Below are 121,896 nucleotides of genomic sequence, written 5' to 3' on the forward strand. Positions count from 1 at the left end.
CCGTATATTACTTGGAAGGGACTAAAGCCGGTAGAGGAATGAGGCGCATTGTTGTACGCATATTCGGCGAATGGCAGCAGGTCGACCCAGTCATCCTGGTGGAAATTTACATAGCAACGCAAATAACATTCTACCACCGCGTTTACTCGTTCCGTTTGACCATCCGTTTGGGGGTGATAGGCGGAAGACAAACCCTGTTCCTCCACCCCCATGAGCTTTAGGAATGCTCGCCAGAATTTGGCAACAAACTGGACCCCCCGGTCGGAGAGGACCTTCCTCGGTACCGAGTGTAGCCTGAGGACATGTGTAACAAATAGTTTAGCCAAACCCTGGGCTGAAGGAAGACCTGCACACGGAACAAAATGGACCTGTTTGGAAAAAAGGTCCGTGATTACCCAGAGAACCGTTTTTCCCCGACTAGGAGGTAGGTCGGTGATAAAATCCATGGCTATGACTTCCCAGGGGCGGGAGGGGTTCTCCAGCGGTTTGAGAAGCCCGGGGGGTTTTCCCATCCGTTTCTTAGCTGTGGCGCAAGTGGGGCAGCTGCGCACATACAGCTCCACATCGGCTCTCATACCGGGCCACCAGAACTGCCTCCGTACCAGGTGAAGTGTTTTAATGAAACCAAAATGACCCGCCAATCTGGCACCATGTACAAGTCCCAATACCTCCTTGCGAAGGGAGGATGGGACATACAGTTTCCCCCCCTGCATCCACCAAGTGTTGGTTCGTTCCAGGCCAGTAGGGAGGAGAAGGTGCTCCTCCTCCTGTAAGGAAGCGTCCCGGAGCCGCTGTTGGAAGGCTTCCGGGATACCCTTGAGTGTAGGGGGGGTCTCTGGTCGATGGGCTTGGGACCGGGTGGTGACGGCTAAGCCGGGGACCTCCCCACGCTGCTCGGGTGTGAACAGGGAGTCGACAGGGCGATCGAAATCGTTGCGATACTGGGGAAGTCGAGACAGAGCGTCGGCTAGGGCATTGTCTTTACCCGGGACATGTTTGAGAGTGAACCGGAATTTGGCAAAGAATTGGGCCCACCGAATTTGTTTGGCGTTGAGCTTTCTAGCTCCCTTGAGAGCCTCGAGATTCTTGTGATCGGTACACACTTCAAACGGCAGTTCGGCACCTTCTAAAAAGTGCCTCCATATGGTGAGGGCATGTTTGACCGCTGCCGCCTCCTTCTCCCAAATAGCCCAGTTGATTTCGGACTGGGAAAACTTTTTGGAGAAGTAGGCGCATGGTCTCAACCGCCCCCCTTCATCCCTCTGCAATAGGGCCCCACCCATGGCCACATCCGAGGCATCCACCTGCACCACGAAAGGCTTGGTGCAATCCGGGTGAGCCAAAACGGGTTCGGATGAAAAAAGTAGTTTTAAACACTCAAAAGCCTGCTGGCACTGGGGGGACCATTGCAAACGGGCTGAGGGAAGCGCGGCGCTAGCCCCCTTGTCCTTGGTACGCAACAGATTGGTGAGAGGAAGCGCAACTTGGGCAAAGTTGGGAATGAAGTTTCGGTAAAAGTTAGCGAATCCCAAAAATTGCTGAAGCTGGCGGCGGGTAGTGGGGGGTTCCCAATCTCGCACCGCCTGGACCTTTGCGGGGTCCATTTCTAAACCTTGGTGGGAAATCACGTACCCAAGAAATGTAATGGAAGGTTGGTGGAACTCACATTTGGATACCTTAGCATACAGTTTGTGCTCCCGCAGCCGCTGGAGCACTTCTCGCACTAGGCGCACATGTTCTTCCATGGTTTCAGAGTAAATAAGTATGTCATCGAGAAATACCACCACCCCCCGAAACAGCAAATCATGTAAAACCTCATTAATCAATTGCATAAACACACTGGGGGCCCCCGAAAGTCCGAACGGCATGACTAGGTATTCAAACATTCCAAAACAGCTGGAAAAGGCCGTTTTGGGTTCGTCTCCTTCTTTAATGCGAATGCGGTGGTATGCTTCCACTAAGTCCAGTTTGGTGAAGATTCGGCCCTCCTTTAATTGTGCTAAAAGGTCGGGAATAAGAGGGAGAGGGTAAGCGTTAGACTGGGTGACCGCGTTTAGCCTACGAAAGTCAATACACAGTCTTAGATCTCCCGTCTTTTTCTTCACAAAGAAGGCCGGGGCCGAATAAGGAGCTTTGGAAGGGCGTATGAAACCCCTCGCCAAGTTGGCGTCCAAATAGTCCCGTAACACCGCCTTCTCACTAGGGCTCATGGGATAGACCTTCCCTTTAGACAGTTTGCCTTCCCCCACGATTTCGATGGCACAGTCCGTCTCTCTGTGGGGAGGCAGTTCGTCACATTCTTTAACATCAAAGACATCCGCAAACTGCGAGTATTCTGTGGGAAGTTGAGGAGGAATGGAGATCGGGTTGGGGGACCCTACCAATGCGGCGGCCGGAGTCCTGAGTACCCGTTCCTTGTCATGCAACCCACAGGGGCTTTCGGGAAACGAGAGCACCCGTTTAACCCAGTCGATGGAGGGGTTATGTCCCCGTAGCCAGTTCATCCCTAACACCACTGGGGTTACAATAGGGGCGATGGTAAAATACAAGCGTTCCCAATGTTCTCCCACAGACATAATCACGGCTGCAGTTCGGTGGGTCACTGGGCCCCGTTTAAAATCGCTCCCGTCCATTTGGGAAAAGCGGAGGGGTCCCGGAAGCCGCTTGCGCCGGACTCCCAGTTTCTTGGCAGCTTCCTCACTAATCATAGTGCGGGCACACCCCGAGTCAACCAAAGCGGGGAATTCTAAACTGGGACCCCCTTTGGGTAGGGACAGGTGAACACGCACATACACATTGTCCTCTTGGGCGCTTACCATCGGTGGAGCTCCTTGCACAACGACAGGGGCGGTCTGCTGCGGAGCCCCCTCTACAGCAGACCGACGGCGTTTTTTGCCGGCTGTTCCCACTCTTCCTCCTCGCTGGAAGAGGGGGACGGAGTGGTGGCATTCGGGGATCCGTCCGAATCAAAAGTAGTATTTGTAATCCGGGACCCCGTTGGGCCTGTAGAGGTGGAGATCACATCCTGGGGGCGCGCATGGAGAGCGGAGGGTGCGCCGGAACGCCGGCCCGGTGGGCCGCTCCTGCGGCGGGGCTGGTCCTCAGCGGCCGCCTTCTGCGGTTCGGTCGGGGCTTGGCGAGGGGGGTTTGGGCGACCCGCACGAGAGGGGCATTGCGACGCAAAGTGTCCCTTTCCTCCACAGGTCAGGCAGACGCCGGTCTCAAAACGCTTGCGGCGTTCAGCGGCCGAGGGACCCCCGCTCCCTCCTGGTCGGAAGTCTCGGCCCCGGTCACTCCGGGGTCTCGGGTCTCGTCCAACGCGTTGTTTGGACAAGGTCAGGAGTTGTTTGCGATTCTCGATGTCGGCAGCGTGGCGAACCCAACCTTCCACATCCGGGGGGTTCCCTTGCATAAAAGCCCAATGTTGGAGGTCCGGGTTGAGGCCCTCCCTGAAACACTGTACCAAAGTGGCCTCACTCCAGTCCAGGATTCGGCTGGCCAGTGATTGGAACTCACTTGCATACTGCGCCACCGACTTGGTCCCTTGGCGCAGTTGCATCAGGGAGGCTTTAGCCCGCTCACCCAGAGTCGGGTCCTCGAAGCGGTTTCGGAGTGCTACCATAAACTCATCCAGGGTTCGCAGCACCGGCGAGCGGAGTTCATACTGCAACACCATCCAGGCGGCCGCCTCCCCTTGCAGCAGGGAAGCCACGTACTGCACCCGGGACTCCTCGGAAGTGAAGGTTCGGCCTTGTTCTCGCATAAAAATGTCCACTTGGACCATGAAAAAGGTCAACTGGTCTCCTGAACCGTCATAGGTGACTTTCAGGTCCCGACGGGACGGGAGGCTAGGAGGCGCGGGAGGGGCTGCCGGTGTTCCGTCCGGGGGGTTGCCGGCAGGCGGTTGCACTTTCAACGCGTCCAGGGCCGCGGCCATCTCACCCATCACCCGCCGCATGGACTCCATCTGCTCCTGCATGGCTTGGCGATCCTCCAGCCACTGCCTGCGTTCCTCTTCCATCAGGGCCTCCTTGCGCGCCGGGTCCCCCTCAAGTCCCGTGCTGGGGAAGGCCAAACGGCGATCCTTCGCCGCGGTTCGGGAGAGAGACCAACCCTTGGGGGAGTCCAGCCAATTGTTAAAAAGTCCTCGGGGGCGTCCGTCCCGGCCTTGGTCGGGGATGGGATCCCTAGGCTTCTTTGGCTTGGCACCCTCCTCCTTGGGATCCGGTTTCTCCGGTACCACCGGTCCGTCCGGTGCGTCAGGGGTAGTAGGGGTGTTTTCCTCATCGCCTGACATTCTGTCCCAAAAGGTACAGCAGCAGTTCGAGAGGCAAAGACTTGCAACTTAATGTGAGAGATCCCCTCTCTCTGAGTTACTTCTCCAAATCAAATGTTCAGACGTTGATAAAGAAACAAAGGATTTATTGAAGACATCAGGAGATGAGACAGGCACAGGTAGCAAGTTGCAAGTGAGGGGCTAATCGGGTTTACAGAATATATTGACTCCAGGGCACTGGGGCACTGGGGTTCACACTTATTGTTATGGGAAGTTACAAGCTTGGCATAATACAAAACATCAGACGAGTCCCAGGAAGTCTGGTGAAGCTATCACACTTCCAAGGCCGCATCGGCCTGAGGGAGTGCTGACAGGAAGAACAGCGGGGGGGAAGATACTTGGGGCAATCAGGCCTGGCGCCAGAGACCAGAAGGTGTGAACTGCTTTTACGAGTTCACTGATAGCAGGTGATGGGAAGCAGAGACACATACACAGAGACCCTCACACTGTTGAAGCTAGAGGGTGACAGATTCAAAACAGATAAAAGGAAGTATTTTTTCACACAATGCATAGTTAAATTGTGGATGGCAATCACCCTGCCCCAGGATGTGGTGATGGCTGCCAACCTGGAAGGCTTTAAGAGGGGAGTGGACATATTCATGGAGGAAAGGGGTATTCATGGCTATTAGTTAAAATGGATACTAGTCATGCTGCATACCTATTCTCTCTAGTATCAGAGGAACATGCCTTTTTATATTAGGTGCTGTGGAACACAGGCAGGATGGTGCTGCTGCAGTCATCTTGTTGTGGCTTCCTAGAGGCACCTGGTTTGCCACTGTGTGAACAGACTGCTGGACTTGATGGGCCTTGGTCTGATCCAGTAGGGCCTTTCTTATGTTCTTAAGATTAATATTCAGGTAAAGGAACACTGAACACGGAAGTTGGTTTCAGGTAGCTGGCTCAAGGTTGACTCAGCCTTCCATCCTTCCGAGGTCGGTAAAATGAGTACCCAGCTTGCTGGGGGTAAAGGGAAGATGACTGGGGAAGGCACTGGCAAACCACCCCATAAACAAAGTCTTGCCTAGTAAATGTTGGGATGTGACGTCACCCCATGGGTCAGGAATGACCCGGTGCTTGCACAGGGGACCTTTACCTTTAAAGGAAAACTATATTTTAAGTACCTGGATATTTGCATTTGCTGCCTTTAAGTAAACAAAGAGGCTGGACCTGAATGTTAAATGCTAAAAGGAAACAAATGTTTGAGAATTATGACTTAACATAGCCTTTGCTTTCAATGGAGATGGGCCATGGCTTAGTGGTAGAGCATCTGCTTGGCATGCAGAAGGTCCCAGGTTCAATCCCCAGCATCTCCAGTTAAAGGGACTAGGCAAGTAGGTGATGTGAAAGACCTCTACCTGAGACCCTGGAGAGACACTGCTGATCTGAGTAGACAATACTGACTTTGATGGACCAAGGGTCGGATTCAGTATAAGACAGCTTCATGTGTTCAATGCAATATTAATTTAAAGCAAAGTCGAAAAAATGTTAGCTACCTAACATGTTAGGTAGTTACAATGGTTTCATTGTAATGCTAAACTTTTTGTTCATGAATTGCTACAAGTATATAAAAGTATATAACAGGTCAAGTACTAAAATGCCTCTGAATTACAGAGAGTTATAAGATCTCTATTCCTACTCATGTCTGACGAAGGATGCCTTGACTCTCAAAAGCTTATACCCTGAAAATCTTTTTGGTCTCTAAGGGGCCACTGGACTCTAACTGTATCTTGCTAAAGATGTTTTATACAATTCATACTATTCCAGATGATTCAGCTCAGGCCTGATTCAGATATAGGTGTGCATTTAAGAAACCCTAGGCATCTAGTTAGCTTCCCTATATCAGATCATTTAACTCATAGCCAGAGGTACACCTCAATAACACTATAGGTTTATTCTGGGTATAGTACACAAGAGAAACTCTCATTTGATTTTAAGCTTTTTATTAAAGCATAACTATTGGTACAAAATCATAGGACTCAAAAGGATCTGAAAACTTGAAATCTACTCTTCAGATTTAATATGTATAAAACAATCATGCTCCCGTTTTAAGATGTGACTTAGAAAGCTAGAAGCTATAAAAAGACTTCTTAGTTCCATATTCTTTGAATGTTCAGGTGTGTTGGTCATTGTCAAAGATGCAATGCGTGGCCAAGATCGATCAGTGAGGCAAACCTAGAAGACTATTTTTTAACCAAAGTGTAAAAGCATAGCCGGGAAGGAACTGCAACAATGAGGCAAATTACAAAAGCAACGGGGGGGGGGGGGGAGGGGATGGGATTGACCTACAAATCATTTTGAAGATGCATTTTAGAAGCAGAAAGTTAAAGAGATCTGTTGTACTTCAGCTTGCTTACTGCAACATGAGCATTCATAATCAGGAACTGGTTTCATCACATGTATATCTGCCACCTTCACAGCTCATATATGTGATAAAAGGGTCCTGAAATCCAGCAGAGTTTCTCTAGCATTGTCTAGCTGTTTTTTCTGTACTGCGTGGAAATTGCAGATGCAGAAAAAAGCTGCAAGTCCTTCAGCTTTGTGTCCATTACTGAGGGGCTACAACAGCAACACAAAATGGTCGTGCCACAGAGCTCGGCTCATATATTCTCTAGGTGTTAAATGGGGGCACTGATACAAGTATAAAAGACAATGGATTTCCTTTCTTATGTTTCTGTCGGAAAGTAGCACAACACTGCAAAACATTCACTTCTTGCACAGACTGATAACGTTGTATTTTAATATTAAGATGGAATTGTTGTACTCTTGCTAAAACTTTTCTAGGATTAAATTATCAAAATGTCAATCAGTAAATGTCAGGAATTTCTAGGGAGAATGAAAACTGTTTCAAGTTAAATATGAAATATAATAGCATGCCGTGGCACCTATAACACAGTGGCATTATCAACAACTTAATCAATAGTCCTCAAATACATATTTTTAATGTGGGTGCTGTATATATGAGGGATAACAGTAAAGCAGGCTAAAGAGACAACTATTTCAAACTGCAGCTAATAACTCAAGAGGGGAGAAGTCCATAGAATCTCTGAAGGTATTTTTAACAATATCAAAACCAAGAAGGGGGACAGATATATATTTAAAGCATGACATGTGCCTTTGCAATTGCCTTTTCCATAGGCAATGATATAGTGCCACAGTTAACCGCAGTCAAATAGGAAAGTCATAGTGGGACTTCCAATCCTATGGCCTTTCTGAATCCAGACTTTTGTGGTTCTACGATATCATAAAAAATTCTAGTTTTATCAAAACAGTTTCTGATGAAGTGTAGATCTTCTACAGAGTAGTCATCACATTTTCCTGTCCAAATGGTCAAGGTGTATCTGTAATTAGAGTGACCAAACCAACTCATTTCCTTTTAAGAAAATATACATGCACAATCAAAACAGCCTACCCAATTAAAATATAAATATTTCAGACTGATATAATTTGTATTTTGCCTTTCCCTAACTTTGTCATAACTTAATATTTATAGCTGTGCATTTGAAATCTTTGAGGCATATGAAATCTAAACAAAGTTTTTCTTTTAAGTAAATATACAGGTAACTATTCAATATGAAGTATCCAAGAAAATAAATCGAAATCAAGGCAGGATCACCTTCTCCCATATGACCCTACCCATTCCCTCCAGTCATCTTCAGAGGCTCTACTTCAGGTGCCCCCACTGTTTGAGGCTAAACAGGTGGCAACCTGAGAAAGGGTGGCAAAGCTTTGTGGCAAAACAGGTGGCAAAACTTTGGAACTCCCTCCCAGCGAGATTCATCTGTCTCCCTCTCTCCTTCTCTTCCACCAGCAGGTGGGAGACGTTCAGAGGTGGTTTGCCATTGCCTGCCTCCTCATGGGCTGAGAGTGTTGAGAGAACTGTGTCTAGCCCAAGGTCACCCAACAGGCTTCATGTGGAAGAGTGGGGAGTCTTAACTCAGTTCTCCAGATTAGAGGCATTCTAATTTGTTCATTGTCTGATACAATGAGCATACCTGTTTGATTGTTGTAATAACCACTGAAGTTCAGATACTGATTGGCGCACCAAAGCAGCTCTTACAGGGAATGTTATTGGCTGAATAAGGTTGTTACAAATAGCTGCCATCTCTTGCATCATTGCTGAAGTGTACCCTACAAAAAAAGAACAATACAGCATTCAAGAATTCAGTGGGCATCTCTTGTGTTTTGTTCATTCTTATATGTTATCATCACAGAATATTCATTAATCAGAAATAATTTTCAGGAGCCACAAGAAGGGACAAGAAGCTGCGCAAATGCAGCAGATGCCTTGTATCCTAACCAACAGATACCTGCAGATTCCTGAATCTGTATAACACTTTTCTCAGACACCCAAAATAATATTTTTCTTAGAAAGTTAGAAAGAGTTCACGTTCTGTGTGTGCAGACTACAGGAGGATTACACGGGGGCTTGGATTTTTAACCTAGTTGTACCCTTCAAAATATTAAAGATAGATTCACACATGAGGAGGCAGCTAGTGAAGAAAATACACAAGGAGATACACTGCTCACCTATTCTGTGAATCTCAAATATGTGTCATCATCACAGTTTAAAAGTATGGAATCCAGACTGAGCAGAGACCTGGTAAACCATAGCCCTGAAGCATGTCTGAAACATATCATTTATAGGATTAACCGCTATTACCTGACTCCAATTTAAGAAGTTAATGCTAAGATTCTTTCACTTCAGTGTTTCACACACAGTTTTACATAGAGAACAGCCTCCTTCATTGAAATTAATGGGGAAGCAATAGAAGTCCTGTGTCTATGGCTTAAGCTACACATTACAACTTTTTAATGAGTTGCCTCTGCCTCAACCATCCAGGAGTGTTTCAACTTGGGGAAATGGTGTGGGGAGGAGGCAGAGGCACTTCCTCCCCCTGTATCTTTGTCCTAAACAGATCCTTTTCACTAGACAAACCAGGAGTTTAAACTGAGACCACCTGTACACAAAGCATGTGATCTACCACAAAAGGGGGATATAGGACTAGAGTCCACACCCCCTAGTCCACAAAGCAACTACATATTGATCAACACAGCCACGGGCTGGTATTAGATAGGGGAATTTAAGTGAAGCATTATCTCTGGCAGGATTAAACATGATCTTACCTTTATTGCATTTTAGATTAATCCACCCAGTTGTCCATCCCAGTGATAAGGTTACATTTGGAAAAAATGATGTCACTGTGTCCAGAAAACCCTTTGCATCTACTGCACAATTGTTTCCATTTGGTCCAGGAAGAATGTCTGCATTAATCCAAACAGGTTGGCTAAGTTTTATATTCCCAAGAAGCTTCATCGAAGGATTCACAGATGCTAAACTGTAAACATAGGAAACCAAATTCATAATATAGCCAAATGGGAAGAAGTGTACAGTACATGTCACATTTCTCCATACAAGGCATCACTGCCTTGAGTAGCTTTTAAGGACCAGTACAGGACGTAAGCACTGATGATGTAAGGACTGAAAAGTGACACATACTGAAGTGCAAAATAATGTAGTGGGCTGCTTCATGGCTTATGCCCTATTTTAAATTCTGTTCTTTGCAGTTTTATATATTCTAGTAAAACACAACTGGACATCCAGATAACCCAAATTACTGTGGTTTTTAAACATGAAAAACTAGGAAGAACCTTACAGGAAAAACTGAGGAACTCTCTAAAAAAGATAGAGAATATCTTAATTGAAGTATTTAATTATTATAGGATAGATCCATGTTGAATTGGCAATTTCCATTGAGTCCCCTTTCCTGCTGCAGACCCCCCTTTGTGTTTTCTTTCAGGGTCTCCTACCCTCCAGAAGCAGAACATCATGAAGGTCAGTGGCCTATAGAAGGAGATGGGGAAGCAGATTATTTCCATTCTACAGTTGGAAAATATCATCTGGATCCAGCCAACTGTATCCTAAAATACATCACAACACTGGTATTTAGATTAATTACTGGTAATTTAAAATGTTGTCTTAGCTATTTCTCATGTTATAAGAACGTTAATATTTTACGATAATACTTAATGTTATAATAGGGCCAATTCACACATTTCAAATCTATGTAGTGAACCCATGGACCGTCAAGAGACATGTGCCTCAAGTTCTGCGCTGCGAGCTTAATTCACAGGTATGCGGGGTGGGGGGGAGCAATGTGGACTGGGACCTCAGCATGCGTAAAAACCAGCCTTCCCCTCGTGCTCGTTTCCTGACCAAAAATTCCCTGGGAGCTGCTATTTGCTCTGTTGAAGAAACTTAAGTGTAGCCATCAGTATTTTTATTTACTTCATTTGTACCCTGCCTTTCTCCCCAATAGGGACTTAAAGTGGCTTAAAGCATTCTCTTCTCCATTTTATCCTCACAACAACCCTATAAGGTAGATTAGGTTGAGAGTGCATGACAGCCCCAAGGTAATCAAGCAAGGCTGTATGGCAGAGGGGGGATTTGCACCTGGATCTCCCAGATCCTAGCCCACTACACCATACTGGCTCTCAATACATATTAGTTACCCCAATGAGGAAACAGTGCCCCACTAAACCATACCTGGTTAGCAAAATGATGTGGGGAGAAGGCTTTTTTCACATGTGCTGTGGTTCTGATCTAAACTGGGACCCCACGGACTTGGAAATGAAGTTCCCAACACAGAATTGGTAGATATGTATTTATACTGGGAAATCTCTGTACAATTTCTCCTTTACCTTTTAAAATCAAGCTTGATACCCTTGCTAGTATTTTTAACCTCATTTAGCCACTCCTCTAGTGTATTATCACTGTTGGTTTCAGGTGGATGAGCCATGATTGGCTCACCACTTCCATCTCCTCCACGAAGAAGGACATCTGCCTCTATCATGTGAGCTGTACCTGTTCATACACAGAAAAGAGAAAGAAAAAAAAGCTTAGTCAGATAACTTTACCTCCCTATGTAGAAAAGAATACCTATTTCATTTGTTTAGTGGTTAGAGTGTCATACTATGATCTGGGAGACCCAGGTTTGAACCCGTCTGCCATGGAAGCTTGCTGGGTGACCTTGACCCAATCACATACTCTCAGCCTAGCTTACCTTGCAGGGCTGTTGTGCAGATAAAATGAAGGACAGGGGAATACTATAAGTTGCTTTGGGGCCCCACTGGGGACAAAGGCAAGATATAAACAAAGTAAACAAATAAAATAAATAAATACCCTGGACAATGGACAATGTATCCAGGTATGTTTGCAAGTGAATTGAGCACATTCATCCTTCTGCTATTCTGTTTTCCAAGGAAGAACAATATTTTTGTCTCATTTTAAAACCGAAAGGTAGATTGAATTAATGAAGAAAGTCATTTTAGATCTAGAGACATGGAAGTTGCTGGCTGCTGTTCGTTACAAGTGAATTCATAACCCAAGAGAAGTGTGTTGCCTGTTAGTAAGTGGCTCATTTGGTCTGATGTCACAGTCAGGTTTAGGAGCTATGCATGTTATTGGCTGCCTGCCATGGGTTTAGCTGCTCCAATACCACAGCAGGGCAGGCTAGCCTAATTTCCCTTATATTTCAGCACTACATGTGCAGGCATTTCCCAATTCATCAAACATTTCCATCTTCCAGAAGATGAGGTAGGTCAGGCTTAGAGAGTGTGTGACTGCCAAGGTCACCCAGCAAGCTTCCATAGCATGTGTGGGGATTTCAACCTGGGTCTCCCAGACACCAATTCAACACTCTTAACCACTAACTTCTCCAAGGCCCCTTCTCCAGGTGACAATGCCTCAAATCTGGATGCATATCAGCAGCATGGTGCATGTAGCTACAAAGGGTGACTGCTTTTGGAAAATGTTGCTTAGCACACAAAGTACTGCAATAGTTTCATCAGGGTTCTGTCTCTAACAGACTAGAAAATGCATTTTTTCTCGTGACAAAACAGGATGCCATGTAACTATATTTATGATTAGATTACTACAAAAACAAAACAGCCTCTGTTCTTCCAACAAACCCACTGTAATGCTATTGTACTTCAGCATCAGAATTTCTGCAATAATTGCTTTTGTACTAAGCTATTCAATTAAAATCAATCCTGTAAAATTCATATATTTTCAAATACACTTGCCAATAGATACTCACTTTGTATTGCCTCTGTCATTTGCAATTTACTGTTTGCTGCATGATACCACAGGATTTCAGCTCCATCTCTTGTTTTAATTTGCTTAGTATTCAGAAAATAATCCAATATATTTTCATTCCAACAGCCTGCCTTAAGAACATTAGTGTGGATAAATATTCATGAAAGAAACCTTGGAACTGCTTATTAAACAACATTTAAACATGTTGTGAGAGTGGAGTATACTAGTGCCATAAATAAAAACGCAACAACCCCTTCTAGCAGTATTGTATGAATGAAAGAGCTATTATTTACAAGATGGGGAATTATGGAACAAAAAATGAAAAGTGGAACCTAAATGTCCCAATCATATAAATGTAAGTAAATTAAAAATTCTGACTCAGGGAATTACTTCATTCCTTTATTTCAGTGAGTTTAGACAGGAGTAACAACATAGAATGTTACTGTAAACTAGTGGTAGTTCTTATAAATAGCAGCTGAACTACGGGCAGCCCAATCCTGAAGGGGGGGCAGATCTGTGGCAGCCGTGCCTTCTCCTCAGAGGCTTCCTGGCCACTGCAGAAGCACAAAGAGACAATCAAAAATTAAAAAAAAATTAAAGGTGGGGGGGAAATCCCCATTGTCTAAAACAGGGCAGCACCATCGAAAAAGGTAGCGCAACCATGCCGCCATTCAAGGGGCATTCCCGGGCTGAAAGGGCTGTGGGATCGCCCCTCCCCATGCTGGAGTGGCTGTGCTGGCAGCAGGGGCTGGTGGCATCTGGATGCCAGCGTGTTTGCCCCCATGCCGGCATAGGTGCAACTTCATTCCATGATAAAGTGGCACCTACACCGGCACGGGGTCACACCTACTCCAAAGAAGCTTCAGACCCCCTCTTCAGGAATGGGCTCTAAATGTGTGTTGGCCCATACTACTTTAGACTGCAGGTGAATATTTACATGACTGAATGTTCTACATAAAAATACCTGCACATAGAAAGTGAAATGTCAGGAAGAAGGATTTTATGTCTATTCTTTCTCCAAATGGACCATACATTTGACAAGGATGACAGGAAGAAGTATATTTCTTGAGACCTTTCCACACACATTTTAGTGCACTAATTGGAGATAAACAGGTGGTACTCTATTGCTGACATGAGTTCTCTTAGCTGGATATTGGACTTCTACTGAAAGGTTTGTGCATTGTCCCAGCAAAAATTGCAATATCTGTTTATCGGGAAATATGATTTTCCTCTTAACTAGGACATCTAGCATAATTGTGCCTGCTGTGTTGAACAGCCTCTGCTTATTTACATCGTACTTGTGCAACATGGCACAATTTCCCCACTTCTATCACCATGACATTTTTGTGAAGGCATGTCATTTTTAAATTATTGAGAGGCATGGAGTTAATCCAATGGACCACTCAAGCAGGAAAAAGTTCTTCAAAAACAACAACACATAGTCTTAATCACAACATAGGTATGCCCCCTATGGCAAAGCTATCTCTGCCCTTTTCCATGATAAGGTGATTGCTGCTAGCGCTGAATCACTGTTTGTACAAGTACACCAAACAGATATGTGCAATTTAATTTCAGTGTAGAACAGCCTTCAAGCCTTAAGGGAAAAAAATTGAATAATAAGCTCTGTTATACTGACATTCAAGTGTACAACATTCATCTTGTGTGGCTTGTTCTTACAAACCCCATCTCTCATTATACTTTGCTATTTCCCTTTCATCTATTTCAAAAGATTATTCTAGTTTTTAGCATTACCAAAGTAAAATCAGCTACCATATTCCAATTAGTGTCTCACAGTTAGAAAATGTTTTCTATATGTATTCCCTAGTGTAAGTACTGGAAAGCAAAACCCCATTAACAAAGAAAATACTTTTGAGATCAAAAACTCTGGAAGGGCAAGTCAGTGGTTTGCATGCACATTATGCGTTAACTTTTTGACACAACTCAAAACTAAAGTTATAAAGGCATCTTTATCAAATGTTCCCATAGATTTCTTCTTTATAGTTCTAAGCTAGCAAATGTAATGGTTTTCCTAAATAACAATGTCTATCTCGGCAGTCTCATGCCAATGTTTCTTGGAAAAGTTTGAAATACTGCATAGAAGATATAGAGATAACGATTTTAAATCCAAGGCCCGATTCAACAAATTAACAGAGTATGTAGCACTGGACATTAGTAAACTCCAGCCTGATACTGTGTTTGCAACTTTGCCTCAGCCCAGAGCTGGAACCAGATCCAGCACAACAATGTCATTTGCACAGTGGCTGTGGCAGGAAGATGAGGGAAAATGGGGGCAGACAAGGCTCTAGATAACTCCAGTATGTGTCACCCTCTGGTTGTATCTGCGCTTTTTTGGAAACTGAGCTATCGCTGCATAATAGTAATAATTTCCAACTTGACTTTCCTGTGTAGACAAAACAATCCAGTTGTGAATATTTGCTACAGCAGAATGTAGCACCATATTTAGTAATGCATGGATGCAACCTCTGATAACAATAATGGCAAGATGGCTCAAACTCTGTTTGCTAAGGACAGGAAGCAGGAAGTGAAGGAGACTCTCTTTTGCTTCTGGCTACCCTACACAACACTATATACCAGACCATGCCTCCTGTTTCAAATACCAACCTACAACGTTGTTTCCAAATCACAAGTTGGGTTACCCGAAGTGCATCATCAAATTTTCCTCTATATGCATAAGAATTTCCCTTCCAGGAATGAAACAACCCTTCAGATTTATGGTAAGGTTACTAGAACAGTTTTATATATCAAAAAGATATGAAAAAAGTACCAATAATCATTAATCAGCAACCAGTCAGCTATGAAACTTATCAGCAATTAAGTCTACAGTACATTTTAATGTTTTAATGTTCACTGGCCTGGGGACCCTGAGTTGGTTGCAAAGGCAGCACAGAAATGTTTTAAATAAATAAATCTTGTATTCCATTTTAAGTCTACATGCTACACATTTGAGGCTCTTTCATCATGTCCACCTCCTCCGGTACTGTCCAGTCCATCATTTAAGAGCTTCCCCCTAACCCCTGCTCTCTGTGCCCCTGTCTGTGGAGGTGAGGCAGCTGGCAACCAGAGATGGGCTTTTTCAGGGATGGTGCCTCACCTTTAGAATGCCCTCCCCCTTGAGCCTGACTCCTACTTTGCTGTGTTTTAGATGCCTGGTCAAACATTTCTCGTCATCCAGGCCTTTATTTTAAAGGTTATCCATCTTTTTAGCTTTTTCTTTCTTTCTGTGAACCAATGTGGCTAGCTTCAATTTTTGTCTGTTTTGAGGAATACTAAGTATAGCCATCAAAGAAAGTTAATACTTCAAGATCTTCAAACAAGATTCAGTTTATTATCGGCCTACAACCATTAAGCTGTATTACCCAATTTGATTTTCACTGACTCTTTGCCTAGTGGAACACTATAAATTAATCTGTGATTTTATTAACGTAAGCGCCACTATTTTCTTCTGTGTGCTACAATGTAGACCGAGTCTCTTGGGGAAGAAAATGTCTGAATAAAAATGTGCTAAGTTGCCCTGACCTGGATGGCCCCGGCTAGCCTGATCTCGTCAGATCTCAGAAGCTAAGCGGGGTCGGCCCTGGTTAGTATTTGGATGGGAGGCCACCAGAAATACCAAAGTTGCTGTGCAGGGGAAGGCACTGGCAAACCACCTCTGTTAGTCTCTTGCCATGAAAACCCCCAAAAAAGGGGTCGCCATAAGTCAGCTGTGACTTGAAGGCACTTTACACACACACAAAGAAGTTAAATCTCCTGTTCAACCATAAAGTTTGTCGGTAGCCCTGGCAAGCCAGTTTCCCTAAATGGCTGGATTATTTTGAGGATTAAAAAAAAAAAAAAGCTCCCCTGCAAACATAGGACAAAAATATCACGGTTGTACCACAGACGAAGTCTGATAATTACCAACTGCCTCAGCTGACACGTTTCATATAGGCTGATAAGCTGCGGTCATGTAGCGGGGGGGAACCCCTGCAAAAAGGGAAAACCCAATGAAAGGTGTCTTTTTTTTTCCATTTCAGGAAGTTTGCCCCACTATTAACCATGTTTATGTTTGAGTACGTGTGCGCAGCTTTATGAGCACGCGCAGACACCAGCGGCCTCTTTTTTTTAAATACAGAACAAGGAAGCAGACCGGTCAAACCAGACTACCGTTGGCTTTAACCGTCGCCTTCTTTTTGAAGGAAATCCCCGCCCCTCTTTCAAGAGGACTAACAAAGAAAACGACCAATCGCAGCTGACCCCTCTGAAGGCTCCGCTTCCAACGAGAGGAAGCGGCGGAGGAACACTCTCTCGGGGTCCCCCCCCCCTCCCGGCGCGGCACATTCTCCGCGAGGGGCGGGGCATAACTCTTACCCTGCTCAACCCCAGCCATGGCTGAGCCGCGAAAGCTTCGACTCGATGGAGTCGGCGAAATCTGTTGGGTCACTGCAACGTATCCTTCCGCCTAAGGTTTGGAGCCGGGACTGCTTGGGAAGGGGAAACGTCCTGGAGAAAGGAACCACGCCCCACCCTGGCCACGCCCCCTCCCTGGCAGAGCCACCAGAGGAGGAAGAGCCGGCCGGGCGAGGCTGTACGAGTTGCTCTTACTAAGCCTGAAGAAAAGAGTAGGAGTACAGTAGCACCTTCAAGACTACCAAAATTTCTGGCAGGGTATATGAGCCACAGTTCACTTCTTCAGATACAGCTAGAATGTGAGTCCATCTATCCTTGAGTAGAGAAGAGTGAATTAGACACACAATGGCAATGTAAATGTCAAAAGCAAGTAAATGGCATTAGCAGGCGAGATTGGATTAGGTGTGATATGCAGAGGGTTATGAAGCTCAAGACTATGTGATATGCAGAGGGGTGTGAAGCTCAAGACTGTGCATTCTCCAGGACTTAATAGAAATCTAGGATTCCTGTCACATTACCAATGCTGATTTCTCCACGCCTACTACCCCTTTTTTAAGCTTTAAGACACTAGGGAGCTGACTGTTGCAATTCTAAGGACCAGCCTGAAAGAAAGAAAAGCAATTTGGCAGAAGACAGAATGACAGGAGAGTGAGCCTTAAGTATAAGGCTAAAGAACATAAAGCCAATGTCAGACATGACTAAGACCTGGATAGGATTCACAACCACACTTGTAAAACTCCCCACCTGGTCAACGATATCATTCTTCTGCTAAGGGATCCAGTTTAAATGTGTAACGGGTGAGGCATAAGAACTTATTATTCGGGACTAATAAAACAAAATGTGACACACTGAGAACTGACGGGGGAAAGATTTCAAGAAGGAACACCAAACCTTAAGGTTAATCAAAAAGGTGCCCAGAAAAACGTGTAAAGGAAGTGGCAGCAGCAATTTGGCGTTTGTTTAAATAGAAGAGACAATAAGGCCTAGTCAGACTTGAAAGAAACAAGGTGCTGAAATTAAATGCCCTGACATGGAAGGTCCCAGGCTAGCCTGCTCTCATCAGATCTCATAAGCTAAGCAGGGTTGGCCCTGGTTAGTACTTGGATGGGAGACCACCAAGAAAATTCAAGGATGCTATGCAGAGGCAGACAACAGCAAACCAGCTCTGTTCATCTCTTGCCTTGAAAACCCTACTAGGTCACCATTAAGTTACTTGCAGCTTTCAATGAAAGGCAGCACTTCAGACTGCAGCTAAACTGGTGAGGCATAACCACTTATTATTCAGGACTTTGCTCTCACACAGCATCTCACTTAAAGCAGGCTGCTACAATTGTAAGGCAGCAACACATGCTTAGTAAACTCACCAGCGCAACACCCACTTAGGCTACAGATTACTGTTGTGCCAGGCATGCTCTGCCTGGGTGAGATGCTGTGTTGATGCAAAAACTTGTTTTTGAATTCCCAGTGTTGTTTAAATCAGGTCAGTGCCCAGAAGTAATATGCTTGGTTGTGCTGATGGTAGTGAGATTTCCAGTAAGCAGGCTTAGAAAGAATTAGAGATCAAAATCTGAACGTCAAAAGTACACATTTGGTACAAGGGATAAGCCTCTATGCTAACCATCTTCGAATAATATTGTGAAAATTGATCTTATTAAAAACCTAGGTTGTACTAATCGAATTCTGCGGAAAGCTAAACACATGCAAATTTCACCAGCATAAAACACAAGACAAAGTTAATCGTTTATTGAACAATTGGTGGTGTTGTTTTTTGTTCAAACCCAATTGATTATTGAAGCCTTTTCCTCGGAAGGTGCATGTGGACTCTGAGCAGCAGTACAATTTAATCGTGTTGAAGTGTTAATGTTCAGGAAAACTGGAGAATAGATGAGTCTTAAAGACCGATGAAGCTAGAGGTGTTATATAGAATGTATCTTTCCTGCTAATAATTTATTTAGAACAAAAAGCCTGATCACCTATTTAAATTTTTACTTAAAAAACATTTGTAGCTGCTTTTCTACCCATTTAGGGGCCCCTTAAAGCAGCAAACAGTTAAAAAGACATTAAAGCCAACTTTTAAAAAGGGACACATGTAAAAACAATGATTAAAACAAACAAGGAGGGCCAAGCAAGGAACACCAGGCAAAATAAAATAATAAAAAAGCCTTCACCCAGAGGCAGGAGACAGTGACAGAGGGGGTCAGATCTCCCAGGTGAGAGAATTCTATAGTTACGGTGCCACAACCAAGGTGGCCCTTTCTCAGGTTTCCAGCTGTATAACCCCTGATGGCAGAAGCACCCAAAGGTCCCTGAATACTGGTCAGATAAGGACTACCTACTTCCACAGAAAAGTTAAGTTATGTAGGTCCCAAGCTGTATAGGTTTTTAAAGGTCAACACAAGCAGCTTAAATTGGGCATGGAAATGAATTAGAAGCCAGTGCTAATGGCACAAGACCAGAGTGAGTTGGTCTCTATGCAGCATTACCAATTGGAGTTTGTGGACAATCTTCAAGGGCAGCCTCACACAAGAAAATAGATTAATTACTGCGATGTTATAAATTGTACTGTGCTTTCACGAATCAAATTTCATATTGTATATTCTTTATCAAGTTGTTATTCTTTGGATGTCATGAAGAATTGCATTTAGTTCTAAACCAGAAAGTCTTCAGTCTTAACATTGGGGTAGGAGGAAGGAAGCAGAAGAGCAAGAAAACATGAGAACCCAAGGACTTCATGGCCAATTTAATGTCATCTGAATGCAGCCACTGCCATAAAGTTTGCCTATCATGTTCACCTTTAAAACACATGTACAAATCTTTATGCTTACTTTTTGGAAAGCTGAAACAATTGATAGGCTGATGATACAAATGATATCAGACACTAAATTGAAAGGTATTTTTAATTCAGGTGATCTGTCAAGACTTTTTAAAGGTTGTCTCATTGTTAAATACTTGTCAGCTTAATTTATAAAAAATATTTATACATTTGTCAGGATTTTAATTATCTTAATAACACTGTACTACAACTGTATAGTGCTGATAACTATAAATTTAATAAAATGATCAGTTTCCAAGATCACATAAACGTATTATGTCAAAATGGGTTAAAAAGCTTTTACACGATATTATCTTTTACAAGCCATAGTTACTTATGAGTCAACTCTTAATGGTCTTTGCTGCAGCTGCCTTCCTCTATTCACCAATATCCAGCACTTACATATGGTGTTTTTGCAGAGTGTTACAAATCTTTAGCTGGTCCACAGAATTATAGTTCTTTGCATAACAGAATGACTTGACAGTGATAATTCTTGGACAAAATCTTCAATCTGCTAAATACCTACACCATCCTAACGAAGTGCAGTAAAGTGTTTTAGATATTATTATTAATTTTATGTATTTTGGATAAATATGCCCTGTGAACATCAGAAAGGCATCTAGATATTAAAACATAATTCACAGTCCAATATTATAACATTTTAATGAAATCACACATAATTTGCTTCTGTCTATAACAAATTAAGCAATTTATCAAAGCTTAGATTAATTAGATACTAATTTCAATCATTCTCCTCATACATAAATGCTTATTTACTGCAAATAACCCCCAGTATAAAAATAAGTACAGTATAAAGAACCTCAAGTATGTTACAGCAAACTGTTCATGAAAATTCATGTTTAATACATTGCTCTCCCTAAAAATAAACAGGGCTACCAAGAGAAAATTCTAAAAAATTAGAGAAGAGAGTACAGACAGGCTTTATGCCTGATTCATTGCTACAGGATGACTACTTTAAGGGTCATCTAGCTTGTTTCTTGGATTTTTCAAGAATACGTAACAACTGCACATCAGAGCACAGAAGAAAAAAAGTATTTAATACAAAGAATATCCTTATGTTCAACAAATCCATTATAAATATATAACAAAGTTAGCTACTCAAAGAATGATTAGATGGGCACTATTTAAGACTCTGAAGCACCATTATACACTTCAAATGTCCTGATGTATTTAAAACCAGGACAGTTTCAAATAGGAAGTCTTACAAAATTATCACACCTGGCAGAAAGATGCTGTTTCTCTCATACAGACAAAATAGTTGTGCAAACTATCAGACATTTAAAATATGCCTGTTCTTTAGTAATTAACCGATTCAATATATAAATCTTAACTGCAAGACCTAGAAACTGTTCTGTCCTGCTTAAATATGCTCATCCTGGAAAAAGGATACACTAGTTAAGAATGGTTCAATCCGATGAATCAACATGAGATTTGCACCAATCACAAAAAACACTCATTTCAGAAAGACAGATATGGGCATATTTTAGTACCAGAACACATACTTGTTTTACTCTGCGGTGTCTATATTAAGTGTAGTTTCAGAACACTACAAAACCATGTGTTTTTGAATTCAACTTTGAATTTAATGTTAAAGAACATATTAACTTTTTAAAAAGCAAAATACTCTAAAAGATGGATTACTAAATCATTGGCTTTTAAAAAGAAAAACCTGAATGTTTCATCCATAGTGTAATGTAACTGCTTTGGTATTGATCAGTGCTAGCAATGCAGTGCACTACAGCATGATACACATATCAATTATATTATGAGAGATTCACTAATAAAAAATATTAATTCAATTTCCAGTGGTAGTTTTGTAGCATCTGATGTCCCTCCATGGATCACAGGAATCAAAGCACTGTCCAGATCATTGAGATAATGCTGAGGCAGAAGCTGGCCTCCAGAGCCTGCCTGGTATTCCACCTAAAATGAAAAATACTTTATTTACTGTACCAAGACATACATGCATCAGACAATTGCTTATTCAGATTTGTATTCTGATCTTAACAGTTTAGACAGCTTACAGTTTAAAAAATCATACTACTGAGTGCCCCCAAAAACCCTTTTCAGGCAGCTGGCAAATAATAACACAGATATTTAGGGCCAGTGGCTGGAGCCAGCCTGTGTCCCTCCTCAACGATCAAGATCTTGTTTAGAGACATCACTGCCCTCCAGCGGCTGTTGTGTCTCTGGCTAGTGGATGGTGCTAGGTGGTCCCACTAATTGTTCCTGCAGTGACTGACAACAGGGAAAGCCAGGGAAGTAAAAGCCCAGTAGTTGCTGCCATCCTCTGCAAATGTTAGGTTGTTTTTACCCCCACTTGTGGATGAAGTAAGGTCATGTCATGTGTCTTTTGTATGCTGAGGTGATAATAAGTGCTACGCAATACGGCAAAGACAATGCATGAGGTACATAATGTATAACTAGCCAAAAATGGAAGACTAATGTTTTTAATTTTTTCCTGATTATGTTGTCAGTTCATTTTATACAGAACTGAATCTGACTTCGCTAAAGACATGTGTATGTCGCTTTTCCTAAGTGGAAAACAATTTACATTAAAAAAAAAAACCACAAGACTTAAGCACAATAGTTAGGAGAGGATGGTATACAGTCTGGCTTTTTCTCTTGCCTTTCCTCAAATCAAGCACACATAACTAGCCCCTGGGAGGTGACAAGAGGGGCTGGCCCACCTGGAACCGCTCTCAAGCTGTTGGTGGGATCTGCTGAACCCCTTTCCTTTTGCCTCTAAACGACAACTTACAATCCAAATGGGCTTTATATTATTAACAGCCATGTTGATGTACAACTGTATCATTTTAGCAGTTACCATGTCAGTATCCATGGAGACTCGAAGACCTATCTTGTTCATTCCATTATTTTTCAGTGTTCTGAGATGATGGCGAAGAGCAGCACAGCAAGCCAATGCAATTTCTTTAGCAAATTGGTAAGGAGGATGGTTGGATAGTTCACTAGCCTTTAGGAGATAGAACACCTGAAAAGTAATTAAAGGAAAGTCAGCAGTGGTAGCCTTGCAAGTTAACAAGACAATTACTAAAACAGCATAACATCTCTTAAGCAGTGCTCAGTGAGAGATATACTGGATCAGTGGTTCTTAATCTTTAACTCACTACTGCTCTCCAAGTGGGCAAAATCATAATTGAATGCCCCCATGTAAAAAAAAAAAAAAAAAGGACTTAACAACAGAATTCTGGATGAAATAACTTTCTTTAGCTATATTTATGATCTAAACATATTTATGATCTAAACATATTTATGATCTAAACATATGATACACAAATCTCAGACATACATTCAAAGAGATGCCTCTACCTAATGTCCACCAGCCAACTCCTTAATGTCAAATTTGATTCCTATTTTGCTTTGTAATTTCAAGTACCTGGGAGAGAAATCTGGGATTTTATCCCCAGGGTGGAATATGCAATATAAATAACTTTCCTCCACTAGCTGTCAGAAGATATTGCAACTAGGAGGAAAGGGGCTGCCTAAAATTCTGACCACAACCCCATTTGCCCCCTAAAGTTATTTGCCCCCTAACATTTTTCTATATAATTATTTTTACATGTAGCTAATTCTAAAGATACACATCTTAGCATGCTATTCTTCACTGTCGCAGTCTTTTTTTACTAAGGTACTCTACCGATGGCTCCTTGCTCCCAGACCATGACCTCCCTAATATACTTACACATGTACATGCTATTATTAGCACGTTAACCAACTACAGTGCAGCATACAAATCCAGTTTAAACTAGGTTAGGGGGGGAGAGAGAGGAAAGGAAGGTGAACACCGTGCTACAATAATTTGGTATCTAACAGATACCTGGACTTGTTAACTGATCCTCCATCCTATGAAAGCTCTTGGATTTGTTCAATTTCTGACCCCACCCTATGAACTACCCAATTACCCGCTCTTTAAGATAGGCAAGAAAAAGATATTTAATTGAGATTAAAAACATATAAAGGAACCTATTATATGGTGAAATCTGTGGGAAGACCCTGCAGAAGACTACTGACATTCAGTCAGTAACAATAATGGTAGACGATGTATTTACTGCTGAGATTTCAAGGTCAAGTAGTGTTTATGCTTTGCAAAGCAAAGGCAGAAGACAAAATGTAGTTCTGATGCTAGCAATCCCGTAACTCATTAGAAGAAAACTGGAATTTAGGTGAACTAAAGACAAAGAACCTGCTGTTTCATACATACATTTACAGCTATACAAAAGAAATGTCATTACACAAAGGGATGGGTGTTGGAATGGTAGATGAGGGCACAAAGCATATACACCACATATAAAACAGATAACGTAACATTTTTAATGGTGGTACTGTACAAAGTGCCATCAAGTTGCAGCTGCCTTATGGCAACCCTGTAGGGTTTTCAAGGCAAAAGACATTCAGAGGTGGTTTGCTATTGCTTTCCCCTGCATGGCAACCTTGGACTTCCTTGAGCGCCTCCCATCCAAATACTATTCAGGACTGACCCGGCTTAGCTTCTGAGATCTGATGAGATTGGGCCAGCCTCCAACATCCAGGTTAGGGCAACATTTTTAATAGCATTCCTTAATCTTAAGTGAATATTTGTCATTTTCTAAAAAGCAATATTTACTTACTTCAGTACACTTTATAAGTTTTCCATCCATTTCAAAACCTTTTTCTTGAACTATTTTTTCACTTTGCACTCCTTCCATTGACTTTCCATCTATTGGACTTGTAATTCTATGAAGTAAGATTAACACTACATTAATTGCACCATCTGGGCACCAACAGATTAATTCTTCCACACACTGTGAAAAATGCTTTGGGTATGACTTTATGTGACAGATTAAGCAGATGTTTTATAGTGCTCCCTCATTTGTCATTTTTTATTTTTATTTTAATCAAGTAGGCTGAATGTCTGACATCCAGAATCCAAAAAAACTGCTTTAACATGCCTTGTGTTAGCCGAGTGGAATTTCAGGGAAGCATCCAAAGGTGATGAAGTAGTAATAATGGGAGACTTTACTACCCTCATATTGACTGGATAAATGCATGCTCTAGTCAAGCCAAAGAGATAAAATTTCTAGGCATCCTCAATGACTGTGCCCTCAAACAGTTGGTCATGGGCCCAACCAGAGGGGAGGCGATCCTGGATTTCATACTTAGTGGTGCTGCCAGCGACTTAGTGCATGATGTGGATGTGGTTGAGCCAATTGGCAACAGTGACCACAATGGTATCAAATTTAATTTATATGTTTGTGGGAAAGTGCCTAGGAGATCTCACACAATTACATTTGACTTTAAAAGGGGGACCTTTTGCTGAGAAGCTAAAGGAATTCTTCTCATCTGTCTTCACTGTTGAAGATATAGGGCAGATGCCTTTTCCTGAACAGATGTTTTGGCGAGGGGAGAATGAGGAGCTGGAGCAAATAGTGGTAACAAGGCAGGAAGTTCTAGAACATATAAACAAACTGCAACCTAACAAGTTGCAGGGACCTGATGGCATTCATCCTAGAGTTCTTCAAAAACTCAAATGGGTAATTGCTGAGTTTCTAACGAAGGTATGTAACATGTCCCTTAGATCAGCCTCTGTACCAGAGGACTGGAGAATTGCCAATGTAACACCCAAGGGTTCAGGGGAACCAGGAAAGTACAGGCCAGTAAGCTTAACGTCTGTTCCAGATAAATTGATGGAAAGAATTATTAAAGATAGAATTGTCAAGCATATAGAAGGGCAAGCCCTGCTGAGCAAAACCCAACATGGCTTATGCAAATGTAGGTCCTGTCTCACTAACCTTTTAGAGTTTTTTGAAAGTGTTAATAAGCATGTGGACAGGAATGAGCCTCTGGACATTGCTTTTTTGGACTTCCAAAAGGCTTCTGACAAAGTCCCCCACCAAAGACAGCTAAGCAAACTTCATAGTAATGGGATAAGAGGACAAGCCTCTTATGGATTGAGAGCTGGCTAAAAAATAGGAAGCAGAGAGTAGGAATAAATGGTCAGTTCTCACAATGGAGGGATGTGGCCAACTTTGCAGATGACACCAAATTATTTAGGGTGGTTAAAACAAAACATATTGTGAAGAGCTCCAAAAGGATCTTTCCAAACTGGAGGAATGGGCATTAAAATGGCGAATGAGATTCAGTGTGAGCAAGTGTATGGTGATGCATATTGGGACAAAAAATCCCAACTTCACATATATACTGATGGGATCTGTGCTGGTTGCAACAGACAAAGAAAGGGATCTTGCAGTGGTAGTGAATAACTTGATGAAGATGTCAACCCAGTGTGCAGCTGCTGTGAAAAAGGCAAATTCCATGCTGGCCATAATTAGACAAGGAATAGATCATTTTGGTTGCACTTTTCTGCACCTTCTCAAACTCTGCAATATCCTTTTTTAGGTGGGGTGACCAGAACTGTGCACATGTCCACTCTCCTCTTAAAGCCTTCCAAGTTGGCAGCCATCACCCAATGGTAAGCCACCATGACAACCAAGGTCTCACTGGATGAGATAAGGACCGTAACAGGGGACATTTCCATTTCTAACACCGAGGCACAAATAAAATGCACACACACACAACCTTTTAGTGTACTAGGTTGCTAAATCTGAGCTGTTTTTCCTATTCAACATATTCTAGTTTTGTATGCATTATATAGGATTGTTACAATACTACTGTTTTAGAGTCAAGCTCCCTGTGTGTCTGTTTTGCTAATCAATATGGACAGGATCTCATGACACCCTTCTACTAAGCAAGGAGTCTTGTACAGGAGGACTTAATTTTTTCCTCTTGAGCAAGACTTCTTCCTCCAGAGCAAGACTCCTCTATTTAGCAGAGGTATCATTCAATCTTAGTCTTCAACCATGTTATTCAATAGATTTTATAGGTTAACTTGGCATTTACAGTATTCATAAAAGGGCAGCAGCACAAATATTTGAGATGTTTGTGAGTAATCTACCCTAAGAAATTCTTTTAAGATGTCTAGATTTGTGCACAATGGAAAGTTAAATTTTGATCCCCTATATCAAACTCAACAACATGCCAGAAAACAGAAGTTGGCAAACATGATTATGTCAATATTAAGCAGCATGTCAATTAGTTTTACTCAGTTGCTAAATATTAGACATTTTAGTAAAAAAATTCTCAAAACATATTTAAACACTAGTAGCCATCGTACCTCATATTTGTTTTCTCTTCATTCTGCACCCAACAAACGTCCACATATTCCCTCAGATCACCTGAATCTACTTTGCCACATGTAATTTTAAAGTCATTTTTTTCCTTCAAAGCTTGACGTAACCCTTCCATTGTCTCTGGAGTGATCTGTACCATTAATCCATCTGTAAAGAAAAAGTTATTTTAATGAACATAAAACACTATGTATTGCAACTGACTGACAAAAAAAAGCTAACCAAAAAAAAGCTAATTCAGGTACATAAGGCTATGTATTATATTGGGTCATTTTACAAAGCAAAAAAACTCTTGTGTAATTCCAATTCGATTCAATGATGCTTATTGTAGAAAAAGTTGATAAGCTTAGAGCACTAAGCTCACATCCACTGAAGCATTTTTCCGAAATGATGTGAAGAAAAAGGATTCAGTATTCTCACTTGTAACTATCATGATTCAGATTTCACAAATAAAGTAGGGATGAAACGTTACATAAAAAGAACTAAAGCTGTAAGAAGCTGAATAAGATTTGTATTATTTCAATAGAAGTGATGAGTATACAGAAGAAAAATTCTTAGAATTAACTTCTATTGTGATGCCCCTTTCTCACTCCCACACAGTGCCTACTACCCTCCACAACCTCTCATCCTCAGGTTCAGGGTTACTAGTAGGTCAGGCTGTCACATGTCACTACCCTTCCTGCCTCTTAATATCTGTAGACAGCCATGACCAGGTCCTCTCTCACTCACAGAGACATCAATAAACAAGAGTAGCCCAGTCCCCTTTAATAATGGCCCCACTCAGACCCTGCATAGAGTTATTGGGGCTAGGGGCTCAAACACTGTTCCATTCACATGCATTTATTCATATCCTAAAATATATATTTCCATGAGACAACCAGCCCACAGGGCGAAACAAAGAGTTAACTTTTATTTATGGTTTGAACATAACAGTGAAGAAAGCCGGTAGCGGTTACAAAGTTTCTTTTCCATTGAACTGTTTCCTTATTCCAGAATTTGGGATTCTTTGTTACAAATTGCCTTTCTTTCTTTGCCACAGCTTCACTCAGCCAGACACATTCTCAACACCCTTTCTGCTCTCTAACTGGTGTTTTGAACTGTCTCTCTGACATTATATCAGTTCCCATTGGCTGCTCTTAGGAAGAGCCGGAACCTAACCTGCCCATCACATCTATGTATTACTTTTATCGTTCGACAGACTGTGTCAAATGAAACTGTCCAGGCGGGTGCTCTCATAAAAGGAATTAGGGTTGTAGTTCATTGCACTGTTTATTGTATAGATTATCTGGTTTGTACTGCATGTTTTTGGATTTTTGTAATGCAGTTTCTGCTTTGTTTACAATATACCTAACATTTTCTTTATTGCACTGTTTTCCTAGCTTTGTAACCTGCTTTGAGTCTCAGCAAACAGGTGGAGTACAAATATAAATAAATTAATTTAGTAATTAATTAATTGATGTTTATTCCACCCCACCCCCCAAACAAGGAGGTTATTATATCAATATCAGAATTTGAACAACTTTAGCACTAGAATCATGATGATCCATACCTTCAACAATACTGGATTTAGCAAGGAATCCAGAAGATGTTTTTAGGGCTCCATTGAACACGACAAAGCTTGCCCCTGTAACTATACAGACAACGCATACTTCAGTCACCCACACTATATTTCAAGTATTTAAAGTGCTACATGTAGTGCCTGCGAATCCTGTGGTTCTAGAAAAACAAGTCTAGGTTGGGAACATTTCTCATCAGTGTATGAAGTGTCTGCTCACACATCGCAGGAATTAGAAAGCAAAACCAAGTCCTATATTAAAGCTTAAACAAGAATTTGACAGTCAGCGTGGTGTAGTGGTTAAGAGCAGTGGTTTGGAGTAGTGGACTCTGATCTGGAGAACCTGGTTTGATTCCCCACTCCTCCACATGAGCGGCAGTGGCTAATCTGATGAACTGTATTTGTTTCCCCACTCCTACACATGAAGCCTGTGGTGACCTTGGGCTAGTCACAGTCCCATCTACCTCACAGAGTGTCTGTTGTGGGGAGGGGAAGGGGAGGTGATTGTAAGCCAGTTAGATTCTTCCTTAAGTGGTAGATAAAGTTGGCATATAAAAACCAACTCTTCTTCTTCTAAGAAACATACAGGACAGGACGCAAATTTAAAACACCATGTAGGAAAATGCTGCTTACTGATTACTTTTCCATTTTCTATTATGAAACAAGGAATATGATTACTTCCTGGTGGTGGAAAGAATCGTCAAGTCACATCTAACTGATAGTGACCTCGTAGGGTTTTCAAGGCAACAGACAGATGGTTTGCCACTATCTGCCTCTGCATTGTCTCCCATCTGGTTAGTAAACTGGGATCAACCTGCTTGGCTTCTGAGATCAAGGCAGGCAACAAATAAAGGCTCCACACCCCAGACACAAAAATATGCAGCACATGTGCTTGGGAGGAGAACTATTATTAGGGTTTTGTTTTGCTGATTTAAAATTGTGATGCTTCAATTATGATTTAAAACTGTCTTAAGCCACAAGGAAAGGCAGGATATAAATATTTTGATGAATAGGTTTTTTAAAATATAAGACACTTACCTTTCCTAGAATGTCCAGTCGCACTGTTTGCTTGAGTCTGATAGACTCCATCATTGTTTTGTACACAAACTAAGTGAGAATCTGCTTCAGAACTAAAACTCGCTCCAATGCTAATGACATGTTCATTAGAAGTGTTCATAACTTTCATCACCTGCAATTATATAAATGCCACTAAAAAGTCTTGTATAAAATCCTTGTTTATTTCACTAGCCAAATCTTAAATTAAGCTGCTACAGATTAATTATGCATCTACACTTAAACCTCCCTGACATTTATGTCAATTTCTTAATACCTAACATCCCTTTCAAAGAAAATTCATACTGCCATTTTTGTCTGGTGTAATGTTAGTCACAGTCACACGATACAATATATTTGACGCAACAAAATACTACAAGAGCGCATGTTTGACCATATGCTATGGTATACAATTTGAGAAAGTATTTAAGACACACAGTGCAGTTTCTTTTAAGATCTCCTCCAATGTGATGTTACCATGAGGCCTACTTGAGAGCCAGCGAGGTATGGTGGTTTAGAGTGGTGGGATCTTATCTGGAGAACTGGATTTGATTTCCCATTCCTCCACATGCAGCCCGCTGGGTGACCTTGGGCCAGTCACAGTTCTCTCAGAACTCTCTCAGCCCCACCTACCTCACAAGGTGCCTGAGGGGGGGGAGGAAGGGAAGATCATTGTAAGCTGCTTCGAACCTCCTTTCGGTTTGGGTTAAGTTTGTTAGTTAGCCCTTATACATTCCAAAACTGCCTCCAGGAAATCATGATTTCTTATACATTAACTGCCTCCAGGAACTAATTATTTCCACAGCCTCCCTGGAAGTGCAAGATAGAACTGACTGTCATCCGCATATTGGTGGGAACTCAGCACAAATTGCCAACACAGAACAGCGCCTCCAACCCTCATAGGTGGACTAGAAGGATACCATGATCAGTGGTATCAAAAGCCACTGAGCGATCCAGGAGAATTAACAAAGTCATGACAGAGATGGGTCCATCTCCCAGCACAGGTCATTCACCAGGGCAACCAAGGTCATTTAAGTCCTGTAATCAGGCCTGAAACCAGACTGAAGTGGATCCAAACAATCAGTTTCATTCAGAAATTTCTGAAGTAGCCACGCCACCACTCATTCAATCATTTTGCTCAAAAGACTGGACAGTAGTTATTCAACTATCCTGGGTCCAGAGTAGATGCACCATTGCCGGCTGCAAGTCAGCAGTGACCACTCCCTCTCTCTGGGAAGCATTTACTGTCTCCTAGCCCTTGTCCACCAGTGAGTGCAAAAGCAGTGAGGCAGCTTAACAGGAAGTTTAATGCAAACACCAAAGTATTAGTTACTAATATTCTGAGCAACTGAAAGCAAAAAGAAAAAAAGAAAGCCTTTATAGCGTAACAATTAACCATGCTTAAAAGGGATGTGAGAGAAGGTACTCCTCTCCCCACTAACACTTGTTCTTGCACAATTGGTTGATGTTTGTACTAATCTTAATCAGTATTCTAATCCAAGATATGAATGTTCAAACCCCAGGTTATATCTGCAATTAGTCTGTATTAAACATGGCTTACTTTGATGCAGGTATAATGCTGAAACAGTTGGGGGGCTAGGCAGAGGAAGTGCAAAAATAGCACCTATATAGGCCCTCATTAGAAATTACACTTACCTCATTATATCTGTTCAGAGGTATTTTAATGCAGCTTCTACCCATTTCCATATGAATAAATAAGTTATCTATTGTATGCAAGGTATATTGATAATTCCTAAGATCCTGCAATGAAATATGAAGTTGGTTAATCCAGATGTTTAATTTTGAATTGCAAGGATATTGTTCATGTTATACAAAGGAATACTAAAATTCTGCGAGCAAGCTATTTGCAACAACCTTGAGACAAGAACTAACTATAACCCACTGACCTGAAAAGTTGTGCTATTGTTTTCTGTCGACAAAATACTTGTGGCTTGATCCTAGGATTCTGTTGAACTAGCAGCAGCACCTTCAGCTTACGCAAGCAGCCTTTCAAAGCAATCCTGAAGGGGGGGTAGTTGCAGGACTCCTGGGGAGTGCCGCCTCTTCAGTGGCTTGCAGAGGTACGGCTGAAGTAAAAAACTAGATATTCCCCAAGCCCCGTGAAATTGCTCCATAAAGTTTCACGGAGCTACACCATCCCTTTTGCTGGTGCAAGTTCCCTGCTCCCGGGAATGCCCCCTTTGATTCCGGTGCGAGCCCCTACATTGGAGAAATGCTGCCGGCGAGGCTCCACCGGTGCCCCTGCCTCTCGCTGCCACATGACCCCTACGCCAGCATTAGTGCCCGTTTTCATGCTGCTAGTGGCACTAATGCCAGAGCAGGGGTCACGTCGGTTCCTAAGCCGATTCAGCCCCCCCTTGAGGATTGCACTGTTTGGATGTGGGAAGATACTTCATGGTATCACTAGGGCAAGATCTGTCCTAGTGCATACAAGATCTGTCCAGTGCATACTACCCTATTGCTAAGGGAAACAACAGTACAAAGGCTGGGGAAGGCATCTCGCATTGGAAGAAGGCCCTGCTGTCGGCCAAACAGACCCAAAGGATCCATGGTATCCCCAGCACTGAAGTGAATTGACCATTAGACTAAAAAGTACTGCCTGTCTTCTAATCAATCAGAGCAGTATATATATCTTTGGATTTCTTTTATGGAGTGAACTTTTTAAAATGAGAATTTTTTTAAAAAATCAATGTCTTGGACACCTTGATTCCTTAGTACTATAACAGCATTAGTTTTAAAACGTTTATTCTCACCGCTGCATTAGAACACTATACAATAAAAATGTTAATAAAATATTTTAGATAAGAACAGTAAATACATTTTCACCAGATGTACATGAATCCTGCCTTCTTACATACCTATTTCTCATATTCAATTTATAATCTAAGCATTTTTCACAGAGTATAACCATGTTGGCCTGAGGCCCAGATGCCAATACTCTACTTAAAATTGTGTTGGGATGCTTTAAGTGCAAGGCTGGAATCCCAGATGGGTGAAAAGCATTGGGAGAGTATGGGCTGGAGGGGAAAAACAGCAGCCAGAAAGAGAATTTGGCAAGAGATAAAGAGAAAGGTATTGGCACAAAATATTCTCACTGGAAAAGTAATGTCACAAGTTTACAGGCTGAGCTCTCATGCTGGAAACTTCATAATATCACTGGGACAAAATCTGTCCAGTGCATATTGCCTAATTGCTAAGGGAAACAACAGTACAAAGTCTGGGGAAGAAGCTGTGAATATGGAGGAAAAGAGCAGAATTCAAGAATAGCCCAAAGCATCTGGAAGCTTCAGGGAGAAAGTTAAGGAGAGAAAAAATGTCAGACTGATGATGCAAATCCTCTCTTCAGAGCACCTAGGATGCCGTAGCTGAGATCAGTTTAGGAACAGGTGACAATTCTTCCTAAGAATACTGTGCCAAGTATAAGGAAAAGATGTATGATGTCTATCCTTTTTAAAACAATAAGAAATACTATCAGTTCAGCAGTATATATAAGGTGAAAGGACAACCATCTCTGAAAAGTTATACATTTTGCTTCTGATGCCCCATTAGATACCAACGTTAACTGAATTTTTATTTAACACTATTTATGACAACACACCATTTTAGAGAACAGCACCTATCCAGTCAAGACGGCTTTAATTTGTAACCATCTCTTTAGACCCCACCTGATTAAATTTGATGCAGAATTGTATTAAAATACATTAAAGTTATCACACCCAATAATAACTAGATATTTCACTAAAGTATTTTTGATGGAACTGCTAGTTCTTGAAGATAGCGGGACCCACTTCTGAATTTACTGTACTTTTCAGGACCCATTTGCCAAGTGGTCAAGTGAAAGCAGAGTACCTTCCTCCTCCATAACATAAAATGCAAAATCTCATATCAGTTGACACTGAACATATTTATATTTCATTTTTATTATTTAGCATTACTGAGAAACATTTTATGGGCTTTTCACAATTACACACAGGCAATCTCAAATGCCATCAAGTCTCCCAGAACCTTCCCCTCCCACTCCCCCTCGTTCCATCTATTAGCTTTGCAATCCATCTGAGAAGAGTCACAACCCACTTTTGAGAATCCCCGACTTCATTTCTAACTTCTGGATTAATTCCTAAACCTAATTTATTTGCTTTGGTCTCATTCATCCTATGATACCTTGCTATAATTATTTTTCACAGTTACTGCTTCACACAACTTTGAAATGCTTTAAAATTGAATTGATACATTTTCTAATGTAGCAACTTTAATCATAGGAATAGTGCAACAGTGAAAGACAAGTAAAATCATTTACTCACAACAAGCAAGTTCATGACTGTGTGTCCTATCTCTCCAAACAGAGGCTTTCTGTGCCGGATACTTGTTAAAGGAGTTGGGTATGCTAACAAAAAGAAAAAGAAAGACAGAACACACTAATTTCTAAGGAGCATAAACTTTTAAGTCTGTAGAAGCTGACAAATTAAAGGGGGGTAAGGAAGCAGAGAACACTAAAAAATGTGTGCATGTACGTAGATGTATTTATGCAGATTTCTACCAGCAGATTTGTGGTAATGTATGTCTTCGAAATTAATTATTTAGCTTAGAAAGAGATGGCTTTCATTTTGTCTTGCATACCCCATTAAAATTTAGCTCATAAAAAGGGAAATCATCATTCACCCCACCCCACCCAAATAATTTGCACTCCTCTCTTAGCCAATTCCATAGGGATCCAGTAGGCTCTATAAAAGATCTTTTGCTCAACTGGCTAGAACATATTTTTAAAAAATCTATCAGGTTTTAATACACCATAACTAATATTTTAATAATTTTAAATGCTCTACAGAGTTAGCTTCAGCTGCCTAGACCAAGGAAGAAACAACAAAAGAAACAACAGAAACGAATGCTAAGGAAACCTGAACCTAGGTTGACGTGTAGGCTGCTGCCTCCAAAAATGGCAAGTCAGATACAAATGAACATGACTGCTATTTCCTTTCCTGGTTTTCCCGCACCACCTCCTAGTCAGAGTTGAAGATCCCTCTGATAATAGATATGTCTATTTCCTTCCTGACATTGTCTAATCCAGTCACGTCCTACTCAAATGGATAAAGGGCCAAACTCCCCACCCACAGAGGCTCATGGGCCCCACTCATAGTTCCATACCTTGCCCCAATCATAGCTCCTCCCATCCTCCAACCAAGCACATCTGGTCACACCATCAGTCCCAAGTGTTCCTGAACTGGTGCCCTCCTCTCCCACCCACTAAGCAGGAAGGAAGAAAAGCAGGTCTGGTTGTGGAGGGGGGGGGAGTAAGAGAGGAAAAAGAAGAAATTGAGTATGAGAGGGCGAGAAGAAATGGGATGAGAAAAAGAAGTGAAAAAGAAGAAATGGGGTAGGCGGAAAGGCGAAGGAAACAGGGTATGGGGGAATGAAAGAGAGCAGGTGGCAGTGACGGCAGCTCAGTGGCCTGCCCCCTACCACCCCCAGAGTGAAAGCACACATGAGCATTCATGACGCATGCCTATTCTCTCCAGGATCAGAGGAGCATGCTATTATATTAGATGCTTTTGAACACAGCCAGGATAACGCTGCTGCAGTTGTCTTGTTGTGGGCTGCCTAGAGGCACCTGGTTGGCCACTGTGTGAACAGACTGCTGGACTTGATGGGCCTTGGGTCTGATCCAGGCAGTTTAAAAAATACTGCAGTCTACCCTCTGAAAACTGAGGGACAGAACTTTCCTGCTTCCCCACTGCTACTACAGCCTCCCTATGCTTGCTAAATACAGCTCTCATCATCTCTTTGCGTGGCAACACTCTTGCAAAGAAACAGTGTGCCTCTCTATCCACACCGTAAAAACTGAAAAAGCTGCTGCCAGAGACCTGAAAAAAGCAACTTAGTTTTTATGACCCTCCCTTTCCATTCCACTGATGAACTCTGAATTTAGTTGTAATTGTTGCAAGACAAATCAATAAAATGAAGTCTCATTGCAGAAGGTCACAAACATCACGTAAATATACAGCAGATCACACCTCAGACAAATACAATTAATTGTCAGAAGATTAGAGCATTTGAAGTAGTAGGGATTAAGCATGGTCCCACTTAAAACTCACCCCCATATTCTGCTCCCAATCTCAGCATCAAGCGAATTGGAAAAACTTTTGCCCAAGGTACCTCCTGCTTCTGAATAAGAATGCCACATAAGAAAGGATTTTTTGGTAACTCAAGATCATCCAGCTTCTGAAAAGTTGGCGTAACAAACAGAAATCCACCGTGCTCCTTGTTGTCAAGAAAACCTTCAGTGAAGGTAATATTTTCCAGGTTTCCTATGAATTTTCCTAGTCAAAAACACACATCTAGTCAGAAGCCATCACAATACATACATAGAGATAAATCCAGCTTCTAGTCCAAAATAGGAAGCGATTCTTCCATTCCACTCCGCTGATGAACTTTGATGTTGGTTTAATTGTTGATGGATCAGTAAATTTTTTGATGTGAGGACATGCATGAGTTTAAGTTATAGTTTTTGTTTTTATTGTTAGCTATCCTGAGCCTATCAGAAGAGCAGAAGAAAAGCAGTAAATAATATTTTCTTTCATCCCTGCTTGCTGCTACAAGGAACATCATTTTTCAATACTACACTGTAATATCTATACCTAAATACTTGCCATTTTAAGCAAACAAATCAACTGCAGTTTTTATTACCAATATTTTAAGGCGTTCCCAAACCTATTTTATGCAATACAGATAAATACTTGGATTACATCCAGAGCACAGGACTGGATCCAAAGACATTCTTTTCTAACTTGATCCATACCCTGTGTTTGATCCATACCCTGTGTTTGTATACTCTTTATAAAATGCTTTCCTACTCCAGTGCACTGGCTTTTCAATAAATATTTTAAGGTAGAGAAGAGGTTAGAATAAAACATGCCATGTATGGGAGAGGAGCTCTCCTTCTTTGTCCTCCTTCTCCCAGAAGAACTCTTATTGCCATGTAAAAGCCACTGGAATCCAAGATCTAATCATGGATGACCTGGCTTGCGCTTTAGGGCAAGTTGCATATCAATCTCAGCTATGCACAGTCAGTTTCTTAGTGCAGTACAAATATAGGCTCAACAGCCATGAATGCAGTCTCCATGCTCTTTTAACTTAAAAGATAATGTAATACCATTTTATAAAATTTTAGACATACTGTTTTAAAAACTATGGTGAAGTTTCATACCTTTCATAGCATCCTTATATATGTTGATAAATAATCTGAAGATTTCTTTAGGAACATCCTCTTCCTTTGGCAAGCAACGTAATAATATAATAATTTCTGATTGCCCCAAGCTATGCAACCCATTGGTTGAGAAGTACCAGCACCTTTCTGAATCATCTTAATGATTAAAAAAATAAAACACACAGTAGCAGGAGTTTAAGAATGCCAATATCTTCTGTACAGGCAACAAAGCAATCAGATTTTGTTCTACATCTTTTTTAGAAATTGTGACACTATTTATATTAGCATGCTTTAATAAGCTTACAGTGCAAACTTAAGCATTAATACAGATAATTTAATGCCACTGTTCTATGTGACCTACTCCCTAGAAAGTATGATTGCAGCCTTCGAAAGTATAGTAAGAATATTTATTTATTGAAAACATTTTTATGCTGCCTTTCCACCTGATCAGGGTCTACAAGGCGGTTGCTATATTGGCCACAAAGATACAAAATCAGAAGGTGGTATCCTTACTGATGTATAAATATACATTTCTTCAAATTACAGATCTCTTTAATAATGAAGCCACTAAACCGAAGCAAACACAGCTGTTCGATTATTGTAACTTAAACTATTTGCATCTGACACTTCCTCTCTGTAAACAAGAATTTTACTTTTTTCATTCTGTCTAGTGAAGAGTTTGAAAGGTAGCATAACTGACAAATTAGTTTAGAACTGATTATACTGTCAGATTAGTTTAATTCAAAATATCACTTCACCTATTTATATATGTCTACTGATATTATCCAGGAAAATCCCTGCCTGGGCAATAAAATATGCCCAAACTTCATGCCATCATAGAAAAGAGAGTAAAGTTAACGTAGAGTAGCTGCATCAAGCAAGCAAAGGTAAAGTGGAAAAAACTCACGTGGAATTCAAAAAAATTAAATCTACACCTTATATTATTCTGATTTCATAGTAGCATCCAGACACAACAAAACATTTAGAATTTTTTTTGTATTCTAATACTTACAAGATACTATCTTGACATTCACAAGAAGATTTGCATTTAGGATAAATGTCAATGGATTAGATTCTTCAAGTAGTAAGGCAATTTGCTTATGAGAAGGATGTTCTTCCACTAAGGATTCTAAGAAATATAAACACAGAGAATGTTAAACACAGTAGAATTTACTTGGTTTTTTCTCTACTTCAACCAAAATATTAAATGTGGCACTGCTGATCAAGTCTATGAATGCCATGGAAGTTACCTGCTGATGGATATAAGAAAGGAAAGAGTCCCATGTACTCGCTGACACTTCCCAACAGACAGCAAGAATAGATAATTTATTTATACAGCAGATAATTTATTTATACAGTGTACATGGGACATTAGGTGAGATAGACAAGCTGGGGGGGCAAAGAGAGAGAGAAAATGAGTGAGAAATTTTCATGTCTATATTTACGGAATACTGGGAGGAAAGTGCCCAATACTACCTTTCTTACCAAAATGTGCAGTGCTTTATACATACCCCAACAGTTAAAAGTGAGGGAAACAATGCTTAAGATCACCTGTATTGGTGATCCAAAGATTTTGTAGTAAACAGTGTCTAAAACACAAAAGTGGTTTTTTCGTACAAGCTTCCCTTGATTTTGCTTTTACAACAGATATGGGTCCTCTGTGTACAGTTTTCAATAATGGTAACTGTCCTTTCCGCTGAAGTTTATGGAAATATTCCCCCCTTAGCTTTTCTATCAGCAATAATAACTGGAAAGGCCAGAAAGGCCAACATTCAAAGCTCCAGGATACACAAAAGAAAAAGATGTAACAAAGATATCCATTGACCTCAGCATTCCCTTCATTAGAAAAAAGAGGAACGGGTCATAGAACTCTTTATCTAGAACAGCAGGGTTACCTATATTTAACATTTATTTAGCATTAACAGCATGCTAGGAGCTTGTGGACATAAAATTCTGACACTCTGAAGTTTAAACCAGATTTCCAAAAATAGGGCCCCCAGCATAATACTCTAGAAGCTGACTATCCAGAAGTAGATGTGATAATATTTAGATTATATCACATACTTATTTTTTAATTCTCAGTATCACCCAGTGTTTCTAAATTGATTTTGCAATGTAATTTAACACATCTTTTGTGACAGAGAGAAGCATTCCTATTTTTAGAAACATATGCCATTGCTAAAATAAATAAAAACCCTTCACCTTGGTAGTGCAAACTTACGTTCTCCTTTTCTCCCTTTTGTAAGTAGAAGAGGTGGCAATCCATCATCTTCAGGAATAAGGCTGATCTCTTTGCTAACACAATTTTCAATATCACAAAGCATCCCATAATCTAAAGGACTAACTGGCACCTCATTAGTTTCATTAGCTGCAAGAGGAACAGGAGGCTCAGAAGCTTCAACAACAGTCGGGAATTCGGCAGCAGGAGGAATCTCAGAGTCAGAATTATTCAACTGCTCAGCTTGTCCTTCAGTGGAACATGTGATATCTTCTGAAGCTGGATGACCCAAGGTGTCTGTACTCCCAGTAACATGCATTCCATCCTTTGGTCCAATCTCACTTGCACAGGCAATGTCATTGGCTGGGATTTCAACCTATGGTAAGAATTCAAAAATTAGATTTGACATTCATTTTAGCTTTAAAAAATTAAAAAACATAAGAATTTCAATGAAAATAAATAGACAGCTTTTAGAATTGTTACAAAACTCATCCTTTGGATGGTTCCCCCCCACCCCGTTGCAACACATCTCAGCTTGTCATCCATCTTGACTGGCTGCAGTCATCGAAACACCTTGTTTTTAACCACCCTACAGTGTGGTATATGGGTATACTGTTGTAAAGATCCAGGCTGAAAACCCTTGATCAGCTACAATGTTCACTGGTTGACCTTGAGCTAATCACTAAGCTTCCTCACACATTGGTTGTGAAGACAAAATGGGAACAGAGAGAAATCATGTATGCAGCTCTGAGCTCCCCGGAGGACGGCAAATCAAGCATTACGATTAGTTTTCAATCCTGATAATAAATTTAATATTTTAATACAAAACAAGGGCACAAATTGGAACATGGCAAAGAAGGAACATCTGAAGCCCTCTTGACTGTACCAAAAAGAACCCAAAATGATTTTGAAGCCATGGAAGAGCGACAGGATAGCAGGTACCACCTATTTTGCTAACAATTCTTGTCATTTATTGCACACACAGTCCAAAGCTACTTAGACACAGATGCTGGGTTCTCCTCTGAGGCTGCAGCGTCTTGAGCTGTGGGTTATTTTCCTCCATCTTCGGGGTAGGAAGGACCAATATTTATTAATTTTGCTAACTTCCTGTCTACCCTTGGCGGGAAAATAGCCTGCAGACCTCAGTTCCGTCCTGCCTCTAGGGGTAGCAGGTCGCAAAGGAGAAAGCTCCGTGCTTCTGTACTACAATTAGGATCTATTCTGTTTGTGTGTCCAGTAAGTTCTTTGTCTCGTGTCCTTGCTCCGTCTTCGTTCCGTCCTCCATTTTACCTCCCCAGTAGCCAGCCCTGTGTGTTCTGTCCTCTGTGGTGAGTTATTTGTTTCCTTTTCCCGGAATCTTCTCCGGAGAATTTTCAAAATGGCGGACGCCATTTTAGATAGGGAGGACGACCTCCTGTCCTAACAGGACTATCATAGGGAGCTGGTCGCATCCGCCCCGAAGGAACTTGCTTCCCCCAATGACAGCGATTGCGGCTCATTAGGGGGAGAGAAACAACAGGGTTCCCCTCAGAGCGAGAGAAAGGAGGCGGCCGTGCCGAAGACAAAAAAGGCGTGAAAAGCCACGGCGCCGCTCCTTTCCATTAAAAGGCGAAAGCGCACCTCTAAAGCCGGAGCGGGGACGAGAGCCGGAAAGAAACCATCCGCCTCCTCGCCAAAAGACCGCAGAACACCTCAGGCGGCCCCCACGGTACCATCCATGGAGACCGCTTCGTCTTTCCCTACGTGAGTTGGTAACTACCCCCCCCTTTCTGGCGCAAGGCGGGAGGCTGTTAACGCAGAAAGAGGCTGACGGCTGGGTGAACCTGGCCCTCCAGCGTCAGTGGCAGGCTTTTCAAGCCTTTCAAATGAGAATCCCTCCTTTCCCCTGGGCAGGTCCTGTTGAGCCCCCCCTCCTCCTCAGCCCATTCTAATGCTCTTGAGGTAGAAGAGGGTTCTCCAGTAGTCCAGGGACCTTCTACTTCTGGCCACTGTCCCACTAAGGCCGCCTTAAAGGGGAAGGCGGGGGAGACCCTGCAGAATGAATCGCAGGAGTCGTTTGAATCCACCATGGATTCTGATGATGAGAAAGAGGAAGGCGAGTTCGAATTAGACGATGAGGCGCCCCCCCTGAAGAATCTCAGAACCGCCTGTTTAGCGGGGAGGATTACCAAGGACTCCTAGCTAAAGCTATTCTGGCCCTTGATCTGAATGAGGAGGAGAGTGAACCCATTGATGTTCCTCCTCCTAAGCTCAAACAAGGAGTGGCTGAGTGCTTTCCCAGTAGGCATTCTCATAACCACCTGGTTCCCTTTCCAGAATTTTTCCTCAGAGCAGTTCATGAGGAATGGGACAACCCGGCCTCTAATAGACAGATGCCCCCTAATGTCAAAAAATTGTACAATTTAGCCCCTCATGCTATGTGTTTGCTCAAAATACCACTGGTGGACGCTCCAGTGGTGGATATACAGGCCCCTGGCCTCGTCCCTGAGGATGGGAAGGGATCACTGAGGGATCAATTAGATCGAAAATGTGAAGCCTTAACCAGAAAAGCCCATGAGGTTTCAGCACTAGCCATTCAGGCTAGCGCAACCACGTCAATATTCGCTAGGGCGTCTTACTTACGGTTAAAAAAGCTTGTCCAGTTGGTACCACCAGAGAACCGTAGAGTAGCAGGTGGCCTGGATAGAGTCCTGAGCGCTGTCACCCTAATGGCAGACGCTTCTCTGGACACAATGTCACTAGTCGCAAGATCCATGGCCTCTGTTACATCAGTAAGAAGAGCTTTATGGCTTAGGGCATGGCCTGCAGATTTTAGGGCAAAAACCACCTTGATGTCCTATTCTATACAGGAGGGCAGGCTTTTCGGTGACAAATTGGACAAAATCCTTATCGAAACCAAGGATAAGAAGCAGGCCCTGCCAAAGCAGATGAAAAAAGAGTCCAGACCTTCTTTGTACCAGTCCTTTCGGACATTGAGGGCCCATTCAGATACCGATCAGAGTACAGACGAGGTTCCTGAAATCCCTCCTCTAGGCCTTTTCGGAGGGGAGGGGGACAGATTCGTTCAATCCCCCACATCCTTCAAACCGGAAAAACGGAACAGAACACACACTGCTATTCAGCACCTCCTACAGAGCAGGGCCATAGAGACAGTTCCCAAATTGGAAAGACGTCAGGGAACATACTCGATATTCTTCACAGTCCCCCCCAAAAATGGGGAGAGGGCCATCCTCAACTTGAAATTCCTAAACAGAAGGATGGCCCACAAACATTTCCGCATGGAAACCATCAAGTCCATCGTGGAATCCCTGCGCCCGAACACATTCATGACGGCGGTGGATTTGACAGAGGCATATCTACATGTGCCTATCCATCCATCGCACAGGCGTTTTCTTCGCTTTGCATATGGCCGTTCACACTTCCAGTTCAGGGCCCTCCCCTTTGGATTAAAAACGGCTCCGAGGGTGTTCACAAAAATTCTAGTGTCAGTTATCGCGTCACTCAGACAAGAATGCATCCAGGTACACCCGTACCTACACGACATTCTGATCTGTGCGAAATCCCAACATCAGTCCAATTTGCATACTGTGAGGGTAATCCAGGTCCTTCAGGAACATGGTTTCCTGATCAACTACAGCAAAAGCAGTCTCACACCTTCTCAATCCTTGATCCACTTGGGGGTCAAGATAGATTCAAAACACAACTGTATATTCCTACCCTCAGAACGCTTGCAAAAGATTATAGGTTTAGCAATGAATGTAGCCAAATCACGAACATTCAGACTCATGAAGTTAGCCAGACTGTTAGGGTTCATGATATCATGCATAGCGGTAGTGCCCTGGGCCCGCTTCCGTTCCAGACCACTTCAGTGGCAGCTCCGACCCTTTCAAAGGGACATAGCAAAGAAGAGGGACAGGATCGTTACACTTTCCCTTGAAACCAGGAAGAGTCTGCGCTGGTGGTCTCTACAGACAAACCTCTCCAAACTCACTCAATACATTCACCAGGAACCTGTACAAATATTCACAGATGCCAGCCTGGAGGGGTGGGGGGCCTCGCTCAGCTCACACACCACACAGGGTCGCTGGTCAGAGCAGGAGTCCTCCCTGCATATCAATCTATTTGAATTGAGGGCGGTCAAGCTCGCCCTATGGGCCTTTGCTCCACTGATCCAAGGTTTACACATCATTGTGAGAATGGACAATATTTCCACGAAGGCTCACATAAACAAGCAGGGAGGATCCAGATCATCAACCCTCCATCGCGAGTGAGGGCAGATCTTCCTTTGGGCTCAAACGAACCTGAGATCCATTCGGGCAGAGCACATCAAAGGGGTCCTCAAAATCCAAGCAGACCAACTAAGCCGCCACTTCGTCGCCGAAGGGGAATGGTCCTTGGATCAGGAAGTCTTTCGGCAAATTTCCATCAAATTTGGCGATCCCTTAGTAGATTTGTTCGCATCCGCCGAAAACTTCAAGGTGCCAAGATTCTTCTCCAGGTATCATCATCATGCGGCGGAAGGCATAGATGCCCTTCTGAGCCCTTGGCCAACAGGTCTACTGTATGCGTTTCCTCCCCTGCCCATTATTCCAAAAGTCCTCCGAAAGATCCAGACCAAAGGGGCCAATGTCCTCTTAGTAGCCCCTTTCTGGCAGCAACGACCATGGTTCGAGACCCTGCAACAGATGTCTTGACGGGAATCTTGGAGAATTCCTTCTCAATGGGGGACTCTCCGTCAGGGTAACATGGTTCATGCAGACCCCCAATGGTTCTGTTTGACCATTTGGCACGTGAGAGGGGATCTTTACTAGACAGGGGTTACTCCGACAAGGTAGCGGACACCATTTTAGAGGCCCGTAGGCCTGCTACCAAGCGGATTTATAATACCTCTTGGAAAGCCTTCGTGCGCTGGGCAAGAAGGAAAAAGGTTGACCTATTGAAATTGGGAGTGCATCAACTTCTGGAGTTTCTCCAGGAGGGGGTACATATGAAGCTTTCTGCATCCACCTTGCGTAGGAAGGTTACAGCTATCACCACTGTCGTTCCCTTAATTGAAGGGGTTCCTCCTACTAGACACCATCACATCATTGCCTTTTTAAAAGGGGTTAAGCAAGGCCAACCTCCGGTCAGACATCGCTTTCCATCCTGGAGTCTTACTTTGGTGCTCAAGGCCCTTACAAAGCTGCCATTCGAGCTGCTTCGATCGGTCTCCCTAAAATACCTTCGCATGAAGGTCCTTTTTCTGGTTGCCATCACATCGGCCAGAAGGTTTTCCGAGTTAAGGGCTCTTTCCATACGTAGAGGGCTTTGCGTGTTCCATAAAGACAAGGTGGTCCTTACTCCTGACCCTACCTTTACTCCAAAAGTAAATTCTCCTTTTCACAGATTGCAAGAAATCAATCTGCCATCCTTCTGTCCAAGGCCATCATGTCCCAAGGAGCGAGACTGGCACTCTTTAGATTTACGCAGAGCTCTGTGCATCTTTATTAAGAGGAGAGAGGGTATAAGAAGAACAGATTGCATGTTCATTGGAATTGCTAACCCCAACAAAGGGGAAAGAATGTCTGCCACAACAATTAGTAATACCATCAAAGCCTGTATTACTGAAGCTTATAAGGCCTCGGGAGCCCCAATCCCAGAGGGTATCACCACTCATTCGCTGCGTAGTGCCTCCACCACAGCGGCTTTAGATAAGCAGGCTCCGTTAGAGGAAATCTGCCGTGCTGCATTCTGGGCATCGACATCGACCTTCATAAAACACTACCGAATAAATACTTGGTCGTCGGCCCAAGCGGCCTTTGGTCGCAGAGTGTTGCAGCAAGTGGCGGAGGAAGGTTCATAACCCACCCATCAGGGGAGCTCTTGTAGGTCCCACAGCTCAAGACGCCGCAGCCTCAGAGGAGAATGGAGCCTTGATTACTTACCGTGACGCCGCCTTCTCTTCTGAGGCGTAGGCGTCTTGCCCACCCGGATGTGAACCTTTCCTGTCTCTCTTTTAGGGGAATGCAGTTTACAAATTTCAGTGATTGATCACCTTCCAGGTTGTTCCAACAAGTTTGTCCTGGGGTAGTTTCTCTACCAAGGCCAATGATACAAATCCTTTGGGTTCAAAAAGGTGTTGTTCCGCTGTTGATGTTGTCAATGTTTTATCTTTCGTGTTTTTTATAAAGCAACTGTTCACTCCTGTTGTAATAGCTAAGCAAGACTGTAACTGAGGTCTGCAGGCTATTTTCCTGCCAAGGGTAGACAGGAAGTTAGCAAAATTAATAAATATTGGTCCTGCCTAACCCGAAGATGGAGGAAAATAACCCACAGCTCAAGACGCCGACGCCTCAGAAGAGAAGGAGCTGTCACGGTAAGTAATCAAGGCTCCATTCTGTCTGTCTTGTGTGTTTTCCACAAGCAGCACAAGTCTGAGATATGTGGAAGCTCTACAACTACACCTACATTGTTCAGATGCATAAGAACTTACCCTTGCATGGGGTGCAAGCAGAGGGCTAAAGCAGTATGACAATAGGAAAAAAAAGCAAAAAGGAAGAAACACTGCAATAGCTTCTCGAGTGTTGTCTACCCAAATTGGTGCAAATGATTGTGTCTGTCTTTAGGTCAGTATCTTGAGTTGGCCATATCATAAAACAGCAGCCAAAGAACCTGATGCAGTTAACCAGCCCCCTCAATAGGGGACTGTGACAGGCAGAGCTAAGAAAGCTATCAATGTGCTCTGAATCCCCTCTAGTGGGGTTATACTAGGGCTTTAGGGGTTGTATTGGTGGAGTTAGGAGATGACAGGAAGAAATGAGAGGGGGGAGAGGGAGCGGACTTCAAGACTGAGAAAAGGTTAAAGTTTTAAGGGTTAATTTAGAACTGTTAATATTTACCTCAAGATGTATGTTTTTATCCTAAATAAACTTTGTTCTTGTTTACCTTTTAAAAGAAACTGTGTGCCAGTTTTACCTCAGCGATCGTTCCAGGCTTGGGTGGGCTTTTTAACCAGATCCTATCCCCTTCAGCCAAGTTTATAGGCTTCTTTTCAGTTTCCTGCTGGGAACCCTGGTGCAGTGAAGTAGGTGGGTAATCAAAATTGTGACAGGAGGGAAAAATCCTCTGTGGAGCAGTGGCTAGCCCCCTCCCCCAGGATATCCATCTCAGGGTTGTACTAGATATAGACAAAAGCTGAGAATGCAATTAGCATACTAAAGAGAACTAAATTGTGCACAGAAGTACCAAACAGTTTATATTTTCAAAAACATTCTGGAAAGTGTCTGTGCTTACTGGGTATGTACTTACTGGATGGAGGTCCTGTGGGGACCTTCTGATTCCAGATGACAGTTTTGTTGTGTCAGCAACTTCTCCATTGGGCAAAATGCCATCTGCAAACCAAACTCTTCTCTGTTCTTTAGGGCAGACACCTAAGGTAGGATAAGGCAGAAACAAAATCCACAATCAAATTAAAAAAACACCAAATAAATAAAACTACCAATGAGTATTCATTAATTCTTCTAGCATAAATAATTGCTTCAAATGTCTCAAAGACCTCAAATAGGTTTGTTTTCAAACTATATATATTTTACAACTGTTTGACAGTTCAGAGATAAGGCAACAATTTGATATTCTGATATATTTCTGTACAAATACATCACCAAGACCTGGGGATTTAGGCAAATAATTAATAAATTAAGTATACCAGACGCTTGGGCTTCTTGCAAAGGTTGAACAGTCGAACGATTGTCAGATACACCAGAACTAGGATTAGAAGCAGTTGGACTCATCATCCTTTTAAATGCCTGTGCTAAAAAGAAAAAGTTTAAGCGTCTCAGTTATATTTATACAGAAGTATTCATATCCCCAACAGTTCTTAAAGGGAACTCAAGACTGTACTCAGTTTCATTTTAACTCATGTTGGTCACCCAGTGCCAGACGTGAGTAAAGGCAAATTCATATGAGAAAAGATAATGGTGACAAGACAACAGCTAGACTGATATTCATTCTGATCCAGTATAAGAACTGTTCTATTTGAAGCAATAAATAATTATCCCTTCCCCAAAAAACTCACACTTAACATAATGATGCAGCTTAGCGTAAACAGTCTGAGAGTTTTGGAACGATTACAAATTACATTAATGTTTTGGACCATGATTTATAAGTATAACAGCATAAAAAACCTATACATCCTGGGGTTTTTTATACAATTACCTTTTCAGTTCTTTCTCACTTGAAAATGTTTTTTTACCTTTGTTAATAGAATCATAGCAGCTTATGCAGACTCTTGCTTCTTTATCCATATACTGGAGTTTGCACTTTCGACTGCAGCAGGAACCACAAAAAACCTAGATTAGAACAACTGAATTAAGATATCATTCCAGCAAAATGGCAACATTGCATGTTGATAGTCAGACAATTCACAACTGGAAAAATTAAAGCGACATAGAAAGTCTTGTTTAGTACCTATGTAAGATACATTTTTGATTACAACATAGCTCATGACACCTTTAATTCCATGGAGTAATACTGACACCTAGAGGATAGTGCATGAGAAAAATCACCAAACTTTGTATTGGTTTTCAACATGTTTGTGCTTAACTCGGTTTATTTTAATCAGGATAATGAAAACTTATGAGAAAGATACAGTAATCTGAGCACCTGCTACATTCTCCTCTGGTCTGTTCTGAACCACTGTAGTACAACTGATATTGGTAACACTGACGAGTGGTCAAACTCCTATTCAGTTATGAAACTCACTATTTGGCTTGAGGTCACAGTTTCTCACCTTAACATCAGAGATGTTCTGAGGATAAAGCAAGATAATGCCATACGTGCAACCCAGAGCCCCTTGGGGCAGGGCTATTGAGAGAAGGGACGGAGCAGGACAAAATTCCAGGAGCTCATTTGTGGTGTTTTGCTATGTAAATACTGTGTGGGTGTTTTAATGTGGAATTTTAAGTGTATGTTGCTGTATTTTAAAAGGTAGGCCTGTAGAGTAAGAAAGAGGGGGACCGGATGAGTGCATGAAGTGTGTAATTATTGGATGGTAGCTGTACCTTAGCAGGCAAGGTTTACTGTTTTGTTCAGAGACAGGCTTTGAGTGAAAGTTAGTGTTGAGTAGTGCGTGCGTAGAAGAAGGAGCCTGAGTGAGGTGCTGCAGAGTGTGAAAGAAATCTGTGTTTTGTGTGGAAGTTATTAGCCTGGATGGCAAGCTGAGAAGTTAAACTGTATATAACTTATTGGCCTAAGTGGCAAGTGAGAAAATAAGCCTGTGTGGTTAGGTCTATTTAAGGAACCATTACGCTTATGCACCAATCTGAAACCATTAAGATTAGCCATACAGAAACCATTATGCTGTTATACTTATAAATAAACTCTATGTTTAAAGAAAATAGCTGTTTATTTTAGATCCCCTTTTACCTGAGAACCACCTCACATGCTGACCTTTCTGTTATTATATCATATACAACTAAGCCTTAAGAGCGGCAGACTCTAACCTGGAGAACCGGGTTCAACTCCCCACACTTCCACATGAAGCCTGCTGGGTGACCTTAGACCAGTCACAGTTGTCTCAGAACTCTCTCAGCCCAAGCAGAGGAAGGCAATGGTAATCCCCCTCTGAACGTCTCTTGACTTGAAAACCCTATGGGGTCACCATAAATCAGCTATGATTTGATGACACTTTCCACCATGCAAGAACTCTAAGGCAAGAGCCTTTGGTGGCAGCAAAAATAAGGATGGCAAAGAGGCATCATAACACACATCACCTCAGAACACTATAGAGAGGTGCCTTTACAGAGGATGCACATAAAATCTCTGAGATAGGATTTCCAGGTTCAAAGGGGGAAAAGGCAGAGATCTGTGGGAAGTTGCCTTTCACAGTTAGAAATGCCGGTCAACCTGATTGTTCTTCTTCAACATAAAGGTTGTTTATACATGGGTACTTTCACTCACATTCACCCCTCGTCTGTCTTGGTTGTTCCTTGGAGTTATGCTTGAGTTTTTCCTCCATTAGAGATGACCTCGCTGCCGGCCCTCACAAATCCCAGGACTTCCCGTCCCTCCATTAACCCAATTCTTCCCTCTCCCCTGAGCTCAGCCCACTTGAAATCCCCATGCATAAGGCAAAGTGTGGGACACAGAAGCTTGGTTTCTCTCAGCAAGCAAAAAGCCAATTACAAAGCAGCATGTCAAGGGGTAGGGATTCAAATGCTTCCTGCTTCCTTGGAGTGCTTTCTGAGCAGAAGGCTTTTAAAAACGAGCCTTGGGTTTCTCCCCCACCCCCACTATTCCTTTCAAATAGCTCAGTTTTTTTTCCCCTTAAAATGCTTTTTTATGCGGCAATTGGGTTTCGGGGGGGGGCCTTTCCCCTCACTACAGACAATTACAAAGCAGCATTTCAAGGGGTGGGAATTTGAGTTTGGAGACTGCTGGTGCATAGGCACCCAACAGGAAAGTGTGGGTCCAGCGAGCAATGAACCTCAGGAAAAACTCCTATGCATAAACGGCCAAAGATGACTACCTTTCACTTCCTGCCTGGCTTTCCCAGAAGCCAGCTGAGTAAGAAGGGAAAATATCAGTCTATGTCAAGGGCAAAAATCACCAGACTTAGCATCCCTGGAGGTTAGGCAGTCAGGAAAGTGTCACAGCACTTGCACTTTTTTGCCCAGCACCATCCAGTCTACAACGATAAGTTTAGCTACCAGTGGTTTGCAGGTACCTAGAGGAGGAGCCATTCCTCTCTTCCTTGCAACTTCCAGATTTAAGTTTGGTGGTGAAAGTGCCATCAAGTCACAGCTGGCTTATGGCGACCCCATAGGGTTTTCAAGGCAAGAGAAGTTCAGAGGTGGTTTGCCATTGCCTGCCTCCCTGTGGGCTGAGAGAGTTCTGAGAGTACCGTGACTGGCCCAAGGTCACCCAGCAGGCTTCATGTGGAGGAGTGGGGAATCAAACCCTAGTCTCCAGATTACAGTCCACCGCTCTTAACTACTATACCATGCTGGCTCTCTAGATTTAAGTTTGCGTCCATCAAATATGTATTTTGTCCTTTTCTTTATATTTTCAACAATAAAGTCTAATGGCTGAAGACAAGTCATATATTGGTTTGTTTACATACAGACTAAAGCCAAACTAATCTGGAAGGTATTGGAGAGAGAAGAGGTATTACTAAAAGGAAATATTAACCAAATAGAAGTTCAAGAACAACCCTTTTCTCCATAAATTCTATATTGACAAACCAGCATAGATAAGCCATATTTGATTACTTACTTTCCCACATGCACGACAATGATGTCTTCTCTTTGTAAATGTGAATTTGATTTGGCAATTCATGCAGTTTGGCGCTTCTGAATCAGGAAGCCAGGAGGGCTGCTTCTGTCCCAGAACTACAGCTTGTTCCACTACTTTAGCAGGTTCTGAGGCAACTGTAACAACACTGTCCCCTTGGCCTTCCAAGCAGTTCTGTGTATCAACATAATTACAACTGGAACTTGAATCCGGACAAATTCTCCCACCTGAGAGAGAGGTATTTGGGACTGTGCAGTTCATTACCTGGGGTTCAGTCTTAAGTGTATTTGGACTACTAAAATCAGAGCAGTTTTTGGCTTTGGGTGGAAGGTTTAGCAACTGTTTTGGCCTTGCACCTCTACTGGGCACAATCTGTTGGTTATTTAAACGATCTGAAACTCCAATCCTAGTTTCATTTACGTGATCCAATGTCTCTTTCTGAACCATCAATGTGCTTTTTTCAGCTAGAGTTCCCATTTTAGGCTCAGGACTAGATATTGTACAATTATCAGCAGAAGAATCTTCCACCTGCTTAAATTCTGTTTCTGTTTGTAAACAATCACTTTCGTTATTAGGTTTGTTAGCTTCTACTAAGATGTCTTGAACCACAACCAGAAGTTCATCATCAGTATTGTCTTTCAGTGTCTTTAAACTACTAGACTGAAGAGAATGCTCAGACAAGAAGGCATCAAGTTCAGCATCACTAACTAGCATGTCACTTCCAATAATGTCTTCCTCTATACCTAAATCAACTGAAGCTCTTTCATCAATGTCAGTAGGCAGGATGCTGCTGTGTGCTTGCAGGGTTGCATCTAAAGAACTAACAACAAAATCTGGTTGATTGAGATCAGATTTACTGGCACAGTTGTCCAGCTCCTCCCTCTCTGTAAAAGGTTTTTCTAGACCTGACTGGCTGTCTGTGCTTAGATTTTCTTCCTGTTCAAAAGCATCTCTTCTTTCATGCAATTCCCACTTGGGAAGACCAGTCTTATGTTTTTCTATGTGCATAGTTATGTCACTAATGACGTCTGCTGTGTCATCCTGAGCCTTCTGTCCATTTTTGTCTTCACTTGTAACAAGTGACCCACATATAGACACAGCAAGGGGAAGACAAGACAAAGAAGTCTGTAAATCTTCAGAGACTTCTGGTGTTGAAGCGATACCTTGATGGGTATTTTGTTCTGGACCACACAGTTTTTCCTCAGTGCTAAGTGTTTTATCTAAAACTAGTATATGCTCGGTTGGAACGGAGGCATCAGATAAAACTAAGCTGTTCTTATGCAAATCACAGATCTTTGGCAGATTAGAGGCGACTGATTCAATTTTATCATCCAAAATGTCTTGTTTGCCACTTTCCCTAGGTATCATTTGACTTTTTGCACAATATGCATTTTCATCTGCTAATGGTTCACAAGGCAACGTTTCACACATTGCAACATCTTTGGAACTGTGCGCATTCGAAACAGGTTGTGTTATTAAAGCCGAGGTCCTATCCAGAGCTATAATTTGTTGTAACTGATTGAATACTTCATTATTCAAAGTTTCTGTCCTTTCTTGAGTAATGGAGTCCATAACATTTGACTCAGTGCAGCCACTGGTTTTCTGTACCTGTTGATTCAGGTTTTCTGTTGCATTATTATCTATACTGCACAGCACTTCCTCTCCATCAGTCTGTGGCTCTGTATGGGAATTGGCACTACAATCTACTGACAAATTACAAGCAGTGGCTGGCACCAATGCTAAATCAAAGCCTATAAGAGAATTCCTACTACTCTGGAAGTCACCTGGCTGCAACTTCTGAATGCACTCAGAATTATTTTTTACATGGCTCAAGCTACCTGTATCACTGATAAGGTCACAGACTGGTACACTGCATCGCCCCAGGCAAGGAGACGGGCTTTTTTCTGAAGAACCACCATCCACCATAGACAGAAGATCTAGCCCAGTGACATTTTTCTCATTTTGTTCCAAGTTCAGTTGCTCAAAACTTGCAACTTTCGTAGTCTGAACTGATAATGAGAGTCCATCTGATGTAGTAGCAGCAGCACAACTATTCTCTTGAACATTTGGTTCCACAAATCTTTGCTGCTGATAATCTAATTCTGAAGAAAATAAACGGCGCTTAGAATCACGTGGATTTACAACTCTGTTGTCTTCAAGTTCATCTAAAACAAGACCAAAACCAAAGTTAAAAGGGTTCGAACTTCACTAGGCTGGAACATGACTTCGGCAAACGTAAAGTTCACAAAAACAAATCATCTCTGCCTTCCCCTCCCACCATACGCACCTAAAAACTGCTGATGTTCAGGGACCCTCCTGGACAAAATGCCACAAGGCACGGGGGAAGTGGGGAGAAAAGGCTACAGAAATAAGTGGACATTAGGTGAACTCTCTGCCTCCCAACGAGTTGAGCAAGACTTAGAGTGGGGATTTCTCTGCTCAGGGAAGAGCTCAGGCATCATTTTTTCCTGATTCTCCTTTTCTTCTGAGACCTGCCCCTCCCTCTTCACAGCATTTTGTTCAAGAAGGTCCCCCAATCATAGGAAGATCCATTTACATAAACTCCATTCATGAAACTTAAGATCTCACACACACTGTACCCCCAACCCCTGCATACAGACTTCTCTTTGAACTCACCAAAACACAAAATTAATATTACTAATTTGAGCTTTCCCCTTTGAAGATGCTACCCACACACCATGAAGGCATAAAGAATAAACTAACCTGCATTCTGCTCAAATTCATCAAGTAGTTTGTCTAAGTCAGAAACTGCTGCTTTAAAGTAACTGTCCATCTTAAGGTTTGGTCTGGTGAGAATGTTCTCCTCTTGTGCCTATAAAGCGCAAAATAATGATTTAAGAGAGTTTAAAGAGAAAGTTTTGAAATACATGACTTAAATTAACATTTTCATTGAAAATGAGTCATACTAGATTTTTTTTAAAGTGAACTATTTTGAAATAACTGAAAGGCTTTTATAATCACAGCCTAATTGAAATGCATTAACTGACGAAAATTGTACGAACACCTATACAATGTTTTTTATAATAAGGAAATGAACAATTTTAAGCATACTGCATGCATGCAGGATCCTGAGGCAACTTACATATGTAGTAACTAAAAACACTAATACAAATATACTTTGTACAAATATACAATAGCGTCATCTACCATTTAAATATTAATCTCGGCAACACAGAAATTTATCAAACTCAGCAATTGAGTTAAAACTATCAAGCAACTGCTACTAACAAAGTTAGAAAAAGGCTTATAAAAATTCATGTGGATCACATACATTAATAAAGTCTGCATGTGATCAGAGTATAGACATCTGAGGCTAGACCTTGCATTACAAGGAAAGGCCACAACTGGTAGCCCAGCCAAAGGTGGCTAAAGGTGCTAAGATGTTACACAGGGCCCTGAGAGTGTAAGTACAGATCTAATAAAACCTTCTAGTTGTGAACCAGTGCCTTTAAGAGGAATTCAATCCCATTCATAACAGATTGGCTCCTTGAACCTTGATATGCCATACTGTCAACCCTCTTGCATGGATTGAACTTTTTGGCCATCTAGCCTATCAACACCTCTAGATACTTACCCAGAATAGCGTTACTTCACTGTATCTCCAAATGCTTTCTCCCTTCAGTTTAATGTAGACATTAGACAATATGATAAACAAAATAACAAGATACTGTAGCACGTGCCAAGAGTCAACACCACCTTCTGGAACCCATCAGTCAGACAGGGCTACTGGAGCACAGTGCTACAACAAACATCTACATCAGCCAAGCCAGAAGGATACCATGGACATCAAAATGCCAAAAAGTCCAGAAAAAACATTAAAGACATCATCCTGTCCCTCTTCTTGCAAAATTTTCAGCCAAGCGAACAAGATGGCTTTGGTACCATAGTCAGGTCTGAAAACCTAGAGTCACATGGCCAACACTTTCCTGAACACCTTGACTATTCAGGAAATATTTGTTTAAAATATTCAGATTTAGAAATGGCTTAAGAAGGGGCTTCATGACTATCTCCTTAAATGCAGATGGGACTATCCCGCACCTCACAAATCCATGAATACATGTAGGCAATCCCATTCACTAGATGTAGTGTGTTAAAAGAAGCAAAAGGATGGGAGATGGTATTCCTCCAAGCAACTTGTCTACATATTAAGACAGTAATAACTGATATTCATCCATGCAAGTATAACTAGTTGGGGCTCTGATTACATCTACGACTGTTCTGAAGAAATAGAAATGTCCAAATCATAGTAAAGGCAGACGATTTATCCATCAGAGTCTAGCAATCAAATCATAGCAAGCTTCAAATTAACATCAGTAGTAGCTTAACTGAAGAATAACTATTACATCTCAGAACAGCTGAGTTGAATGGATTTATAGAAACATAGTGATGGCAAAACAGCATGAATGTGTCACCTTAACTGCTACAGACTAGGCATGCAAATGTGTTGTAGCCTGTGTTCAGCAGTACTTTTCTCCATATATGCTTAAAGGCACTAGCCAGCTCACTTCATTCCCCCAAACTCTTCAATAAACGAAATAACAAAATGGCATGTACAGAAACCAACCTATAGCTGTTATTTTTTTCTGCTCACAGGTTCAAATTCTGACTAAACTGTATTGATACAGCAGCCCTATACAGCACTTAAGGAAATGTGTTGGAACTAAGCGCAGACTACTATCTTCCAAAGCTATTCTCTGCCAGTCCACTATCCTCACCTGTCTAGTGTTTCGGTGAGTCACAGTTAATAGCCATGGTGCATGGGTACATTAGAGTAGTGATAAAGGAGGCTGAGAGATACTCCTGAAATTATCATCTGTTACCCTGGACAAAATGATTGAAACCCTAGCATTCAGGATGTTATACCACTATCTATTTTTAAAGACCACAACCCCAAAAGTACAGCCACCATTTCACTGGTAACATCAATTTATTCTGACCCCCGAGTCACCTGGAGTTTGGTTAGAAGTGTTCTTCAATAGATTTTTCCAAGAGTGTGATACTATTGGCAGGCTGCTTCTTTGCAACCATTACCAAATAAAACTATCCTGAAGTCCTATACGAACTTCTTGAGCCACTGAAAGCACAACTAAATGATTAAACTGCATTTGTTCATAAGGTCTATGTAATCTGAAGAACATGTACATGCGGCTAAAAAACACATGTAATGAACAGCAGAAGAGTTCAGAAGGAAGTTGATAAACCACTCAAAAACGTTATTAGAGAAAATGCAAAATCTGGATTATTATTTTTGGTTTATGCTATGTCAGACTTCACTATTACTCCATTAAGTCAAGCAAGAAAATCAATATGAATCAGCTCACACAGGTAATGTGAACTGTTGAAAAACAACAAGTCAGTAGCAGGTAGCCAGTGTTGCCAAAATAGTAATTGGAATTCCATACCTAATAGTCTAAATCAAATGGTATCATCACTCTCTCTAGACTAGATTATTACAAAGCACCCTAGTCAGACTGCTGATTTGAAATTGCATTGGCTCATTCTTTGTATCCTAGATGCTACCTCCTCTAACTGCAATGCATAAGGGTCTGCCAAGAATGCCTTGTTAATTATTCCATCTGTGAGCCACATTTGGACAGCAAATACACACAGAGGTATTTTGGAAACTGTCCAAAGCTATAGAAGAATAATCGGTTTGTCATTAAGGTGCCTCCTTTTACAGAGACTTGTCAAGCCTTCAACAAAATACTGTGCACATAAATATGTATGAATTTGGACCAGAGTGTAGTCTAAAGTCACACAATATCAGTTTTGGTATATTTGGTTCTTCTCTCTGTGATACAGGGAAAACATTCCTCACTTAATGAGAAAGGGCGTGGAGAAAAAAGGATCTTGAGATTTAATCTCATTAACCATTAGTTCATATGAAGGCCCTGTCTTTGTCAGTATGAGACAAACTCATTCTTGTTTTCCAAGAAAATCACATTATGCTTAAGAACCAAGGAAGGTGGCAGGTCAGAAAGTTAACTTGAATTAAATAAGTGATCAGCCAATTCCTGATTAACAGTGAAGCCTCAGAAAGCCCTATCTACATAACTGTACAGGAGACAAAGACAGCTCCTACAATTGACCCCAGAGTGATTTTTTTAAATTAATAGTAAGCAGTTTTTGAGTGGCATGGATTAACTGTCACTAAACTACGTGACTGCCATTTTTCTAGGTAGAACTGACTCTCGGGTGAAAACGGGTATCTTATAAAAAGAAGGGCTGCAGCCAGTCCCTCAGCTGTGGTTTGAACCAGGGTTCTTTCCAGCTTCACAATCTGAATAAAAGATGTACATACTAGTGAATCAAATGCTGGTTCGGGTCATTGGTCTTGCCATTCCCCCACAATGCTTCAAGCAAATTGCCTTTTAAAAAAATAAACACAATACATGCACAATGATCTAGTTATATCCAAATCTTTGTCTTATTAATGTCACGAAAGTGAAAAATGGAAATAATGGAAGGCAAGATTTCTTAATTACATCGCCAGCTCCAGTCCATCAAATGCCATCTGCAGCACAACAGAGAATATATATATATATATGTTTTACAGATTATATTATCAAAGTTAGTATTTGATTTTCTGATTGTTATAATAGCAAGTACAAGAGATAAATGCAGTAACATATTATTTAGCATCTAATGACTTGAACATCAAATATCATCTAATGATCTTTTTGATAAGTTTAACATTAGTGATGGGGGCAAAACTATTATTGTAATGAAGTTTGGATACAGTCATGTTGATATATTTGTTGAATTTTCTTTTTTCCTTCCCCCTTTTTCTTCTTTCTGTATCCCAATATATTAAAAAAAATTAAAATGCCATCTGCAGCAGATTTCTGCTAAAAACTTGCAGAGCCAGTTTTTCCGAGTTTGACCCTGGAGAAGAAGATATGTTTAGGTAAACATGACAAGGGGACTTACAAATTGGCCCCACTGCTCAAAGTCTTATGCCTGTCTTAACCCTGAACATAAAACGACCCTGAAGGCATACATGGTTAATGTTAAGATTACTCACAATTTTAGCCAGAGATGTATTTAGCTCCCTTGTTTAATGATGAGTTACTAATCCTGTGCAAGTCCCACTGAGCTTAATGAGACTTACAGGACACTTTTCAGTAGTCAAAAAGGGCAAGAGTCCAGTAGCACCTTAAAGACTAACAAAAATATTTTCTGGTAGGGTATGAGCTTTCGTGAGCCACAGCTCACTTCTTCAGAGCTGTGGCTCACGAAAGGTCATACCCTACCAGAAAATATTTTTGTTAGTCTTTAAGGTGCTACTGGACTCTTGCCCTTTTTGACTACTGCAAACAGACTAACACGGCTACCCACTGTGAATTATCTTCGAGGACACTTTTCAGACAGTCAGCCAACAGACTGACTTTTATGAGAAAATGCTTTCTTATACTATACTTTGTAAAAACATTCATAAAGGCAATTCAACTTTCAAAAACCTCAGCAATGTGTACCAAATAAAATAGCTCAATAGCCAGCACTTAGCTTCCAAGAAGACAAAAGACTTTAAAAGCTATCCTCAAAGAAACAATGACAAACAGTTAAAACAGCATAGAATGCCAAATCGTGTTATAGTTAAGCTTTTTCAGAATCTCAAAGCTACAGTTACCACAGATTCAGTATCTAAAACATCACATTAAGGACAAAACTGGTTATTTTTTTCTGCATATAGTTCATTTGCATCCCAATCCTACATAGTCACTTGAATATTACCCACCAGTAAGGACATACTTATGAGCCCCGAGGCGCAGAGTGGGAAGCTGCAGTACTGCAGTCTAAGCTCTGCTCACGACCTGAGTTCGATCCCAATAGAAGCTGGTTTCAGGTAGCCCGCTCAAGGTTGACTCAGCCTTCCATCCTTCTGAGGTCGGTAAAATGAGTACCCAGCTTGCTGGGGGTAAAGGAGAGAGGACTGGGGAAGGCGCTGGCAAACCACCCCGTAAACACAGTCTGCCTAGAAAACATCGGGATGTGAAGTCACCCCATGGGTCAGGAATGACCCGGTGCTTGCACTGGGGACCTTTACCTTTTTAAAGGAAATACTGCAGGTTTGTAAATAGCTTGATTGATTATGGCAAGTAAATTGTCTTCAAGAGACCAGGCAGGAAAACTACTGTGAACTTAGGTGGGGTTCCCCCCATCCATGCAAGACATTTAGTGCTACAGACCTGTATGCACAGATAAGCTCATAAACACTGTGTTGTTTTGATTTATAAGCTGGACAGACATAATGTTATGTTCCTGACACTTTACTGGCTTTGAGGATGGAAAACCATTTCTAATTCCTAGCAGCCCAGGAAACCTGGTGCCTGGGACTTTTCTGATGTCAGCTGTCACAAGTCAAAGCATTTATTTGTTGGTCTGATTTAAGCATTACAAAGAAAAGGTCAGGACTGCTTTTCAGTGTTATAATACTAGTGATATGCTTTTAGTTTGAAAGGGTGCAAGAAAGAACATAATATTTGGCACAACAAATCTGCTTAGTTGCCTTCAACTTCACATAACTATTTTCCTTCCAATGTGTAAGACACTTTACTGACTTTGAGGATGGAAAACCATTTCTAATTCCTAGGAGCCCAGCATGTGCAAAGGATGTCATATTCATTGATATTTCACACAGCACACTCTCTCTTCTGTTCCTGGTTGTTTTTCTACCAAGATAATGGCTTGGGACTCCATAAAGAGAGAGAGGTACAGGCCAAAACTTATAAAGACTTCTGCGTTGGGCCATTCAGCCAAGGCCACGGAAAGCACACAGAAAGAAATGTTTAGATGTCCAACCCCACTAGACGCCTGCAAAAAAAAAAGTCATTCTGAACAGGAAGCTGGAACCCAAACTCCGAGGAAGAACAAACGGGAGAGGAAAAACGGGGCAAGGGGGGGAAATGAGAATGCAACCCGGGAAGTCACGGACAGGCAACCCTCGGGGGCTTATAAATGGACTGTGGCAACCCTGAACTGCCGCCCGGACAAAGACCCAGAAGCTCAAGGCTCGCGCCCTCCGCAATGCCGCTCCTCTCGCCCTTCCCGGACCATCAGAAGCAGCCGGAGCAGGAAAACGGAGAAACCATCAACGTCCCCCGCCCCCGTCCTTCGCCCCCACCCGCCACACAGAAAGGGGGGAGGGGCGTCGGCGTCGGACCCTCTTCCAAGGCCCACAACCAGAGCCGCCACACACACCCCCACCGCGACTCAGGAGGCAATTCCTGCCCTCAGCCTGCACAGGCCCGACCGCCTCACCTCATGGGCGCCGCTGCCTATCGCACAGCCTTCCCCACCTCGAAGCGCGGGGTCCGCCGCTCCACTTCTCCCCCCCGCCCGACTTTTGTGTTTTCTGAGGAGATTCTCCTCCTGCGCATGCGCGGAGGCACTCGTCTCTCCGCCTTCCCTCAGACCCGAGGCGGCTCCGGCTACCAATCGCCGTCACCGTCTCGTGTGCGCACGCGCAGTGCTAGGGCGCTTCCCGCTTTCTTCCTCTCCTGGTTCGTAGAAAGGAGCGAGAGTCCAGGAGCACCTTAAAGACTAACAGAAATATTTTCTGGCAGGGTGTGAGCTTATCTGAAGAAGTGAGCTGTGGCTCACGAAAGCTCCTACCCTGCCAGGAAATATTTTTTGTTAGCCTTTAAGGTGCTCCTGGACTCTTGCTCCTTTCTACTAGTGCAGACAGGCTAATGCGGCCACCCACTGTGAATTATCTCCTGGTTCGGAATGGCTTTGATGTTCCCTCGAAGGGGATGCTGCCTGCCGCACCGTACTTTCGTTTTATATAAATGGATGAGCGGGAATTCATTTCACTTCCATCTCCTCTTTGGGGAAAGTGGGTTCGCTTCCCCTTCGTTTGGCAGCCGCCAATCCGAGCATGTGCCAGATCAGCAATTGCACCGTAGGCAGAAGGCGCCGTTTGAAGGAACACAGTCCGTGCTGCAGAACCACTAGTAACGCAACCTTCTTGGGAAGGAAGTTCCATTGAAAGAACTGGAACTCTCTTTAAAGTAGCGGTTAGGCGCACATCACAGAAAGTGTTAAAACTAAACAGATACTTTATTTAGGCTAAATTAATCGGGTGGGTGTAATTAATTTTCAGCATAAGCAGCTTGCAGTTGCATGTATCGGAAACTGCAAAAACTGTTGTGATACTGCGTTCCTGACTACTAAGTCACAGCACTTGAATCATTATTTCTATGATAGCCAGTAATTAGGGTGAATGATAGCAAAGCTTGTGAACATATTTGTATGTTTCTAATTACCTTCGGAAGGAATCGGTACACAATGAGGAAACTTTTCATCCTGCAGTCTTCTGCAGTGGAGAACTTAGTTCTAATACACTTTGCAGTATTTCAAGGTCAATGCTCAGTTTTTTATTGCTAGCAAACATTTAAATTAACATTTATGATTTGGCGTGGAGGTTGACACCCACAGTCTACTTTCTGACAGTCCTACGCATGAATCCCAGCTTAGTTTAAGATAAGCTCAGAGCCCGAGACCTGTTTTCAGTTCTAGGGTCAGCTGTGAATACACAGGTATTAGGGTTGCCAACACTAGGTTGGGAAATTCCTGGAGATTCAGGAGATGGAGCCTAGGGACGGTAGGATTTGCAGCCATTTTCTCCAGGGGAACTTATCTCTATAGTTTGGAGATCAGTTGTAATTCTGGGATATCCATCGGGAGGTTGCCAACTCTACACAAAAGGGCCTATAAGCATGTGCAAATTATCCGTTGGCACACTAGTGCACCACTCCCCCCCCCCCCGCAATACCTAGTTTTAGGGGAAAGGAATTATAACCCCGAGTGATTTCCTGCTAGATGATGTAAGGCCTTTAACAAATTGTGCCCTGACATTGATATTGTTAAGCACAACAGGAATGAAAGGTACCTTGCATATTTGGTATAAGCTGTAAATTCTGTTGGTTTCTCTCATAGGCATGCACATTTAAAAATGTTCAATCTTTTTGCCAAGACAAATACTTTCATAGTTAGATGACTTCTGTACACAATGTTTGCCTCCTTTCAGGCACCATAATTTAGTCCAGTCTTGATATATCGCCCAGGTAGCCATGTCTGCACTTCTCCCTTCCGTGCTACCAGTTGAACTGTTTTGCAGTCTATTTGCCCTAACAGAGCCATTCAGCCACACAAACCCTATGCTAGCAGCTAGCCACCAGTTTTTAAGCCTCTCCCCTTAAGTGGACCTTATGCTGGGGTACCCTGGGGTGCTGCTGGAACGTGGCTCATCCCATCCAGTATCAGATTTATTGCCAGTAGTTTTTCTTTCCACATCCTTTCTTTGCCTGCACCACATGTGAACTGGGAAGGAGTTGGCTTTTTATATGCTGACTTTCTGTGCCACTTAAGGGAGAATCAAACCGGCTTACAATCACCTTCCCTTCCCCTCCCCACTACAGATGCCCTGTGAGGTAGATGGGGCTGAGTGTGACTCGTCCAAGGTCACCCAGCTGGCTTCGTGTGTAAGAGTGGGGAAACCAACCCAGTTCACCAGATTAGCCTCTGCTGCTCATGTGGAGGAGTGGGGAATCAAACCTGGTTCTCCAGATGAGACTCCACCGCTCCAAACCACCACCCTTAACCACTACACCATGCTGGCTCGCTGGGAAAGGAAGTCTCACCATTACACAGCTTCAGCAAAAGTGCTAAACATTCTGCTTCCTTGGGGCCCCTGAAGTATGGCACTGACCATGTAAAGGAGTATTGGTTTGAACCAATTTACATATTATTTTTTCTGTACACATAAGCAGTGCTAGCCATTCAGAAGGATTATGAAATAATGTGTTAACTGGGTAATTACAGATTCGTGTGATTGCAGGGTTCACAAGGATTGTGCAAATTGCCATAGAACACTTTCTGAGATTGCCCAGTACAGATTATGCTACTCACATGAGGTCACATCCCTGGGCAGGCAGGTCAGCTCAAGCACACAGAAAATAGATGAATTTGGTTATTCAGTGTATTTTCATCCCATCTTTTCTCCTGGGAACATACATGGTTCCCCGATCATTTTCCTCACAATAACCCTGTGAGTTAGATAACTATGCAAAAACTTCAAGAATATCCCAATCCTACAAATGTATAATATCTTGTAGAGGTAGTGACGGAGTCAATATTGCATGCTGTATTGTGCATGTGTGTAAAGTGCCGTCAAGTTGCAGCCGACTTACGGCGACCCCTTTTGGGGTTTTCAGGGCAAGAGACTAACAGAGGTGGTTTGCCAGTGCCTTCCTCTGCACAGCAACCCTGGTATTCCTTGGTGGTCTCCCATCCAAATACTAACCAGGGCTGACCCTGCTTAGCTTCTCAGATCTGACAAGATTAGGCTAGCCTGGGCCATCCAGGTCAGGGCGCATGCTGTATTACAGATGGCTATTTTCACTCAAATTAAAAATGGTTTATTTTTGCAAATGTAATTATTGTCATAATCCATGGATACATATTGGCACACAGGACTTAAAAGCTGATCTTTTCCAGACAGTAAAAAAGTAGGACAATAAACGACTACAATTTTTGCATTTCACCATTAAGAAACACTTTTAGCAATGTTCTGATAACTGTACTTCACATAAATAAGTAACATGTATCAAAAAGGGTTACAGCATTTGGGAAAGCATAATAAAATGCAAATAATTATATGAAATCAAGGTGTTTTTTTTAAACAGCTTAATTCAGGAACCTGCATGATTCTCTTAGCAATCTACCGGTTCAAGCCAGACATACTGATAATTATGATACTCACCCTCAAGAACTGAAATTTTGAACAAAAAATAGGCTTACTGCTAGCACACAAAAAGTTGAAATACCTCTCTGCAGTAGTTTCATCTTCAGCCCTGCAAGCAGAACAATCATGTAGTCCTTACACATGGGTCCTAAATTTTTAAAGCAGCACAATTATATGCACTCATATAGAAAATATAAAGTACTGATCCAAAATTAACCCCACCCCCAAAATTATACAATGGTCAGACTCTAGCAGGTAGTCACCATATGGCTTCTGCATGCCCAAGGGTGGCTTGTAATTCTTGAACAATAGCCCCCTCATGGCAAAATTTTCCTAATGTAGAGGAGAATTTCAGCACACATGGGGACCTGATGCTTAAACAGAAAAAAAGTTATAAAAACCCTATGGGACATGCCCAATGATCTGAACATCCATGACGCAACTGTGGAACCCAGCATATATAACCTAAAACATCAGAAATAACTGTTTTGAAAAATATGCCTGAACTGAATTATTAATGAGACTTAAATATAATTAGACTTAAATATAAAGCAATAACTTTAGAGAACCAACTGTAATAGATTGAAGAGCTCTATGAACCTTCGCAATAGAACTGGCTCAGATGTAATGTATGCTATTCCTTAATCACCATTAAGAGAATTTGAATACGCTATGTAAATCCTTCCCACTTGGTGTACAGCTGCCTCCCTTAACTGTAGCTTAGTGTTATGACAACATCACCTTTAACCAAGATTAACATTAACCAGGATTTTAAAAATTAGCTTAAGATCAAGCCTGGAGAGTCTGCCAGGGTCTCTTTTTTGAAACTGAAAAATCGACTTATTTCTGTAATAACTGTTAATTTATTTAATAGACACACAAAAAACAGTTACAGGTCCCACCACATTCAAATGATTCTTGCTTCTGGTTATGTATTTTTGATGGGAGTGCAACCTTCATAATTTAAATATATAATGAAAAAATAATGATGTTAAAATAGCACATGAGCTGGGAACACTGTGGGTAGTATTTAAAGCTCCTCTGAAGTTGGGAATGATGCATTTTTAACAACCATCTGCCCAACAAATCTGACTGTTAGCGGGGAGCACATTTATTATGACATGGTATTAACACATCATAACAGTTAGAAAAACTATAACCTAGTTCTTAAAACAACAGGAAAACAAATCTATAAGCTTATGGTCAACACAGAAAAGGCTAGTATCTCTATCTGTGCCGAAGTATAAGGGTACTAGCAAAAGGAGTTAAAATAATATCCAAGTGTCACTCAATAAAATGAAAACCAGTGGCAAAGCATCACCGACTGAGAAAAAGAGCAACACTGTTTTTATAGTTCAGAACAATATTTAGTAGCTACCATAAAGGAGAGTTGCGTTATGTTATTCTTTTATTAGTACTCTATTTTCAGGGTCAGATTCTGCTCTCAGTTTTTACAATGCCAATTAGTGTGTGTGTGGAGGTAAAAAATCATACTACCCTACTCTCCCAAAGTAGGTAGTTAGAGCTGACAGCACTGATTATTCTTGTACTGAGCATACGTTTTTAATCCAAGTAGAGAGGCTATGTTCTAAATTCCTGGATGCACAAATCCAGCAACATATGCAACAATATTTTTTGCATGCACAATTCATAAGTAAGCAAGACACCACAGCCTACTTGTTGAATAGGGCCCAACCAAAGATAAATCTACTGCACAAGCCCTAAATATTCTCCTTAACATAAACACCCCATTCAATTTATCATGAAATAATGGTTCCAAAAATTTCTGTAGCAAGCTATCTATAAGCAGAAGAAAGCAGAAGACATAAGGGTTAAGAAAACAAGTATAAGCATTTAACAAGTGTCCACAATAAAAGTATACTAAGCAGCAATGAGGTAATTTTGGCAGTTAGTTAACTAAAGCTAAAAGGTGAAATATGCTTAAAATAAACTTTATATTTTTTGAATTATGAACCTAGAAGTACTGTTCAATTCTGGAGTTCCTCACGGACCCATAGTGCAATCCTATAAAGAGTTACGCCAATCTAAACCCATTGAAATTAATGAGCTTAGACTGGAGTAACTTTCTTTAGGATTACACTGTCAGTAATCTAATGTATGCCAATCTCCCACATGTAAAAAAGGCTTCTCTGCTGACTTATCATGTAACAGAGAGCTGTTTATGCATAAACAGCCACTGTGCACACAGATGCATCCCTGAAGTCAGTGGGAAAGCCCAAGCACATATGAAGCACAATCAGAGCCTTAAATATTAATAATGCTAAAGTAGTGTGCTACTGATACCATTCCCCCCTTCAAGTTTACCTATTACCTCCCACAGAGCAGTCCATATCTTCAGCTTGCACCAGATATTTCTTCTGTTTTGTTCACATCAGTTTTTTCACAATGCATATTCACAGATGTAGAGTAACATGAACTTTCAGATTTTCCATCAGAATGCTGAACTGTACAGGTGTTGGAAATGGAACAGGAGCAGTCCTGAGCAGTACAATTTTGGCAATACGAACATACAGGAGTAACTGATGCTTGAGGATTTGAATCGTTTTTACTTTGACTGATCTTAAGAGCAAGCTGCCCTTCAGAAAGTTTATTTCCTTCATTCTGCTGTAAACTATCTTCTTTCTCTTCCAAAGCACGAGCAAGCATATAACTAACTTTCCTTTGATGAGCCAAAGCCTCCTCTTTATCATCCAACTGTATAGTTAAATAAAATAAAATTAGGAGGAAATAAATTATACTATAGATGAATTGTTCCATATAGACAGTGTATGTATAAATATCAGAAGAGAGATAAACCAACATTAGTATCAAGATTTATAAAGGGGATACCAACCAAATCTATTAGCAGCCTAATGATTTCCTGAGGATTATCGAGCTCTTCCATTTTCTTACTATCAATGCCAGAAGGAATCATGCTTCTCAGTTTTTGTCCTAAGGTTTTCTTGTTTCCTTGAAACAGGAAAATATCTAAGGATGGAATATAATATGTCTATTTAAGCCTTGGCATTTGTGACTTTGTAATTAGATAACCAGAAATGTAATACCACAATTAAAAAAGAAAATCAAATAAAGCTAAGCATAGAATAAACATTCCTACTGCAAAGCTAAGACTGATTTAAAATACTTATCTGTTTTTGTATCTTATGGCAAAGGCAACTAATAGTGTGCAATACAAAACATTAAAACATAATTTTGATTTGGGTAATTCCTGACACTGTTAACTTCCAAAGCTCTAATTCATCTGGGGGGGGAAACATTTAAAGGGATAGTGCAAAAGATTTTGCAATTAAGAAGCAGTTAATCAAAAAACTGGGGACGCTAGAGATGAAGAATAAGTAAATTTGTAAGTAACAGTGATGAAGATAAGATGTTCAGGCTTCTACAAGAGAGAATGTGCATCATCATTTAAAAATAGCTGCCGTATTCTATTATAGTCCATTCTATCCTTGAAACTAGTGAGTTTCAAGGCCACAATAAGGAGAGTAGGGATAGGCAACAAGGAAAGAAAAATGATACAATCTATACCCAATATATATTATTTACCATTTTAACAAAACATCTAGGGGTTGATCAATTCTCCTTAATGAGCTGAATGAGCCTTACAACTTTTCCTCTATCAAAGGGGTCCCCAACCTTTTCAAGCCTGTAGGCGAATTTGGAATTCAGACATGGTGGCGGATGCAGTCACAACATGTCAGAGAGTGAAGTTATGCATAACTAAGAAACTCTTCAACATTTCGGGCAGAAGCTCTGTTTAATAGGATGTTTTCTAAAATGAACATATATTAAAAGTATTTTCTGGCATACACGCAGTAACACAGTGACAATCCTTGTGCTGTGGTGGCGCTGTTGCTGAAGCAACTTTTAAAAGCTGTGCAAAGCCAATCACATCGATGGCCCTGCTGAGCAAAAGCCCCATCTAACCCCACTCGTTTTCTAAAAACACTTGGCAGGCGCCAGGAAAGATATCGGCAGGTACCATGGCACCCATGGGCATCATATTGGGGACCCCACTTTATCAAAAAATACCACCTATACATTGTGCCTTTATTTTTGTGGGACTGAGTACCCAGCTTTCTGGGGTTAAAGTGTAGATGACTGGGGAAGGCAATGTCTAACCAACCCATAAACAGTCTGCCTAGTAAAGGTTGTGATGTTACATGACCCTATGGGTCAGTAATTTACCTTTACTGTGCTCTTAATCTGATCAGGTGTCAAAAACTACAATACAGCACATCTTTAAATATGCTTTTTCATTGTGGAGAGATCTATACGTAACTTTCTATAACTATTTCCCTGAACACAGTTTTTTCCAGATAATAAATTAGGTTGAAAAGATTCATGGGCTTCATTCAAGCGAAACAGCCTCATCATGATTACAAAGTGGTCAGTTTATATTAAAACAGCCAACACAATTGCGGAACAATGTCAACAAATCCAAAAGGAACAGTTCTTCATCCTCTTTGCTCTACTTGCTCCACTACAAAGCTCCCTGAATGGATTTAACACTCTTTCAGTGTTGATTTATTTTCTTAGTTCAGGCTTTCTTGAATCAAGACTCACCTTAGTGACTGATTTCATTGCTCTATGCCCATTTATATATATATAACACTTATATTATAGCCTCAAATTTATCTCCATGCCTTGTACCTTGTGTAGGCACAGGACTGGTTCTGCATCACATTGATCTGCATCACAATTATGCTACATGTGATTATTTGTCCACGTGAATGTATGAAAATGTCACTGAGTATCATTGTGATCTAAGAAATCATTAGAGTTCTTTTTCTTGTTATATCTGTAATGGCCTAAGTCAATCATTGGTCAAAACTCGATGTTGAAGAAATCTAACGATGAACATGTATGAATGAACCAACCAGTACTCTGGGCAGGGGCTGGCACTATGTTGTTCTGTGCAGTATCCAGTAGACAGTCAACAGTAAGGATAAATTAATTAGTAAAATCTACCATAAATTGTTCAGCTCAATAAGCAGGTCATGTCAAATAATTTCCTGTGACACAATATACATCTAATTTATTTCCAATTCCACTGAAAATCATATTGCATGGAGAAAATTACCATCCTCTTTCGTGCTTTTCCATTTAAATAATTTTGTTTCTTTTTTGCAGACATGATTCACTTCTGCGAGTCTCAGAGCCTGGCCCTTCCTCCGCATCAGCTGCTGCTCAAATGCAATTCTGAAGGCATCTGCCATTATGTAAGCTTCTTCTTTACTCTTTTTCAGAAGCTCAAACTGCTCAACAAGAAAACATTTAGACATGTGTTTGTTTTTTAGTAAAAGAAAAACAGGATGAAATCCAGGGATTATTTGTTTGTGAGTATTCTGCCAAGTGTCCACTGCCTCATCTCAAGTAAGACTCCACAAACAGGTCTCTAGTGAGAACCATAACATTAACCCTACGGTGACTAGCAAAGAAAGTCAGCAATATATTCCAGCACAGGAATAACTATTTAAAAAGCCACTTGCAACAACACGGACTGCACACCCCCTTCACAGTTGTGCTGAATTGTGTCTCCGCTTCAGCGTCAGTTAGAGATCAGTTAGAGAGGAACTATAGCCACTGACACATCAACCACACCTTCTTGTGGTGCAACCAAGAAGGGAAGGGATCCAAGTCACTTTTTCCTGTTTGGAGCAGGAAGCAAGAAAACACAGGCTCACTGGCTACTAGAAAATAGCACTGGCTACCATGCCCATAGGAGCCCCATAGCGTGGAGTGTTAAGCTGCAGTACTGCAGTCAAAAGCTCTGCTCACGACCTGAGTTCGATCCCGACGGAAGTCGGTTTCAGGTAGCCGACTCAAGGTTGACTCAGCCTTCCATCCTTCTGAGGTCGGTGAAATGAGTACCCAGCTTGCTGGGGGTAAAGGGAAGATGACTGGGGAAGGCACTGGCAAACCATCCTGCAAACAAAGTCTGCCTTGGAAACATCGGGATGTGACATCACCCCATGGGTCAGGAATGACCCGGTGCTTGCACAGGGGACCTTTACCTACCATGCCCATACAGATTTGCAGACCTTATATCTCTAGTCTGTTCTCTATTTTGCTGAATACAACAGAATAGTCATATGGATATGTTTCACAATTAGATTGAAAGGTATGCTAGATGAACAAGTTTTAATTATATTAAGTTTTCATAATATAGTCTTGCCTAAAATTTCAAAGTTTACAAAGGACCTTTCTACATTATTTATAAGTTGTCAATCAGCATAAAAAGGAGTCAGTTGACTAACCACTGTATTTTTAAGTGACATTTAAACTGATTCTTCACATGGTTGATATTTCCCAAAATAAAAGCACATATGAACACTCCTTTCAACCCAAGTCAAAATACCTCTTGTTTGAGCTGAAGAAGTTGTTTTCGAGTTGCTGCTGACCTATTGGCACAGGAGCATGGTTCCCTCTCTGGATCATTGCAAGTACAGGCTCCAAGTACTGCCAGCTGCAAATTCAAATGTATTCCATGAGTAAATCGAGGTCTTTGAAAAATAATAAATGGAACTCTTGACTAAATGAAAAACAGCAATTTGACACGTCATATAATGGTTCACATTAAAGTTTCCTTGAAATTATTAGTTGCTTCTGTTAATAAGGCAATATCAATTCTTTCCTTTTTCCTCCCAAGCTCCCATGACCCACAGGTCTTGAGCAGTTAATAGGGAGTTTTAATTTTTTTTCTATTTCTTATACTTGGATCTCTATCCACCAGCAAAAAGGGGACCAATATCTGTTTTATTGGAAGATGCTACTAATTTTTCAATTTTGCAACTCAGAAGAAGGCATCTCAGGATGGAGAAGGTGAAGGGCTTTTACATTTTTTAAGGGACATTGCAGTTAGCATAAGTAATGATTAGCTCAAATACCAGAGGATGGGAAACAATATCAGCAGCAAAAATCACTTGGGGAGAGGGGAGAAAAGAGCTGCAGTTGCTGTCTGCCTTTCTCCCTACAACTCTGGCAGAAAGCAAGTGATGGGTAGCAGTGGACTTATCTCCCTAGAGCCAGTGTGGTGTAGTGGTTAAGAGCGGTGGGTTGGAGTGGTGGACTCTGATCTGGAGAACTGGGTTTGATTCCCCACTCCTCCACATGAGCGGCGGAGGTTAATCTAGTGAACTGGATTTGTTTCCCCACTCCTACACATGAAGCCAGCTGGGTGTCCTTGGGCTAGTAACACTTTCTCAGCCCCACCTACCTCACAGGGTGTCTGTTGTGGGGAAGGGAAGGTGATTGTAAACTGGTTTGATTCTTCCTTAAGCGGTAGAGAAAGTTGGCATATAAAAACCAACTCCTCTTCCTCCTCCTCCTCTTCCTCATCCTAGCAGCCCAGATGTATAGAAGTCTGTACTTAGCTTTTAAAGATGTGATATTTACAAGCTGCGTATTCTATTATCTATGATAAAATATATGCCTGAATAAAGTGTGGAAATACTCAGCTCCTTGGCAGTGACATCAGCCTTGGAGCGCCCTGTGTAACACTGTACCTTAGCTAATCTTGAGGATGTCAAAGATTCTTAGAAACCACTTATTAAAAAGTGTAACTCTCAAATATATATACCCAGAAGCTTCATAATCCACTACATGTAACCTGTTGTATCAAAATTAATAGCAAAAGAAATCAGAGAGTCCCTGAAAGGCCAGCAGTTTCTCTGTTCTTTCTTGTATAGACCAAAAGGACTGTTCTTCCATATTTAATGAGAAACAGATCAGCAAAAGAAACAAACAAGACAACTTTTAAACACTTACTTCAAGTCCTGTAATCTCTGTGAAGCCACTCTTACTAAGAGACATGTTTTCCTGAGCAATCTTCTGTTGTTTTACATCAAGCATTGCAAGCAATTCCAAGCGCTGTTGATCCAAAACTGTAAAATTCAATATTGGAAAGTCTGTGTTGCTTCTGATTAGCGTTTCCAGTTTGCAAGCCTCAGTTCACATTGGTTTTGAATTAAAAAGGGGTTGATTTGTACAGTACACCTGAAACAAAAGTCCCGAGGGCCAAACTAGATGACAAGACATTTTTGTCACAAGTCACCTGTCTCTGATCCTCAGTCAGACAAGCAGCCATTGGGAACTAACTCCCTAAGTGCCCACTTCAGATTGGAAATACAGCACGGAGCGAGGGGAGGAGGGGCTTCAGCCCCCTGGCACTGTTTTCCTGTCCCAAAACAGGCCAGTAAATGTTATTAGCCCCACTGGATGGCTGAACATGCAGTATCATCTGGATTGGCCCTTATTTATACTGAAGTGAGAATGCTACAGATCAAGTTTGCCTAGACATCATATCCTCTACCTTGAAAGCCCCCCTATTTTCATATTTGTGGAGCTGGTTGGGCTTTTCCTCTTTTAGGTATGATCCTTGCTTCCTGTTGGATTTCCAGAACACCCAATAATGACTTTTGTTCAACGCTTTAGGCCTACAACCACACCACTTATTCTTCCCAGTTGTATTCCTCTGCCACCAAGACACTTCTTGAGGCATACTCTAGTGCCAGAGTAGTGAGGTTGGCTTCTGAAATGTAGGTGTGTTGACTGCACCCACCGGCCAGTTATATAAGCTCCATTCCACTGGGCATCTTTGGCTCTCCTCTTAAAATTAAAATCTGTAGGTGTTCCATTAGCTGCCTTTATACTCCTGAGAGACTCACCTTCCCTTCCCCCAAGGGTTAAGCTCCAGTAACACAGCCAATTTCAGCAGGATTGCATAAGGCCATACTACCCCCCCACCGCGCCCTTTCCTATTAGGCAGAATACCCAGAGAACCAAGGTCATTTCAGCCCTTTCTCCAACCAGGTTCTCTTCCAAGGCACTCTTTTCCTTTTATGCCATTTGCTGAGCTTTCCCATTTGAAGCAGATTCTAGTAGTAAGATTTGGGTCAAAATAAACCTTAGTTCCACTTTCTCACCAATGTTTCTATTATGCTTTGCTAGAATAAGGAAAGTCACTAATCAGTTCACAGTGGGTAGCCATGTTAGTCTGTTTGCAGTAGTCAAAAAGGGCAAGAGTCCAGTAGCACCTTAAAGACTAACAAAAATATTTTCTGGTAGGGTATGAGCTTTCGTGAGCCACAGCTCACTTCTTCAGATACAGCTAGAATGTGACCGATGGATTCACATTCTAGCTGTATCTGAAGAAGTGAGCTGTGGCTCACGAAAGCTCATACCCTACCAGAAAATATTTTTGTTAGTCTTTAAAGTGCTACTGGACTCTTGCCCTTTTTCACTAATCAGTGTTTAGTTCAAATAACATGGTGAAAGTTTCATGGTTTTTTCCGCCATGAGTAAGAAGTGATATGCTGTCTATGTCCATGTAACATAGAAATACTTCTCAAAGAGTACAAGGATTAAGCTTATAACATGAGAAGAAGAATTTCAGACCACAGCAACTGTAGACCTTGCAGGCTTTCACAGTGAACAAGGCTCCCGCGTTTTTGCTAGCCTTGATCGTTTTTGCTAGCCTTGATAGCTAAACAAAGTATCTTGTCATCTGATCCTCTGAGACCCAGCATATTACAGATATAAACCCGTCTCCTCACCCACCTCAGATATTTTTTTGGACTCTCCAAGATCTCCCCCCCACACACACACACACAAACATTGCCCAAGCTTGACAATGAATATCAGATTACATTTTAAGACAAGGGTATTCTGGATTGTGTCCCATGGCTATAAATAAAGTGAATAAAACAAATCAATAAATGCAAAATAGTATTAACTGCTTTACCTAAGTATTGGTACATATGTTGTGTAAGCATGCCATGGATATCTAAAGACTATTTTGTGGACAAATGCATAAGAGAGGAGAGGACCAAGCCAGGAGATGTGTGCTATCAGCTTCTGAACAGATCACCAATGGCTTGAGTGATTTCAGTTGTGGAAGGTCCTCTTAAAGACCTGCGTGCCGAGGAAATTCTGCTGTTTAAACATTTGAGAGCATTGGCAGAAAAGTGACATATAAATGCAGTAAGTAAGAAAAACCCATTTATTAATGAGTGAAAACAATTAAAAACCACTCCATTCACCTAACCCACAGTGTTGCATCAAAAAGGGATTTAAACTCTGACAGCGAAGTAACAGGGTGAAATGTATGTGCCGTCAAGCCACAGCCAACACATGGCGACACCAGCAAGGGTCTTTCAAGGCAAGTGAGAAGCAGAGGTGGTTTGCCATTGCCTTCCTCTAAAGAGACTTCCATGGTGGTCCTCCATCCAAGTCCTGAGCCTGCCTAGCTTCTGTGATCTGACAAGACCAGGCAAGACTATACCAATCTACATCCCCCCAGGTGTAATAGGTACAGACATGATAGAGATCTATAAAATTATGCATGGTATGAAGAGGGTGGAAAGGGAGAAGCTTTCTCTCTCATAATACTAGAATGCGGGGTCATCTGCTGAAGCTGGAAGGTGACAGATTCAGAACAGATAAAAGGAAGTATTTCTTCACACAATGCATTGTTAAATTGTGGAACTCCCTGACCCAGGATGTGGTGATGGCTGCCAACTTGGAAGGCTTTAAGAGGAGAGTGGACATGTTCATGGAGGAGAGGGCTATTCATGGCTACTAGTAAAATGGATTCTCTACAGTATCAGAGGAGCATGCCTATTATATTAGGTGCTTTGGAACATAGGCAGGATAATGCTGCTGCAGTTGTCTTGTTTGTGGGCTTGAGGAACATGGTTGGCCACTGTGTGAACGGACAGCTGGACTTGATGGACCTTGGTGTCTAGCTCTGTAGTACTGATCCAGGTGTCTAGCTCTGTAGTACTGATGGTTTTGCCTAAGCAGAAGGCAGAACCAGAGAGCTCTACTTCATATGCCAGGCACATGACACAGCTGTGGCAAAGCAAACTGGTCTTTGGACTTCTGCAGGATAAAGTATACAATTCTTTTTAAAAATGAAAACAGAGCTTACTTACGTTCATTTTCAGATTTCAAGGTTTTAATTTCCTCCGTTCTCAATTTAAGTGCTTCCTTAAGTGCAGCATTTTCACAATATATTCTGTCAACATTAATAATGAACAGGAAAAAAGCATGCTGTAAACATGAATCTTGCATAGACAGTTTATGAAAAAGAGAGACTGCTTCAGTAAACATATACATACCTATCATATTTTTCTGCCCAGGTCTCCTCTATATTTTTACATCTCTCCTGATTAATTCTGATTTCCCACTGTAGAACATTGATTTCCTACAAAACAATAAAATCATTCAAACATAATGAATCATGGTTCATTCATAATAAAAAGGAATCTCTGAAATCCTCAGCCTCAAATGTTCCCTGTTCCTCTCAATGTCCCAACTGGACAAAAATGACAAACTGTTGTTTGTTCTTTTGCCTATAAACTGGGATTCAAATCCAGGGTTTAAATATCAGGCCTACGATCCCAAGGATATCCCACTGAGCTATTCTGAAAACAGAATAATATTTCATATGTTAATATAATATTAATATTATATTAATAGTAGTGAAGCATCCCACACTCAAACAATTCAATTTTATTTTTTTCGGCCATAACTAGAACTGAACAAAACTATTACACAAAATTCCATGTGCAATTAATGGACATAATCAGGTAACAAACTGAAACATAATGGGCATAATTAGGTAACAAACTGAAACATTAATTAAATTTATGAACTTTGTGAGTGATTTACAGTTATCATCTATGCAAATATATGTTGCTTAAGAAAGACATGTAAAGAAAATTGTTCTGAGGGTCATCCTCACCTTACTGTAAGAGATGGTACAGCAAGCCATTATATCTGTTAACACAAATAAAAGCTTTGGATTTCCATGCAGTACAGAATAAGGAACACAAACCAATGGACTTGTGTTTAACTTTGCACTGGACTGTGGTCCAGACGCACAACCTTGTGTGTCATGCTTGAATGGAAAGTCATGGATAGTCTTACCTTTTCTAGAGCTCTCTTTTGTTGCTCGTTTTTCTTAAATATTGCTTTAGTATGACTAGTGGCTTTATCCAACACTGCCTGAAAAATATATTAACAAAAAGCAGAAATAAGCCATGTCACGTAGTTTTAAAATTATATCAACCTATGTATCAATAAAGCAACAGGAGGTTGCAGTACTACATTAGACCCATTATAAGTAGACATATTCTACAAGGAATCTAAATATCATAGCCAGAAATGTCATCAAGACAGGAACATATTTAAAAGGAAAAATTTATAAACTGCCTAATGGAAGAAAAGAAGATAACAGAATAGTGGCAATTTGTGAGAGAATATTTGTTAAATATTGGTGGTTTTTGTCCAAGAAATGCTGTCTTCATCACAAGATTCATACACACAAACAACAATTCTCACTTTTAATTAAGAGAAAAACTAGTTCCAAGGGATAGCAACAGGCTGATACTAAACCATACAGCACAGTCCACCCCATCCCTCTACAGCAAGCTGAATTGCCTGATTATTTGAGAACCAATGAGACTGGCAAGCATATGATGGTTTATCAGAATTATGAGTGTATCCAAGAAAAAGCTGGATTACTGGCACCATCTACCTCTAAGAAACACAACTATTGAAAGAGGGGACAGTGTTATCGATATTTAAAGAGGCAAGTTGTGAAACAGCCTCAAGAGAACATTTGTGCACCCAAATTATCTTAAATATTGCCTGGAACCATAGGTTGAGAGCATGATACATAAACGTTTTTAGAATATTTGATGTTTAATTTTACAGGGGATTGCAAGGAATTGATCAATTAAGTACTTATGTACTTATGATATTGATGTTTAACATAGCTCCACAGATATTGCTTTTTAAAAGTCTCTTTTGGGCTTTCAGATTAATGATGCCTTCATGTACAAAGTACAATTCCCACCAAATGTACTAGCCTCTTCAGCCATTCCTACTTCTAACATTGTGTTTTTACTCAACAACTGGGTGGAAATAAAATAAATACAAACACATGATGTTTACTCAGTATGATAAACTATTTCAGTTAACACACAGCCAAGAAGGCCTTATCATCCTTTAGCCTCACATGATTGCTTGAAACAGAAAGGTTTTACCATGTAAGTAGAAGGAAATGGAATATACGTTTTTCAAAACATGTTTGCTGCAAGGAAGCAAGACTGATTTAAGAAAGTTATTTTAATATGTTTTAGCCAGTTTTGTACATTGCCCTGATTTTTGAACAAATCAGCATTGAATAATAACAATGTCTAGCATTTCTCAAACTGTCAGAAACCTATAACAGATGACTGACTCCTATCTGAAAGTTATCTGATACTTTATGTAGCATTTTAAAATTTTACATTATGAACTTAATGTAAATTCTAACAACACTATAGTTGAAAATAAATGGATTTAAATTACCATGCTCTGTAAAATTTGTAATGCTTGCTCTTTGCCTTCCAGTTGTCTTTGAGAAGCTTCCAATTCAACTCTTAAAATATCTACTTCCTAGGAAGGAAGAAATTTAAGATGGGTAAACAAAGACATTAAAAAAATTCTCATAAACACACACAGAATCCACATGTTCTTTCACCTTCTATAGAAAGAAGGAAAAGAGAGGCCAAGTTTAACTAGAGACATCTGGATATGGCCCATTAAACTAACAGGGAGCTGACAGCAGAGTTTGGGCACAGAGCATTTGTAGCAGCAGCAGTGAGAGGATGAATTCTCTGCCACAAGCTATTTTAGGGTCTTGCCAGACTATGTGCTTAAAAGTTGAAATTAATGCAGCAGACTTCAAAAAATCAAGCATCTAGCTTGTCAGTGTAACTATATAGCAGCTTTTATTTAATACATGTCCATTAAGCCCATGATTGAAATAGTCAGGAAAAATTATGGCAACCCAAAAAGTACATACCCCCCCCCCAAAAAAAACCTATGCACAACACAAATGTTGTAAACCGTTCTGGGATCCATGTTTGCAAGATGAAAATAAAACCTCAGCCCACCCTACTTTTGCTGAATTTTCCAGACTACAAAACCCAATATTTTGTTTGATTTATTTAACTATGAATATCAAATCTATTTGGCTTCCATGTTTCCAATTAACAAAAATCAAAGGCAGGATGTCAATTTTTAAAATTACACACCTATGTTTTTCTTACTGAGAGAAATAAGATTCTGAAGGCACTTACTTCTACAGCTTCTTGAAGATGCTGTCTTAATTCATCATTTGACCCCTCAGAGTTCGACTCTGTAAAATTCATAACAAAAAGAAAAAGATGTTAGTAAAATTCCCTGGGTGTCTTTGCTTTAAAACTGACAGGATAATATCCTTGCATTGTAGTATTTAGTGTGATTTTTAAAAAAATAGAACTCAAAATGAAAACACTGGCATATTTTTCCCTTCATAGTTATGAAATAATCATTTAATTTATTTGCTCAATTTAGAATCCTAATTTGGGAGAATAAATAAATTCTACTTTGTCCACATGCCTTCATCTAGGTGTCATGGCAAACTAGGATGTCATGGATTTAAGGCTTCACAATCCAATAAACTTTCCATTGTGCTGAGTATGCAAAGGGAGAACAGCATGCAAATAGAACTACACATTTTCATAAAACAAAATTAACATGCATAATTATCATTTAAAATATCTGAAAATAAAACCATGATAATCCACCTTGCAAACCAATGGCTAATGCCCCAGAGGCAATGGTGTGCAGGTCAGCCATGCTTAGATTAGTATGCCTCCAAACCTTACTATTTGGAAATAAATTTATCTCAATCTGCCAGCAGTAATACTAATTCATCCTGATCAGACCTTCTCGGGAAACAAAATATAATGGTTCTTAGATCTTAGACAGATGGTCATAACAGCAAGACACTTTAACTATATGGAATCCCATTGAAAAAGCCTTCCAAAATTCAAGTGCTAGAATATACAGGTGTGCCTCATTGAAACCTTTCTGTACTCAGAATTAATTATATCAGAAAAGTATACTGGAAAAGCCAGGGGTGAAGGAAGTAACTGCGTGTAAAAGACAGCTGTTTCCATGATGCCTTCTAATCCAAAATTGGTTTGAGCACTCCGTTTGAACAGCATCTTTGGAAGGCAGACTCCAGGGCAGTGGTAGCGAACCTATGGCACGCGTGCCAGAGGGGGCACTCAGAGCCCTCTCTGTGGGCACACGCGCTGTCGCCCCAGCACAGAAAAGCAGCCCCAGCAGCAGCAGGAGAGGCGGCGGGAGGGATCCCCCGAGCCGCCTCATGGTGGCGACCCCTGCCCGCAGCCCCGGCTCATGCACTGGGCAGCCTCTCTCCTCTCCTTCTTTTGGCAGCCATGAGGGGAGGGGTGGGGAAAGTTGAGCTCCCCGGGTCCTCTCACCATCGCCGGGGCACCTGCGAGCTTCCCTCTCTCTCCCCCTCAGCAGTGCAGGGCGACCTTGCTGCGGTCTCCCCCCAGGCGCCGGGACCGGCCAGGATGGCTGGCGGCGTGTTCGGGTTCTCCTTGAGCGGGAGCCGTCGCAGGGATTCCTCCCCTGGTACGGTTGCCAAAGACAGGACTTTTTGGAGGACTTTGATTCATCGGCACTTAACACACACACGATTTCCAACCTCCAGTTGGGGCCTGGGAATCTCCCGGGATTACAACCGACCGTCGCTCTACACAGATCAGTTCCCCTGGAGAAAATGGCAGCTTTGGAGGGTGGACTCTATGGCATTATAACCCGCTGAAATCCCTCCCCAAACTCCACTGTCCCCCAGATCTCCAGGAATTTCCCGGCCTGGGGTTAGCAACCGTATCCCCAGGGCATACTCCTTACAAGCACAGTGTGTTTTTCCCAGGAGAAAACTGTTCCAACAGACACACAGGGCATTTGTGTGTCACTCACCCGAGCGAGGCCTTCTGCAGGCGCACCCTGCAAAAAGGCAAAATTAACAACTGCTAGGGTTGGCACTTTGCAATAAATAAGTGGGTTTTCGGTTGCAGTTTGGGCACTCGGTCTCTAAAAGGTTCGCCATCACTGCTCTAGGGGCATCACATCCCTGCTCGGCTCCCTCCCCTCCCCAAACTCCGTCTGCCCAGGCTCTGCCCCCAAGTCTCCGGGAATTTCCCAACATTAAGTCTTACCAGAGCTGTTTTGTCGGCTGCAGGCTGCAAATCCATTCGCTCCAAACTTTTCGGCAGATATGTCATTCAAACAATTACATCTCGAACAACGAAAAACGGTGGCATCATGTTCTTCCCCTTTGTGTGGCGGCATAAAAAAACTGACACTTTTTCTTGCTGAGCCTTTTCTGGGCCTAACTGGGTGTGCATTTAAAACTTCTCGTTGATAAATATCATTTGGTCTTCTAACAAGCCCATTTCCCAAGTCTCCGCATGCCATGTCGTCATCGTCACCTTCTGAAGCCTCTCCTGGATGGTTCCGTAATACAACTGCCTCACTCATTGGCAATACAAATAGCTTCTTATTCTTCTAGATGGATATGCCTATTTCCCAAAAATAATGTCGTGAAATAAAAGCTGTGCTGAACAACACAGTCATAATAATTAAAATAAAGATAAATAGACTTTAGCATTTCTGAGACAGCAGTAAATACCTCATTTCATACACCTAGGTAATTTTGTGGATGAGAAACCTGGTAATAACTTTTGTTTAAATAATGCAGGCTTCTCGTTCACGAGATTATCTAGGTATGTGAAACAACTATTACAGCCCATTCCTGACTGAAAGTCCTTAGGAGGAGCTGAAAGTCCTTAGGAGGAGCACAGGGGCCCGCACCGGTGTCTGTGCCCCTTGTACCAGCACCTGTGCCTCTCGCACCGGCAAGCCTGGCACGGACACCGGAGTTGGGCCTCTCATACTGCCCTCCCTGCACTCCTGTGGCAGCACAGCCCTGGGACACCAGCTCAGCCTCCTGCCGGAGTCTGTGCACCATCTTCCCAGGGGGCATTCCCGGGGCGGTCCAGGGGATGAGCCACCTTTAGGCGGCCTCCTAAGCCCTTTCAGGCCGGGAACGCCCCCTTTGCCCTCACCTCGATGTACGCCACCTTTTTAGGTGGCGTATCCATGTGGAACCCTATGGAGTGGTTCCACGGAGTTCAAGGGTGAGGGCAGCATTTTGGCTTGGGGGGGGGCTGAATCTTCCTTTGGAGGTGGCACAGCGGTGCGGTCTCCAGCCACCGGCTCAGCCCTTCCCCTCAGGAATGGGCTGTTAGTATAAATGTAAATGTAAATATATATATATATGTGTGTGTGTGTGTGTGTATATGTGTGTGTGTGTGTGTGTGTGTATATATATATATATAAAGTCCACCTGTTACTGAAATTGCATCAAGATCTTTGTCAAATATAGATCAGATGCAAGTCAGTCACATATTATGGCTTTCCAAGTTTTCTTAACATAAGTAATTAATAATGCCCTTTCAAAGAAAATGAATATTTATGTTTGATTAGGAAACAACATTAACAAGAAGCCATTATTCGTATTAACATAGAAAAGAGGCCTTGATATGAAGTTTTTATATACGAAAATGTTTACACATCAGCAACATTGTGAATGGTATCACCTACATTGCGAGAAGGGGTAACAGTTTATACAAACACTGGTACTAAAACTCAAGCCATTTAGAATTCGTTGTTCAAAAAAATATAACTTCCCAAATTTTCAGCAGATGCTACTGCAAACATTCACTTTATTAGTTTCAGTGTAATTTAAGAAATAACACAATCCCAAAGATTACCACTGCACTCGTTTTTAAGTGTTTTTCACACATATATATCAAAGATACTTTAATACACTAACTCCTACTATGGTTGTTATCTGTTGAAGGAATAGAAACTGTACTTCCCTTTTCTAAGACAGTCTATCGTGCAAAATATAGATTTTTTTCCATAGGAAACAGAACAACATGAATGTTGGTACTTTTTTGTTCTTAATAATTTTAAAATATTCTATGACAGACTATGTATAAGCAGCTATAATATACATACATACATACATGTACACACACACACACAGAGAGTTCTGTAAAGAATATTATGTGCCTAATAAGTTAGTTTTAGGACACTGAAATTAATTCAGAAACTTTAGATCTATTATTAAACTGCAAGTAAAGTTGAGTAACTTTTGTACAAATATTAATTGTGCAATATTTACGTTTGGTCACCCGTGACAAAGCATGGTCAGACATTTTACAGTGCCAGGAGTGGTAGTTCTGCATTACACCTGTATGAAAGACATGCTTAGATGATGCTGAAAAACCTGCTCCCGCTTACTGCACAAACACTGAACAGTTAGCTCTTCAACAATTTTCCTGGGGAAATAGTACTATTTTTCAAAGCAAGGGCAGCTTAATTCTGGAAAGGATCCATATATCGGGCAAGATAAAAATAGATGACCATTCCTTTCAATTTCTTCCGGTCGTAGGGGGAAGGATATACAATCTGGTAGCTTCTTTCACCAGCTATCCAATCCCCCCAAACAATGGGAAATTAGTGCAATTCACTCTCTATTATTCTAGAAGTAAAGGTTAAGTTTGGGAAACCGATTCTTTTCTCCTCATTCATGCCAACATCACTGTATGGGAATCAAGATAATGAATAACAAACTACTGAACGTATACATTTACATTAATAACAAGTTATTTCTCCATGCTTACAGCTAACTTCAAACTGAAGTATGCATACAAACTCATAAAGTGAAAGGAGCAGCAAACAGAAAGTTACACAGTTATTAGCTCAACACTTTACTAACTGTGTATTGCTCATTCGGATAATACATTGTCTTTTTTTAAGCAACCAAAATGAAACCCCTTTTATCTGTGTGTGAGGCAGTATGAGTACACAGATGAATGAAACTTGTCCTGTAGCATTTGATGGTGGACCGGGGGTTATTACAAGCTACCTTTACTGCCAGGTAAAAATACTATGGATTCCCTTGCCGCAACCCCTTGCTGGTTTCACAAACACCAAAGAACTAACCTTTTTAAGCACGCCACGCTTACTTCTAGTGGGGACCGCCCTTTCAACAGGTGCAATGTAAGTACCTTTAACCCAACACGGCTACCACCATCCTATAGCTACGGAGTATCTCTGTGCAACTCTTAAGGCCACTTATGCACGGGAGGTTTTGCCTTGGGTTTGCCGCTTTCTAGATGCACGTTTTTCCCATCTGAATTCTCAAAACTTTGCAGGGGGGGGGGGGTTGTTGTTGAGTTTGGAGAATCGGGATGGGGAAAACGTGCATCTAGAGAGCGGCAAATCCAAGGCACAACCCTCCCGTGCACAAGGGGCCTAAAAGGCACCGCAAGCGGGTCAAAAGCAAGGTGCGAGCCCCAACCAAAAGCCTCTCGTGGAAGGTTTTGCCTTGGATTTGCCACTCTATAGATGCCCATTTCCCCCATCCGAATTCTCAAAACTCTGCACGGGGGCTTATTGTTGAGTTTTGAGACTATGGATGCGGGAAAAGCGCATCTAAAGAGTGGCAACTCCAAGGCAAAACCTCCCATGAATAAATGGCCGGAGAGTGTCCTGGGATTCCCGACTCGCCCAGGCGTGAGGCCCGGGCAAGCAAGCACTTCCCCAACCCACAGACCTCCCAGACTTCTTCCCGCTTCACACGCACGGTCAGGATTTCCCAGCTCGGTCCCTGCCGCCCGGCCCCTTCCCCGGCTCAGCAGTCCCGACCTACCCGTCTCTTCTCAAGAGCCACGTCCGCCAAAGATCAACAAGAAACGTTTCTCCTCCTCCTCCTCCTCCTCCTCGCCAGCAGGTTCACGCTCCTGCCACCGCTTCCTCTTGTGCTGATCCAGCTCGGGTTTGCCTAGCTGGTCCCTCCCTCGAGGGCAGGGCTTCACCTTTGCTCCCGTCTGCCTGTCCCCAAGCCCCCGCGCAGAGTTTTGAGGATTCGGATGGGGGGAAATGTGCATCTATAGAGTGGCAAATCCAAGGCAAAACCTTCCATGAATAAATGGCCTCTTCCTTCAAGGAACTCATGGTGATACACATAGTTCTCCCTACAGTTTATTCTCATAACAACTCTATGAGGTAATTTAGAGAAACTAGTCCAAGCTATCCACTAAGCTCCAGCGCAATGTGAGCTTTTGACCTTCAGTCTCCCGAACTGATTGTTTACTAGAAACTATAGCCAAGCCATTGCAGTATAGGCAGTTTTGTGGGCTGTAAAAAAACGAAGTGCTTTATGTGAGGGCCAACCTCTTGCTCAGTGACTTTCTCTCCACAAGTTTTCTTGTGCAAGAGAATGGTAAGGTGTTAGGACTACACCCCCGCAGGCTGTAGATTCTCATTCTGAATGGGTGCCAACCTCCAGGTGGAGCCACGAGATCTCCATAAATGACAACTGATCTCCAGATGACAGATCATTTCCCCTGGAGAAAATGGCTGTGTTAAAGAGGGGACTCGATGGCATTAAACCCTATTGAGGCTCCTCCCATCCCTAACCCTGGTTTCCAAAGCTCCACCCCTAAACCTCCAGGAATTCTATAACAGAGCTGGCAACCTTACTCCTCTGCCAAATCTCCATGATTTTCCGAACACAGAGTTGGTATGATCATTTGCATTAAAAACTCCCTCCATGCAAGCATAAAATTAGCAGGGAAAAAGGCATCTACTCTTTCTCTATATGCAGTATGCTTGTTTTCTATTTGCAGATTTAACACTCTAAAATATCACCCCTTCATAAGCAGTCTGAAGTAATCAAGTCCATTCTACCACCTTACTATTTTAACACTTAATTCTCTTGGATAGGTAAAGCAAACCTTAGAAGACCATTTTTTTTGAGTGAGTTAACATTCAATTTTCTTCCTACATTGTAAGCAGGACATACTGCATGATAAACAAAGGCACTCAAAAAAGGTGAGTAGGCATTGCTTCTAGAATGTTCACACAGACAGTAGCATTAGGGTTTATAAAGACTAATAAACACTCCCTTCCTTGCTCTAAGACAGTCCTGCTGGGCTAAAGAATAATGTAGCAAAGGCACTCCATTAGAAACTTGAAGTAACTGCTTGTCTAAAGAATAGTAAAGAATCTTCACTACAGCAATTACAAGTCATTTTCACACATAAGCATACCTGCAAAAGCATACTTTTTCATCTACTTTGACAGTGAATATGTGCAGGGTGGTGAAAAGTGCAAGGCAATATATAATCCTACATTTAGGATGCAATTCTAAAAACACTTAGGAGTAAGCCCCACTGAATGAGACTTACAGTGTAATTCTAAGCAGGTCTACTAGAAAGTAAGTAATCTTGAATCGAGTCTAGCAAGGAACTGCTCTCATAGGCGCTTAGCAAGCTATATACTATTTTGAATTAAATTAAAATTATTTCTTAAGCAACTTTAAACGGTTAATACAAACTGAGTTTTCCTAAATGAAAGCAATGAGATGCACTCCAAAACATACACACAATAATGTAAATATTATTCACATGAAGAAACTAGACTACTACAAGGTTTTTGCCAAATATTCAGAATGTAAACTGAATTTTTTCACAACAAATTTGCATTTAGTTTTTACAAGAAAGACTACAAATGAAATACATACATCGCTTCTGTGTAAGAAATTCTATAAACCCACTACAAAGATATACTTTTATTTTGTCTCATATATATTCTATGGGAAGCTGCACTCGAACTAGGTTTCTTGAAACATAAAACAGATAAATAAGTATACCACATAGAATGGCTAGTTTATGGAAAAATACAATTTCCTTTGCAGAAGTAATGTCTATACAAGTAGTCTGATTCATGAGGATCAATTCTAACATGTTCAGTACAAGTATACGAACCATAAGTAGTTTAGGTTGTACTGTCCAAAGGTCCTCTGCTAGCCCTTAGGATAAATTGGCAATAGCAGGTAATCTCATTAAGAAAGTGCCTAGGCTGGTACAAGCAACACCAGTAACCAGTTTTCGATTAGTTAATTTATACTGGAGGAACATCTTTGTTATCTTCCTGTTGCTAAATTCTGTAAAGTACCACTGTTTCAGCACCACAGCGGTCTATGTTGATAACTAACTAACAACAACAACAACAAAAAGATGCTTCCGTCTTCTTTTCCCCACAGTAGAAAGTTGGCTGCTTGATTGGCTAGCCTGATCTCATGAGATCTGATACTAAACAGGGTTGACTCTGGCAAGTATTTGGATGGGAGACCTCCAAGGAATACCAGGGTTGTGACGTAGAGGCAGGCAATGGAAAACCACCTCTGAATGTCTCTTGCCTTGAAAACCCCACCAGGGGTCGCCAGAAGTCAGATGTGACTTAACGGCAAAAAAAAAAGTTGGCTAGGGTCCACTTATGACTTAGAAGGAGATAGACAAACAAATCCAGTAAAGATTACTGTTCATTAGCAAATTAACAATCTGGATAACTTTCATAACATTTAAGTCCTGTGGTCCCACTATTTTAAGCAAGCTGATAACCAATCCATCTTTAAAAAAAAATGTGTAGAGGGACAGAAATGTTGGCAGCCTGTAGTTCAAAGAACTCAGTAGGGTTTTATTTAATCCATTTTTTCCCCAAAACCATCTTTAAACAAGGTATTTAGAAACCTGAACCAGTATTTTTTAAAAACTTCAAAAACGTATTAAACAATAACTAACAGTGCAATCTTATGCAGTTTACTCCAGCCTAAGCCTATTGAAATCAGTTGGCTTAGACCTCAATTACTCTATATAGGATTCTACTATGAATGTTTGACTTCCCCAGTACTACATTTATGAGTTCCATTGAAATGAGTGCAACACAAGTCTGTTGGGCCTCAAATATCCATCATTTTCTTATTTTCTCACAGAGGTAGCTATTCTGGTTTCCCCAGTGACTGAAGCATCAGTTAATTTACCTACACAAAAACAAATTTTATTTCATGAAGCTCTTTTGATGACTATCCTAATTGTTTTCAGTTGTTGTCTTTTATCCATTGTTCAATCCACTGTATAATCTGATCTAAATTCCGCTCCATATCTTCTGGAGTGTTGCTGGGCAACTGGTGTACAATATCTTCCTTGTAAGAGGACATGGCTTCTTCATAAATAGTCTGAAATATCTCACATTGAAGGTTGTCCTGAAGTTTTTTCCCTCTATATCCCCTAAGGAAAAAATTAAGAAAGGAATTAACAAACACAATTATATAAGAGTGTTTTGGAAATATTTTAGCAAGTGTCACAGGTCTAGCTAAAAATGGCAAGCAACAATTGCTGGGCCCGGCTGGCAACATCAACTGAACACTTCTGCAGACCATAATCAAGGAACAGCAGGTTTCAGTAAATACTTAAATATGCTCAACAAATATTAAGTCAGTACAACCTTGAGGTAGTAGTTCAGATACTGATTTGGTTTATATCAATAGATGCACGGAATACATTAACTGTGGATGGAGTGTCAGGAAAATAATGAGCACATACCTGACCAAGAACAGAATAAAGGTATAATTTAAATATATGATTTATTGGTTAACAGCTAACTGACAATTATGTTCATGCAGAATCCATAATCATTATTTCTGATACAGTCATGATTGAAAGCAATAAAAATGGGTTAATACAGTATACACATAAATGTAGTGGATTTATCTGAGAATATACAAATACATGTAATCTTGTAAGATGCTTGGAGTTTATAAGAGTGTGAGCCCAGTTAAATAAGACAGCTAGGCAATTGTAGATGCAATTCAGATTTGAAGTAAACTTTTAAAAACTCCTGGGAGATTTGCATAAAAAACCCAAGCTTTTTCAACATTGAAGGTCCTCACTTTGTGTACCTTGGGTAAGCCAACTCTTGAAAAAATCTGTATAAAATTAAACTATTGGCATTTTTATGTTCAAGTTAATCATTGTTAAATGTTTTACATATGTGTCTATAACAGTGCTGTGCTACACCCGAGATGAATCTAGAATCATTGTCAGGTTGCACCTTTTGCCAGTAGATTAATCATCAGGTATTTGGAAACTCAATAGAAGTCTATAACTTCTTAAGCAATGCTTTATACTGATTAACTTGGCCAAAGGCCATTGGCTGTAACATAAGAAATCATATCCAAGAGTCTTAAATTTAATCACAGCACAGAATTCCATTTACTGCACAAATTTACCTGCTTTCCAATCTGTCATACAGGAAAGAGGTTTCAGTACGAAGCACAAATACTATATTAAACCAGCGCTCAGGAAAAAAATCACAGCTGTGATAATCAACTATAATGCCGCCATCAGTCATCTTATCTTCCAGTTCGTCAATTACCTAAAGAAGAAAAATCAGATAAAGAAATTCTAAAAACAGTTATTATGCAACTAAAATAAAACCCACAACTGTGCTTAATGCAGGACATGAACTCACCCGATCTTCATCCAGCACTGGGCAGTCATACTCTTCATCATAACCTTCATATAATTGCCCTGCATAAAGAAAAAGTCAGGGACTATCTTTATGAAACCAGCTCATTCAGACAGAATGTGCTAATAACGCTCCAAGCAGCCCTGTCCTATGTATTTTTACTCAGAAGAGAGTCCCACTGAGTTAAACAGGACTAACCCCAACACAAGTGTTTATAGGATCTTAACAGATTTTGTTTTGTGCATTAACATGAAAGTATACAGACAGAGATACCTTTTCAATGAGCAGTGGCTAACTTCCACACTAACTTAAGCAGTAAAGTACTTTACATTTTTAAGGTTCACATGCTACAGTGAGGATTAAACTATTACTGTTCACCCCCAATTCCAAATCATTTATAAACAAATTAAATACCACCAGTCCTAATACAGTTGTTATTAAATGGCAGTTTTTATTAAAGAGAACAAGACTAACACAACACATTCATTTTTTTTCTTTTTGCCATCAAGTCACATCTGACTTACGGCAACCCCGGTGAGGGCTTCAAGGCAAGAGTCATTCAGAGATGGTTTTCCATTGTTTGCCTGCTCATCATGACCCTGGTCACCCATCTAAATACTTGCCAGGGTCAACACTGCTTAGCTTCTTAGATCTGATCAGATCAGGCTGGCATGGGCTATCGAGGTCAGGGATTTCATTAAAGAGACCAAGACTAATACAGCACATTCTTCTCCATACCCCTTATATATTACATTTCACAACACTTACCTTCTTTGGCCACATCACCAACATTAACGAAAATCAAATTTGTTTTTGCAGCAAGCTCTTTCCCTAATGTGGTTTTCCCAACACCCGGGGTACCTAAAAAACAGAACAGAACAAAAAGAAACACCCTTTACTCATAGTAATAACAGACAACCTGCTCTTTCCCTTATGTGGTTTTCCCAACACCCGGGGTACCTAGAAAAAGGAACAGAACAAAAAGAAACACCCTTTACTCATAGTAATAACAGACAACCCACATAACGATGAATAAGCGTGCCTAAGTTCAAGTTAAGTAACTTGCATTTTAGATATTAATGTACCCGTATTTTTATATTGCGGCAGCAGAGATTTTCTTGATCCCCCCTATCATCTTACCAGTAAGCAAAATATTAGGTCTCTTCATAGCCGCTTCGCTGGCCCTTCCTGAGTCCAGAAAGTTGTCACCGAGATAACACGTGCAACTCCTTCTCAGGGGGCCTTCACCGTCCCTGTTGAGGCGGGCGCGTACTAAAGACGTCACTAGTCTCGCCTCTCCTTCTCTCTCGTAGGAACGCGCTGTAGGTTGCGATTGGCGTGGGTGTTTTGTTTCGCTTAAGTTTTCGGTCCTCTCTGAGCGATCTCCGAGGCCCTGGGGGAGAGGAAAGAGCAGCGATTGTTACGGGCGGGTCGCGGACAGCTAAGAGCCGAGGTAGGAAGAAGGTCCCCTCTCCTTTGAGATGGAACTGGTCTAAGACAGGAGAGGGAAGGAAAGGTATTTTCCGCTATGACTTAACAGAGGACGGAAAGGTTGGGCCCGAGCTGCAGCGTAGAGGACAAATGCAAGGAGCGTTGAGGGACAAGCGACTGTAAACTGTCGGAGCATCACACGGACAGAGCCGCTCCGCCTTGGTCTCTAGCAGAATTTCTCACATACCGGGACTGTCTTAATTTATGTGCAGTGCAATTCGAAACACATTCACTGAGTATATTTACCCACAGGACCCTAATGGATCTTGTACATCTAGTAGGCCTGCTTAACGCTGCAGCTCACTCTCCTTTCTTCACAAAGTGGGGCGTTCCAGCTCCTGTTTGTTGCCTTCCCTGCTTGTGTGGGTGTGTGGAAAAGGGCAAGAGTCCAGTAGCACCTTAAAGGCTAACAAAAATATTTTCTGGTAGGGTATGAGCTGAAGAAGGGAGCTGTGGCTCGCGAAAGCTCATACCCTACCAGAAAATATTTTTGTTAGTCTTTAAGGTGCTACTGGACTCCTGCTCTTTTCTACTACTGCAGAAAGACTAACACGGCTACCCACTGTGAATTATCTTCATGTGTGGGTGTGCTGGGCTTATAAGAGGGAAATGCACTCCATGGAAAGACCAAGCACTTTCCCCCAGTGCCGTTAGAGCTCGCCTTATTTCATGTGCCCACCCCCACCTCTGATGGGCCAGACAGTTCTGAAAAACTCTGTTCTATTATTTTAAACATATTTGGGGTGTGCTTTTTATTTTGTGGAGAAAGTATTGTTATTTTTTAATTGTTTTGTTTTACTCTTGTTAACTCTTTTCTCTGCAAATGTGCAGATTACCCCAAATTTACTTTTCCTCTCTATAGTTTCTTTGTAAATGTCATATTTGTGACAATATTTATTGGGTTAAACGTTGCTGTGGTTTTATGTGGTATTTTGAAGATAAATTTGGAAACCTCAACGCAGTAGGTTTAGATGGAATCTTTAGCTGATTCTATTAACAGCTGCCTTAATTTGGTGGAAAGACATGGCAATTTTGAATGCAGGCGAATAAACTGAAGTTTAATCCCAACAAGACAGCAATGCTACTGGTGTACAGAAGGTCTGACCTGGGATTAAAGGTGTCACCTGTTTTGTAAGAGGCCTTGAGGGAATAGGTCAAATTTCAAATTCCTTTATTGGCATAGTACAATCTGCAGTATATAAAAGGATAAGAAGGAATAGGTCTATAATTTGGGGGTGCTCTTGGACCCAGGCATACTGTTGGAAAAGCAGGTGGTAGTTGTGGCAAGGAGTGCCTTTTACCATCTTTGACTGGTCAGCTGGTTGTAGGGATTCCTGGTTAGAAAAGACATGGTCTCTCTGATGAATGACCTGGTTTTATGTAGACTAGATTACTGCAATGTACTCTATGTGGGGCTGTCCTTGAAAAGTGTTTGGAAACATCAGTTGGTGCAGAATGCTGCAGCCGGGATGTTGACTAGAGTGAAACTCACTCCCCAGGGGGACTCGTCTGTCACCTTCTATTGTTGTATTCTGCTAGTGGTGAAGGCCTTTTGTTTCATCTGACATTCCGTCAGTGATCCCTCATTCCTTCCCTATGCTTTAATTGTTGTTTTTATAGTTTAGCTTTTATTTCAATCATGTGTTTTGTTTTAATAGTTTTAAGACATGTTTTCATTATGTATGTTTTTAATCTGTTAGTCACCTCAGTGGCCCCTATGAGGGCAGAAAGGTGGGGTATAAATTTGTAAATAAATAAATGTGAGATTGTTGTCAGTATAATTACAGCAATATACTCCTAATTTGTGCAAGTGATTAATTTCTGATATATTAGTATTGCTCTCTTTTAGTTGTATTTATTTATTTACGTTAGTTGTAGTCCACCTTTCTCATAGGGACTCAAGGCAGATTACACATAGTGAGTCAGTACAATCAACAAAATGGGACATTCAATAACCAATGCATTAGGCCTTTAGAAGTCTGGAACCACCAGAAAGAACTGAAGCATAGTATAAGTATTAACATGATACATTAAGCTGTACAGAAATTATGTAATAGGATCCTACTACAATAAGCTATACACATCAGTATAGATCACAGTCCCAATCATTTATCCAGGTAAATTTGTGAGCTATTTATACAGTGCAGCCCTATTACCTGCCCAAAAATCCCTAGTTTTGAATAGTTCAGTTTTGAATAGTTCAGTTTTGAATAGTTTGCAGAAGGCCAAGAGCATAGGAGCTTTCTTGACCTCCTCAGGCAGACCATTCTACAGGGCAGGATCCACGACGGAGAAAGCATGTGTATAGCAGTTGTTGATTTTGCCCATTTGCAGGTTCAGACCTGCAGAAGCCCCTGCTGATATGAGTGAAGTCATGGTGGAGCATAGGGAGAGAGCCGGTCCTGCAAATAATAGAGGCCATGGCCATGAAGAGCTTTGAATGTGATAGCCAGTGTCTTAAACTGAGCCTGGAAACAAATGAGCAGCCTATGGAATGTCTGTAGAATGGGAGGTGGTATAGGTAAATGGAGCAGAGTGTAAGTATTTAGCTCCTCAATAATTATGTGCAAATCTGTTCAAGTTGATTTAAAAAGTTTAGAACTTTAATCCTGCAAAGTTGATTTACAAAAGTGTTTCCCCACTTTTTCAGATTTTTTGTGTGTAAAGGATCAATGGTCATATGCTTCGGATGGAAACTACAAAGGTTGATGATGTCAAAGAAAACTTGCAAAAGAAAGGTAGCCTCAGCTGAAGTGGGTGATTATAACTTTAAACTCTTAACAGAGGTATTTGGACATGACTCTTCTGTGTACAGATGTTGTGCATGAGTGGACAGGGAATATGCCTTTTATGCCTGTATAGATTGTGACCTGTTGTGACTGAGTGATTAGTTCTTCACTTGCTGCTCAGCTATGAATTTTGAATGTCACTCAGCCTCCATTTTGTAAAGGCGGGATAAAATGACCAGTCTTGTTTGACTGATTTGAGGGTGTTGAAATGAGGGATCTACAGTGTTGCATACTGAGCCTGCTTATGGGAAATAAGTTTGGTTGAACATGGTATGACTTCATGCTAAATGAATATTTCAACATTTAATTGTCAAAAGACTGCAGAATGAATTTATTCATAAATTGCTTCATACATGCATCTAAATGACAGGGTTTTTAAAAAATAGTTTCATGTTGCTCCTAAACACATTTTCTTGTATTTATGTAAAGTTCCTGAATTTTTATTTGACAAACCAAATGTAGATGCTTTTTGTTAGTGTTGTGGAGGATTATCAGGACCTGTAGCTAAGATGAGCAGTGATGAAGTTATTAATGCATAACTTATACAGTGAAATAATGCTTGCATTTTCAGGTGATTGATTGGGTGGAGCCATCTTTTACTGATTTCTGCAAGAATACGAATTCCTCATCTAGTATCCTTCACAAGAAGACACCCACAGATACTAATCACCATCAAAAAAGAAAAGAACATTTTTCGCTCCTAGAAAGTGGCAAGAGTGGAAGGAAAAAAGGAAAGTCTTCTTCTAGAAATGAGAGAGTTCAAATTTCAAGACAAAATTGCAATGAGATTGAACCATGGGTAGATAAATACAAACCAAAAACTCAGGTAAAATCCAGTTTCTAATTCTCATAATAATAATAATAATAACAATGACCATGTTGCTTTGTTGAAGTGGCAATGAAACTCTTAGCTTATGAAGAATATTTACTGGCAAATATAAAATGTAGTGTTTTGTGTCATGATTTAAGAGGACTTAAAGGAAAAACTTGATTGAAATCAATGGGACTGGTTTCCAAATAAATTCCTATGGTTGGAATTAAGATATTTGGAATGTTTTTCATTAATTTGGTAATGAAACACCATGACCTTCAGTAAAATAAAATTATCTCAGTTACTTGTAATGGGTGGCCCATTCCTGAAGGGGGGGGCAAAGCTCCTTTGGACCCGGTGTGAAAGCCAAAGCCAGCATTGTGGGGGGGGGGCATTCCCAGGGGTGGAGCTGCCTTTAGGCAGCTTCCACAGCCCTTTTGCCCTGGGAACATCCCCTTGAGCGGTGGCGGGCTGCACCACCTTTTTTGGTGGCGCAACCTCACTGATTTCAATGGGGCGTTTCCCCCCTTTTTTCTTTTATTTTTTAAAATGCTTTTTAAGGCTCCACAGCAGCCAGGAAGCCTTTGAGGAGGCGGCACGGCTCTGCTGCAGATCTATTTCGCCTTCAGGTTTGCGCTTTATATGGTTTAAATTGTAGATAAGGCCATTATTCAGTTTATTTACTGATGAGTAATTATTCAATTGATTTACTGATGAGGCATTATACAAAGGAACTCTTTATTAGTTTTTGGTAGGTGCTTCTGATGCACACAGAGTCTGCTGAAGAAATGTTCTGGATTAGTTGGATTATTTTCCTAGGAATTACTTGGAATTCTTGAACAATTAATCCAAATTTTAGGTTTGGATCCAAATCAGATTCCCATGCTGTAATCATAGCAGTGATGTTAACTGCTTTCAGCCAGGGCCTGGAGACAAATGCCTTGCTGTAGCTTTGAGCCAGCAAGCTTGGTCCTCTCTCCTACACCTTGTCTTTACCAAGAATGGTCAGACGGGCACATTTTTAAAGGCTGCAACTGGCTTCAGGTCTTGGACTCTGCTGAAAATAAAGTCATCATCAGACATTAGGGCTCTCCTGGGCCTGATCTAGATCCATTTTAGATGACATCTGGATGGATGAATTGCATGTGGGCTAGAATCCAGTCCCAATGGTTCTGCATGTTTTAGGAATCCTGAATCTCACTATGAACAGAAAAGAAAATCAGCTCCTTATTTTGTTTAATCTTATTCACTGTCTTTTGTAAGGTTTCCTATTATATTTTATTATGTAAATGTGTCTTTTAATCAGACGTGCATACTTCTAATGCTTTTTTTCCTCATTAGAATGAGCTTGCTATACACAAGAAAAAAATTGAAGAAGTTGAAGCCTGGTTAAAAGCTCAAGTATTTCAAAGGCAGACCAAGCAGGTAGCAACTGATTGATCTTTTAACCTGCCAATGTTTGTTTTGAAGTCTTGTGTTTTGTATAACTTAAGGCCAATGGATTCCTACTTGTTAAAATAACACAGATTTTATTGGATAATTTCTCACAAGGAATTTGGAAGCAAAGCAGAAATGAGTCGAGGGAATAGCAAAGTTTTGTATGATATTTTAATTGTGTAGCATTGTCTGCTACATAGGACAATCATGTAATAACCAACTTGTATAATTTAGCACAGTGATCTGCTAGGAATTAATAGAAGAGAATGAGTTAATGGAGCACATATACTGAAAATAAAACTAATCTGAACTTCATGTTGTCTAAGCTGCTATTGAGAAAAATTGTTTGATGGTTTTTCTCCCCCCCGCCCAACAACTGGACATGGTTTTTTGCATTTACTTTTTTCATAATGCAAAGATAGGGAGTTTCTTCTTGGGACCGAAAGACAAAAGGTCATTTGCATAGACAAGTTACTCCAGTAACACAGGCAGCATAACAATTTACTGGGTTGGATCCTAACGTGCACCTCCATGCAGAAGATACCTTCCACTCACAAAATGTTGAACTAGTATGGTATTTTGTTGCAGGGTGGCTCTATTTTATTGTTAACCGGTCCCTCAGGCTGTGGAAAGTCTGCAACTTTGGAAATATTAGCAAAAGACCTTGGCATTCAAGTGCAAGAATGGATAAACCCTGTATTAATGGACTTCAGGAAAGATGACTTTCAAGATGCTTTGAACAATGGTAAAGCTTTTGTAACTTCTCAACAGTTAAGCAATTAAAAAGTATTAAATGTATTATGTTTATGTAATCTCTTACTTTTAAGTGCTCAAGAAGGTTTGCCTCAATCATAAACTCCAGTTAACAGTTGGATACAAAAATACAATGACGAAAGTAGCAGCACAGAAGAAAACTAACCTCTTTTAATCAGATTTTCAGGTACTGCCCTATCAGAGCCAAACAGTTCTCTTTCAAGAGTTTCTGCTAAGAGCAAACAAATATACTAAGCTTCAAATGGTTGGTGACATCATGAAAACTGAGGAAAGACTTATTCTTGTGGAAGTAAGTAGAAATGATTGACCTCAGCCAAGGGTGTTTCTCTCTTTAATTATTTAAATTCTGTCCTCCTTCCTTTCCTGATTTTTAAGTATTACTGAAACAGATGAAGCTTTTGCTTTAAAAGGTTAATGTTTCTGTAATCATATTAGTTGCTATGATCTAGTTATTGACCAGACCTCCCCCTCCACCACCTTGATTTTCAGGTTTATCAGCTTAATTTCATCTTGAAAATTTAAGATCCTTGTGTAATTGTGTGTATTATACTTCTGTGTTCATTTAACTACGGAGCTTTACTTTGCCCTAGGTAATGCCATTCATGACAATTTGACTGAAATGAATTTGACTATAATCTAGGACTGGTCCATCTTATGTCTAGTTACTGTGGCCAGGATTCAAATCATCATCAGTATATATTTCACAGTGGGTAGCCGTGTTAGTCTGTTTGCAGTAATCAAAAAGGGCAAGCGTCCAGTAGCACCTTAAAGACTAACAAAAATAACAAAAATATTTTCTGGTAGGGTATGAGCTTTCGTGAGCCACAGCTCACTTCTTCAGATACAGCTAGAATGTGAATCCATCGGTCTTTAAGTAGAGGAACAGTATGATGGCCAGAATGATACCCAGGCACAATTTACTACAAGATAAGCCCAGAGAGAATGACAACAGAACACCTCTGGTTGTCACTTATAGCTCCCAACTAAAACCAGTCCAACGTATTATTAAGGACCTACAACCAATGCTGGATTGTGACACTTCCCTCGCTGAAGCACTGGGGGGGTGTCCCTTTCTTGCTTACAGACAGCCGGCTAACCTAAAACAACTTCTCACCCATGATGATAAACTACTTAACAAGAACATGGACTCTGGCACCAAGGCCTGCAACAAACCAAGGTGCCAACTTTGCCCTCATATAGATTCTAGGAACACCATCTCTGGACCCACCAATGTCAGCCATACTATCTCAGGTTCATATTCCTGCTCATCTTCTAATGTGATTTATGCCATCACATGCCAGCAATGCCCTTCCACAATCTACATTGGACAAACAGGTCAGTCTCTTAGACAAAGATTAAATGGACATAAGTCTGACATCAGAAACCACAATATTCAAAAACCAGTGGGTGAACATTTCAACCTTCCAGGACATTCTGTTGCAGATTTAAGAGTATCAGTTCTCTTACAAAGGAATTTTAAAGGGAGATTGGAAAGAGAAACTGCTGAATTACAGTTGATATTCAAACTAAAGTCAATGCATTTACCTGGGCTGAATAAAGACCTTGCATTCATGGCCCATTACCAATGCTGATTTCTCCACACCTATCTCTCCCCTGGACATCACAGACTCTTCTGCATATCTGACAATATCACACCTAATCCCATCAAGCCTGCTATTCTCATACTGTTCCTCTACTTAAAGACCGATGGATTCACATTCTAGCTGTATCTGAAGAAGTGAGTTGTGGCTCACGAAAGCTCATACCCTACCAGAAAATATTTTTGTTAGTCTTTAAGGTGCTACTGGACTCTTGCCCTTTTTGACATCAGTATATATAATACTCAACATGGCCCCATGTAGATATTTAAGTTTGGTGACTGGAGCCATGGACAGACAAGATAGATCTTTCTACAAACCAGAGAAAAGCCACAGGTTGGCAGAAAAATCAGAAATCTATTTTTTTAATACATGGGTTTGTTTGTTCTTTTGAAATTCTCCAAAATGACAGAAGCAGCACCTGTAGCTTTAAGAAATGAATGCTGTCATTGGCCATTGCTTAGCAGCCACAACATCCAGATTCTACCCTGGTGCTTGGATTCCATGTCTGGATGGCTGAGAAAAAGCTGACAGAAACTGAATCCAAGACAGAGGTCCTTTGGCTCAGTCGGGGCAGCTTGGGGGCAGGGTGCCGGCTCCTGACTCTTGATGGTGTGCCATTAACACCAGTGCCCACTGTCAGGAGTCTGGGTGTCATCCTTGATGCCTCCTTAATAATGGAGGCTCAGGTCACAGCCGTGGTCAAGGCAGCCTTTTTACATTTCCGCCGGACCCGGCAGCTGGTGCCTTACCTCTCCTAGCCACAGTGATCCATGCAACGGTCACCTCTAGGCTGGAATACTGTAACTTGCTTTATGTACAGCTGTCCTGGGGTCTGATTTGGAAGCTCCATCTGGTGCAAAATGCCGCAGTAAAGCTCCTTACGGGACCCCGCTGCAAGAGCACATTCAACCAGTGCTTCGCAACTGTATTGGCTCCAGCTGGAATACCAGATCAGGTTCAAGGTGCTATTTTTTACCTTTAAAGCCTTACACAGTCTGGGACCCTTGTACCTTTGGGACCACCTCTCTTGGTATACCCCCCCAATAGAACACTGTTCTGCTAATTCTAATCTGCTGCTAGTCCCTAATCCTAGGAGTCTGCGGCTGTCCTCGACAAGGACCAGGGCTTTTTCAGCCCTGGCCCTGGCCATGTGGAATGCTGTCCCTAATAGCATCAGGGCCCTGTAAGACCTCAAAGAGTTCTGCAGGACCTGCAAGACGGAGTTATTCCACCAGGCCTAAGGGTGAGAGCAGCCACAGGTTATCATATATTGCTGGCCTCCCAACCTCCCCACCCCCCACACTTTTATTATACAGAACTGATCTGAATTTTTTTCAGCAACTGCTCTACTGATGTTCGTCATAGATATGTAAAATTTATTATCATTGTTTTAATGCTTTTAATGTTTTAATTATGAGATTGTTTTTACCTTTGATGGTAATGTATTTGCTGTAACCCACCCAGAGCCTGGCCTTGGTTGGGGATTGAGGGCAGGCTAAAATGTGAATAAATAAATAAATAGACGAACAGTATTGTCAGCATATTGTCGAAGGCTTTCATGGTCAGAGTTCATTGGTTCTTGTAGGTTATCCGGGCTGTGTAACCGTGGTCTTGGAATTTTCTTTCCTGACGTTTCGCCAGCAGCTGTGGCAGGCATCTTCAGAGTAGTAACAGAGTGTTACTACTCTGAAGATGCCTGCCACAGCTGCTGGCGAAACGTCAGGAAAGAAAATTCCAAGATCACGGTTACACAGCCCGGATAACCTACAAGAACCAAAGTATTGTCAGCATTCAAGTCTCTTGTTAGTAAAAGGCAGGTTATTCTGGCCTTTCAGGGAGAACTCGCTGGGGCCAAGCCTGCCAGCAACTACATAACCACTTACTATCATGTACCTTGCATGACTCACCCAGGTCTGGCTGCTTGCTACTGTTCAACAGCAGCCACCCAACAAAAGCCAGTGTGGTGTAGTAGTTAAGAATTTCAGATTAGGATCTGGGAGACCCAGGTTCGAATCTCTATTCTGCTGTGGCTGCAGTCTTTGGGCCAGTCATACACTCTCAGCCTAATCTGCCTCACGGGGTTATTGTAAGCATAAAGAAGGAGAGGAGAATGATGTAAGCTGCTTTCAGTCCTATTAAGGAGAAAGACAGGCTATAAATGAAGTAAGTAAATAAATAAATATAGCTGGAGATGGGGGGTAGATTAAAAGTTGATTGGTGGGTGGGAAGGAGAACAGGAAGCAGAGAAAGCTAAGTATATGGGCACTGCCAGGAGAAGGGAAAGAAAAAATCACAATGAGCCTGGCCCACCCTAGCTGGCATGCTGAAACTGGGTCCACCTGGCACCACACAACGATATGGCACAGTGCAACTCTATCAGAGTTTTCCCAGGGTCAGGTTGCCAGGGGGCAGGGAAAGCTGAAGACCGTGAGCAGGTAACAGTAGGTTGGCTGGTAGATGGGAAGGAGAGAGAGAAGCAAGAAAAGTAGAGAGCTTATGAGGGCTTTCAAGAAAGGGGCAGAGGAGGGGGGCGTGGTAATTAAGATGGACCCCTCAAGTCCTTGCGGGTCCCTTGCATGTACTTAAACTGTTTCTGGGTTGCCAAGTGGGTGTTGGACTTGGGTTAGTCAAGCGGCATATCCTGCCTTGTCCTGTATAGTAAACAACTTTTGAAACTGAGGATAATTTGCAGAGTATAGTATGGGCCCACCAGCCACTCTGAAATCCTTAGCTTTACCATAAGTAGTTCTTTACATTTTAGCTTATTTATATATATTGGTTTAAATGTAAAATAAAGCTTATTTATACATATTAGTGTGAATGTAAAATAAAATGAGTATATGACACATTGTAATGTTGCTATACTCTTCACACTGAAGATTGGCCACAATACTAATGCACCAGGCTTGCCGAAATAACTGTATTGTATTGTTTTTCAATAGGATGTGCCGAACCATTTTTATCGTGATCCTAGCAAATTACATGAAATTCTGAGGTGAGTATAAAGAAACTCGTGCTGAAAGCATGGAAAGGAGAGGAAGTCTGATAGTGCAATCCCAAACAGATTACACCCTTGTAAAGCCCATTGACTTCAGTGAACTTAGAAGAGTGTAATTCTGTTTAGGATTGCACTGTAATACTTCAAGTCATCTGTTTCCAGAATAGCCTGCTATCCAAGGCAACTCATCCAGTCTTCAGCTTTGGAGTTGGTAACTGTGGGCTGCAGCAGCAAGTTACATGGCTTGGTAGTAGTAGCAGGATTTGACACAGGGGCTCTCCAGTTACTGATGTCCTGTTGTTCAAGCTCTTAAATCTGAATTTGCAATTCTCTATACCTTTTTGTTTTCTGTCCTAGGACGTTTGTGCGGACAGGCAGATGCCCTCTTGTGTTTATAATATCAGATGGTGCAAGTGCAGCCAGCAGCCAGAGGTCTCTGTTCCCAAAAGAGATTCACCAAGAACTGTGTATAGCTAATATTAGGTAAAGAGATCAATATCTGCATCTATCATAATCAGAGATTTTACTAAGAAATTAATTTTGACAATCTTTTCATACCTATTCTTAGTTTTAACCCAGTGGCTCCAACAATAATGCTGAAAGTTCTGAACCGAATAACTACAATAGAGGCAAATACGGTAAGATAAAATTTTAAAACTCTGTTGCGTTGCTTGTGTGAAAATTTGTGGAAAACGTGTATTTGAATTGGAAAAGTTATGATTGTACGCCTTCCAAAAATTGATGAAATAAAATGGCAGTTGGGTTAGCTAACATTCAGGCTCTGATGCAGAAATCTGATGATTTGATGTATACATACAACCGTCATAGTTATTTTTCTGTCAGGGCTGCTGTGTATGGTCTGTGGGAATGCATATGGGTTTGTGCAACTCTATTGCAGAAGGAAGTCCTTGTACACACTGGGAGTCCAGTGTGTACATAGATTCAGCGTTCATTTGAGACAATAGAGTGGACTCTTAGATGGGGAACTACCAGAGGTCTAACTTTTTGGAAGCTCATATCCTTTAAGACATTAAGCTGATAAAATCACATGTAGACTCAAAGATAGTGATAAAAGTTAACCCTCCACAAACTAGCTGTGCTCAGTCTTGGCCAATAGTACAGTTTAGACGATTATGCAAATTTTTCCTTGTAGAATGGAGAAAAAATTGATGTCCCAAACAAATCCTCAATGGAATTGATTTGCAAAGGATGTTCAGGAGATATTAGAAGTGCAATAAACAGTCTTCAGTTTTCTTCTTTGAAAGGTAAATGCAGAATTTTTCAGCTAAGGTATGTCTGCCCTTTCTGTTTTAACACTGGTTGAGTAGTCTTGCAGATGTTATTTCATTCCAGTTGCTTACTATTATGTGTGTGTATGTGTGTATGGGCCATCAAGTCGCAGCCAACCTCTGACGACCCCAACAAGGGGTTTTCAAGGCAAGTAAGAAGCAGAGATGGTTTGCCATTACCTTCCTCTGCAGAGATTTAATTGGAGGTTTCCCTTCCAAGTATTGATCCTACTTTGCTTCCGAGATCTGACGAGATTTGGCTATACCATACTGCCTTCCCTCCGCTCGCTATTATACTGACTCGTTATTACATGGAGTTTAATATACTGGAGTATTTACTTTCTTTATACTAGTTAATTAGGGTCCAAAAACAAGTTGCAAGCTGACTAAAGTAAATACTATAAATTAGCGGGATAGTGAATATGTGAATGTATAATTAATTACAAATTGAGCAGTTAAGTTTGAGTGCCAATAGTAGAGTGGATTAATGTGAATGTTTCTATTTAATATCCATGAGTTGCAAGTAACCGTGATTTTTGTTTTTAGTAGCTGGTTTTGACAAAATGTCAGCTCAAATGTTCTCTCTGTCAGCCTAACCTAACTCACAGGATTGTTGCGGTGATAAAATTGAAAGGGAAATATGTATGCTGCCTCTAGCTCTTTGGGGGAAAGGCAGAATAAAAATCAAATAATTGTAGTAATTTATTTTATTTACTTTATTTATAGTCTGCTTTTCTCACTAAGACCCAAGGTAGATTATAGGATTGAAACAATGCAGTAAGAACAACATAAAACTGGATTACAGAATTAGAGATCAGTGCACAAAAAAGTGTTCTGTATTATCTATACTGGTTTCACATTAAACATTATTTCTTTTCAATAAAGTGTTCATCTTCTGCAGAATTGAATGATCCATAGATTGTTTTGCATTAAGATTTTCATATCGACACAGTGAAGCCTTAATACTTAATAGAACAATAGGATTGTTCGTAATGTTACTGTTTTCTGACTCATTTATTTTTTATATTCTTAAGATTTACATGCATTTCCCCACATTATAGAATATAATAAACATGAAATCAAAGGGTTCTTCGTAGCTAATCTTTGGCCTAATAAGCATGTCATTTTTTTTCTATTTAAGCAAGCGCTATCTTGTTTTACAAAATTGCTGATTTTTTTTTCCTATTGCTAGAGTGCTCATTGGAGAACAACTTGTGGTCACAGAGAAAAGGGAATTCTACATTAAAATGTGATTTATTATGTAAAGTGAAAAAGAAAAACTCTTTAGAAGGCCAGGAGCTACAAGCTGTCGGTAGCAAAGATGCATCCATCTTCCTTTTCCATGCTTTGGGGAAAATACTTTACTGCAAAAGTAAGAAAACTGTGACTTTTTGAACTTCACTGTTAGGTGGAAGGAAAAAATCTTCATGTAATTCATTCTTAATAATTTCTGCCTGTGCTTGCAGCTGAATTAACTTGCTGCATTGGCTACAATAATACAACACGAAGATGTTATCAGTGTATCAATTTCAGTTTTTTCTCCTAATTTGAATGGTCACATTTATGTTTTCTGGAATATCATATGCATATGAAAAGGTTTTTTATTTATTTGAAGTCCTGTATCATTTCCTGTCATCTCAACCAGTTTATAGGGTTCCTTTTTAGAAATTACACTGCATGTTCCTCTCGTCTATCATTTAGATGATTTCAGAGGGTAGCCATGTCGGCCTGCATTATAACAGCTAGATTAGGTGCGATGAAACTCAGGTAGGATGCTGCTACAGTCATCTTGTTTGTGGGCTTCCTAGATGCACCTGGTTGGCCACTGTGTGAACAGGCTGCTGGACTTGATGGGTCTTGGTCTGATCCAGCAGGGCCAGCAGGGCCTTTTCTTATGTTCTTAGCCATGTTCACCAGCATAAACAAGGTTTCAGTTGCAAACAGACCCCTTATCTTTCCACTGTCTCTCCCTCCATAAGAAAAGTAGTCATCCTTCAGGCATTTAATAATGTTGAGTACAAGCTGTTCTTTTATAGGGGAGCAAATAATGGAGTAATGTGTTGTTCTTTTATAGGGGAGCAAATAATGGAGTTGGGCTTTCCTTGCCTACCAGCTCATTTATCACAACACGAACGAAGCCCCTTGCTTGTGCAACCTGAGGTAAAAGCCTGTTACTATTAGTACCTGTGTGTGTGCAAGATGAAAAAATGAAGTTTCCCCCCAATGAAATACAACACTAATTGTGTGTATTCTTTTTTTATTAGGATGTCATAGAAAAATCACACATGCCTGGGGATTTATTTAATTTATATCTGCATCAAAACTATGTAGACTTTTTCTCTGATATAGAGGATCTTGTGAGAGCTAGTGAATATCTGAGTACTGCTGACTTGCTCTGCAGCAACTGGGATGTAAGTTCTTTTAAAAATTCAATTCAGTTTGTTATACTAATTTATGAACACTAGAAGAGTAACTCTCATGAAGGATAAATATTGTGAGCCAAGTAAAGCTGAAAATGAACATCTTTTGCATTTTACAGTAGGTGTGAGTCACTGCTAATTTGTAGAATGCCTTGTATCTGTTATCCAGTTCAGCTTGTTTTCTTATTCTTGCATGGTGTTTTTACATAACATAAATGTTTGCTGTGTTACTCTGCCAACACATTGGGTCCATTTAGAAAGTACCTCCTGAATAATTTTCAGTCCTGTCTGTCTATAGTCTAGTTTTCACATTCATTTTCAACACAATAAGAGTTGTTTCACGTGGTAAATATTTCTTACAAGTTTGCTCACAGACATCAACACTACAGGTGTACTTGAATTAAAAGACTACTTAATATGTTATGGTAAATTCTAGTTGTCACAATGTGTGTGTACGTGTTGTTATTAATACAGATCAATTAAGTGAACTAATCTATCTCATAGCTTTCCTTTGTCAAAATGAACATGGTGTTTGTAATGTTATAGTCTAGAATCCAGCTATTCATAGGTAAAAAGTGTACATTTTATGTAGTTAACTATCAGGTTTTGGCTCATAAACTATGTATGTTAGAGGCTGGCTATGATCCTGCCACAAGGTGAAGGCTTGCAATATAGGATCTCTAAAACTGGAGAGTCTAGAAACTGATATGTACAGAACATGCGGGTGATACGCCCTGAGAAGTCTTAGCAAAACAGAATTCCAGCGGTACCTTAAACACTAACAACGTTTAATTTTATAAGAGCTTTTGTGTGTCACAGCTCACTTCAAGTTCGCCTTGCCTGGATATTCCATTCATATCCTATTTCTGCTTTCCTTTCTTCATGTAATGTCTTGCCAAAATATTCAGATTTTGCCACTGGTATGGACAAGAAATATTTATAGTGGTTTTGGATGTAAGTTCTGAGATCTTGCTAGTACTGTGTATCTACAAAAGTTTAAATGAAAAACAAAACAAAAACTCCTTTCCTTCCACTGTGTTTTTGCTACTCTGTGATGAATTGGAAAAGATCTTGAAATTTTGTATCTATAAAATATATTTGAGTTCAACACTTAAGAGTAGTACTTAGTAGTGTTACAAATGCCAATACACTGTGCATTTGAATCTCTTCACATTGATCTTGTTTTTAACTATTTAACTGTTTTTAATTATCATATGCAACTCTACAACTTCAGTTTATTATGTCCCATAGGCACGACCTACACTCCAGGAGTACAGTGCATCTGTGGTCGCAAGAGGCATGATGCATTCAAACAGAGCTAGAGCCTTTGCCCACAGCAAAGGAGGAATGGGCTTTCGACCCCTTCATAAACCACAGTGGTTCCTAATTAATAAGAAGGTAATTACACTGCGACTTGGGAAGATGTGCTTGTTAAGTATTCAAGTTCAGATGTGATTCCCAATACTGTTACTTTAAAAATAGAATCAAATTGTGCAATGCCACTTTGATCTGCTGTGTGAAATATTTGCGATAAACCTCTCAATTACTAAATCAGACGGTTCTCAGTAAGGATTGTCTTGTCTCATTAAGCAAAATAAAATATTCTGGAGGAGTCATCCCCACAGTATCATCTAGGATAGTCCAACTGTGCTAGCTTTCAAGAGGCAATATAATTCCTGGCTACCACATCAACAATGTCTATTCCAACAGGTGCACTCCAGCATCCTCTGCAACATAGCAAGGGATCCTGAAATGCCTCTTTTGGATAGTGAAGTATTGCTACACAGAATAAAAACTGACTTGGGCCAACCTTGGAGCTATTTATTTATACGATTCCCCCAAGAAAAGCTGCAATACATTTTAGTGGGTTGGAAGTTGGATTGGAAAGAAATAACATGATATTTTAAACCCTTGAAATTGCATAGTGGATCATTAATAACCACTTCTCAATAGCTATTTTACAGAGCAATCTTGCAAAACAATTTGTATGTGTTAAGTGCCATCAAGTAGCTTCCGACTCTTGGCGACCCTATGAATCAGTGTCCTCCAAAATGTCCTATCTTTAACAGCCTTGCTCAGGTCTTGCAAATTGAGGGCTGTGACTTCCTTTATAGAGTCAATCCATCTCTTGTTGGGTCTTCCTCTTTTCCTGCTGCCCTCAACTTTTCCTAGCATGATCGTCTTTTCCAGTGACTCTTGTACTTTGGTCACGTTATGAGAAGACGATAGCCTCAGTTTAGTCATTTTAGCTTCTAGGGTCAGTTCAGGCTTGATTTGATCTATAACCCTCTGATTTAACAGGCTAATGTTTATAATTGATTAAAAATCAATTTTTTTTGAAGTGTAGTAGGTATAATAACAAAAAAATCTTGTGTTGTATCCAAAAGGTTTATTCATTCATAAAACAATACTTGTTTGTTCCTTCTCCTTACTAGTATCAGGAAAACTGCATTGCTGCAAAATCCCTCTTCTCAAGTTTCTGCTTACCACCACTGTGTCTTCAGACCCAGCTATTACCTTACCTTGCCCTGCTGACAAATCCAATGAGAAATCAAGGTATGCTTAAAATGTTTAACTTCTGTCCAGAATATGATTGGAAATGAAATAAATAAAAGCTAAACTTGGTCAGGCAAAGAAGAGTAAAGCATAAGTACTAACGTTTGGTAAACTCCAGTGTTAATTCTGGCATGGTTTATGCATAATGGCAAACTGGTCTGCTACCTAAACAGGACTGGTGATTGCTTGGGCTAGCACACTCATCAGGCAAAAGAAAATACTCTTCCCTCCTTTCTCTGTTAACACGTGGTATTTTTGCAGCAAGTTCCTAAACCATGCTGTTGCGGAAAACCCGGGTTCGAGGGGGAGGAAAAGAGACCCAAAAAAACGTTATCAAGAAAAACAGTTTTTATTCCAGCTGGACACGCAGTTGCTTTAACAAGCGAAATAACTGAGCCCCGATTCTACCGGGGAGAAGACATTTATCCAAAACCGTGCTCTGACGGGGCCACATCAACATTCCGTGGTTATCTGGTTGTTTAACATTGTCTGGAGCCTAAGAGCTCCAACAGCTTTTTTCCGGTTTTCAGCTCTTGTTTATCGTTCACCATGACTTTCCATGACTCTTCCCCCAGTACCTCCAACACAGAGTTATCCTGCCCAGCAACAAGCTAATCCCTTGCTGTCCTAATACATTTCAATAATTGTACAGAAAGGAAAAGAGGTTATCACACACTATTAAATCAGACTACTTAAGTGGATCTTCCATATTCAGGGGAAATCTATCTTGCAGTCTCAATGATTTTTATGTTCCCTGCAAACTAGGAAGATTAATCTTGGTCTGCAAATTGCAAACCATCGTTTGGCTTGGATATAAAAGCAAACTATGTCTTGCTGAGTTCCTAATGAGCTGACGGTGTGTCAGGGGAGGAGGCAGAACACTGGTGCGAGGATCCATCATGTTTATTCACATGGCAACAAATAGCAGTTTGCCATTACATCTGAACCAAGCCATTGAGTGTTTAATATTCATGTTGAAGTCGAAATTCTTGGTCTCCTGAACACTTGTGCCAGCATACTTGCTTGTGATGCTTTGCAGTATTGCTTCAAAATTAACTTTCTGTCACTATATACCCTTATACTGGATGGCAGTGGCTAACAGCACTCTAAGCCCAATCTTGCAGCAATTATTCCTGTGCTGGTAGGGGTGGTTGACTATTGCTTACAGGAAAAACCTTGTTAAGCAGAAAAGTACTCAGTCAGGAATTTGTTTTTAAATTTAAGGCAGAATCTTTTCAAATAGGCCAAAAGTTATACTGTCTTGGGGGCTGTTTCATGACATCTGTGATGTCTACAGGCAATATCCAGTATGTTGGGGACTATCGTGCAGCTTTGTTACTTACGCGAACTCAATGCTGGTGCTAGCAAGAGAAAGGATGGCCAGAAAATATTTAAAGTACTACCAAGAATACATGCATAAGGGCTATCACTATATAATGCTTTGTGCTTTACAGTCTAGAGATTAATTCTGAAGGTGGCAAACCCAGGTTAAAATCCCCAGTTGGTCTTTAGGAAAACTGCTACCTCATTCTAGTTCACAGGGTTGCTTTGAGCGCAAGGCAATATACCAGTGTGACAAATCTATCACAAAAACATGGTTGCTTAAGTGCTAAATCCTGTCTATCCTTTTTCTTGTTTAACATATTCAATCTTTTGCCTAGGGAGAAAAAAAATTACCTGTTTTCCTGCTCTTTTATTATTGATATTATGAAATCAATATATTGTAACACATCTATTCATATTAATTTATATTCAAAATACCTTATCCGTGTGTTTACACCTTTGCACAAACCAACAGTGTAAATCATATGAGTACTGCATTATTAGGAGCCTCGTACCATCAGCACTTCTTATAAATAACCACATTATATTTTATGTAAAAGAAAATAAACTTTATTTTGTGATTTCAAAGAAAGATGTGCTACTCTCAGTCAACCCTCTGATTTAAAAATGGAATGCTACATCTTATATTCTTCAATTCTAGTTGAAGCATATACAAAGTAAATGGTGCATAGTTGTGCACCATTTACTTTGTATATACACACAAGTTTACTGGATTAAATTAGAATGAAACACATAACTAAAGCTCAACTCTAAGCAAAATAGATGTAAAATGACTTAAGAACAATTTTTGTGTATCCTTTCTCAGCTCAGATAACATTTATTCAGGATGTTGGAAGGCTCCCTTTAAAGAAACACTTTGGAAGGTAACAGTCTCAAAAGCTTTATAAAAGGAAAATACCTGTTATGCCTGTCTTGCAAAACTACATCTGTCTGACTTTACTATCAGAATACGCTTTCATAAAACTCAATATGATCACTCTTATATCAAGTTTGCTGCGTATTCTGCACAAATATTGGGTTCACTGAACAAGTGTAAAATCTTGTGTAGCTAAACAAACCCTTGAAGGCTCAAGACAAGCTATCAATAGCATTTAGAAATCCCATTGTGTCAAATTGCAGTTCAGCATAAAAACGGTGGACTCGTTCTTCTGCAGTCTTTCTGCAAAGTGTACAAGATGTCCTGTGTCCTTTCCACCCTTCCAAGCTTACTAGATGGTCTGTACCATTCAACTTTCAGATACCTTTCACCTTTCAAATACCTTTAGGTATATTGGTCCCCTCCAATTAGCCTGTCCCTGATCTTGTCATTTACCTCCTGGTTAAGCTAGATAGGTCCTCAGCAGTTCCAGGAGGATAGCAAAACACTTCCATCACATGCACATACACATGATACTGCTAAACCTTGATTCTCTATATTCTCTGCAAAGAATCAGGTATGTAGTAGTCGTTTCCTTTTCTCCCCAGCGGCCTACATACACTTAGGGAAGACATACCTGCCCCTTCCCCCCCACCCGCAATTTTAGAAACACTGTTATACTTTTCTAACCCTATAAATCAATGAGGGAGAGCAAAGACATGTAGTAATCACCAATTAGGTGTTGACATAATTGCGGTGAATGTTCCTCAGCACACAACCATAGCACTCAGTTTTCTCTATCCATTAAAAAAAAATCACAGCTGTAGAATGTTCCCTAGACCCATAGTAATACAAGTTGTCAGAACAGTAACTGATGGAGAATTTAAGCTTTTGCATGTTGTAAATATTAGGAGGAAGAATTGATATACTTGGAATAGTATATCTTCTGGTTGCCTTAGATATTCTGAGTCTGTACACAAGAGATAAGATACTCTTCTTCTACAATGCATTGCTATTGCTGTTTCATAGGCTGAAGCTTGAAATTCTTACTGATAAAGATTCTGCCATTCAAGTCTTGGACAGCGATGATGAAAGTGATTTTGCTGGAATGCAGTCCACAAATGTGAAGGTCCAACTGGAGAACAATACTAGTGAAAGGAATGAGTCAGATGAGTGTCTTCTTTCAGCCAGTCAGGCTCTTGGAAATGAACTGTCATGCAGCCAACCTCAGCCTGTGACCGCACAAGCAATCATGGAGGACGATGAGCTAAATATAGAGGAATATGATACTGACTGAACAATGGAAAATGGCAACACCAATGCTGTTATAATTTCAGTTGAATATTTTATTTTATAAGAATTCTTATTCAGAGAAAGACTGTGAAAGCTCTTGATAAGGAAATTTCACTTCAGCAAGCCATTACTGATTTGCCATGTCTTCGCGCTTATTCTTCACATGGTTACACTATGGCGTCTATCAGGTTGTTGCATTTCTGGATTTTATTTAAGTCTACTATGAAAAGCCCAACCTATGTTAAATTTAATTAAAGATGTTGTTCCCCAGACACATGGGTATGTAAAAGTAATAATATTTTGGCGCTGGATTTCTGTCCTTCAGGTATTTTGGGAATATTGTCAATAGTTCTGTTAAGATTTCATATAGCCCTACTGTGAAATGATAAAGGATTTAAATTCTGGATCGTGTACTATTTAAGTTGTAAATAAACACCTAGGTGTTCAATTTGTTAATAAATAGTACTGTATGCAATTATAGATGTTTATAAACAAAAACATGTACAGTATTTTACATAATTAGTATTTTTTAATGTTTTACTAATTTATCCAGAAGAATTAAAGAAAGTCCTTGAATGGTATCTAATTGTTTGCAAATACTGAATAAGAATATAAGTGCTTCTAACCAATTAGCTATACCCAATTCTAAAGCTTTAACTTTAATTAGGGCTAGATGATTAACATGAAAATAGGCAACTGATATTTTAAATATTTGCATCATACTCTTGCTGTAAGAGATAATGTGTGTGTGTAGAGTGCCATCAAGTTGCAGCCGACTTCTGGCGACCCCTTTTGGGGTTTTCATGGCAAGAGACTAACAGAGGTGGTTTGCTAGTGCCTTCCTCTGCACAGAAACCCTGGTATTCCTTGGTGGTCTCCCATCCAAATACTAACCAGGGCCGACCCTGCTTAGCTTCTGAGATCTGACGAGATCAGGCTATCCTGGGCCATCCAGGTCAGGGCAAGAGATAATAGCATGCCACTAAAAACGAAACATGCCATAACAGGGGCTGTTACCACACTAGGTATTCCCAGCGATGTATCAACAGTTTGGAAATGTTATAAAAAATACTGTTCGCACTTTGTTTGGCCCCTTTAGCTGTGAAGACATCTTCCAACCATTTTTTAGCCGTGGCATCCAAAAACCCTTTTAAAGCGATGTTTTTTATAACATTTTCAAACTCTTAATACATCGCTGGGAATACATAATGCGGTAACCCTGAGGGTTCTGATCAGTGCAGTATTCCTATCAGAAGCAATGTGGACTTTGGGAAGCCAATGGTTTTTCTAGGAACGTGATGAAAGGAGTAGGTGTTCTACTTTTTAAGAAGCGATACACGCTCCCAGCGTGGATTGGGCTGCTAAAGCCGCCCCTCATCTCATAGAGCCAGCTGAGCAGAAAGGTGGCAGCACCACACCCAGCCTTGCAGGGCCAAACCAGCTGCATTAGGCCTGTGCTCCTCCTTATACATGATGACTGGGCCAGAATGGCAAAGTCACATGCCCATGCTCCTCCTAGCCAAGCCAGCTGCTGCTATGTCCACACTATTCCTCATAGGTCTGTCCAAGCCAACCCTTGCAAGGCTGGAGCATAGGCACAGTGTCTGACTTCACTCTGAGGTGCATGGGTGTTGAAGTGCCCAGCTTGACCTTGCGAGAAGCATGGGCACAGTTGTATTTTTATTTACTTATTTATATCCTGTCTCCCCAATGGGGACCCAAAGCAGCTTATATCATTCTCCTCTGTTTTATCCTCACAACAACTCTGTGAGGTAGGTTAGACTGAAGTATGTGACTGGCGCAAGGTCATCCAGCAAGCTTCCATGGGTTCAAACCTGGGTTTTGGAGATCCTAGTCTGAGACGTTGTAGTCTCTCTCTTTTGTCTTAAGAGGTAGTGGGCTTCAGCACTATATTTAGGGTTGCCAGCTCCAGGTTGGGAAATACTTGGGAGATTTTTGGGGCGGAGCCTTAGGAGGGCAGGGTTTAGAGAGGGGAGGGACTCCAGTGCCATAGAGTCCAATTGCCAAAGTGGCCATTTTCTCCAGGTTAATGGATCTCTTATTGGCTGGAGATCAGTTGTAATAGCAGATCTCCAGCTAGCACCTGAAGATAGGCAACCCTAACCATATTTGATTTTTAAAAAAATTTCCAGTGTGCTATTCCTAACCCTCCATTCAAATTATTCAGTTCCAATTGCTTTTTACACTCACATCGCTCTCTGTGTGTGTTAAGTGCCGTCAAGTCGCTTCCGACTTATGGCAACCCTATGAATGAAAGTCCTCCAAAATGCCCTATCTTTGACAGCCTTGCTCAGAAACTGCTGAATTACAGTTGATATTCAAACTAAAGACAATGCATTTACCTGGGCTGAATAAAGACCTTGCATTCATAGCTCATTACCAATGCTGATTTCTCCATACCCATCTCTCCCCTGGACATCACAGACACTTCTGCATACCACACCTAATCCCACCACGCCTGCTATTCACATTTACATACTGTTAACATTTACATACTAATGCTTGTCTGAATTCACTCTCCTCTACTTAAAGACAGATGGATTCACATCTGAAGAAGTGAGCTGAGGCTCATACCCTGCCAGAAAATATTTTTGTTAGTCCTTAAGGTGCTACTGGACTCTTGCTCTTTTCTACTAGCCTTGCTCAGGTCTTGGAAATTGAGGGCTATGGCTTCCTTTATTGAGTCCATCCATCTCTTGTTGGGTCTTCCTTGCTATAGCTCAGTCTTTAAGGTGCTACTGGACTCTTGCTCTTTTCTACTAGCCTTGCTCAGGTCTTGGAAATGAGGGCTATGGCTTCCTTTATTGAGTCCATCCATCTCTTGTTGGGTCTTCCTCGCTATAGCTCAGCCTTTAAGGTGCTACTGGACTCTTGCTCTTTTCTACTAGCCTTGCTCAGGTCTTGCAAATTGAGGGCTATGGCTTCCTTTATTGAGTCCATCCATCTCTTGTTGGGTCTTCCTTGCTATAGCTCAGCCTTTAAGGTGGTACTGGACTCTTGCTCTTTTCTACTAGCCTTGCTCAGGTCTTGCAAATTGAGGGCTATGGCTTCCTTTATTGAGTCCATCCATCTCTTGTTGGGTCTTCCTCGCTATAGCTCAGCCTTTAAGGTGGTACTGGACTCTTGCTCTTTTCTACTAGCCTTGCTCAGGTCTTGCAAATTGAGGGCTATGGCTTCCTTTATTGAGTCCATCCATCTCTTGTTGGGTCTTCCTCGCTATAGCTCAGTCTTTAAGGTGCTACTGGACTCTTGCTCTTTTCTACTAGCCTTGCTCAGGTCTTGCAAATTAAGGGCTGTGGCTTCTTTTATTGAGTCCATCCATCTCTTGTTGGGTCTTCCTCGCTATAGCTCAGTCTTTAAGGTGCTACTGGACTCTTGCTCTTTTCTACTAGCCTTGCTCAGGTCTTGCAAATTGAGGGCTATGGTTCTTGTAGGTTATCCGGGCGGTGTGACCGTGGTCTTGGTATTTTCTTTCCTGACGTTTCGCCAGCAGCTGTGGCAGGCATCTTCAGAGGAGTAACATTGAAGGACACTGTTACTCCTCTGAAGATGCCTGCCACAGCTGCTGGCGAAACGTCAGGAAAGAAAATGCCAAGACCACGGTCACACCGCCCGGATAACCTATAAGAACCAATGAACTCTGACCGTGAAAGCCTTCGACAATATTTTGAGGGCTATGGCTTCCTTTATTGAGTCCATCTCTTGTCGGGTCTTCCTCGCTACAGCTCAGTCTTCAAGGTGCTACTGGACTCTTGCTCCTTTCCTTAGTGAGTAGGCTGCCTGGAGCACAAGTCAGGTTGGGAAACATGAGCTCCCTCTTCCGTTTCTAAGGCGGGGCGGAGGAACGTTCAGCCTCTCTCGAGCGGGAAGGGAGACGGGCGTCTTCAGTCGGAGGGGGCGGTCCAACAGGTGAGTCTCTACCTGCAGTGGGCCGGATGGCGGCCTACACCCAGGCGCGCGACTGGCGGAAAGAGACATTTGTCGCAGGCAGGAAAGAGACGCCGCTGGGGGGACCGTCTCAGTGCCGTCGAACCGCTTTCCTACCGCCATTCCGGGCATTTTTTTCCCTCCTCCCCCCCCCCCATTCCCAGAGCTGAGGCTGAGGGACAGGAAGGCTTCGGTTGGGCCTAACCCAGCGCGGGCCAGGCCGACCTGAGGGAAAGAGAACCAGGCCCCTTTGTTTCACACGGGGCGCCTGAAGGCAGGCCGGAGCCTGCGAGGGTGCGGCTCCCTCGCTCCGCTTCCTGAGGGCGGTGCCTGTCCGGGCGAGGGGAAGAGAAGCGGGAAGCCAGCAAAGGAAAGGGGTGCGTGGGGGAATCTCGGCCTCCTGCCTTCAAAAGGACCGCGGTTTGTAGGCGGCGACCCTAAATTTCCGTCAGATATTCTTTGTCTTTGGCCGGATCTCGGCAGCAAAGTGTTTTTTTTTTTTTTTTGCGCCAAAGTTCCCGCCTCGTGTAGGGGGAGAGGAGGTCGCGGTGGAGAAGCGGGGCACAGTTTGTTCGCGGTCTCTTTTAAGTCCATTCTATCCGAGGCTCGCTTTTCTTTGCACGTCTGAATACGGATTCAGGGCCAGGAAGGAAGCGCTGTGACGACTGGAAAAAGCAGCCTCCGATCCTGGGGGATAGGTGAGGGCAAATTGGGATTTACTGGTTGGTGAGGAAAAGGCAGCCTTTAAACCAGTGATTCCCAACCTGGGGTACAAACCAGGACATTTAGGGGTATGTGAAAAAAATTGAATAATGGTGGGAAAATTGAATAATGGTGGGAATACAGCAACTGTATTAATTACAAACATTTTTGTAATATAAGGGGTACAACTAATAGAAATGGGCTGCCAAAGGGTATGCTTGTGAACAAAGGTTGGGAACCACTGCTTTAAACGCTTGAAGTGATTCTGTTGCTTTTGAAGCCCTGGACAAAAAAATTTTCAGTGGTTCAATGGCTAAACTTTGGTGAGTCCCAGTTCTGGTGGGAGTCCTGTAAAAAAAAAGGAGGGGGGAAGAATTGGACTGTAAATTTTTTTAAAAAAATGTTTAAACTTTTTAGCTTGGGGGAAGAAATATGGTTTTTCTTTGTGTAAAGTGCACTTGGAAGTCTCCGTCCCGTCCTCCCCACCATTTGGTAGAAACCAAGGAACAGTTATTTTCTATCTTACACTGTATTTTAATTTCTAAAGCAGGGGGGAAAGTTGCAAATGTCTTCAAGGAACACCCCAGCAGAACGCAGACCAGGGCATCCTGGTAGATCTGTTCATTATGATGAAGTGTACGTTGATGCTCCTTCACAAGACGATGCTGAAACTGATTTCCAGGATAATGAGCAAATGCTGAATGGTGCTTCCTTTCCACCACCTCCTCTTCCATTGCAACCACCCTTCGGGCCAGAATTTTATCCAAGTGACAATGAAGAACCAGCCGAGGTCTCTGATCTCAAGCCAGTGAGAAAATTTGTTCCAGACTCATGGAAGAACTTCTTCAAAGGGAAAAAAAATGACCCTGAATGGAATAAACCAGTATCTGCAATTTCTGATGGTGTTGAATGCTCTCCCCCCTCATCACCCACGCTTACTCCAAGGCGATCAGAACAAACTTCAGTTCCCAGCTCTTACCAAGATCCATATGGAGGATCAGGGGGAACCTACAATTCACACAAAGAAGCTGAAGCCATGATTCCACCTGATCCCTATGGGTCTTTGGGGCGGCAAACTCAAACAGCTCTGGCTTACAGTGAGAAAGTAGAAGCTTATAATCTGAGATACTCTTACATGAAATCATGGGCAGGGCTGCTCAGGATCCTGGGTGTCGTTGAACTACTTTTAGGGGCAGGTGTGTTTGCTTGTGTCACAGCTTATATTCACAAAGACAATGAATGGTACAACATGTATGGCTACTCGCAGTCATATGGCTATGGGACAAGCAACATGTATGGAGGCTACAATTACAGTGGACCTAAAACACCCTTTGTTCTTGTTGTAGCAGGACTTGCTTGGATTGTGACTATTAGCCTTCTGGCACTTGGCATGTCAATGTATTATAGGACCATTCTCCTAGATTCCCACTGGTGGCCTTTAACTGAATTTGGGCTCAACGTTGCTTTGTTTATTCTGTACATGTCAGCTGCTATAGTCTATGTAAATGATGCTAATAAAGGAGGACTCTGCTACTACCCATTATTTAACTCACCACTGAATGCATCATTTTGCCGCATAGAAGGAGGACAGACAGCAGGAATTATCTTCCTGTTTGTGACAACAATTATTTATCTTATTGGTGCAATTATCTGCCTAAAACTGTGGAGGCACGAAAGTGCACGAAAGCACAAGCAACTTTTGGAACAAGAGGTAAGTAATCTTTTGGAAGATACAGAATATCTCATTTGTGATCCAAGAGTCAGTTTGAAAATTACTGCCATTCATTCACTTCTTGTCTTGGGTCTCTGTCCCCAAATAATGCACATTTATCAAATGATTTAGATTCCTTGTATATCAACAAATAACATTGATATAATCACTGGTGTTTGATTATGTATAGTCCTGATTGTAAGTATTGCTACTGGCATACTTCTGGCAATTATTGTAGTTAAGTGAGCATCATATACTAACTCCCCTTTTGTGGACACACATCTCAGTGCTAACTATCAATCAGATATGGAGGTTTCCTCACTCTTTATGTAACAATAAGTAAAGTCCAAAGTTATCCTGCAGGCCCTATACATATGTGATGATACATTACTTTGGTAGGTGTCAATAGGTTTGACGAATGAAGGAAACCCATCGAGCCTTACTTTGCAATTACATTATAAAAATCATTGCTGCTACATTGCCATCTGGATCACACGTGTGGATTGGCAATTAAATCCCAGCTCTCTTGATCCCCACCCGGGTCGGGGGCAATGAGGTGAGGCAGGCTGAAGACTGGGAGGCAGAGGCCGGCAGGGGGGGAACTCCTACTGGGCAGCGGCAAGTGGCTTGGTGCCCTGCTTCTCTGCTCCCCTGCCCATTGGCCCTGTTGATGGGTCTCCCACTGAACTGCTTCAGGGGGAAGATGAAAGCACTGGTCCTCCATCAGGTGAGGGAGTGGAGCCACTTTCCAGGCCTATTTTGGCCACCCATCTTGCCCCTGCTGGATTGGCGAGATGCCCTAGCAGTTGTTCACTGTCATAAATACTGTAAATTACTATAGATGATTATTCAGTGCTTTGGTATTGGAATATGCAAATTCAAGGTTTTGTTGAACAATACTATAACACCTAAAACTCTATACTACTTTTTGAAAAGTGAAAGAGATTTTCAGGAGTTTGAAAGATGCTTTGGGATCCAACACCAAAATTGAGATTTGTGTTATACACATAACTAAGATTTATTTCCTTATTCATCAGTACAAGTAATTATCTCATTACCCATCTTATTAACTCAATACAAATAGTGAACTGGCTTTTTAGAATTGCAATTACGTGTATGCTGCATTTCAAGGACTTTTGCTTTTGCACTTTACATGCTTAGTGTTTCTATTTTCTTTTTATTAGATGAAGACACAGTCTTTTCAACCAAAAAGAATGGTAAGAATAACACATGTGTTTTGTTATATGCATATTCATAAATATATATTCAAATATAAAAATAAATAAAATTTACAGTCTGAGCTACCTTAGTTTTAGAATGACTGGGAAAACATGGAGAAGGTTGGCATTTCAGACATAGGCACTGATAAAATTTTTACACTCTTAGCTTTTTCCAGTAGGAATCTACAAATTTGTTTTGGCTTCCATCAACTTTTCTTCTAAGGGTATTTTCTCTCCCTCATGTTGTGCTTTTGCAGAAATAGATTTATGGAATTCTGCTCCACAACTCATTGGTCAGTTGTCTGCTGTCATCTAGTAGTCGGTGAAAATTTTCTGATAGCAGGATGGATCCTACCCCTATCCTACCACTCCACTGAGCAAAGCTTACTCATTTATTTATTAAAATATTTATGCCCCCATCGTTCCTTTTGACTCAAGTTTGAACTCTTCCTCCAGTATAAGGAGCCTTCTTCCAACTTCAGTAGTTCTTCAGTTCAAGGAAGGCTACTTAGAGGATGATTGGATCCACCCCAGTGTGCCATAGCACAGCATTATGATGAGAAGTATATGCAGAAAGTTGTTAAAAATTACTCTGGAGTCCTTATTTTTTCCACTTTCATTAATCTTTTTGTTATCTCCAGAAGAACTCTTACATAAAAGAGAGTGATGTCATCCAATTTAATTTTATATGTTGGACTTTGTCATCTTTGCAGATGTTAATTATTTAACTTTAGTGTTATAAAAGTTATTGCTCAGGTTTTGACAGCAACCTGATAATCCTGTACTGTGGCCATCAGATATTCCTTAAATGTGTGTACAGAGAAAGTTTTTTGAGAGTCCCTTATGGGATCCATAGATCACGTGTCAACTAAAACATTTCTGCATTTACCCACATGGGGCAGGATTCAACAGGAAAGCTTGTTGAAGGTGTGGAGTGATTTCACCTGATCTCTGCTTACAGCTGTTCCCCATGCTATGATGTGTTTTGTTCAGGAGGGTCTCCTGACTCTCAGAGAAGATCTTCAGGAGGCATGCTAGGATGCTGAGGGAAGGCAAAGGCGAGAAAAGCTCTGTTCCGCCAACTATATTCCTAAGGTTTTCTGTGGGATGTAACCCATGGTTATTTCTGTTCTCTTCCACCACTATCAGTGTTACTCTTTCAATAAACCTTTTACTTGAATTCTGCCTTGACTAACATCTGTACAAGGATTCCATTACTTCTGTGTATTTCAGGCCATCAAATTAGCACCACTAAAGAAGTATTAAATATGCCAATCATTATAGTAAAGTGGCTGGCCTGTGAGGATAATGAAACCAGCATAATAGGGCCTCCTACAAACAATGTGGGGGTGTCTACATGCTTGGGGAATCCTCAGGTATGCACCTAAACACACACCCCAATGGCCTGATGAGGACTGAAAAGGCTCCATAAAAGGTGGAATGTTGAAAGCGACTAAATGGGGAGAAAAATCAGCCTGATCAAGGAAATGAGAGCGCACAGAGTGTGTGTGTGGGGGTGTTAAATGGTGTCTTCCCTTTCCACCCATGATTCCTTGCTGGCCTACAGTTTGCACATTCCTTATTGTGATTGGTCAAGCACTATTCTGTAATTGGTAGAAGCCACTCTGCATGCCTCATGTATTGGCATGTGTGTGTGTGTTAAGTGCCGTCAAGTCGCTTCCGACTCATGGCGACCCTATGAATGAAAGTCCTCCAAAATGTCCAATCTTTGACATGTATTGGCATAAAGCAGAGAATAGTAAAGAGCCACCAAAAAAATTTTTCTCATAAATTGTGGAAGGTTAATGTTCTATTAATGGACAAACTGGTATTCTTGCATAATGTTATATTTGCTAATTTTGTCATCTTGGAATTGTGCATTTAATCCATTGTTGTTTTAAAAAGTTGATTTTGGAGATCAGTGATCTGGAAATTATAAAATAAGTGAATTCTTCAATTCTTTATGCTGAGCAAAGCTCTTTTATTTTAAAAAATATATAATGTGAAGACTAAACTTGATATTATTTTCATTTAGTATGAAGATGAAGGTGATAGTCCCAAAGAAGCAAAATATCAGAAGAAAAATAAACTTTTGGGAATGGAACCTGAACTGCTCAATGGCCATATACCAGCAGGACATATTCCCAAGCCTATAGTGATGCCAGACTACTTAGCGTGAGTGCCTCTGCAACATTCCTTATGAAGTTTACTCTTGGGAGTGGGATATTTTTCCATTCTCTTTCCATCTTCGAACTATACTAAATTACCAGTGTCTTAATGCTGATTAATTTGTCACTAACAGTGCATTCCTAAAGAGAGTTACTCCATTCTAACCCCATTCATTTCAACTCTCCTTAGGAATGCACTGTAAGTTATGTTCATATACATACATTATAATTTGGGGAGGGTGATTTTAGTGTACAAAGTTAATATACTTATCAGTTTAAAATAATTTTGTGTTTGCCTTTTATAGAGAGTTTGATTTATACTGTTCACTGCAGCAGAAGGCGATGTTTCCTATTTATCAAGAAAATATACTCTTTTTTGACTCTGACTTTGAATCACCTGGAATCAGGGAAATGGGAAAGAACAGTAGAATCATAGGGCTGAAATTAACCAAACATCACTCTATTTTAAGACATGTGTTCATTAGCCCAGATCACAACCATTCAGGCTACAAGAAGATCCAAACTAAAATGTACAAGGTTCACAATGGCTTCCATTGATTGAGAGCCAGTATGGTGCAGGGAATAGTGTTGGACTAGGACTGGGAGACTTGGTTGAAATTCCCACTCATCCCTGAAGCTTCCTGGGTTACCTTGGGCCATTAAGTCTTCCTTTCTGTTTTAGCGTCACCTATCTCAAAAGGTTATTATGGGAATAAAATTGGAAAAATGACAAAGGGGGAAATCTGGAAAATGATTCAGATGATCAAATGAGCCCAATTATTCTTTGCTAAAGATGGTGAAAACAGTGCAGCGTCTGCATCCTTATTGATGCATATTCTCCTACTCAACAGACAAATTTCTGTCTTATCCTAAACAATATATTTTCATAAAAACAGCATATCTTTGCATCAGACAGTTAACACTGTGACTTGTCATTATCGTATTTATTACAGAAAATACCCAGTAATTCGGAGAGATGAGGAAAGAGACCGCTATAAAGCTGTCTTTAATGATCAGTTTGCTGAATATAAAGACCTTTCTGCTGAGGTTCAGGCAGTCTTAAAGAAATTTGATGAGCTAGATTCACTGATGAGGAAACTCCCTCAGCATCCCGGAAACACCCTTGTAAGTACCAAAATGAATGAGCATTTTATTTATAAACAAATTTGGCCTTATCATGGACAGTGGCCTCTCTCTTTTTTATTTTGAGAACCAGAGAAATATATTACTACATCTGTACTTCTACTGTGTAATTTCTGCATTGTTTAACATGCCATGTTGAAATGCTTATTCTTTTTCAGCACTGTTTCAGATTTCAGCTTGTTTTCAGATTTCTGCAGTCCCAGCCCTATTGCACTGTTTATTGGGTATCTCATCCTGTTGACCATATTGACCAAGAGACACCTGCTTTTCAGGGTAGAAGCAGAAAAATATGTGGTGGTTGACAAATAATTGTCCAGCATGGACATTACTGGAGCTAGTAATCACCATATGGCTTCGTTCAATTTGAAATGGTAGAACCTGGCTGACTGTAATAGAACTTTGCAGCTGCTCCCATCTTTTGTCTTGACAACCCAGTGACCCTTTTAGGATAATATTCCAAACTTTAGTAGTACGGTCAAGATAAAATTTTAGGAGACAGAACCTGAATACAGAGAAATAGAGAGACAACATTTTTAAATGCTTTTTTTTTCCTTTATAGGAACATGATAGAATTTCAAATGTTTTGCAAGAATATCAAAAGAAAAAGAACGTGAGTGCTGTGCAATACCTATTTGTTTATATAGTACTACTCAGGTATATTTATATATTACCACTCAGGTAATACTTTTAAGCTCTTTTAAGTCAGTACTTTTAAAATCTACATCCATTTGAATAGGACATGTCAAACTCAGTTGGCATTCTGACCATATCAGGAATTATCTAGCCTGTAATGTATTGATTGTGGGGCGAGGGACAGTATAATTTATCTGGAGTACTCAGGTTGTTGGGGTTTGGTTTTTTTTGGCAGTTTTAGTTTTTTATTTTAGTACATAATAAAAATTGGCCAGCATTCACAAAACCTATTTGTACATTGTGAAGCACCCAGTCTTTGATACAAAGATTGGAGTGTGTGTGATATGCTTAGAGAAAGAGTTAAGAAACCAGCACCATAGATCACATTTCACATGCATATATCATACATGCACACGACTTCTTCTGACTCTACTATAGGAGATCCCAGTCACAAGCAATCCTGGTTATAGATCTCTGTTACCTTGTATAGCAATGTGCTTAGTTTGCATTTCACTCCATTGTATATCTCTAGTGAACAGGGTGGATCCAACCATCCTCTAGCCCTAAGGGACCTTCCTCCAACTTGCATAGCTCTTCCTCCAATGGAAGAGTCCCTTAAATTGGAAGAAGGCTCCTTAGCCTGGAGGAGGGCTTCAAACTTTGCTAAGTATAGTTGTGGGATAGGACCAGGATTCACTCCAGTGTTTCTACCTTTCTAAAAGGCTATTTAGATTTGATTCAGTATAAATCTGATTTCATTATTCTTACGCATGAATGCTTTTTGAAGCCAAAAAGGAGAGTGCACCATACAACTAATATCTTGGCTATATAAAATCTTATGTCATAGCCAGATGTCATCTCTTAAGACAAAAGGCAAAGGTTTGCCTTAGTGTTATTTTTCATTATTCTTGTGTTAAGATTTATAATTTTTACTTGTCTTCCCTGTACCAAGGACTTGGGGTGGATAAAGACCCCTAGCAAAGCAGAATAACAGATAACCCAATTCACTGAAATTTCCCCACCCTTTCTTAACTTAACTTGAGGTTCCAAAGTCCAGCACAAAACAATACTGATTTATTTTGTTTTGCAGGATCCTTCCTTTCAGGAGAAAAAAGAACGTTGTGAATACTTAAAGAACAAGCTTTCACACATAAAACAAAGAATTCAGGAATATGACAAAATTATGAATTGGAATAGCTAGTAGCCCCGTAACTTGACTTGCAGGGGTTTCTTTCTTTTTAAAAAAAACTATATTTATTGCCACTACTGTACAAATGTTTTTCTGTGAGATCAAGTACTTAGTGCACCATCTGCTGCTTAAGTCCTCTATTAATAGCCTTTCCATATTGTTATCTTGAATATCATGTAAATAAGGTTTTCTTACTTCTTCTGTGTATTTTTGTACTTTTTTATAATTCTGCTGTTTTGATCATATACAGATAAATTTAGTT

The 121,896-nt window shown here is 41.1% G+C and overlaps 6 protein-coding genes across 6 annotated transcripts; 2 read left to right on the forward strand and 4 right to left on the reverse strand.

Moving 5' to 3' along the window:
• Positions 1-7,514: 7,514 nt before the first annotated feature.
• FAM151B (family with sequence similarity 151 member B) lies at positions 7,515-12,508 on the reverse strand. Its single transcript, XM_056849015.1, has 4 exons — positions 12,433-12,508; positions 9,461-9,672; positions 8,329-8,464; positions 7,515-7,674 (listed from the first exon to the last, which is right to left on the reverse strand). The coding sequence occupies exons 2-4, from the start codon at positions 9,648-9,650 to the stop codon at positions 7,515-7,517; spliced, it is 486 nt and encodes a 161-aa protein (XP_056704993.1). The 5' UTR covers positions 9,651-9,672; positions 12,433-12,508.
• Positions 12,509-21,309: 8,801 nt separating this feature from the next.
• ZFYVE16 (zinc finger FYVE-type containing 16) lies at positions 21,310-59,492 on the reverse strand. The gene is made up of 18 exons (XM_056847968.1): positions 59,454-59,492; positions 52,896-53,004; positions 50,154-52,336; positions 47,134-47,230; positions 46,588-46,692; positions 46,191-46,312; positions 38,907-39,279; positions 37,698-37,814; positions 36,686-36,841; positions 35,574-35,798; positions 33,786-33,868; positions 31,120-31,224; positions 29,449-29,599; positions 28,405-28,485; positions 26,843-27,005; positions 24,300-24,405; positions 22,499-22,663; positions 21,310-21,594 (listed from the first exon to the last, which is right to left on the reverse strand). The coding sequence occupies exons 2-18, from the start codon at positions 52,963-52,965 to the stop codon at positions 21,430-21,432; spliced, it is 4,467 nt and encodes a 1,488-aa protein (XP_056703946.1). The 5' UTR covers positions 52,966-53,004; positions 59,454-59,492; the 3' UTR covers positions 21,310-21,429.
• A 5,803-nt stretch (positions 59,493-65,295) lies between these two features.
• CCDC125 (coiled-coil domain containing 125) lies at positions 65,296-79,770 on the reverse strand. The gene is made up of 12 exons (XM_056849016.1): positions 79,711-79,770; positions 79,035-79,383; positions 77,094-77,152; positions 76,321-76,407; positions 74,893-74,970; positions 74,082-74,167; positions 73,896-73,978; positions 70,729-70,844; positions 69,320-69,427; positions 68,042-68,216; positions 65,795-65,928; positions 65,296-65,655 (listed from the first exon to the last, which is right to left on the reverse strand). The coding sequence occupies exons 1-12, from the start codon at positions 79,768-79,770 to the stop codon at positions 65,296-65,298; spliced, it is 1,695 nt and encodes a 564-aa protein (XP_056704994.1).
• A 5,940-nt stretch (positions 79,771-85,710) lies between these two features.
• Positions 85,711-88,444, reverse strand: AK6 (adenylate kinase 6). Its single transcript, XM_056847966.1, has 5 exons — positions 88,402-88,444; positions 88,030-88,122; positions 87,265-87,323; positions 87,023-87,168; positions 85,711-86,021 (listed from the first exon to the last, which is right to left on the reverse strand). Exons 1-5 carry the CDS (start codon positions 88,427-88,429, stop codon positions 85,832-85,834), a joined length of 516 nt encoding a protein of 171 aa, XP_056703944.1. The 5' UTR covers positions 88,430-88,444; the 3' UTR covers positions 85,711-85,831.
• Positions 88,445-91,410: 2,966 nt separating this feature from the next.
• Positions 91,411-108,971, forward strand: RAD17 (RAD17 checkpoint clamp loader component). The gene is made up of 16 exons (XM_056847961.1): positions 91,411-91,490; positions 92,113-92,367; positions 93,694-93,777; positions 94,378-94,534; positions 94,722-94,852; positions 99,107-99,159; positions 99,520-99,645; positions 99,731-99,800; positions 100,316-100,427; positions 101,644-101,823; positions 102,526-102,611; positions 102,716-102,862; positions 104,123-104,269; positions 105,307-105,427; positions 107,577-107,634; positions 108,657-108,971. The coding sequence occupies exons 1-16, from the start codon at positions 91,425-91,427 to the stop codon at positions 108,922-108,924; spliced, it is 2,061 nt and encodes a 686-aa protein (XP_056703939.1). The 5' UTR covers positions 91,411-91,424; the 3' UTR covers positions 108,925-108,971.
• Positions 108,972-114,135: 5,164 nt separating this feature from the next.
• On the forward strand, positions 114,136-121,684 carry MARVELD2 (MARVEL domain containing 2). The gene is made up of 6 exons (XM_056847963.1): positions 114,136-115,281; positions 116,466-116,498; positions 118,537-118,676; positions 119,623-119,794; positions 120,372-120,422; positions 121,536-121,684. The coding sequence occupies exons 1-6, from the start codon at positions 114,136-114,138 to the stop codon at positions 121,644-121,646; spliced, it is 1,653 nt and encodes a 550-aa protein (XP_056703941.1). The 3' UTR covers positions 121,647-121,684.
• The last annotated feature ends 212 nt before the right edge of the window (positions 121,685-121,896 follow it).

The sequence above is a fragment of the Euleptes europaea genome, chromosome 4 (genome assembly GCF_029931775.1).
Source record: "Euleptes europaea isolate rEulEur1 chromosome 4, rEulEur1.hap1, whole genome shotgun sequence".
Classification (NCBI taxonomy): Eukaryota; Metazoa; Chordata; class Lepidosauria; order Squamata; family Sphaerodactylidae; genus Euleptes; species Euleptes europaea.

Bases quoted from the DNA above. Each gene is read 5' to 3' on its own strand.
- FAM151B (XM_056849015.1), bottom strand. From the start codon at position 9,650: ATGAAGCTTCTTGGGAATATAAAACTTAGCCAACCTGTTTGGATTAAT. The intron at 8,465-9,460 runs GTAAGATCATGT...CTTTTTTTGTAG, and splicing joins TAATCTAAAATGCAATAAAG to GGTACACTTCAGCAATGATG. The intron at 7,675-8,328 runs GTATGCTCATTG...CTCTAATTACAG, and splicing joins TTATTACAACAATCAAACAG to ATACACCTTGACCATTTGGA.
- ZFYVE16 (XM_056847968.1), bottom strand. From the start codon at position 52,965: ATGGACAGTTACTTTAAAGCAGCAGTTTCTGACTTAGACAAACTACTT. The intron at 39,280-46,190 runs GTAAGTACATAC...TTCTTACCATAG, and splicing joins CCCCACAGGACCTCCATCCA to GTTGAAATCCCAGCCAATGA. The intron at 33,869-35,573 runs GTGAGTTTTAAG...TCTTTTTGTTAG, and splicing joins ATTGGGAGCAGAATATGGGG to CATACCCAACTCCTTTAACA.
- CCDC125 (XM_056849016.1), bottom strand. From the start codon at position 79,770: ATGAGAGGCCCAACTCCGGTGTCCGTGCCAGGCTTGCCGGTGCGAGAG. The intron at 76,408-77,093 runs GTAAGTGCCTTC...CTTCCTTCCTAG, and splicing joins ATCTTCAAGAAGCTGTAGAA to GAAGTAGATATTTTAAGAGT. The intron at 65,656-65,794 runs GTTGGTATCCCC...TTAACTATACAG, and splicing joins TTAGGCTGCTAATAGATTTG to TTGGATGATAAAGAGGAGGC.
- AK6 (XM_056847966.1), bottom strand. From the start codon at position 88,429: ATGAAGAGACCTAATATTTTGCTTACTG. The intron at 88,123-88,401 runs GTAAGATGATAG...TCTGTTTTTTAG, and splicing joins ACCTAATATTTTGCTTACTG to GTACCCCGGGTGTTGGGAAA. The intron at 86,022-87,022 runs GTAAATTTGTGC...TTTTTTCCTTAG, and splicing joins TATGACAGATTGGAAAGCAG to GGGATATAGAGGGAAAAAAC.
- RAD17 (XM_056847961.1), top strand. From the start codon at position 91,425: ATGGTCATATGCTTCGGATGGAAACTACAAAGGTTGATGATGTCAAAG. The intron at 93,778-94,377 runs GTAGCAACTGAT...ATTTTGTTGCAG, and splicing joins TTCAAAGGCAGACCAAGCAG to GGTGGCTCTATTTTATTGTT. The intron at 94,853-99,106 runs GTAAGTAGAAAT...GTTTTTCAATAG, and splicing joins AAAGACTTATTCTTGTGGAA to GATGTGCCGAACCATTTTTA.
- MARVELD2 (XM_056847963.1), top strand. From the start codon at position 114,136: ATGTCTTCAAGGAACACCCCAGCAGAACGCAGACCAGGGCATCCTGGT. The intron at 118,677-119,622 runs GTGAGTGCCTCT...TATTTATTACAG, and splicing joins GTGATGCCAGACTACTTAGC to AAAATACCCAGTAATTCGGA. The intron at 119,795-120,371 runs GTAAGTACCAAA...TTTCCTTTATAG, and splicing joins AGCATCCCGGAAACACCCTT to GAACATGATAGAATTTCAAA.